Genomic DNA, 137,420 nt, shown 5'->3' on the forward strand with positions numbered 1-137,420 from the left:
GCCGAGGCGAGCCCGGGAGACGGACCGGGTATGCGGGACAACGACATGGACAGCAGGGAGCCTGCTGGGCATGCGGCGCGATCGGACATTTAGCCAGAGAATGTCAAGAAGCTGTCGAGGACTGGAGAACAGCGGGAGAGGAGAGACGTGCAGGCGGTGGACAGGTGAGACTTTGTTGGACGTGCAGGTCGCCTGAACATTTAGCTAGAGACTGCACTAAGAGTGCGAACGTTGGAAGAGACACACAGCCGGGGGAGCAGCCGGAGCAACAGGCAGAGGAGCAGCGGAGTAGCGGAGCAGTGGAGCAGCCTGGGCAACAAGCGGCGGAGCAGCGGAGCAGTGCAGAGCCGATTGTTCTGGGCAGGAGAGTGACTGTTGAGCCGGCCCAGGCTAGCTGCTCTGCATACCAGCCGGTAGAGGGGGACATCATCATCAGCGACGAGACCATCAGGAGAGCGGGGATCGTTTTGAACAGCCAGAGGGAAGTGAGCGACATCATCTGCAGAGCTGTTACAGTCGGGGGAGCGGCACTCGTGTCCCCGGGGGAGCGAGAGGGGTCAAGGCCGGAGGAGACGGCCCAACCAAGCCGCTACACAGCCCCCACGGCCGCACTGCAGAAAGTCGAGGTGGAGATCGACGCCGATGGTGTCCGCCCTGCTGTCCTCAACACGCCGCACCCTGGGGGAGCGGGACGGGAGGACGAGCGAGTGCAAGAGGTGGAGCAGACAGACGAAGACAGGGCCATCTGGGAGGTCGACGGGCATGAGCGGAGACGCAGACAGATGGAGGATGCGGATATCGGTCCGGTGTATGCGTGGGTGGCGGCCGGACGCCGGCCCCCTGTGGAGGAGATTCACATGTTTTCCGGTGCCACGAAAGGACTGTGGAACATGTTTTCGGACCTGCAACTGGGTGGAGCTGGGGTTTTAGAGAGAAAGGGGCACGGGAAAAGCGGGACCCAGTGGGTGGTACCCGGTTGCCTGCGGGAATTGGCACTGAAGTGGATGCACAAGGGCCCATACGGTGATCGTGGGCCCGAAGAGACACTCAGCCTCATCCGTGGACATTTCTATTGGGGCAAACAAAAGGAGGACGTGCGGAGATACTGCAGGGAGTGTGAGGTCTGTGGGGCACAAAGGGGGGACCGAAAAGAGTTACACTGCAGAGGACTAACCCCACTGGGGGTTGAGCGGGACTAGCATGCTTCAGGTGGGACAGAAGCTTTAAAAGGGGGGATGGAAATAGTGGTTGAAGTGAAGTGGGATAATGTGAATAAGAAAAAAAAAGGTTTAAATGAAGGTAATGGAAAAAAGAATGATGTCAATGTGATGGGTTTGAGTTAAATTGAAGATGAGTGTAAAGAGAAAAGAGGGAATGTAAATGTTGGGGCTTGTGTTAAGTGAAAATGTTGGGGAAAAGGGTGCTAATGGGAAGTAACTAAATGATGGTGGGAGTGAATGCAAAATTAAGTGGTGTTAAAGAGAAGGGCTATTGGAATGAAATGTGAATTGAAATGTGGGTTGAATTTAAAGGAATGGGAAAAGAGGGAAGAAATGAAAAGAAATGCAAATGGTGGTGGTGGAACGAAAATTAAGAAGTGGGCTAAAAAGATAAGAGACTATGTGGGGAAATTGGGGGAATACAAAATGTTGTGGGGTGGTGTGTTTTGGTACAGGGGGGATATGTGTGGGTTGTGGGTGTTAACGTGGGCGTTAACAAATGTTGGGTGAGGAGTATGTAGCGTTTCAGGTAATCCAGGTATTACCTGTAATGTGATGTACAAGAGAAGTGTCTAGATTGTAGCTAGGAACTAATGTATGTGGGTGTGTTCCTAGGGGAAAGGGGGTATATATGACTAGCGGCCGGGGTGCCGGAGGTCAGTCTAGCTATGGAGCGAGCTGAGACGGTTGTTGTGTCTAGAGCTAGCTGTGTGAAGCTAGCTGCTAGGAGCTAAAGAAGCCTGTGAATAAAGAACCTGTACCAACTACAACTCTCCGTTCCTTGGCGTATCACCGATACGTTACAATATATTCAGATTCAGATTCATTTATTTAAAGAATGGGACATTGCACATTAATGAACTGTACAGCCTTACAGTAAACATGCCAGGTTATAGCCCAAGGGCTAGTTTCCACCTGTAGTCCCATGGCAGGTTGATGTAATCTTGAAAAAGAAAAACATTGATAGTACAAAAAATTAATAGTACAAATATACAATATATATATGTATATATATATATATACAATATATATATATATATATATATATATATATAGTAGCGAAATAGTAGCGATCTGGGGTTTGGCGTGTAATGTGGTGTTTCCGTGTTTAGCTAGGAACTGATGTGTGGGGGTTGTTCCTGGGGGGAAGGTGTGTATGTGACCCTCCTGTCTAGAGCATGGGCAGTCAAGCCATGAGAGAGAGTTGACTGGACGTGTGTGGAGCTAGCAGCGAAGCTACCGCTAGGAAGCTAATAGAATGAGCCTGTGAATAAAAGCCCTGTACCAACTACTGTCTCCTGGTTCCTGTGGACGAATACCAGATTCGTTACAATACATATATATATATATATATATATATATAATACAGTATATAATATAACAATATATATATATATATATATATGTATATATGGCTCCCGCTTCGAATCCTGCTCAACGGCCCCATGACATCTTACATATAGACCAATCACAGCTCATGCTGCTATGACGTCACTGATGAGGTCATAAATCGTGATGATGTCATGCCGTTCTAGACGACTCTTATTTTTAGCTGTGCAGCTCGTCACGTTGGTTGCTCCACATTGGTTGGTCCACAAAATCAATGTAAATAGAGTGGATGACATCACAATAGAGTTGATGATGTCACACAGGACTTTGTCACTCCCTCCTCCCTAATGCCCCCTGAGAAAACTGTCTCTGCCATGACTGGTGTCCCCCCCTTCCCCACGAACACTAAAGAACTTTTACTTGACACATCTCACATGGACAATTTAGGGTATGACATCAGTGATGTCACCACCCACTGATGACATCACAATTGTTCGAGTGACATCACTGATGACATCTTCATTGATTGCATCAGATGACATTACTCACTGATGATATCACTTAGAATTGCTGTCCCTCTCATACGCATGACATAATCAGTGGTGTCATAAGTCCTTCTCTACTTACGCATAGTGACATCATCAGTGATGTTATAAACCCTTCCCTGCTGACGGTATAAATAGGATCGGTAGTTACACGACCTAAGAGCCAACCTCCAGAGATTTGTGTACCCCACCCACTCTCACCTGAACATTGATAATAGTGTCCTTAACCGACACCCTGCGGTAATTGCTGCTGCGCCTAAGAACCCAAACACATTATTTCAAACTATTTGTGGTCCTCCGAGCCAGATTCAAGCAACCACTTCAGCCTAACACGGTCATGCCAGATGAGAGAGGACTAGAACTTCAGCCTAACACGGTCATGCCAGATGAGAGGGGACTAGAACAGCCTAACACAGTCATGCCAGATGAGAGGGGACTAGAACGCAGTGACGACCTGCGCCCACCATCATCATATCTTCAGGATTTAGAGGTCAGTTACAGTAAGGCCAGCCAGCATCACAAACGAACAGCCCGGCGCAACACAGAGCTGAAAACCCTGGGCAACAAAGAAAACAGGCAGCACATCACAAAAACAGCTACTGCCAACATGATGACCCACCACCACACTCAGCAACAGCAGCAGAAATCAGGCGAGCAACAGGTCAGGGAGCCTGAGGATAGAGAGTTGGAAGCTGGGGACATGGATGACCCCACGAGAATCCCAGCCAACCCGGTGATCAACGGCAACGTGGCCATGGCAGACGGACACAACGACACAGAGGAGGATGACAACAGTTGGCGGTCGGAGACCTTCCGATTGGTGGTGAAGCACTTCAGCCGTCTGAGCAAGTCGGTGCCCAGCCCGTCCTGCTTTGTGCGGAACCTTCGGTCGAAGATCATGGTGATAATCAGACACCTCTTTGATGGGGGCTTCTCCAAATTCATGTCCTGGCACAATGTGACCGATCCAGAGAGGCGCTTCATTATCGACAACAAAGTCTCCTTCAAAGTCTACGTCCAGGCAGACGCCCTGCATGGAGTGGCCTGCGAGTCAAAGAAACACAGAGGCTATGTGGGGCTTAAGAACCAGGGAGCCACCTGCTACATAAACAGCCTGCTACAGACGCTCTTCTTCACCAACCAGCTACGGCGGGCGGTGTACATGATGCCCACAGAGGGAGACAACTCATCCAAGAGCGTCCCCATGGCACTGCAGAGGGTCTTCTACGAGCTGCAGCACAGCGATAAGCCTGTCAGCACAGAGAAACTCACCAAGTCCTTCGGGTGGGAGACACTAGACAGTTTCATGCAACATGATGTACAGGAGCTGTGCAGAGTGCTCCTGGACAACGTGGAGAACAAAATGAAAGGCACTTGTGTGGAGGGAACCATCGGCAAGCTCTTCAGAGGAAAGATGGTGTCGTATATCCAGTGTAAGCAGGTGGACTACCGTTCGGAGCGGATAGAGGACTACTATGACATCCAGCTCAGCATAAAAGGAAAGAAGAATATCTTTGAGTCTTTCAAAGACTACATTGCTACAGAACAGTTGGACAGAGACAACAAATACGATGCAGGAGAGTACGGCCTTCAGGAAGCGGAGAAGGGGGTAAAGTTCCTCACCTTCCCTCCCATCCTTCACCTGCTGCTGATGAGGTTCATGTACGACCCACAGACCGACCAAAACATCAAGATTAACGACAGGTTTGAGTTCCCAGAGCAGCTCCTCCTGGACGAGTTCCTCGAGAAGACTGACTCCAAGGACCCGGCAAACTACATCCTGCACGCGGTGTTGGTGCACAGCGGCAACAACCACTGCGGTCACTATGTTGTCTATCTTAACCCCAAAGGAGACATCAAAGTGGGTGTCAAGGAGTCAAAATGGTGCAAGTTTGATGATGACATGGTCTCGCGGTGCACCAAGAAGGAAGCCATAGAGCACAACTATGGTGGCCATGACGACCTCTCTATACGTCACCGCAACAACGCCTACATGTTGGTCTACATCCGAGAGTCCAAGCTCAGCGAGGTGCTCCTGCCGGTGTTGGATGTGGACATCCCCCAGCAGCTGGTGGAGCGTCTGCAGGGGGAGAAGAGGGTTGAGGCGCAGATGCGGAAAGAGCAGCAGGAGGCTCACCTATACATGCAGGTCCAGATTGTGACGGAGGACCAGTTCTGTAGTCACCAGGGCAATGACATGTATGATGAGGAGAAGGTGAAGTACACAGTCTTCAAGTTCCTGAAGAGCTCCACGCTCCAGGAGTTCATCCAGAACCTCTCCCACACCATGGGTTTCCCACAGCACCAGATGAGGCTGTGGCCCATGCATGCCCGGCCCAATGGAACCAAGCGGCCAGCCACATTCGACTACGAGGCCAACTGCAACAACTCGATGATCGACTTGAGCAACAACGAGAACCTCTGGACAATATTTCTGGAGACGGTGGATCCAGAGATGGCTGCCAGCGGGGCCACATTACCTAAGTTTGACATAGATCATGACATCATGTTGTTCTTGAAGATGTATGATCCCAACACCAGAACTTTAAATTATTGTGGACATATCTACACACCTATATCCTGCAAAATACAAGAACTGTTGCCGGTCATGTGTGAGAGAGCAGGGTTTCAGCAGGAAACTAGCCTTATCCTCTATGAGGAAGTAAAGCCCAACCTAATGGAGCGGATACAGGACTATGTTTTTATGGCAGAGGCTCTGGACAGGCTCACTGATGGTCAGATCATTGTCTTCCAGAAAGACGACCCAGAAAATTACAGCAGCGAGTTGCCCATGGCCACGGATTATTTCCAGGACCTCTACCACCGGGTGGACATCATCTTCTGTGACAAAACCATCCACAACGACCCCGGCTTCGTGGTCACGCTCTACAACCGCATGAACTACTTTCAGGTGGCCAAGACAGTAGCACAGAGGTTGAACACAGACCCCATGCTGCTGCAATTCTTCGAGTCACTGTGGTACAGAGATGGGGAATCCTCTCAGGGAATCCCAGGGAATCCTCTCAGACGCAACTATGAGGGAACGTTTTGGGACCTGCTGCAGTCCTTTAAGCCTCGGCAGCCCAAGAAACTCTACTACAAGCAGTTGAAGATGAAAATCACAGACTTGGAGAACAAGAGGAGTTTCAAGTCCATATGGCTCAACAGCCAATCCAAAGAGGAGGAGATCACCCTCTACCCTGACAAGCACGGCTGTGTGCGAGACCTACTGGATAAATGTAAAAAAGCAGTCGAGCTCCCTGGCAAAGGCTCTGAGAAGCTCAGGCTGTTAGAGATAGTAAGCTATAAAATCATCAGGGTGCACCAGGAGGAAGAGTTGCTAGAATGTTTATCTCCAGCTACCAGCAGCACCTTCAGAATAGAGGAGATTCCAGTGGACCAGGTGGACTTGGACAAGGACAGTGAGATGCTAATCCCCGTCGCTCACTTCCACGAGGAAGTCTTCTGCACCTTCAGGATCCCCTTCCTGCTCAAGATCAGACAGGGTGAGTCGTTCCGGGAGGTGATGAGGAGGATCCAGACCATGCTGGACATAGAGGAGAAAGAGTTTGAAAGGTTCAAGTTTGCAATTGTGATGATGGGCCGGCATCAGTACATCACTGAAAACGAGTATGAGGTCAACCTGAAGGACTTTGAGCCACAGCCGGAAAACATGTCCCACCTATGCACCTGGCTAGGGTTGGACCACTTCGAAGCTCCAAAGAGAGGTCGCTACACCTACCTGGAGAAAGCGATCAAGATTCACAACTAAAGCAGTCTGCCCTTCCACCGTCCTCTGAATCCACCTCCTTCCTCTCTACCTACTTAAAGAGAATGGTTTAAAAAGAAATCTGCTGAAAAGATCCATGTATATCTCAATTTAGTAGTGTTGGTGATGAATGCAGGTCTAAAACCTGACATTTAGTGTCAATCTGAAGAATTCCTCATGTTTTATCAGCCACTAAACTAAACTGCTCCAAATCTGCTCAAAGCTCCAGTACTAGATAATTTCCCCCTTCTTTTAAATGGCTAAAAAATTATTGGTTATGTGACGTTGGCGGTTCCATGTCACCACCAAACAATCCAACCCCCCCCCGTCCCCCCCTTCCCCCCCGTCCCCCCCTTCCCCCCCGTCCCCAATTGTCTATAAAACCAGCCGCACACAGCCGAGCCGCAGACTGTGGAGTTGGAGAGCTTTTTGAATTGAGAGAGATAGCAGATGCAGGAGTCACTGGAAACAACTAACATAGACAAACAGAATCCAAGAGGTGTGGCTGTGGCTCAGGAGGTAGAGCGCCCACGTCCACTAACCAGAAGGTCGGTGGTTCGATCCCCGACTCCTGTCGAAGTGTCCTTGGGCAAGACACTGAACCCCAAATTGCTCCCGATGGCTGTGCTAGCACCCTGCATGGCAGCTGGCCGCCCTCGGTGTGTGAATGGGTGAATGTAGGCACATTGTAAAGCGCTTTGGATAAAAGCGCTATATAAATGCAGTCCATTTACCATTTACCAAGAGGTCTTGCTTGATTTCAGTCCCCAGGTTTTGATGCAGACTCCCATGGAATAAAACTAAGGCACTCCGTCTTCAAGTAGAAATATGTATTTAATCGAGCATAAGGCAAATAGACAGACAACACGTATGGACCTGCTAGGTCTTCATCAGGGTCTGGTTAACAGTCTGGAATATATATAGACTGATTATGTGTTAACCAGACCCTGATGAAGACCTAGCAGGTCCATACGCGTTTGTCTGTCAATTTGTCTAGGATCTGCATCAAAACCTGGACTGACATCAAGCAAGACCTCCTGGATTCTGTTTGTCTAATACTATTATTCGGCATTTGATCGGGTGAATCATGGGAAATTGTTTAAAAAATTGAGTGCAGCTGGTGTCCCTAAATATATAGTTAGAATCCTGTCCTATTGGTATGCCCAACAGACCATGCAGGTTAAAAGGGACAACAGTATGTCTGCTCCTTTTCATGTCAGCAATGGGGTGAGACAGGGGAGCATTTTGTCTCCTGTTTTATTCAATTTCTACATGAACGATCTATCATGTAAATTAAGCTTATGTAAAACTGGCTGTATGGTCGGCAGTACAGTGATGAACCATCTTATGTACGCGGATGATTGTGTCATTTTTAGCCCGAGCTCAGCCGGTCTGCAGCAGCTCCTTAATGTGTGCTCTGTGTTTGGGGAACAACAGGATGTAAAATATAACGATTCAAAAAGTGCTATTATGATTTGCAGAACCGTGGAAGATAGACGTATGACCTTTCCTGACTTTAAACTGGCTGGTAATGTTCTGAATGTCTGCAGTGAAGTTAAATATCTTGGTCACGTGATCACAGACCAACTGACAGATGACGAGGACATTTATCGTCACTGTCGTATGTTGTATGTGCGAGCAAATGTATTGTCACGTAAATTTGGTTGTTGCACTGATGGAGTGAAGCTGACTCTGTTTACAGCGTATTGTTCACCTTTGTACACTGCACATTTGTGGTTGAACTATAAAAAAGCCAGCCTTCAGAGTCTGCAAGTGGCATATAATGATGCTCTGAGAATACTGCTAAAAAGGCCCAGGTGGACTAGTGCGAGTGAGATGTTTGTGAGTGATGGAGTGAACACACTGCAAGCTGTCTTGAGAAATGTAATGTACAGGTTTATCTGTCGGTTAAATGATTCTGAAAATCAACTTGTTGTGGTGCTGGTGAACATTGCATACAGTGCTACACGCTGCACGTCTCAGTTTTGGGAGCACTGGTATAGGCGTCTTTTAAAATCTATTCTATTTCTATTTCTATTTCTCTATTTAAACTCACTCTCTTCGCAGACTCCTTCACTGAGACTTGAACACTCTACCCTCTCTTCTGCCAGACTGCCACGGACCTTCTCTGTTTGTCTGCTCTGCCTGCCCCATCTGGACTCGTTTGTTGGCCTGACTCGTGAGTGAGTGTTACTTATGCTGGAAAGCACTGGAGCATGGACCCCTTCCAGAACAGGAAGAATTGGTCAAATTGGCCATTCGGATGGACTACATCTTACATCTTACCCCAAGCGCCCAGCAAGAGGCGATGCTTGATGGGCCAAGTCTCCCTGCCTGCTTCTCCCCAACATCGAGGCCGTCATAGTGTCCTAGGCTGGGACTCGCAGTCGCAACCACTGAATGCGTTTGTGGATTCGGGGGCGGCTGTCAACCTGTTGGACCTACGAGTTTGGAATGGGAAATACCAGCTCTAGTGACGTCACCGTCCCAGCTCATGAACTTTTAACCATAAGATTACCAGTTCCCAATTATAAAGGAATGCAGTGTAACTCCAGACTCCGGTTTGGCCATGGTGTAGCTGTGCCTGGCGGAGATCACAGGCAGGTTAAGGGCTATTATTGCGCGTGATTGGTAGGCAGGCTGTGCATGACAGTGGATTACTTAGCTATTCTTTTTTGACAAAAATAACGTTTTAGTAAATCTAATCTAGATCCTAGATGTAACAAAAAAATTATTCTGCATCTGATTTTTGGGTGTGCAGGCCGTCAGGCACACCCCCGTGGCTACGCCAGAGGGTTTTAATTTGAGTGAGATGATGACTATTCATTTTGATGAATGATTTGACATTTCGCCAACAGTTCATGGCAGCTCAATTCTACTGCAAAATGAAGTGCTGCTTTCTTTTCAGATAATATCTTCATAGAAACTATTCACTAAGCATGTCATCTATTGAAAAGATCCGCACAGGAATACTAATTGTAAAAGTATATCTCGATCTGCAATCTTTTTCCATAAACTGATTTTACACAAGGGGGCTTAAAATACACCAAGCCAGGACCACATGTGGGAAAGGGGGGACACAGGTGCAGCGCACAGCGGTAGCACCTGGTGAGACGCAGCAGAACTCCAGGCAGGAAGTGCCCCACAGCACTGGAGATCTCTCAGTACCTGTGTCACCTCAAGTCCTCAGGCGGAATCCACCCGATACCTCTCCAGAGAGCCAAACCCACCCTGCGAGGGAACGAATCAAATGGCCCAAGATGAAAATAACGGGGAAGGAGAGAAAGACAGCAGCTCGCAGGATGGGGGAGGCAGCAGAGAGAGCCTCTTGCTGGCTATGGAGCAGGAGAGAGGAGCTGAGCTGGAAGCCAGGAGGAGGAGATGGGCAGTGATTTGGCCACCACTGCCGACCCACCACCGGGAGGCTGTTGCGGTTCAGGGTCGAAACACCCAATGACCGCTGGACACCGTCTGATGACATCAAGTCCTCGTGGCCAAGGCTCCATTCACCTAAGGTGAATGAAGAAGAAGCATCTCCGGATGTAAATGCAAAGTTATAGAATCATAATTTTTTGAAATACGAAAATAATTTATGAAATAAAAATAAAAACAGTTTTTTGTTTTGTTTTATTTTGTTTTGTTTTTTGCAAAAGCTTCCTAATTCAATGAAAATATTTTATGCTTTAAAACTAAAATGGTTCATGGATTACAGTACATTCTAATCTAACAAACCTATTAATTTAAAAGTCAAGTAGGCTATGTTACATGGAAACAATTAAGCTTAGCCCAAAATCACAAATCAGAATGAAGAGGTCCCCGGTATATTTTCTATCTTGTAAGGGGTCCTTGGCTGAAAAACATTTGAGAACCTCTGACTTATAGGGCAGTCTAATGATGCAGATTCTGAAGTTTGGTGTCGTTTGATGAAGAAATGTGGGTAGGGTTTAATTTGTTTTACAGTTTCTGCAGTTTTGCCTCATTGGACTTCATAATTGGCCATAGGTTTCTGCTCACTTAAGCCCACATTTCGGTGAAAGTTGCAACGCTCAGAATTTAATAAAACAGCCCACAATAGGCACACAATAATAAAAACAGCACACAATAAGCACACAATGAGAGTTCAGATTAGTGACAGTTTAATTACTTAGAACAAATGATTGAAATTGCATTGTGAAAACTGTAATATGTTGGCCTTACACATACATCAACATCTTGCACACCTTTCATGTAAACATGATCAATCAGAGTGCCCTCTTCAGTAGTAACTGTTGAAACATAATTTGCCTATAACCCCATTTATTCATCATCTTCAGAATTGATGAAGTAAGAATATTGTCATTGAAATCTCCCATGATGATTTGACCACCTTATTCCTTATCCAAATCATTGATCAGACATTCAAAAAATATTTTTAATGTGTTTATCCGGTATGTGCTTGGCCTGTACAAAACAACAATAGTCAACTCATTATCAGGGAACTTGATAGATAAACATTCAATGTTGCAAAATGGATAACTCACTTCTGTTTTCACATTTGCTCTGCAGTATGCACCTACACCGCCGCTGGATTCTTGTTTTAATTGAGAAAACATATTGTTACTGTTGTCATAACTGCTGAATCTTGGTCTATGATTGAATACAAAACCAGGGATTTGTAGTGGTCTAGTGGATCAGTGCTTTCATCTACACGCAACCATGTTTCCATAAGAAAAAATATATTTGCATCAATTAATCGATCATCAGCAATCAGATCTTTAATACAGTATGTGCTTTTAAACTTTGAATGTTATGCAGAACCATTTTCAAAGACTGATGCATTGGTGCGGGATTATGTTCTATTTCAATGAACTGTTGCATGTTGCTCATGGCATCTTGAGTTTTATCATTGCAATACATTGCAGATTCTTTGAAATCTTGAATGATTAGTTAGTCTGCTTAAAGCAACATACGCTTGCCCTGGTGCAAATATCTTCTTTAGAGAAACTACTGCACTGTCCACTGTTAAACCTTGCATTTTATGCACAGTACAAGCGTAGCTACGCCAAACGAAGAGGAAATTTTTCTTCTTTTTCCTCCTCTGTTATTGACTTGATCTTCCTCTGGCATTATTGGGGTTGCATTGTGTGGTATACTTGACATACGAACCAGAGCAATCCCTCATTTTGTTCATTTCCCACGCAAGTTGCCTATAAATCCACTAAACTTGCGACTAGCGACTAGTCAACTCGTATTTAAACAAGGCTAATATGCTAGGTTACGGCCAGCACGATTAAGCACAGCACAAGCCTGTTGTTGTAGCAGACAGCGACCACCTTTGACCTTTGCATCTGTCCAATCTTTGGGTTATCAAATATAATGTAAATTGCTTTTGGAAAGCATTCATTAGCATTCTTGTCAATGTAAGAAACGGTTCCAAAAGCTCCCTTTGTCAAACCATCTGATACGCAGATATTCCTCACCAACATGACACGAGCACCTACTGTATGCCCAGATCAAGAGATTTCTTCAAACGTGTCGGATACAGTTGAGTAATGGTCCTTTTTCTTTTCCAATATCCAGTTTTAGAATTTCTTTCAAAATCTTGTGCTCGAGTCTCCATTATCTCATTACAGAATTTACTCTGCATTTCTGCATTGTATTGGTCAACTTCTATATTTGTTGCAAAAATGTGGATCGCATCGTTTTTCTTCTTCTCCTGTTTCACACTGTTTCAACATTTCTCCATCAGCTTCCTTAAATAGCCTACTACAAACATGAATACAATTCCACTAAATTAGTAGGCTAATTACGCCTCGGTGCACATGTTCTGCTCCAATTCGTGTAACATCTGGTAGATCTTAAATTTGGCCTGGGATTTGATACGTGGTGGTAATTTGCGCAACATATCCCGCACTGTTTCTGTGAATCGGTAGTCTTCATCCATGTTCTGTTCCCTCTCTTCCATACGTTTCGCCCTCTCCTCCCTGCGTTTATCAAGGTCAGCAAGTCTCTTCAGCACGCTGTCGCCAATGTCATCTGCTTTCCTTTTCTTCCTCTGCGCTGCTGGTGGCTGACATGGTGGTGATGCAGCCTGGGTCTCTGCCGCAGATGACCTCTCATCAGGTGGTGGAGCTGGTGCTGACTCTGACACAGCTGGAGATAAGCCTATGTCCTCTGGCGCAAGTGTGGTTAGGTCAGCCACATCCACATCAAGCGTAGCGGACGGGGCTGGTGACTGAAGCTCTGTTCTGTCCTCAGTCTGTAAACAAAAGTAGGCTATATAAATTGTATTGGCAGGTGATGGAAATGGGGGGATAGTTTTGGTGTCTGTGTGTTAACTTTTGAGTCAATCAATTGTCAAGCTTTCATGTGCTGGTTTGTTAAAATGTAACATTAGGCTAGCCAAGTGTTTTATTCTGCAAACATCTCCCGCTTGATGTAAATATACGGCTATAATTGTGTTGCTAGGGGACAGTTTAACCTAGCGTATGTCCTGTCAGTTATTGTAGCCTATAGCAAACCCTGCAACAAGAAGTAAGCATGGCGGCAATTTAAAATGTTTATGTTGTCTGTCTTGTTGAAACCGTCCTATACAAGTATCAACCCTATGTGATAAACTTACCTCATCAAAGTTATCATCTGTCTCCCTGTGCTTTACAAAAACACTGAGCCAAGACAGCTTGTTGAAGATGAGAAGGATTTTTTTTCCCACCGCCATCCCCACTCTTTCCTTTCACCTTTTTTTTGGCTTTGACAAATTTGTCTCGAAGGTTCTTCCACTTTAATTTGCAGATGTCAGGATCTGTTGACAGAACTCTACCTATTTCCCTCCATGAATTATTTGTCATCTGTAGGTCTTTGTAGTCTCGGGTGGATGAATCGTACAAATTTCTGTATTTCTGGACTTCTTCTGCCAGGCGATGCTCAAACCCGTTCATTTTGCACTGATTTCGCCAGAGGTTTCTTCCCTATACAAACAATAGCAAACATTAGCCAATCATAGCCTCGGAATTGACTGCACGAGCTCGCGGCGGGCTCTGCGGAGTTACATTTTTTGAGAGGACCGCAGTTAGTATAAATTAGGCTTTAAACATGATGGAACAACACTTTTATAACTCCCACATTCGAGGTATGACATCATTGGTGATGTCACAACATCCCGGGAGGTATGACATCATCGATGACCTCACAAAGTCACGTCTGCCATCACACAGTCTGGAGTCAGCCTAGACCGTCTGACATCGCCGATGACCTCACAGGGGAAACTCTGACATCACCGATGACCTGACAAGGTGAACTCTGACATCATCACCGATGATGCATCATTGCGTCGTGGGCTCCTTGGTTCGTGGGCGTCAATTGCCCCAAGAACAGGCCTGATGGTGGGCCATTACGGAGCATTTTCTACAGGCACTGTAGCTTTTTCTCAAAGTTTCTTCCAGTGGTCTGATAGCCTTCAGGGTTTCAAACTCATATAACATCACTTCCTCTGTCAGGCTTTGCTCCATAACCATTTCTTTGGCAGTGTCTTCATTGTCATCACAATCTTGTATATTTTCATTGTTCTCATTTTCGTCAAGTGGCATGATATCCTCCAGGGATTCAACCTTATTAACAATCACTGCTTCTGGCATTGCTTGGGCAGTGATGTCTCCATTGTCATCTTGTGTCAGATCAACATTCTGAAGTGGTTTCCTAGAACAAGTTGTTTGGTTGTTGGTATACCGCTTTGGCTTTGAACCCTCAGGGTGATTTGTCATTGCTAGTGTCACTCCAATTACCACAAATTGTTCTTGATGTCCTGTCCAAAGTGACAGTGCAAGCTCTTCAATCTGTGTAAGAACATCAGCAATGTCTTTGCGATACACAACAGCAGCTTTCCCGTCATCTACTAGACCGCTTTGGTTGCGTGCATGAGAATCAAATATAGCAAACCAATTACCATGCTTAATGACCGTACATGTGGTCCTCTTCATTGTAACGAAACATGCATTGAAATGTATGAAGACTGTTTGTAATGCCATATCTACAGGCTTTATCAATTCCGTTTCTTTTTCATAGTCATAGAGACCAATTACTCCAACTACAGGATCACCGAGTGAAAATGTGTCATGCTCCAGCTTATAGATGCCAGGTAGTTCATCTGCAAACATGTATCCTTCTGTATGTTTTATCTTGCCTTGTTGACGCATATTACAGTAGAGGTTATTTCCATTTTCTAGAACAGCGTCAATATCACCAGTGCTCCATGTGAGTATGCTTTTCATGGTGTTCTTCACAATTGCATTGAAACTGTTGGCAACACATTGAATACCAGCATACATCCCAAATCAGCCTGGTGGTATGAACCGGAAGCCTATGTTCAATGGCCCATGATGTTGCAGGGATTTGACCAACATTATGTCCAGATCTATTAACGGAAGTGCTGATATTAATTTGAGCAGCACTGAAGAAATCATTTGCATTTTGTTCAGTGTTATACAGTATCTACAAAGGCAGCAGACGATGAATCAGTGTCACCTTTAACAACATCAGCGTATGTCCTCCCGGGACTGGTTTTACGTTGGACAAAAGGAGAGTCTGACCTACGTTGTGAAGATTCTGTGTCACTTGAGGTGTTTAGGATCGGCTTTTTCAAGTTTCTTTGCAGCATGTAGCTTTTTCATCATCTGACTCTGTTTTTTGTTGCGAGGCATCTGAAAACATTACAAGTAGAAATCAGTTTATTCACAAAGACAAAAGACTACTATAGCCTATGATAAACCAGAGAAATTTAATATCAAGACTTTTTGAATTTTCTTCTGTCATACCAAACGTGATACTTATGGTAACTTGCTTCTTGATCTATTTGCATAAATACATTGCATTTAAACAATAAAACGCTATCATAAGTTACCACTCATACTAGGATTGCAAATATATTATTATTTTTCCTCCCCAGAAAAGTGCACAGACAGACAGGCAGTCACACACAAGTTACCTGCCTCCTTGCTGTTGTGAAGGAGTGGATGAGGTACTGGGAGAGCTGATGTTAGATGCTCTGGAGAGGGAGGCTAGCTTGGCCACACTGATCCGTGGTGTCTGTCCGTGTGCGTTCATTTCTCTGTTCACGTCCATTCATTTTCAATGACAACTGTCCGACTGTCCGTGGAGCACTCAGAAGCGTACGTATCCAAATTTGCATACGTTTTGATGGACAGAAAGTTTAAGAGGGATGAACTTTTTCTGGATGGACGTATCGGATGGTCGGATGGTCGGATAGTCACTGTCCGTTTAGCCAATCAGAGTCGAGGTCTCGAGAGGAGGCGTTCCGAGATTTGTTTCAACTTTTCAGTGACTAGAAGTTAGTCCAAGGGGATAATGTAGTGCATATACTTCTCTCCAGTTATCTGCACATGATCTACATTATATTATACTCGCGCTGTTCATGTCATTTGCATCGAGTCACATTTCCAAGGAGCTGCACGCAGGCTGCGCAGGCAGGCTCGCTGGCCGCGGAGCAGCCCCGGCGCTTTCGGCGAGGGGTTTGACGTAGACTCAGTTCTCATCGGACAGACATCTGTCCGTTCAATAATTCTGTCCATTTTCTGACGGATCAGTGTGGCCAAGGCAGTGACTAGTAGCCAGTGCCACCTGGGGAGTGTCTCCTCGGTCCTAGGCTGCAGCTGAACCCTGCTTCCTAAAATACAATAAAACGCTATCATAAGTTACCACTCATACTATGGCTACAAATATTTTTCCTCTCCAGAAAAGTGCACAGACAGACGGACAGTTTCTCTCACACACAAACATACACATTACTTGCCTGAGGTCTGTGGGGTCACACAACTGATGTACCAGCAGGAGCTGCTTCTTCCTCTTATGGACAGGCTGGATCCTTGCGTGGCATCCACCACTTGATGGCATACTTCAGGGATGCTAGATCACGTGTGTTACTGATGATGTCATCAGTGGGATTTCATCAGTGGGATTTCTGACATCACTGATGATGTCACAGTGGGATTTATGACATCACTGATGATGTCATCAGTGGGAATTGCTCGAGTGACATCACTGATGACATCACAATTGCTTGAGTGACAACACTGATGACATCATAAATACAAACAGTGGCCATGCCCTTGGCCCGGCTGGTGACATCATCAGTGACATCACTGATGACATCCTCATAAGTGTGTGTGTTTTCGCAGGATGGCGAGGGCATGTCCCACCGTTCCCCAGGATGGCAAAGGCATCGATGCTCTTTAGGCTATATACATGAGGACAGAATTCTAAATATTGTCATAAATTCAGCTCTTCTTCAACTACTGTGACAGCAAATCTTTGTATAAAGAATTTGTGAAGTTTCTAGCTTTATGTAGTAAGAATTTGCAGTACTTGTTTACAGTACCGTTTACAGTAAAACATTTTGATGCTCTGTGGGCGCAATTTTTGATAAATCGAAAATCTGTCTGAAAATGTTGTGTAGGACAGTCTAACGATGCAGATGCTGAAGTTTGGTGTCATTTGAAGAAAAAATTTGGGAAGAGTAGCGTTTAAGTAGTTTGACAGTTTTTGCAGTTTTGCAGTCTTTGGACTTCATAATTGGTTGCAGTGTGCAAAAGCTTCTCCTCACTTGGGCCCACATTTCAGTGAAAGTTGCAAAGCTGTAGCACGTATCCCTGATTTGTTATGAATTTTCAAAGTTTGAAACTTTTGACGGTCGCTGTATCATCCATACCATCAGGACTATTGGTGCCAAATTCGCATTGAAGAAGTTTGACATGGGACGGGACCTTTGTGCAAAGTTTGGTTTATTTTTATGCATGGGAAGCCCAACTTCCCAGGAGAAGAAGAATATTGACAAATACAAACACTAATTATAGCTGCTGCGCAGCAATGGGTCGTGGCCGGGCAAGTCTCAAGGCTTTGAGCTAGAGGTCTTCGGGTATGCCCGACCCCCCGAATACCCGAGGTTCCTACCCGGACCCGGCCGGGTCTGGGTCCATTCAAAAGAAGTGCCAAACCGCTTGACCAAACCCTTAGAAAAGTCATAGCACACCTGTCCTCAATAAGCCGCATGTTTTGAGTTTGGGCATGTCTATGTGGCGCAGAAATTGTGGGAGTTATTACGCGCCAAAAAAGTGGCTGCTGCGCAGCAATGGGTCGTGGCTGGGCAAGTCTCAAGGCTTTGAGCTATTATGACATCACAATTGCTCGAGTGACATCAGTGATGGCATCACAATTGCTTGACTGACTGATGACATCACAAATACAACCTAATAGGTAACAACCTATAGGTAATTAGGCTATACACGGGGCCAGAATTCAACATTTTGATGCACTGTGGGCTCAATTTTTGACCGATTGAAAATCTGTTTCGATACTTTTGTGTAGGACAGTAACGATGCAGATGCTGAAGTTTGGTGTCGTTTGAAGAAAAAATGTGGGAGGATAGGGTTTAATTCGTTTTTGCAGTTTTGCAGTCTTTAGACTTCATAATTGGCCATAGGTTGCATTGTACAAGTTTCCCCTCATTTGGGCGCACATTTCGGTGAAAGTTGCAAAGCCGTAGCACGTATGCCTGATTTTTTATGAATTTTTTAAGTTTTAAACTGTAGACGGTCGCTGTAGTGCCACCGTTAGGACTATTGGCCCCAAATTTATGTCAAAGACGTTTGGCATGGGACTGGACCTTTGTGCAAAGTTTGGTTAGTTTTCATCCATGGGAAGTCGAACTTCCTGGGAGGAAGAAGAATAATACAGGCAAATACAATAAGTGGCCCTGCTGCTTCGCTAGCCCGGCCACTAATTAAACAGAATTAACTACTATATACAATTAATAATAATAAGTGTATTAAAGAGCATCTATATTGAAAGTGTGTAATATGAAGGGATATGTACAGTAGGCATTATTAATACAGTTATTCACATGTTTAAATAAGCTACATGTATAACAATTTGGTCAGGTATTGCAGTTATTTACGTGTATAAATATTGTAAGCTACATGTATAGACAAACAAGTGTTGCACAGTTATTTCCGTCTATAAATAAGCTACATGTATAGACAATCAAGTCAGGTATTGCACAGTTATTTACGTCTATAAATAAGCCACATGTATAGACAATCAAGTCAGGTGTTGCACTGTTATTTACGTCTATACATAAGCTACATGTATTATAGCTATAGACAATCAAGTCAGGTATTGCAGTTATTTACGTCTATAAATAAGCTACATGTATAGACAATCAAGTCAGGTGTTGCACTGTTATTTACATCTATAAATAAGCTACATGTATATATAGACAATCAAGTCAGGTATTGCACTGTTATTTATGTCTATAAATAAGCTACATGTAGGCTATAGACAATCAGGTCAGGCGTTATGTTGTATAGGTCTACAGAGGTTCCATTTAGCTGTAGGCCATAATATTTAGTATTAGGATAGACTCACAGAACTGTTTAGACTTAACATGTCATAAAGTCTATTGACAGACCATAAATGCCGTGCATCACCAGGTGGGTGCTACACATCGGTGGTGGATGAGTTGAGTTCCCTCCCCACCCTGTGAAGTGCTTTGAGTGTCTAGTAAGGCGCTATATAAATCAAAATTAAATTATTATAAAAAAAGATTTGACTTACAGCATACAGATAGTTCATAGTTCACCTAGGGTGAGCGAGAAAATAGCATCCAGGAGAACAAAGCTGCCAGCCAGTATCTAGTATATATACAGTATCTATCTATTCTATAACATAACTCCAGCAGTGTCTGTATGTCTGTCCTTCGTGTATCTCCAGAACGGTTGTTTGGATCGACTTCAAACTTGCGGAGTGCGGACCTGACTGAGTGCAGTGCGAGAAATGCACCCACGGGGGATGGGAACTACAGCGATATTTTACATTTTTATTGTGACATCAGTGATGTCAAGGGGCAGGGGAACGGGCACATGAGCCCTTTAGATTGAAAGCAACTACAGGTCCAATACACATTTATACAGTTCATCTTATGAACAAGTAAACTTTTTTTTATTTATTTCAACAGCACGATTCATAACCAGCACAATAAAATGTGTATACATACAAAATGCGTATTCATTACTTAGACCAAAGGCTGCTGTAAAATCATGATGTACAAAGTTGAACTCTTTTTGTTGGCGAAGGCTCTGGTAGTTAGCCTCTGGCTGATCACTTTTATCTTGTTAGAGACTCTTTCAACTGTTCGTACATCCTCTGATCCTATAGAAGGGACAATAAGCACAGACAATTAGTGTAAAATCAAAGCATGCTTGTTCTAGTTAAATCCAGCCCCAGGCTCCCTTATTCACAGACCAGCGTAATTTCCCACAACAAACATCGCCAACATACTGTGCAATAATTACCAGAAAAAGTACTCCCAGTTTGGCCTTCAAAATAAAAGCACAAGATTTTAAAATTGGTAGAAATACCTAGTCAAAATAAAAGCACAAGATTTGGAAATATATTCCCAGTGAAATGTTATGCGATCTCTCCTGTTTCTAAATATATCTGTACCGTTTGGTTTGAACCAGTAAAACAATTTTTATACGCATTTTATGAAATGTCTATGGGAAAATAAATGTCGGATGAAAATCTCTGGTACAGTGCTGAAGCAGGAAGTAGGCGGTCACTTTGCCTCTCTATGCCCTGCTTCATCCTCATTCAGGGGCAGGGCCAAGAGCCAGCATCCTGTAGCAGTCTGAAGTGACATTGACGAGCGGTGAGCACTTCAGAAACGGTTTCAACCCGAGAACCAGTTCAGCGCTCAGTATGGCTGGGGTGACCTGGCCATAACATAATATTAGCTCTCAGCCGAAAGCGCTACTTTTGGAATTAATGATCAATTCAGGATTAATGTTTTTGTTACATTTGTTTGGGGGTGGGGCCTCAGTGTTAGTAAAGACATCACACATGGTCCAGGTATATGCTAGGTTAGTAGGTTTCGACCTAGTCTTGTTTGAAGTGAAGTCTGAACTTGAAGACAGGTCACCAGTAACTTCAATTGGTTTGGACAAAGATGCAATGTACTTCTTACAGGGATCTCCGGGACTGTTGTATGGACTAAATGATCTTCCACTGACATGGGGTGAGAAGATAATGATTGAATTTTCATTTATGGGTGAACTATTCCTTTAATAATCAACTGCACCATCACACAGATGCTGCTCCTGGGGAATAATAATGTGCAAATAAACAAGGAGGAATTTGCAATAGCTACGACCACATATGCAAATTTCCAAAAAGGAAGGGGAAGCCCACCCTACTCTGACTCTGCATTTTGAAAGTTAACCATTAAAAGCCGTTTGTGTGGCTGGCATTTTTCTGCTGTGGTGCTATGGTGGCCTTTATGGGTCAAATTTCCTGAAATGTTCAAGCCAACGCAATAAAGCATTGTCACCTGTTGATGAGGTGGGTCAAGTTTCAAGCTATTGTTCATTTTGCTCAGTTTGAACTATTTTTTGCATGGAGAGAAAAAAAAGAATCATTGAACCATGTGTTCATTATCTGACCTTTTTGGACACTGAAGGCCGAACTTTCTTCAAGGCGTCCTCAAAGTTCTGTTTGCTGACCCTGATGTCAGCTACGGGACCAGTGGGGAATGAGTGACCTGTATGGAGCCAATGAACAGAACAATCTCAATTGAGAAGTCTGAGGCCTGCTTGTCCAACCATTTCTTCCCTGTTGTAGATTAGAGTTCACACTTGGAGATGCCAAATAGCAGTCTAGTAGAATAGTAGAAGGAGGAAGCAAGTTACCTGAATCAGATGGGGAATGGTGGGACATCAGGTAGGCCCTCAGAGCGTTAACAGATGCTTCTCTTACTAAAGCAGACAGGTCGGCTCCACTGTACCAACGAGACAAAAAAAAAAAAAAAAAAAATTAGACATAATTTTATTTTATTTTGTCTTTCCTGTTGTCTATGAAGCATTTGAGCCATTTTTCTCTCTTTATGATTAAGTCTTGAAGAAAGAACAGCTTTTGCACTACAAACAAAATCTAAATGAACACTGACATAAGGTTGGAGGGATGGACAGGAAACCAATACAATGACCACCACTCGTACAAAATAGCATTCAGGGGAACAGCAGTATGATTGTATGTAATATGTTTTTTTTTTCAGATTCAGATATCTTTATTTGCCATTGTGTAAAACACATAGGAATTTGTTTTGACATTGACAGTGTGCGCATTCCTTAATCTTTTTCACATATAAACAGCAAGACAGCACACAAAACATAGCACAGTGCAGGAGGTATAGATAATAAAGTGCAGAGTTAAGGAACATAGTGCAAAAATGTCCGGTGACACTGCCTAGGGGGCAGGGGTGGGAGGGAACCCAGAGGCATTTAGCAGCCTGGCGGCTGAGGGGAAAAAGCTCAGTCTATGGCGGACCTTTGTAGCCTTCGGCAGCCGCAACCGTCTCCCAGAGGGGAGCAGGGTGAGGAGGCCGTGGCCAGGGTGGGAGGGGTCGGCCATGATCTTTCTCCCTCTCCTCAAAGCCCTGGAGTCATGCAGGGACTTGAGGGAGGGCAGAGGACGGCCAATCACCCTCTCCGCAGAGCGTATCACCCGCTGCAGCTTGGCGAGATCTTTTGCAGCTGCAGCAGGGAACCATGTGATGATGGAGTATGTGAGGATAGACTCAATGATGGCTGTATAGAACCGAGCCATCATGGTTCTTGACAGTCTGAACTTCCTCAGCTGCCTGAGGAAATACAGCCTCTTCTGGGCCTTCTTTAGGAGGGCCATGATGTTGAGTTCCCACTTCAGGTCCCGAGAGAGGATCATGCCCAGGAACCGACATGACTCTACTGGGGTCACCTGAGTGCCTCCCAGCATGATGGGAGGGGGCGGGGCTGCGTTCCTCCTGAAGTCCACCACCATCTCCACTGTCTTTAGAGCATTCAGCTCTAAGTTGTTGTTGCTGCACCAACTCTGTAGCCGCTCGATCTCCCTCCTGTAGGCCGACTCATCCCCATTGGAGATGAGGCCTACCAGGGTGGTATCATCCGCAAATTTCAGGAGTTTGACGGATGGGTGGAGGGAAACACAGCTGTTGGTGTACAGGGAGAACAGGAATGAGGACAGGACACAGCCCTGCGGGGAACCGATGTTGGTGGACCTGGAGCTGGAAGTGCACTTCCCCAGCTTGACCCGCTGCGACCTGTTGGTGAGGAAGCTCGTGATCCACCTCCGAGTGGACTCCGGCACTTGCAGCAGGGACAGCTGGTGCTCCAGGATGGATGGCAGGATGGTATTGAAGGCCGAGCTGAAGTCCACGAACAGGATCCTGGCGTAGTTGCCTGCAGTGTCCAGGTGTTGTAAGATGTAGTGCAGAGCCATGTTCACGGCATCCTCCGTGGATCTGTTGGCTCTGTACGCGAACTGCAGTGGGTCCAGTACAGGATCTGTGATGCTCTTCAGGTGAGCCAGGACAAGGTGCTCCAGGACCTTCATGACCACAGAGGTCAGGGCGACGGGTCTGTAGTCATTTAGGCCCGACACCTTGGCCTTCTTGGGGACGGGGATGATGGTCGAGACCTTGAAGCACGCTGGGACGTGACACTGCTCCAGCGAGGCATTAAAGATGTTGGTAAACACCGGGGCGAGCTGGTCAGCGCAGTGCTTCAGGACAGAGGGAGAGACAGAATCCGGGCCGGCTGCCTTACGGGGATTCTGGCTCCTCAGCAGCAGTTTCACCTCTCTTTCCGTGACAGAGAGAGGGGGGTGTGGGGATGAGGGTTGTGGCAGGGGGGGGTGGAGGAAGAGGGCGGGGGGGGAGAGGGGAGGGGAGGGGAGGGAGGGGAGGAGGGGAGGGAGGGGAGGGGAGGGGGGGAGGGATAGGGGGAGGAGGGGAACCTTTCTCTCTCAAACCTACAGTAGAACCTGTGGGGACTTTGGCTTATAGTTTGTAATGGTCTTGAGACCTTTCCAGACGGAGAAGGAATTCCCCTCAGAGAGCTGCTGCCGCAGTTTCTCTGAGAAGCGATGTTTCGCCTCCTTCACCGCTTTGGCAAAGCTGTATTTAGCTTGCCTGAACAGAGCCACGTCTCCGTTACGCCTTGCCACCTCCTTCTCCGTCCTTAGCCTTCTGAGTTGGGCTGAGAACCAGGGCTTGTCGTTGTTGTAAACCATCCTGGAGCGGAGTGGTACACACACCTCCTCACCGAGGCTGATGAATGATGTCACAGTGTCTGTGTATTCATCCAGAGTGTTTCCAGCCTCAGGCCCGCCCATTCGACACAGTCCTGGTCACAACCAGCGCTCTCAAGCCAGGCACGGAGTCGCTGTAGTATGTAGTAGTATGTATGTAGTATGTAGTAGTAGTATGTATGTATGTAGTATGAGAGGTGTCTCCAGCTGACACTTACGTGAAGCAGTCACAGCGCTCGTCATGAGCAATCTCCTCGAGGCTTACATCCTGCTCCAGACCAGGTTTGGTTCCCCCCTACAACACATATGAGAACAGCATTGAATACTGGGAGCAGGGCATCTGCTTCTGTGCCAGCTGACTCAAGAAAACAAGTACATGATATCTCCATTCCATTTGACAGTCTTCAGTTTGGATGCAAGAGTGTATTTGAGGACCATTGGTTTAACAATGACCTTGGTGATGGTCATCAAGATGGCATGGCGGTCTGCTGCAGGTGGCAGGCCCACATACAGGGTTTTATCCAGACGGCCAGGCCTCAGTATCGCAGGGTCTATGATATCTGGGAAGAGACAAGAAGGTGGCAAAGCATGATCGTTTAGAAGAACAAAACTAAACGCTTTTGGGGATGAGGAGAAGAACATGCAGTCTAGTCAAGCTCTAGTTGAGCTTACCTGGTCTGTTGGTGGCAGCCATAATGAAGACTTGCCGGCGGGTCTCCAGGCCATCCATCTCCGTCAGCAGCTGGTTAACCACCCGCATACTGGCACCTGACTGTTAGTATAGACGGGACACAAAAACAGCATATAATGGTGGAAATGAAATAGGAGTACATGTAAGTACATCGCGATCAAATCCAGTGTTGCATTCTGGGCTTGAAAAACAATATTAGAAGATTAAGAGTGTGAACGTGATGATCTTCTCATGACCTCTGCACCATTTTATATGTCATAGTCATACACTCCTCTTGCTTACCTCACCGCCTGACCGACGTGGGCACAAGGCGTCGATCTCGTCAAAAAATATGACGCAAGGAGCCGAGTTGCGTCCCCTCTGGAATACCTGCCTCACAGCCCGCTCACTCTCTCCCACATACTGATCAATAGAAGAAACACATCAGATCAACCAGGACATTCCTACACCCTCCTTTTGTATGAGGTTATGGTGAATAAGGGCAGCACACCTTATTGGGCCAAGTATTAATGCATTTTTACAGCACAGGAATAGGATTTAGCGCCGGCCACACTGATCCATGGTGTCTGTCCGTCTGCGTTCATTTCTCTGTTCACCTCCGTTCATTTTCAAGACAGTTGTCCGTCTGTCTGTGGAGCACTGATGAAGCTACGTATCCAGCAGATTTATATATGTTTTGATGCACTGATGAAGCGTACGTTAGGGCTGCACGATATGAGGAAAATCTGCGGTGTGCGATAACATTGTTCAATATAGCGATGACGATACGACTTGCGATAAATAAATAAATGTTAACGTATGCATATTAGCTATACAGTTCCTATGTCTTTCTGCTTTAACAATGCTAACATAGACCCCAAACACAGCCTATGCCCACTAAATAAAGAATGAAATAGACACCGACTCTAGCTGAAACTACACACAGCGTGTTTGGGATTTGGCAGAGGGGCGGAGCGCACTGTTGCAAGGGAAAGGTGTGCGCTGGATTTACAACACAAGACAAAATGATCAGATGCTGAGTGGGAATGCATGACACATGTAAATAAAACCACTTCTGTTATTTATTGCGTTTTAGGCAGTTTTCGCGATGTGTTTATTGCGCATGTTCATATTGCGATGACGATGAAAATACGATTAATTGTGCAGCCCTAGCGTACGTATCCAGCAGATTTATATATATGTTTTGATGCACTGATGAAGCTACGTATCCAGCAGATTTATATATGTTTTGATGCACTGATGAAGCTACGTATCCAGCAGATTTATATGTTTTGATGCACTCACGAAGCTACGTATCCAGCAGATTTATATATGTTTTGATGCACTGATGAAGCGTACGTATCCAGCAGATTTATATATGTTTTGATGCACTGATGAAGCGTACGTATCCAGCAGATTTATATATGTTTTGATGCACTGATGAAGCTACGTATCCAGCAGATTTATATACGTTTTGATGCACTGATGAAGCGTATGTATCCAGCAGATTAGCATATGTTTTGATGGACAGAACAGTTCAAGAGGGCTGAACTTTTTCTGGATGGACAGATAGTCACCGTCTGATTTCACCATCTAATCTGGTCATTCAGTGGCATTTTATTGCCACATAAGTAACGTAGCGCACAGAGCTAAGAGCTAGCTCACACCAGCTTTCTTCTTCTCTCGCTTTATAGGCGGGTCGCAGACACCTTCAAGGTGCTTACCGCCACCTGCTGTACAAGTAGGTTACTTGTACATGCAACGGACATACATCTATCCGTCTATCCGTTCTGTCCATTTCATGAGGGATCAGTGTGGCCACGGCCTTAGGGTGAAAGGCAGAACACAGCTTAGGGTGAAAGGCAGAACACAGCTTAGGGTGAAAGGCAGAACACAGCTTGGCATAAAATGATGAGGAACAGATTTATAAAGCGTATAGACTATGGAATGTTTTCAGAACATAATGTGATAGGCTGCAGGAGTTTCATTGTAAATAGGGTTAGGGGGTGTTAGGGTTAGGGATAGGTATAGGGGTTAGGGTTAGGGGGTGGGTATTGTTTCATATTTCTTCCGATACCGGTGCTAAAACGATATTTTTAAAATGGTGCCAATAAAACATAATAGACATCTGAGGGTTCTAGTTTCAGGAGGATAACAATTCAAATGTGCTTTTTAAAGATGTGGACATATGGACATACAGAGGTGACACAGCGCGTGCTCCAACCCTGCTCAAAATAAACAAGTTACTGGTGGGAAATCAAAGTAGATGGACTTGGGATGGGAAAATAAGGTTTTGTTGCATTTTATTCACCATTTTCACTTGGCTGTTGGAAAAACATGGGCGTGGTGTGGTCCAACTAAACAACAGTGTCCAGGCAACCTCCACTACAACAAGATGAAAACGTTGGTAAACAGGAGCAGCACTGCATGCAGCTCAGTGACTCACCATGTTGAGCAGCTCTGGACCCTTGACAGAGATGAAGTTCAGGCCCGACTCATTGGCCACTGCCTGCCATGACACACAACAGAGTCACACAGTCAGTGAGCAGCCTGTGTTCTCTCTGACAGCTACACACCTGCTGTGTTGTGTTACCAGTTTAAAATGTCATTTAAAATCATTTAGAATCATATTGCGAAAGAATGGCCATATATCAGACATATTAAGTCAGGCTAGAGTAGTATAGTATAGTACAGGGGTTCCCAAACTTTTCCGTCCAAGTACCACTATGTACCAAACCAAATTTCCCAGGGACCACTTCCACTGCAATAAAACTTGCTGATTTGAACCATGCAATAGCAGCAGAAAGGCTAAATAACAATATAAGGCTACTAGCTGGAAGTCACTGATATTTTTCAAATGGAAAAGCTCACTTTCATCCTAAGACTAAATGTAGTGGGATTTGAGAAGAAATGGGGAAAATGGATCGACTATGTAGAAGAAACGACTAAGGACACTTAAAAATGGGGGCCTCTTCCCCTTTCCCCTTTTTTCTATCAATCTTATTGTCTTAAAGTCTTTGCTACCATTAACTGAAGAAAGCTAATTTAACCATTATTTGTAATCATGTATAAAACTGGAACTGTATATGTGAATGAATGTCTATATGTTTGTACGAATATGCCATCTGTTTTTGTGTTTTCTATGTTTTTTGTTTGTTTTCTATGTTTATTGAAAGATCAATAAAATCATAAGTAAAAAAAAAAAGTTACTAGCTGGTTCAAAATAGACACACACACCTGCCAACATTAGGCTGTGACACCTTTGAAAATGTTTTTTCCCCCTCGCCAAAATTTAGCCTCACTTTGGAGTGTTATTTAGCTACCTTCCTTCCTGACAAACTAGCATGACATGGTTGGTACAAATCCATTCCTTATGTCTTCTAGTTTCAAATTATACCACGATATTTCTGAAAATCGGCCCAATCCGGCTACTCCTCAGGGTTAATGTGTGTGTAAAAACAGTTTGTAAAAAGAAAATCTCTGGCGGACCCCGAGGCGGAGCCCCGCGGACCACTGGGACCACAGTTTGGGAACCAATGGTATAGTCTATTGCCTAATAGTAGTATTATTATGCAGATATACATTTGGGGGATGAATCGATATTTGACGATAAGTGTCCAAATCACACAATGCTGGTTAAGGACTGGATTTATTGTAAAACTATGACATGTTAAACTGATATACACATTACATGTACATTAACACATCAGACTAGTTAAAAACAAACAATCATGATACTGGCATCCAGGTAACAACTGCACATTTGTGACGTAGGGGTACCTTTGCCAGCAGCGTCTTCCCGCAGCCTGGAGGTCCAGCCAGCAGCACTCCTGACGGAGCACTGAGACCCAGGGCACTGAACTGCTCTGGAGAACGCACTGGGGCCTGAAACACACGTGTACACACACACACACACACACACACACACACACACACTTAAATACTTTTATTTGGATCCAAAGTAGAGCAAATATTACAGATCCAAACATTTTAGAAGAAAACCGCAGTACAGTACATTTCTATTGAACCAGACACTGATGCATTAAAGACATTGCATCAAGACAATGACTTAAATATAAAGTATGCAAACTGACATATGGAAGCATGTTTAGCACTCAAGGGTATACAAAGCATCGTCTTCTCCAGATGAAGAGGCTGCCTATAATGGCTGAGATGGAGCAGTATTTTGCTAATTTGTTTTGCATCAGGCTTTAGCAGCCCGCCTAGTTGCAGTCCATGCAATGAGTTTGTGGACATGCCCCAGACTCCCAAACACAAGCACAATGAGTTGGCAGCTGTAGCCTAGAGTTGTAATATATTCTACCAAGGGCTGATATTTCATGAGTTTGGTTGTGAAGCAGGTGTCCATGTACAGATCAAAAGAGCAGGCAATTTCAATGATGGTGACTGACTTTCTGCTTTCATTGATGAAAACAATGTCTGGGGTATTTGGGATATTGTGCAGTGTGTTATTGTCGGTGGCGTTGTGATTGAACCAGACACACACACAGTATTCTTTGAGGCAGCAGACCTGCGATGAACCAGTCCAAATGTGGGCCAGCTCAGAGCAGAGCATGGGCCACCACTCTACTTGACAGCATTAAGTCCCTGATCTGAACATAATGTGGTTTTGACAGATCTGAACGTCATGTGGTTTTGACAGATCTGAACATAATGTGGTTTTGACAACGGTATGTGGTAGGAAAATAACAGCTGCCCACTTAAATGAGGCATAACAAATCAACGTCCTCCTATCCTGTTACAGGTCCTGTTCCTGTATTGAGTCTGCTTCCTGTTACAGGTCCTGTTCCTGTATTGAGTCTCCTATCCTGTTACAGGTCCTGTTCTTGTATCGAGTCTGCTTCCTGTTACAGGTCCTGTTCCTGTATCGAGTCAACATCCTCCTATCCTGTTACAGGTCCTGTTCCTGTATTGAGTCTCCTATCCTGTTACAGGTCCTGTTCCTGTATTGAGTCTGCTTCCTGTTACAGGTCCTGTTCCTGTATTGAGTCAATGTCCTCCTATCCTGTTACATGTCCTGTTCCTCTCTAAATCAGCTGCAGATTGTCCAAAATGCAGCTGCAAGGCTAATTACTGGTTCAAAAAGATATGAACATATTGCACCGATTTTTATTATATTATTTGAGCTGCACTTCACTGGCTTCCTCTCAGTTTTATAATTGATTTCAAGATTTTATTGATAATGATAATGGGGGTCCGTGGTCTAATTTGTGTCAGTTTAGGGCTCCTTGATGCGAAAAAGTTTGAGAACCACTGGATTAAGCCATCAGCCCAGTTCCCAGGGTGAGGCTAGATTTGGATTTGGATCATGGACTTAAAAGTGTTCAGAAACTTGATGCTAAAAGGTACAAAAAGGCACGCACATCCAAATATTTAATCGGAGACCACCAAAAATGTGTGACGTTTCGGGCAAAGCCCATCCTGAGACATCTGTCTGAAGAAGGGCTTTGCCCGAAACATCACACATTTTTTGTGGTCTCCGATTAAATATTTGGGAGCAGCTGCCAGTGTGCAGACTCTATTCAGAAACTTGATGCTACCAATATGGCCATGGTCAGCTCCTCTCGGATGTCCTGCAGAGCTCCCACGTCCGCCCAGGTGACGTCAGGTGTGGTGGCGAAGCCCTCCCGCTTGGCTGAGGGCTGGACGCTGGCCAGGGAGGCCTGGAAGTCAGACATGTGGATAGACAGCCTGGCCAGCTCTTCCTCCGACATGGATTCAGTGTTCTTAAGCAGCTGCAACAGGCGCCACAGCTCCCCCTGCTGGACAGAGCAGAGACGTCGTGATCAGGACAACACAAGACCGCAGGGTAGATGTTGGTAAATGCCTGCAACCCAGGTACTTCCAGCAGGTGGCACTAAAGCCCCCGACACCTCAGGCTGATTGTCAGCCATTGACAATGTCTGCGCTGTTGGTGAGCGTCTGTCGCCCAAGTCTAGTCTTTGCAGTGTGCCCCGCACCATCCAGACTGATCTCATCTGATCATTTCAATAAACATATATTTTCACAACGACATGGCCTTCGGGAAAGCTCCTTGATCTCATCGCTAGCGTATCACGCCTCATTCCGGGTTAGGCATACGAACCAAGGGATTTAATCTGCCATTCTTTTATCCATAGACATTTTGTAAAATGCTTATAAAAATGTTTTCCTTGGTCAAACTAAACCATTCAGCTATATAGCTATTAGGGATGTCGAAAAGCATAATTTTTCTTGACCGACAACAGACCCTCATTAGCCGACAATTGGTCGGTTAACCGAGAAGATTAAAATGCGCTATTTGACTGTCTGTGCCCCATTAAACCATTACCACAATGCTTGATTTGTTTTCATTAGAAAGCGTTCATTTTTACATCTACAAGCAGAAAAAAACACATTAACAAAACGAGAAGACAAGTTGAATCCTCCAGCCATCTAAACAAAAACATTCCTCCGATAGGCTATACTGCTTAGAGCTGCACGCTTTGCATATTAAGGGCACATCCATGACACGCAGCCGCCCCGTGAAGTACGTGTTTGAGCGGATGACAGCCCAGGCTGCAGGGCGCACTGACGAAGCGCGCATCACTACAGTATCTTCTCCTTTTAGCAATAGTCTCACTAATCCCACAGTGGTTTACCTGCTTTTGAGATCTGCAATTTTTTTTTGCTTCTGTCTCACCCCTTCTCCCTCTCTCTTCACACACGAGACGAGGGCTGTGCTCTCTGTGTCTTGCAGGGCTCCACAACATTATGAAGACGAGTCCTCCACACACAGCTGTCAGTTGTCAATGCAGTCTACAAACAATCCGTGTCTTGTTGTGAAACAATTTCTCCGAACTGCCATGTGTTGGCAGTAAAGACTAACGTTAATTGATACTTTTCAATCGTCAGTTAGACCGCTTCATGTCTGCATTTTTGTAACACGGTAAAGACTTCTGTTTGATCATTGAGTGCGCGCGTATGGTCTCTCACTCTCTCTCCCTCTCTCTCTGTTAGTATTGTATTAGCTGTAGTTAACGTTAGGTAGGCTGTCAGTGTTGATAGTAGAAATAACTTGTTAAAGACAAAATGTATAATGCAAATTTGATGCCCTCTCTCTCCCTCCCTCCACCTCTCTCTCTTTGTCTCTCTCAACTAAAACCTACCCGCATGGCACGTGTTTAGGGGACGTGCAATTTTTTTTAACCGTTTAACTGATAGTATTAATCGGTTAATGTTGAAACGGTCGATTATCGGTTAAACGGTTATCGGTCGACATCCCTAATAGCTATATTTAGAATCAGGAGAGACCATAGAACATTTCACTCAGACCAAGGTGAAATGTTCACAACCATACATTGTTGATTTTTTTTAAAGGCATATGCTGTGTGTGTGTGTTTATGTTTTGGTGATAGCGCAATGTTATTTACGGTCTCTCCTGATTCTAAATATAGCTATATTTTTTGAAAAAAGGCTAGTGAAATTGCTGACTGAATCAAAGCTCATCCCATACTAATGGTTTTGTACCAAATAAGTTTATTTTCTACAACCTGCCCTGAATCTCCCTTACCTCCTGGGTATGCCGCCCTGAATCTCCCTTACCTCCTGGGTATGCCGCCCTGAATCTCCCTTACCTCCTGGGCATGCCGCCCTGAATCTCCCTTACCTCCTGGGTATGCCGCCCTGAATCTCCCTGAGGAGGTAGCGGTGTGATCTCCATCACCTCCTCGCTGTGTGTGTTGACTGAGGGCTGGCCATCGATGGGTACTGCATCGCAGCTCTCCTCTCTGACCTGTCCCTCTGGCGGAGGAGCCTTGTCCTGAGACCCACTTGTTGACTGGTCCATTAAGGGGCGCTGGCCCTGGTTCTGATGCATTTCTAGCAGAACCCTGTTTACCGCACTCATGGCAGCTTCGCGGCACAGCGCCATAAGATCTGCGCCCACATAGCCTGGAGTGAGCCGGGCCAACTGCTGGTAGTCAAAGTCCTCGGGCAGCTTCAGCTTCCGACACAGGGTCTTCAAGATCCTGTAAGAGTAGAAAATGGTTTGTTTCATGTGTAGTGTTACTTTAGTAACGGTGTCAATACAATGTTTCATGTGAAGGGTTACTTTAGTTACGGTGTCAATACAATGTTTCAAGTGAAGGGTTACCATAGTAATATTGCTGGTCTTTTTATATCAAGATCTGTTGGCCAATTTGAGAATGGATAAATGATTTTGGATTTCTAGTGATAGGACACTGCTTTTGATTGCACTTCCCTAGCTCCCCAGAACAAGAGCTTCTGATCATTCTCACAATGAACTAACACTAGAAATATATCACGTGCTTCATCTGAATGTTCCTTCAGGGTCATTTTTGGAGCTCTATGCGTATGTTATGTGGACATGTTGTTATATGTGGTCATCGGGGTGAGTTGGCTAATGAGAGAATTCTCTCCTCCCCCCCTCATCACTATAGGACATTTGGAAAATGTAAAGATGTTCAAAGAGCAGCACCTTTATCAATCACACACACACACACACACACACACACACACACACACACACACACACACACACACACACACAAACATTGAGTATCAGCACAATAACAGCAATCGATATCGGCTCCAAAATTCCAGATGAGTGCATACCTACTAAATCCTCTTGATGAATAATTGTCACAATATTTGGACAAATAATTGAAATTATTATTTTTGATAAAACCATGTGGCCCTCACCTGAGACGAGCCGCTTCGTCAGGGATGCCCATGCAGATCTCTCTGTCAAAGCGTCCAGCTCGGCGGAGTGCTGGGTCCAAGGAATCTGGCCTGTTGGTGGCACCAATGACCAGAACCTGGGCTGTCACTGCCAGGCTGTTCATGTCTGGAGAGAAGCAAGGAACAACGGACAAAATATAATTTTATTTAACAAATAAAATGAATGTTCCTCCAGTGAAGGTGCACTCACATGATGTAATTCTCTTCCCTACCATTATATATATATATATATATATATAATACAATAGAATATTAATATAATATATAGATATATTATATATACCATCCATGCAGGTGAGTAGCTGGGCAACAATCCTCCTCTCCATGTCTTTAGATGCCACTTCTCTCTTAGGGGTAATGGCATCAATCTCATCTATGAACAGGATGCATGGGGCACTGGTCTGCAAGGTGAGGAACAGGTGAGGAACAGGTGAGCTACAGTTCACCAATCAAGTCAGTGTTGACTGAGTGACCTCATTTCCTTGTTTATTGGCATGGAACTGTGCAGGCATTTTCCACCATCAGGTCTGGAGGCACAAATATTATAGTGCCAACTTGGCCAGCCAGCGGAATGCATTCTAAACAGTACATTTTAATCTTGTCGATTATGGGTTAATGATCAGTTAATGAGACTCTGCTGTCAGAAAAAGATTTCTAAATGGCCCCCTAGTGGCTGTCGTGTCCATTTGACTAGCTGCTTTGACAGCAAAAATCACTTTTGTTGAGTTAAGACTTCACATAAGTCAAGAATAACACTAAGGTTAAGAGTGGGACCCCCCCCCCCCCCCCCCACCCCATACACACACACACCACAGCTTGGTCGAATAGCTCTCTGAGCTTCTGCTCGGACTCCCCGGACACCCCAGACACCAGCTCTGGAGCAGAGACCTTCAACATGGGCAGCTCCATCTCCTGAAAGAGACAATGACATCATTTCATTCCAAGTCCACCAAATACACAGAGGTTTGTCCCCAACTCCACCAAATACACAGAGGTTTGTCCCTAAGTCCACCAAATACACAGAGGTTTGTCCCCAAGTCCACCAAATACACAGAGGTTTGTCCCCAAGTCCACCAAATACACAGAGGTTTGTCCCCAAGTCCACCAAATACAGAGGTTTGTCCCCAAGTCCACCAAATACACAGAGGTTTGTCCACCAAATACAGAGGTTTGTCCACCAAATACAGAGGTTTGTCCCCAGGTCCACCAAATACACAGAGGTTTGTCCACCAAATACAGAGGTTTGTCCCCAAGTCCACCAAATACACAGAGGTTTGTCCACCAAATACACAGAGGTTTGTCCCCAAGTCCACCAAATACACAGAGGTTTGTCCCCAAGTCCACCAAATACACAGAGGTTTGTCCCCAAGTCCACCAAATACACAGAGGTGTGTCCCCAAGTCCACCAAATACAGAGGTTTGTCCCCAAGTCCACCAAATACACAGAGGTTTGTCCACCAAATACACAGAGGTTTGTCCACCAAATACAGAGGTTTGTCCCCAAGTCCACCAAATACACAGGTTTGTCCACCAAATACACAGAGGTTTGTCCCCAAGTCCACCAAATACATAGAGGTTTGTCCCCAAGTCCACCAAATACACAGAGGTTTGCCCACCAAATACACAGAGGTTTGTCCCCAAGTCCACCAAATATACAGAGGTTTGTCCCCAAGTCCACCAAATACACAGAGGTTTGTCCCCAAGTCCACCAAATACAGAGGTTTGTCCCCAAGTCCACCAAATACAGAGGTTTGTCCACCAAATACACAGAGGTTTGTCCCTAAGTCCACCAAATACACAGAGGTTTGTCCCTAAGTCCACCAAATACACAGAGGTTTGTCCCCAAGTCTAGGGATGCACCGATATGAAAATTTTGGCCGATGCCGATAACCGATATTAACATTGCTGTTATGGCCGATACCCGATATTTACCGATGTCGATATGATCTGTATAAAACCACATTTTTATGATCATCACATTTTGTACATACTGAAAAACACATGTTAACACGGAATTTGAAAAAGTTATGCATTTCTTTATTTGCAAAGCCTTTGGAAAAGCCCATGAATCATAGATTTACTGCATTATTTCATATCAATGTGAAGAATTTGGCTGATAATGATAACCGATATTAACATTGCAACATCTGACCGATACCGATATGACCGATATGTTAAAAAATGACCAACATCGGCCGATACCGATATGATTGCCGATATATCGTGCATCTCTACCCAAGTCCATCAAATACACAGAGGTTTGTCCCCAAGTCCACCAAATACACAGAGGTTTGCCCACCAAATACACAGAGGTTTGTTCCTAAGTCCACCAAATATACAGAGGTTTGTCCCCAAGTCCACCAAATACACAGAGGTTTGTCCCCAAGTCCACCAAATACACAGAGGTTTGTCCCCAAGTCCACCAAATATACAGAGGTTTGTCCCCAAGTCCACCAAATATACAGAGGTTTGTCCCCAAGTCCACCAAATACACAGAGGTTTGTCCACCAAATACACAGAGGTTTGTCCCTAAGTCCACCAAATACACAGAGGTTTGTCCCTAAGTCCACCAAATACACAGAGGTTTGTCCTCAAGTCCACCAAATACACAGAGGTGTGTCCCCAAGTCCACCAAATACACAGAGGTTTGTCCCCAAGTCCACCAAATACACAGAGGTTTGTCCCCAAGTCCACCAAATACACAGAGGTTTTTTTTCTTGGACTGCAAGACATCATGACTCTTTAGAGCAAAGAACATCGGTGACTTGAAATATGTAAACAATTCTAAATCACAAGTTGACTTAAGAACAACATTCCAGCGTGTATTATTAAGTATGCGGTTAACAATCAACATCATGTCTCGTCACTTCCAATGACAATAATGTTCTGGCTTCCTCCTCACTCACCCCAGCCAAAGCCCCTCCCCCTCCTCACCCCAGCCTGAGCCCCTCCCCCTCCTCACCCCAGCCAAAGCCCCTCCCCCTCCTCACCCCAGCCACAGCCTGAGCCCCTCCCCCCTCCTCACCCCAGCCACAGCCTGAGCCCCCCCCCCACCCCCTCCCCTCCTCACCCCAGCCACAGCCTGAGCCCCTCCCCCTCCTCACCCCAGCCTGAGCCCCTCCCCCTCCTCACCCACCCCAGCCAAAGCCCCTCCCCCCCCCCCCCCCCCCTCCTCACCCCAGCCACAGCCTGAGCCAGCAGGGTCTTGCCACAGCCAGGAGGTCCGTGCAGGAGGAAGCCTCTGGGAGGAACCACGCCAAGTTGTTGGTACACCTCCGGGTGGCGCATATGGATTAGTAGCTTACACACCTCCTGCAAGGGCCAATAATTGTACATAGGAATTACAATAGTGACAGATAATGCAATAGACAAAACACAGCTTTTTTACAGCCCGGTCCTTAGCCATTAATACAATTAACGATGAATTAATCAATTAATATGAATTAAAGGCATACTATGCAGGATTTTCACACACAAAAAGAAATAAACTCATTAAAAAAATCTCTCTCAATCATCACTGTGGCTGTGTAGTCTGGGCACCTTTCACCCTGCTTTTTGTCATGGGGGCGTAAACCACGGAACCAGAATGAACACCGGAAGGACGTGCGCCAAAAAACGTATTTGTTGCCGTTAGCTTGACGTCTCTTTCCTCGATTAATTGTCTGATGCAAAGCTTCTGTATTGGCTTAAAAGATGTGAGATTGTGAATCCGCAATGTTTCTACAAGAACTTCTTCAAAAAGTTCGTTCGGTACGTCCATCTTTTGTTTTGTTGTTTGCCGTTCTGATACTTGTGTCAATTTGTCAAGTTAACGTAAAAGTTGACGAGCTATATCCGCTGTTACTTCCTGTCTAGGGCGGGCTCTAGGCCGGAACCAGGTAGGGTGACAAAATCAATTGTGAACGGAAGCCAGGCTCTTTCTCGCCGAGAAGAGCCTGGTGACGCGAGGTTAGTGGCTGTGTATCTGCAGAGACTCCGCCCTCTGAAGTGTGTGGCTGTGTATCTGCAGAGACTCCGCCCTCTGAAGTGTGGACAAATCCTGCATAGTGTGCCACTAAAAAAGCTTTTGGTACAGAATAATAACACAAACAAGAATCAAGTGTAGTCAGGAGTAAAGCGCTAACCGTCAACGTCGCTTCACTGCCTCCCACGTCTTCAAACGTCACTGTGGGATACTGCAGTTCAATTGACTTTGTTTTCGCTGAGAAATAATGCCGACAGATAAAACAACTGAATGTCACATCACATGGTACATCACATGGTACATCACATCGTAGGGTGAACAGGTACAGCTTGCAAGCTCAATAAAGATAGCATTCCTCTGTGGTATGGTGGAATAATGCCCAGTATGACATCTATATGTTTTATAACAGTTTGGTTCCTAAATTGGCGGTTGGCACCTCACATGATCATTTTTGAGGGGTCACGAAATGACTTATGGGATAAAAGGATAAAACATTTCTACTACACGCATACTATACTATACTATACATTTACTTACAGCTGACCCAAATGCTTTGAAGCTTCTACCATTGCCTGGTAATTTGACGTCCAAATCAGTATTCAAATGCTACGTTTTGGTTTTCATTAGGGATGCACTTTTTCAGTCCCGATACCGATACCGATACCTGGGCTTTAGGTATCGATACCTGGGCTTTAGGTATGGGCAGATTTAAAGGAGTACCAATCCAATACCAGTGTGTAATGAATAGACTGTATGCAGGGCTGGCAACAGATATGATGTGATCAGGATAATAGAGTATCCTGATGCCTTCATACTGCCACTATCTTCCCGGTCGCAAAGAGCTCAACAGTGTCATCACCCAGTAGCACTCACTCACCCCCAATAATCATAAAGTGCTTTGAACAGCTGCTCATGGCACACATGAGGAAGACCGCTGACTTCACAGTAGAAGCCCACCAGGACGCATACAGAGTAGACAGAACTGCTCCACTGCAGATGGCATTTCATCTGTGGTTCACCTGGCCCTCACTCACTTGGAGAGCAAGTATGTTAGACTGCTCTTCTTGGACTTTACTTCCGCCTTTAAAACTATGGTCCTACAACCCCCGCCAGGGAACTTTCAAATATTCACTGGTAATTCTCACTGACGCTTCAAAGCTCCAAAAATGGTATTCCCGACAGCCCTACATTTACTATATATTTATTATGTCTATTTATTCCGATAGTCTCATTTTTTGCCGTTTTCCTTGTATAATACTAAATACTGAACAACGGTTCAGTATTTTACAAGGAAAACGGCAAAAATATGAGTGGTTAAATATGCCTGTGACAGAAATTGAGAGATTGCATCACTTCGTTTTAAAAGGGTCACAATCCAACAAGTTGAAAAGCACTGTTTTACAGTGTAGTACACATTAAGAGTAGACAAATGACTGGACAGAGCTTGTTTTACAGTGTAGTACACATTAAGAGTGTTACCTTTCTTGTTCAGGGTACTAGACTCAGTGTCTTCATTAGAACCCTTGTTCTCTCTCCTCTTCTTCTGCTTTTTCAGAGTTTTCTCAGGCTTAAGCATTGAAATGTCTTTCTGTTGGTGACAACAGCACACATATAAATGACCATCCAGTCCTTTAAAGGTCCCATTCCGTACAAAAGCTGTTTTTACTTCTAAATGCATATATGCTGTTGTCATCCCTCCCTGTAATGAGTGCTCAGAACTGCCAGAGTTGGATTTGTCTCCTGCTGTCTCCTTCAAGCCACGCCCCCTTACACTCTGTTCTCCCAGACGGTTTCGTGTTACGTCACGCGGCTCCTTAAGCATACTGCGCGCGGTCTCTCTCACACAAGCTACCTGCACCATTTTGTCTATTGTTTGCCATAGCAAGCTGTTTCAGCGCGAGATTCATCATGACCTGTTGGTCTGTGCTAACCATTTCAGCCCAGAATGTTTCAACAATCTGGGGCAGTACAATCAAGGTTTAGCCACAAAATTAACACTTCTAGCTAAAGCGACGCCAACTGTACGTGATCCAGCAACTGCGGAGGTGCATTCGGTAAGTCTAGGCATTTTGAGATGTCCTGTTTAGCGTAGCAACCGTTAAGTTAGCGATAGCTTGTTGCTAACGTTAGTTGTGGACACAACCTAGCGTGCTGGTCCACGGACGCTAATCTGATTGGCCGCTGGGAGCCTGGGGCGGGCTCTCCCCCAGCGGCCAATGGGAACTGTTAGTTCTGAATATATTATAGAAACAGACCATTCCTGGGAAGCGACGAGATGAGGAAGTGAGAACTCCGTCAGAACGAACGGGGTTGCTATATTTTCGACAAATTAATCCAGAATCATGTTTTATGGACCAGAGACACACGTTTTTACAGCTGCATGAATTGGGACCTTTAATTTAAATACCGGTAGTCACACCCATTATATTAATTACTGTAGTTTATGACATCAGCAGTGACATCATCATCTATGACATCATCAGTGATGTCACTCAAGTGGTTTTTGGTTACACACGAGCAATTGTGATGTCACAATGTCTATGACATCATCAGTTATGTCACAATGTCTATGACATTGTTTATTGTTTATTGTTTATTAAGGATCCCCATTAGTCCACACCAAGGTGTAGGACTACTCTTCCTGGGGTCCATCACATAATATAAATCATCATCAGTGACATCACAATTGCCCGAGTGTAACCAAAAACGTGACCAAAATCCCAGAACCCACTTACTCCCTTTTATAGAAAAGGATTATATTATCTATTTTGCATTACCTAGTAATGTTATCATGTTAAATACTGTAGATACTGAATTAGCTATACATGAGTGGGATTTAGTTTATGCATTAAAGAAAAAGAGAAAATAACTAATTTTGGATTTCTTTGACAAGTTACTTATTGACGGCCCCAGATGATCTACTGGTAGATCACAATCTCCTTATTGAGCAGCCCTGCTTTAAAACTGTCAAAACTATTAAGTCAGGTGACAGATGGTGCGATGCCACGTTATCGGCGGCGACCTCGAAAACACTGAAAACCCGAGAATTGACAGCTCAGCAGATAAAATATGCAGACAGACCCTCCATGCACAGCTACATACATGTGTTGCTGGATTGGCAGCTCCCTCTTCACACAGGTCAATGAGGATGTTTGTCTGCTCAGGGCCTCTGCCTTTATCAATGAAAAAGCCACCTGTGGAGACCAGTGTGCCTGAAGTCGTGGGTTTGGCTGTGCTGGCAGGACTGCTGGTGGCAGATCGCTCCCTTTTGGGTAATGAGTTGTTCGTCTCAGGGTTGCCCTTCCGGTACAGCGACATCAGGGAGCTGTTCATGTGGTTGTTTGGCTGCAGAAGATAAAAGGAGCATGCAAGGGAAGATTAGTCTTCACTGTATACCGCTATGAGCTCGCTACTTGTCCTGCACATCGTTCCCTGATCCCTACCGGGTTCTCCAGAATGTCTTCATCACTGTCGGAACACTCCTCCGAGATGTTGCTGTCATCACTGTTAAGATTTTAAAAAAAATGCATGAGATTAAAAATGATTTCAACAACAATGTTGCAATACAACAGAGAGTGAAGTACTGATTGGAGCCCTGGTTTGGATCATTTCCTTGATCCAGTCCCGGGCATCTGGGACGGCAGTAGACAGGAAATGTAATTTACCCAGTGTCATTATGACTCTGCTTGCTTCTCTTAGCCAAGTGCTTGCTCTCCAGATCCTCCAGCGCAGACTCAGTCTCCATTACTCCATATACTAAGAGACACAGATGCAAAAGCAAATTACAGAAATCTTAAAATGGAGATGTGTTCACTTAAGTGAGAAATGACAGTTGAAATAAGCCAATAAAATTATAATGTTATGAATAATGTAATAAGGCATCCCATCTTTTTAGCTCGCTTACCTTTCTCTACTTGAATCCTGAATGCGGTCTTGTTTCTCCTGCCATAGTCCATTCTAAAGATACAATACAATCCTTGTCACAGTTTGTATTTCCATTACAACGGTCACATTGCACTCTATACCTTTTTGTTTTTATTAGGTTATTGGGAGGAGCACCTCTAGAAAGGCTGCGTGTGCGTTTTGCATTTGCATATGGATTTTACAATAAACTGCGGAACTTGGAAATATTCCCATTACTTTGAACTGATCAAAGAGAAGAATAAGAACATTATTATTAACTGTAAGTTAACTTTCACGATCTAACCTGAAGATTCAAATTGAAAGTGCTTGTGCCGTTTATCGTTTTAGTTTTAATAAAGACTAATTTAGTAACGCAACTAGTTACTATTTTAGGGCAAGTAACGAAGTAAAGCAACTATTTTGTTTCTAAGTAACTTTGCCCAACACGGGTCACTTGTGATTGATGACTGCTTGAGCAATATGCCTATCAAAATGCTTTCAGCTTGTTAAATCAATCAAAATACAAATAAAAAAGCTTGGGGATTTGAAATGCATCAACACAGAGTATGAGCTGCTTGTTTAGAACAGAGGTTCTCTAAGTGACTATTTTGGTCATGGGTTCCATACACTTTCTGTAATAAAACACCTAAAAGGTGCATCACTAGGCATGTTTACATGGAGCATATTAATCGGCTTGAAATAGGTTTAAAAGCCCAAACCGATTTAAAATGCTCCATATAAACACCTCAATCAGCTTAAACAGGCACAGGGGTAGTTTAAACCTTTTCATAAAGCGATCCAAGGAGAAATGTTATCGTGTAAACGATGAAACCGATGACTCTCTGGCTGTGTTCTTTCTGCCCTCTGTGTTGACATAAAGGAGACTCCTGCCTGCTGCTGCAGCAGGAGAGGAGTGGAGATGTTCTAACTATGCAGGAGACTCCTGCCTGCTGCTGCAGCAGGAGAGGAGATGTTCTAACTATGCAGGAGACTCCTGCCTGCTGCAGCAGGAGAGGAGTGGAGATGTTCTAAGTATGCAGGAGACTCCTGCCTGCTGCTGCAGCAGGAGAGGAGATGTTCTAACTATGCAGGAGACTCCTGCCTGCTGCTGCAGCAGGAGAGGAGTGGAGATGTTCTAACTATGCAGGAGACTCCTGCCTGCTGCTGCAGCAGGAGAGGAGATGTTCTAACTATGCAGGAGACTCCTGCCTGCTGCAGCAGCAGGAGAGGAGATGTTCTAAGTATGCAGGAGACTCCTGCCTGCTGCAGCAGCAGGAGAGGAGATGTTCTAACTATGCAGGAGACTCCTGCCTGCTGCAGCAGCAGGAGAGGAGTGGAGATGAGATGTTCTAACTATGCAGGAGACTCGTGCCTGCTGCTGCAGCAGGAGAGGAGATGTTCTAACTATGCAGGAGACTCCTGCCTGCTGCAGCAGCAGGAGAGGAGATGTTCTAACTATGCAGGAGACTCCTGCCTGCTGCAGCAGCAGGAGAGGAGATGTTCTAAGTATGCAGGAGACTCCTGCCTGCTGCAGCAGCAGGAGAGGAGATGTTCTAACTATGCAGGAGACTCCTGCCTGCTGCAGCAGCAGGAGAGGAGTGGAGATGAGATGTTGTAACTATGCAGGAGACTCCTGCCTGCTGCAGCAGCAGGAGAGATGTTCTAACTATGCAGGAGACTCCTGCCTGCTGCTGCAGCAGGAGAGGAGTGGAGATGTTCTAACTATGCAGGAGACTCCTGCCTGCTGCTGCAGCAGGAGAGGAGATGTTCTAACTATGCAGGAGACTCCTGCCTGCTGCAGCAGCAGGAGAGGAGATGTTCTAAGTATGCAGGAGACTCCTGCCTGCTGCAGCAGCAGGAGAGGAGATGTTCTAACTATGCAGGAGACTCCTGCCTGCTGCAGCAGCAGGAGAGGAGTGGAGATGAGATGTTCTAACTATGCAGGAGACTCGTGCCTGCTGCTGCAGCAGGAGAGGAGATGTTCTAACTATGCAGGAGACTCCTGCCTGCTGCAGCAGCAGGAGAGGAGATGTTCTAACTATGCAGGAGACTCCTGCCTGCTGCAGCAGCAGGAGAGGAGATGTTCTAAGTATGCAGGAGACTCCTGCCTGCTGCAGCAGCAGGAGAGGAGATGTTCTAACTATGCAGGAGACTCCTGCCTGCTGCAGCAGCAGGAGAGGAGTGGAGATGAGATGTTGTAACTATGCAGGAGACTCCTGCCTGCTGCAGCAGCAGGAGAGATGTTCTAACTATGCAGGAGACTCCTGCCTGCTGCTGCAGCAGGAGAGGAGTGGAGATGTTCTAACTATGCAGGAGACTCCTGCCTGCTGCTGCAGCAGGAGAGGAGATGTTCTAACTATGCAGGAGACTCCTGCCTGCTGCAGCAGCAGGAGAGGAGATGTTCTAACTATGCAGGAGACTCCTGCCTGCTGCAGCAGGAGAGGAGAGGAGATGTTCTAACTATGCAGGAGACTCCTGCCTGCTGCAGCAGCAGGAGAGGAGATGTTCTAACTATGCAGGAGACTCCTGCCTGCTGCAGCAGGAGAGGAGATGAGATGTTCTAACTATGCAGGAGACTCCTGCCTGCTGCAGCAGCAGGAGAGGAGAGGAGATGTTCTAACTATGCAGGAGACTCCTGCCTGCTGCAGCAGGAGAGGAGTGGAGATGTTCTAAGTATGCAGGAGACTCCTGCCTGCTGCTGCAGCAGGAGAGGAGTGGAGATGTTCTAAGTATGCAGGAGACTCCTGCCTGCTGCTGCAGCAGGAGAGGAGATGTTCTAACTATGCAGGAGACTCGTGCCTGCTGCTGCAGCAGGAGAGGAGATGTTCTAACTATGCAGGAGACTCCTGCCTGCTGCTGTAGCAGGAGAGGAGATGTTCTAACTATGCAGGAGACTCCTGCCTGCTGCAGCAGCAGGAGAGGAGATGTTCTAAGTATGCAGGAGACTCCTGCCTGCTGCTGCAGCAGGAGAGGAGATGTTCTAACTATGCAGGAGACTCGTGCCTGCTGCTGCAGCAGGAGAGGAGATGTTCTAACTATGCAGGAGACTCCTGCCTGCTGCAGCAGCAGGAGAGGAGATGTTCTAACTATGCAGGAGACTCCTGCCTGCTGCAGCAGCAGGAGAGGAGATGTTCTAACTATGCAGGAGACTCCTGCCTGCTGCTGCAGCAGGAGAGATGTTCTAACTATGCAGGAGACTCCTGCCTGCTGCAGCAGCAGGCAGGAGTCTCCTGCATAGTTAGAACATCTCCTCTCCTGCTGCAGCAGCAGGAGAGGAGATGTTCTAACTATGCAGGAGACTCCTGCCTGCTGCTGCAGCAGGAGAGATGTTCTAACTATGCAGGAGACTCCTGCCTGCTGCTGCAGCAGGAGAGGAGAGGAGATGTTCTAACTATGCAGGAGACTCCTGCCTGCTGCTGCAGCAGGAGAGGAGTGGAGATGTTTAACTATGCGCGCAGACAAACGTCCGGTGACGAGAAACCCACACGGAGTAAAGTTAGGCTATAAAAGCTCCAAATGTTTTCTCATCAGGATTCCGTGTCTCTCGTTTCCGTGTGAGAGTCCATATGTCTGGCATCCTTCACACTTTAGGCTACCGGTATGATTCTAATATGAATTTATTTTTCACTGCGAGAAAATGTACTTGAAGACGTGTGAGAGAAGTGTCAATTGCGTCTCGTGGTCAATGCGAGAGTTATCAGACCTGTCAAGTTGTATTCATCACTTGTGCGCATGTCACACAGTTGTTCAATGATATCGGCGCTCTGGGTGCATGTAAACACCAGATCATATTAAATCACATCCCGTGTAAACACCAGATCATATTAAATCACATCCCGTGTAAACACCAGATCATAATCACATCCCGTGTAAACACCAGATCATATTAAATCACATCCTGTGTAAACGGTTGCACCGAAATCTTCAAAGCGATTGATTTAAATCAGATTGAGGAAAAGGTATGCATGTAAATGCAGCTAGTGAGGAGGGAGAGCGACTGAATGGTCTCAAGGTCTTCTTAAGTCCAATGAGTGCACCGGGCCCAGGTCCACCCAATGAGTCTAACGACCCCAACCCCAGGCTCCTTCAAGACACAGGGTCAGGAGAGTGGGTGAGTCATCACACAAGCTAAAATCTTATCAGATGGGGGTCCATCGTCAAATTTGTGTCACTTCAGGGGTCCTTGATGTGAAAAGGTTTGAGAACCACTGATTTAGAAAGCTTGAAATCACAGCAGTTAACAGGCACTGATCAACAACACTTGCTAACTCCCTTGTATTATGGTCCACTTTGTGCAACTGTACAATTAGGGGTGGGCGATATGGCAAAAATATATCACGATTTTTTCAGGCAGGATCACGATCCTATCACGATTCTTTTTCATATTGGTTTGTAAGACTATTTTGCAAGTTACTGAACAGTACAAGTACAACCAAACTAATTGCAGGGTTCGTTCGGCCATGAGAAACCTAGTCAAGTCATGGAAATTTAAAATACAATTTGTTTTATAAATATTTTCATGTCCTTCATTTACGCTGAGTTTCCAATAATTCATGTGCTAAAAAATAATGTTCACAAGCATGCAAACACTCTATCTCTTGGTTCACTGTTATTTTTACAGCAGGGTTGGGCGATGGGACGAATATATTGGCTATCTGCGATTGAGTTGCGTGATTGTCATTTGTCAATTTGATAATTTAATGGAGAGAGAGAGAGACTGACAGACAGAGCGAGAGCGTGGGGACAGAGCAGAGACATGTGGCTCAGCACACACACGCGCAAGCGCACGCGCACACACACACACACACACACAGCGTTGAGCAGTGAGAGAGAGGCAGGGGGGAAGGAAAAGAGAAGGTGGAGCAGAAACGCGCTCTCCTGAGAATACGAGGCAGCAGGATGAGGGCAGCAGCTAGATTAGGAGCAATGCGTCCTCGCATTTAAAATAACTGACAAAGTCCGACTGAAGCAAATGAAACTCAAACTATCACAAAGAGCAGCCGAGATTCAGACACTTTTTTGCGCGATGAGTTCCGCTCTATCTGCCTGTTTGTCTCTCTGCCAGTGCCCGCATGTCTGTTTAGTGTGCGTGTGTGTGTGGCATGTCATTTTTAACGCTGTTCATAATGAGCAGAGCGTGTGTTTAGGCTATCGTCCGGCTCCGTCCCCAAATTAATTTTCATCGTCCCTGACGCTATTTTTAACGTCCCCGGGATGACAGGAGGTCCTTCGTGTCAAGGCAGGCCCTGGTTAAGTGTGTGTGTGTGTGTGTGTGTGTGTGTGTGTGTGTGTGTGTGTGTGGGTGTGTGTGTCTCTCAAACTAACTGCCCCTCCGTGTTGTCGTCCATGCTGCTGCACTTTGGAGGAAAACAACTTGGGAAGCGTCTTTCAGACATAGAAATGCAACTGATAGAATGTGCGCTGCATGTAGCGCGATTCTAACGATCTGTCTGGAAAGGCAGATCGTGGAGCCATTCTGATCGTGAACGATCTAAGATCGTCATATCGCCCACTCCTATGTACAATGTTAGAACAACTCCCTTGTATTATGGTCCACTTTGTGCAACGGTACAATGTTAGAAGAATGAGTACAATGAACTTGCCTGTACAATCTTTGCAGATCAAGTGCCATAGCTGCAATGTCCACATACACATTGTTGCTGGTCCTGAGGTACTGAAAATAGAATTTCACAGTTAACAGGCCCAAGATGACTGACAGGGTTGTTTTGCTATCAGAAATTCAAAATGCACCCTCTAAATACTTTGCCCTGGCAGTTTTGCAAATATTGCAATATTCTTAATCTCCACAGTATCACATTGTCCACTTCTCTCCCCATCCCCTCATGCCCCGCTGCACCCGGTTGAGGCACCATGTGTTTCTCAATCTGGGGCACCCAGAGTCTCTCAGTCTGATAACTAATAAGACTGTGGGACCGATGGACGATATTTCAGGGTTTCTGCTGTAGAGACTTCCGTTTCTGTTCTTTACAGTCCGACAACATGACGATGGCATGTGCACTTTGTGCACTGATTTGTTTAGAGATGAGAAATGTCGTCTGGACCTAAAACACCTACAAAGCGAATCGGACTGTAAAAAATGACCACTGCATGTGGGCACACAAAGCGCAGTCTTGGCACCGTGTGTGTGCATGTTGTGGTGTTCATTTGTGTTATGTGTGTGTGTGTGTTGTCGGTAGGCCTGGGCTGTGTGGTATTCGGCCGATGTCACGTTCGTGAAACAAAACATGGCACAAATCGTGACAGACAGACAACGCCCGCCTAGGCAATTTTATTATAGGAGGATGAGGAAAAGTAGTCTTACCTGCTCCACTCTCTGTCTGAGCTGGTTGTCCAGCCACCCAACACTTCTGTTCTTCATGTATCTATTTCTCCTCACCTGGACAAAGTAAACCATTCACCATTAAGACCCAAATGACAAGTGCTCCACTCTTACAACAGGCCGGAAGTTGACCGTGATGTCACCAAAAGTTAATAATTTCCTCTATGCTTCATTACCAATTTCCTGAAATGGGTTAACACATGTGTTGTTCAAGTTTTAGCCCGTTTTTAGCCAATCATTTAGCGATTAACACCATGGCCACACTGTAAACTGTACGTTTTTGAAAGATGTACATTCTGGCGAGATTTTATATTTTTATTTTTAATGTTAATAATTAGGGGAGATCCGTGGTGGTTGTAGCCCCCGCCTTTACAAAAATATTGTCAGTCACTGGCCAATCGTAGAAGTGAGATAACAACCAGACAGACATAAGCCCGCTGACGCAGTTTGCCAGCTTGCATTGAGACTTTCCATAATTCCAGTCAAACGGGAAATGTCCAGCTTGAACGTAACATGATGACATGATGGACATGTGTGGTTAACGTTACTTACCTTATGTTCCAAATGTGAACTGTCGATAAACAGTATGCTTCTTGGCAGCGTGTTTTCGTGGAGCGCCGACGCTCTCCCGGAACCAAAAAATAAATCCCCGGGTTACGTTTACCAAAATAAAAGCGCTCTCCAACTCTACCAAATACATTTTCCCCTCAATACAAGAATTATATCCATAATTAAACGGGCGTGCATGCAATAAACATGGACATATACGCCAACCATCATAACTGTGCGAGAGGTTATTATAGGAAATATAGATGTGTGTCCGTAAAAGCGCCATTCAATAGGCTACCCCATATCTCGAAGCAGCTAGCACTAGCAGCAACAATGGCAGCAACTGTATCATCAAGGTTTCCAGACCGAATTTTGCCATTCTTTCAAGCTTTCTGACGTTCTTGAACACTCTTCTGTTTACAACAGTAAAACATTTTGTTTGAACATATTTGCAACAAAGTATAGAGTCTCACCTTTGTGTAGTTTATCCGAGTTGTTTTCATTTGGGTGTCATGGCTGCTGCCACTCTTTTCGTTCTTTAGGAAAATTGAGGCACGCTTCCTATTCAGCTTTGAACGGACATTGCTGAATTCAGGAACGTCTTCATCCTGCTGGGCATCTCTAACAACCTGGTCATATACCCTTTTAACAGGTTTTGAAGGGTCAACCTCAATCGCCTCAATCATTTTCTGTTTAAGTGCACTGGACTTAATCACTTGCATATCATTTGGGTGACTGTGACATGACACGTTTAGGATGTGGATATCGTTGTTTTCTTGTTCTATGTCAAATGTGGCGGTTTGGATGAAAGCATTGCAGTCATGATTCCAACATCGCCAGTAGATTTTCTTTTTCGATGCTTTGTTTTTTTGGTAGCGATACCCCTCGTGTACCAAAACCTTCCCTCCTCGATTTCCTGGCTGTATGGAAGCCATTCACGTTAGCGTTTAGGCGTTCGACTGAGCTACAGCTGAGCTAGCTACCTGATGGTACTGCAACCGGGCGTCCTTGGGTTCTGTCCGCAGAATAACTGTGCAACAACTTCACGTTAATGAAAACAATAAATGGAGCGAGACGCGGGATATCATCCGGGCAGTAATCGCTTCCACTTTTATTCTGACACAACACATGCCTAACAGCGGAAGTCCGCCAAGCGCCAAAACAACATCCTGCTCTTCTTGTCCAGCCCAGAGCAATCTAGTTAAGAGAGTGGCGCCAGTGGAGGTCCGAAATGCATATTATGTAGCCAGGATTCAGGAAGGGGGCTCGGTCACACTACGTTTTAAAATAAAGCTGATAATATACAATTTGATTCTTTAAATGTCTGACCCTTTCAAAGTAGGACATCCAAACGGTCCATTTTGCTGCAACTCGACAGCGCTACTTAATCCAGAACCTTACTTCCGGGAACTTTTGTGAGGTAAAAAAAGAAAGAAGAAAAGGTCCATTGGAGTGAATAGAGATGTCGCAACTCTTCTATTATATGTCTCTGGTCCAGCCCTCCATCCTGTGGTAGTCTCGCGTTATTTCGAATCGCACATAGGATAGGCAAAAACCACGCCCTGTGCCCGCCTACGCAATTGTTTCTACAAAAACTTCGTTCGGTACGTCCATCTTTTGTTTTGTTGTTTGCCGTTCTGATACGTTGTGTCTAATTGTCAAGTTAACGTAAAAGTTGACGAGCTATATCCGCTGTTACTTCCTGTCTAGGGTGGGCTCTAGGCCGGAACCAGGCAGGGTGACCAAATCAATTGTGAACGGAGGCCAGGCTCACGCGAGGTTACTGTTACAGAGAGCCCAACATGAGCATGAGCGCCTGGCCAATCCCGGCGCTTGACTGCTGCGTAGGCGGGCACAGGGCGTGGTTTTTGCGTAACCTATGTGCAATTCGAAATAACGCGGTAGTCTCACGTGGTCCAGTCTCGCTGGCAGCAGCAAGTGGCAACACAGAACCAGAAGGGACTTTGTCAGGAATTTGCAGATTCATAATTGTTGTTGGTAGCATGGCTCCAAAAAAGAGAGCAGCAAAGAAGAGGAAAAACGAGGAGGCACTGGAAGGAGAGGAGGAAGACAAGGGGGCTGAGGAGAGAGGGAAGAGTGGGAGGAAACAGTGTGGAAACCACAAATACATCGGGGCTCATGTTAGCATTCAAGGTGGGATATGGAATGCGGTGACTGCCTGCACGGTGATGGGTGGCCGTAGTTTTGCCTTGTTCCTTGGGTCCCAGCGGTCCTGGAAGAGGCCTGGCCTGGACCCAACGGCCACCGCCAAGTTTCGGGAGCAGTGCGTCCTGCAGGGGCTCCACCCGGCTCACATCCTGCCCCATGGCTCCTACCTGATGAACTGTGGATCTCCCAAAGAGGATGTGTTTGAGAAGAGCCAGGCCATGCTGGTGGACGAGCTGATCCGCTGCAGCGCCCTGGGCCTCAAGCTCTACAACTTCCACCCCGGCTCCTCGTTGGGCTCCATCACTACCCAGCAGTGTGTGGACAAGATAGCCACCGCCATTAACCACGCTCACCAGCACACGCCTGATGTGGTCACAGTGTTGGAGAACATGAGCGGTCAGGGCAGCACGGTGGGGGGTCAGTTCTCTGAGCTGCGGAGCATCATAGACAAGGTGAGAGATCAGAGCAGAGTGGGCGTGTGTCTGGATACCTGCCACGCCTTCGCAGCAGGTTACGACCTGGCTGCAGAGGGAGGAGTCAAGGCCATGCTGGATGAGTTTGATCAGGAAGTGGGGATCCACTATCTCAGAGCCATGCACCTGAATGACTCCAAAGGTAAACTGGGCTGCCACCTGGATCGGCACGAAGACATCGGGAAAGGTCACATCGGAATCTCGGCTTTCCGGGACGTCGTCAACGAGCCGAGGCTGGACGACATCCCTCTGATCCTGGAGACGCCCGGACGGCCAGGATTCGAGTACGCTGAACAGATCGAGCTTCTGTATTCCCTCTGCGATAACAAATAGAAGCTATACTTTCCTACTGGTTATAAATTATATATATATATATATATATAAATTAGCACCGTCAAAATAAAGTCTGCAAAAACCAGGCAACAGCTCTTGGGAAGAGCAACAAGGTGTTTTCAATGGACCAAGGAGGATGGACAATGCAGCTAATTTTTCTGTAAATGAGTACAGATTTTGTTTAGTTAATCACTGTGTGAATGGGTTCCAATAGGTGGTTTTGTTTCTGTTAAGGAGTTAAAAGTTGAATAAATAAATGTGTTGATGGGGAAAAAACATCCTGCTCTTCTTCTTCTTTTCGTTTAATGGCGGATTGCAATCTTTGACTTTGAAGGTGCATACCGTCCGCCACCTACTGTCCCGGAGTATGCAGAAATGGTTAACACATTACAGAATGGAAACTAGCCTGGTAAAGCAGCCGGTCACATGAACTCACTTTCATTTCATTTGACCAGACCGTCTGGCCTCAAGCTTTCACCCAGTGTTTGCAGTGGGCAAGAGTTGGGCGGGTGTACTTGCCTTGACAAACAACTCCTTCAGCCAATTAGCATTGGATCCAGTCAAATCCAAATCCACTAGGGTAGTCTGGGCAGAAAAACCTTGTTCCGTGTCATCCGGCTCTGGGCGGAACACACCACGACATCCGCCGGGAACCAAAGTGCAGCTGTGCTCCCACTCAATCCTTGCGTTCGGTTCAGAAAACATGGGCGACGCGAGTATCTAGCTAGCCAAAAAGCTAAAAAACAACCAACTAAAATAAGGTGACCAGACGTCCCCGATTTTTGGGGACAGTCCCCGTTTTTGGTGACCTGTCCCCGGCTGGAGCTGTCCCTGAAAATGTCCCCGATTTTCTACTGGCGTCTGTGGCTGATATGACTCTAGCTCTAGCAGGCTCATTCTTAAATGACCTACAGCATCCGTTGGGACCAACAATGCCATGCTACCCATGCCATGCTGCCCAGGACTCCACCTGCCCTGTATGGAAGTATGTAGACGACATGAACCTGCTGGAAGCTAGAAAACACATGCAACCATCACAATTACAAAGCCAACTTGACAATCTCCATACATGGACAACCTCCAATGACATGCTTCTCAATGAGAAGAAATGTCTGGTCATGCATATAACATTCAGCAGAAACCCACCTTCACCTCCACCGCTCTCCATCAACAACACTGTTCTTAAAGCTGTCCCTAAACTCAAAATCCTTGGCCTCATCATTCAGAATGACCTTCGCTGGAACAGCCAGGTGGATGCCATAACATCAAATGCAAATAGGAAATTGTTCTTCTTGAAGCGCCTCCACTGATGACCTTCTAACCATATACCTTGGATATGTACGACCTTTACTGGAGTATGCTGCCCCCATCTGGAATGCTGGCATCACACAAGCTCTTTCATCCCAATTGGAGCGGGTACAGAAGAGGGCCTGTCGCATCATCCTCGGCCCCAACTATGACCACTACTCAACCGCCCTGTTAAAGCTAGGGCTCACTGACCTGGCTTCCCGACGTGAGCAGATCTGTCTGTCATTTGCCCAAAACCTCCAAACCTCCCAATTCGCCAACTGGCTACCCCCAACACGTCTGCAGATCTCTGGCCGTATAACCCGGAACTGTCATAAACTGAACAATCCCCTCACAAAAACACGCCGCCATCACAACTCTCCCATACCATATCTGACTAGACTCCTGAACCAACATATTATCCCATAACATGTCCTGTTGATTTAGTTTGCTCTTGTCTATGCCTGAAGTCCCATTTTAGTTATTTGCTGTTTTGAATTTTAACTTGTGTCGATGTCTGCTTTTTAACCTGTAAATTGGTAATTAATTCAGCCTACGGACTGCTATATGCCAATAAAGTACTACTACTACCTTGTCGGGAAGGGGACTAATGAATTTTGAAAAACCGGCATATATGGTCAATTTCAAAGGGGACCCTTGACCGTTCTCATCTCAAGATATCTGAATGAGAATGGATTCTATGAGTCAATGTTTTGATCCAGGCATCCAACAAGTGTTTACATGTTCTGCTGCAGCTCTTTCACTAGATCTTGAACAATGAAGAAGCAATTAGGACTCCACCGAAAATACTTTTTGAGATCTGAGGCTATTCATAAAACATCTGGCGCTGTAGGTTTGGAAGGCCAGGCCAATGCTGCTGGGGAACACATTGACATTTTGTAAAGGGGCACAGTGAATGACGTGTGTGTGTGTGTGGGGGGGGGGGGGGGGGGGGGGGTTGTACTGTTTATTACAGTACAACAGCCATGGACAAAATAAATGAAACTGGAATCATCCCCCATTATTATTTCATAGGTAATAACATTGGATATTTTTTATAATATATTGATTGCCGGACTGGAAATGTCCCCGATTTTTATTTAATAAATCTGGTCACCTTAAACTAAAACCAAGTAATGGTATTGCCGCCTAACACACCAATCAAAACGGTAAAATGGGGGAACAAAAACACTGGCACACAAAGCAGAAAGACCGCTGGAACACAGGGCAGGTCTTCCTGAAGGTAGTAATGAGTACCGTGAGGTTACACTCAGGAGAACGGCAAAAACATCTGAGAAACTTCACTGTTGCATACTCCTGTACTTGTTTAATTGTTGTTATTGAGTCTATTTCTGCATAACTACACTTTATGGCTGTTCAAACTCGTTGACGTTACTGCTCGAGGCGGACAGCCACGGAGACAGACATTACTGTTTTGCCAGCAGCGTTACTGATTGGCCGGTTAAGATGTCAACTACGAGGCGGGTCGCTGATTGGCTAGAGCACTTATGAAAACATCCTCCCTCATTATGAGAAATATTTTGGGGGCTTTCCCCCGAACCCCCTACATATGTCTGTGCTAAGGCCCCAATGTCTTCAAATCCTAAAGATGCCCCTGAAGGGTATTTATTCTGAAACGGCATTGACAACAGTAGGCTAAACAATGTTATTTTAGCTGTTAAATTAACTGACATAATTAACAACCTGCATGTCAGAGGACCTCTATCACAGTTTTTCTCCCAATACACCCGCAGCAGCTTCCCCAAGCTTCCCCCAACATTTTTGGCACAAGATTGGTTAATTTAGATTTAATTAAGCAAGCAAAGTTAATCTCTTGAACACACAGATTTGGAGATGTAGTAGTGAGTAGTGAGTACTGAGTGAATGAGTACTGACCATTCTTCTGTAGTTTACCCACAGACTTTGTCAAGTTGGTTAATTGTAGCCATGTTGATCAAGTGATTGGGAGAAAAAACAACCAAGACGAAGCAGAAAAACTGTTTTTCACAAAACATAAATTGGGGGAATTCAGTGGAGAAGTTGTATACTGTAGTTTGAATGCCTCAACGTACATGACATTTCACATCAGTTGGATCTACGGTGTACGAGTTATGGACCAAAACGTAAACATGCAGTATTGTGCTGCCCACCATGAGCTGCCAATATGGATGCTCTGGGACTTCCAGTTTCTGAGCTCCAGCCAAGCGGAGAGAAAGAAGAACTTTAGACAATTTTATAAGCCACAGCCAATATGTGAACACATATATCTAGGCTATATATAATATTTGGTTAGTATATAAATTATTTCCCACTTTGTATCACTTTGTAGACTTGAAGGTAAAATAAAATAGAAAAAGGGAGATGCCACCCACTCAATAAAAACTACATTGTTAATACAGCACAGCACATTACTAGTGGTATTGTTGCAATGATATTACACTTTTTTGTTAAGCTGTTAATAATCCTTTCAGCAAATTGGATTTCATGCACAAACCCTGAACCCCTTGGCTGGTTGACAACTTAAAATCATTTTTGGGTGTTTTAGGAGGTCATTAAGCATAAAACAGAAATACATTCAGTAGGCTATCCTTTCGAAAAGTTTCCAAAATCATTCTTAAATATAGCAACATCAGTAATGTTGATATCTGTTGTCGCCTTCGGATGAAAACCTGGTATATACAAAATGTAGACTTTTCAGGAATTTCAGGAAAAAACACTTTTTTTGCTTGACCACCATGTATTTATAGTTTAAATGATTTTGAGAAGGTTTCATAAACACAAGGTTTATATGCACGGTTTGTGTATAAAATCATACATAATTAATTTGAAGAGGAATGGGTAAAAAACCTAGCAATAATAATTTTTCCTTTCTCTCTCTGGGGGCATGGTGTGCATGGACTGTGATGTTCAGAATACAATTTCTGTTGTGTTCCCCCTATACCTCTAAACTGACAGCAACCGCAGTCTCACAGTTGTCGATGTATAGCCTGGCTATAGGATGTATGCTCACGACTTGGCAGTTAGCTGTCCTGACCTTGCATTGATGACTTGGACTTGAGCATTCGTGCATTCAGACTCGGAAGTTGGAGACAACTCGGACTCTGACTTGTTAATTATTAGACTGTTTTTTTGTTTTGTTTTTGTAATAGGCCATAATAATTTAGCATGAGATATTTTTAGCTATATTAAAGGTGCGTTAAGCGATTCTGGAGGAAGGATTGTGTCAAGGAAGGAATCGTGCCTAGTTGAGTAAACTACTCAAGCTACTTTTGACAAAATCTCATAAAGCAATATGCAAATCGCTCCTTCTTGCATTTTTTATTTCATCTATTAATAAAAATAAGTGTCAATCCTGATATCCGTTTATTTTAAATCGTAGGGGGTCCCTGCTCTGTTTCTCTATCAACCAAGGGGTCGTTGGGCTGAACAACATTGAAGACCCCTTGCTTTGGTAGAGAGTTAAGTTTGGTATTTGGTAAGTTGGGTTTGGAGGGGCGGGGGAAGTAGTTAGGGGGATGGCGGGTGGTATCTAGGGATAGGAAGGTAGTAGAGAGTCAGGGTTCGAGGGGTGGGTAGGGGGATGGGTGGTAGGAGTGGGCGTGATGCCATAAACCTGAATGGCCACACTGAGGTTAAAGGTTTGTGTTTGTTTGAGATGAACAATGGCTGAATTCCCCCGTTATCCCTTAATATCGATGACAAACAAACAGCTACTTTGTCCCTGTGAGTGAGAGGCTGCTCTTGTTAGTTTGGAGGTAGCGGCTGCTGTTGTCAGTTTGGAGGTAGAGGGGCAGCACAAAATAACATTTGCTCTGAAAATCACAGTCCATCCAGTTCCGTAGAGGCAAATTCCAAACAAAAACAAATGCCACAACAAGGTTTTTCCACATTATTCAGTTCCTCTTCATCAACTGATTATGTATGTATGTGAACATTTTGACATGGACTTAGGCACGTATACATACTGTATGACCTGCTATTGAAATCAACATACAGAAATACTGAATCACAGTGAAGAGTGAGACCTTTTCTTATGGTTGCCCTTCGTGATTATTTATATGAATTATATATTATAATGATAACATAAACATTTATGTTTAAAGTTTATATGACATTATTTCAACGCAGTGTCTATTGATTCTGGTATGCAGACCATTCTTCTGACATGCGCATTATTATACATGTCCCTTTATTCCTTAATCATTCTATTACATGGGAGACATTCGAGGCTGCGGATATGAGTAGCCATGTTGACTACTGAGCACAGTGTTCGGCTTCAGTCCTTTTCATCAATCAGTTGGTCAGTCGATAGTAGCAGTGCGAGCAAAGCAGACTGGTCAGTCGATAGTAGCGGTGCGAGCACAGCAGACTGGAGTTGGGATGGAGGCCATCATCCTGCTCCGCTTCCTGTGGTGGCCAGCGTTACCGCTCTCCCGGGAGGTGTTTGTGTCCTGACGGGATAGCTTGGCAGTGTAAGTCTCCTTGATCTGTAGTTCCAGGTGCTTCTGGATGGCCAGGCCCAGCTCCTCAGGGTCCACAGAGGCCCCGTACACCTCCCATGTCATCCCCTCCGCATCCCACTTAACTTCTTTCACCGGGGACTTCTGAGCACCATCCTGCCTGCTGCCACCATCAGCCTCTGTTGCTGTGCTCCGGCAGTCATTCTCCTCCGCGAGACAGATCTTGGGAAACACATGCGGCGACAGATGGAGGTCAACCTCTGAGAAGGTCTGGCCTGTCTGCACTCCAATGTCCCTCAACTCTTTGTGGGCGGTCATAGTTCCCATATCCTTGGTGGTGGTTCTGCAGATGGGGCTGCTGTAGCACTCTTCTCCCCCGCCATGCTGCTGGGACTGTGGCCCATCACCAGGTGGGAAGGAGTTGATCCAAGAGCAGTTGAGGTCGCAGCAGCGCAGCGGACATTTGGCATCCAGGGTTGTCTCACTGGCAGAGGAGACGAGGCGCGGCAGCGTGAGGCGGTTTGCCGCTGACTGAGGTAGCACCGCACGCTGGACCATGCAGCCAGCCTCTGTGCCTGCTAGGCGTGGCAGCAGCTGCGCAGGGGCTGGGATGGGTTGGCGGTGGCAATAGGCAGCAAATGTGTCCTCAACATTGCCGTGGTGAATGTAAGAGCCGTAGCAGAGTGCCTCACGTTCTGGGTGATGATGGCCCTCTCCTTCTGAAGCTTCCACTTTGCTTGCAGCCCTGGGCTCACAGATGTGCATGCACCTGCCCTGAGACATGCACCTGCCCTGAGACTGCTGTGTTGGACTCTTTCCTCCATTGTTGGCCCCTCGGCAAGTGGTGGTGACATTATTGCACTGCTGCAGCTGCATGGGCTGCTTGCAGGCCAAGATGGAGTGACCCTCTTGGATATTGTAATCTCTCCTATGGTAAGGAAGCCCACAGGTCTCGCTATATGGAGGCTGGGGGACAGGTCCCTGTTTACCCAAAGGCAGAGTATCTGAGCGACTCCTCTGACCAGACAAGGAGTCTGGATGTACTCTCTGTAAAAGCCTTCTGCCAGCTTGGGGGCTGTGATTTAGAACACTCACCACGTCCTCATGCTGATGTGAAAGTATGTAAGGCTCAGCTATGCTGTGGGGGCGGACCGAAGTCGTTGAGGGCACACAGTGTTCATGTGGGTGTCCTGAGACATTGTTTTTGAGGGTCGGCCCCACAACCTGTTCACCAGGTACTCCACTGTCCCTCTGACTATTTTTGTCAGTCTCTCTGGCAGGTGAAGGTACTGGATGTTCTTTAGAGGTCTCACTGGTGGCCTCCTTTAGGTCCTCCGGGCAGATGTGAGCTGGTCCTTCTGTAAGATCTGTCCTCTTTCTAGAGGATGTCGGCACCTCCACAGAGCTCTTGGAGGTGGGCAGGAGGGGTTTATCAGAGAGGGCAGAATCAGAGGAGACAGCTCCCCCTGGTGGGTACAGCTCTGATGTGGGAGCCCCACCCTCTGCCATGGAAGACCTTTAAGAAGAAGCACAAAGCATTAAGTGTGGGTGTCATCATGCCTTCATCATCTCAACCAACACACAAAGCACACCATGAAAACCCCATGGACCTTGTCATTTTGTTCAAAAATCTAAATCTCCTCACAGACTTATGAAATGACCCATTTCCGTAGTGCAGGCAGGGAGTTCTTCAGAACTGTTACAACATGGACCATCTCACCAGCAGTTTCATAGCGCCACAGCTCTGTTGAGTCCAAGGTGAGTGTGTGGCAGCCACTACTCACCCATGTGCTCAAACAAATGAACTCTTATTTCTATTTGGCGTAAGACACCACCAAGGCTTAAGCTGCCTTTACATGATAAGTGACCTTAACTTCTCTCACGGTGAGGTAGAGCGGAGAATGGGCAGCGGTAAGTAGGTCAAAGTTTTAAACAATTTGAACATTGAGCACAGTGCAAGGTCACAATTTCAAGCACCAAGAGCAGCACTGCCACATCAACTTGGGAGGCCCGTCTCTCCCAGCCATAAGAAAAGAGCTGTTTTAGCGCAGTTAAGTTCTTCTTTGAACACAGGCGTATCTCTGAAGTGGCAATTTGAATCACTCGCAAGCGCCCATTCTCAGCCCAACACATTGTTGGAGAGCCTGCTCTCTCTACGGGCTCCTCTACCCCAAGGGCCCCGGTGCAACCACACTGCCTGCAGTGTCTATATTTACTCCGCTGTCCCGGAGGCAGTGAGGCCATGTCCTCCTGTGAGGCCATGTCCTCCTGTGAGGCCATGTCCTCCTGTAAGGCCATGTCCTCCTGTGAGGCCATGTCCTCCTGCACTGAGCCCAGCGCACGCTCAACCTCAACGGGGTCGACCAAGAGGCCGCTGTACAAATCTCAGATAGTGAGGCACCTGTCCACAAGGCCCACAAGCTAGTGAGGCACCTGTCCATAAGGCCCACAAGATAGTGAGGCACCTGTCCATAAGGCCCACAAGATAGTGAGGCACCTGTCCATAAGGCCCACAAGCTAGTGAGGCACCTGTCCATAAGGCCCACAAGATAGTGAGGCACCTGTCCACAAGGCCCACAAGCTAGTGAGGCACCTGTCCATAAGGCCCACAAGATAGTGAGGCACCTGTCCATAAGGCCCACAAGCTAGTGAGGCACCTGTCCATAAGGCCCACAAGCTAGTGAGGCACCTGTCCATAAGGCCCACAAGCTAGTGAGGCACCTGTCCATAAGGCCCACAAGATAGTGAGGCACCTGTCCATAAGGCCCACAAGATAGTGAGGCACCTGTCCATAAGGCCCACAAGATAGTGAGGCACCTGTCCATAAGGCCCACAAGCTAGTGAGGCACCTGTCCATAAGGCCCACAAGATAGTGAGGCACCTGTCCATAAGGCCCACAAGCTAGTGAGGCACCTGTCCATAAGGCCCACAAGATAGTGAGGCACATGTCCATAAGGCCCACAAGATAGTGAGGCACATGTCCATAAGGCCCACAAGATAGTGAGGCACCTGTCCATAAGGCCCACAAGATAGTGAGGCACCTGTCCATAAGGCCCACAAGATAGTGAGGCACCTGTCCATAAGGCCCACAAGATAGTGAGGCACCTGTCCATAAGGCCCACAAGATAGTGAGGCACCTGTCCATAAGGCCCACAAGATAGTGAGGCACCTGTCCATAAGGCCCACAAGATAGTGAGGCACCTGTCCATAAGGCCCACAAGCTAGTGAGGCACCTGTCCATAAGGCCCACAAGCTAGTGAGGCACCTGTCCATAAGGCCCACAAGATAGTGAGGCACCTGTCCATAAGGCCCACAAGCTAGTGAGGCACCTGTCCATAAGGCCCACAAGCTAGTGAGGCACCTGTCCATAAGGCCCACAAGCTAGTGAGGTACTTGTCCATAAGGCCCACAAGCTAGTAGTGAGGCCCCGTGTGGAATGTGCACGCACCCCTGCCAGGTCTGATAGTGAAATAAGTGCTGACACAATCACTCATCATGGTGGCAAAAATAAGGGAAATAAAGGCCAAGTTGAACATGACTGGAATTATCCTTAAAAATTGTTGTTTACTTTCTAATTTTAACCAGAAACGAAATCAAACGGTTTAGTTGAAAGGAGTAACGTATGTGCATTTTGTTGACCAACACAAAGGTGAACAGCCAACATGCTCTTTTCACTGATGGTCTCAAAATCAACCACTTTCTACATGTTTGTTACTGCCATCCTCTGATGAAGACAAGGGCACAGCGAGACTCTTCCCAATGTCACTATGCAGTTAACCCTCTGATACAGTACAAGCTATTCCAGTCAATTACTTTTCTCACTTTGTGAACCATGTTTCATATTCAAGAATCCCTACAGTATCGAGCATATTCATCTTTTGCTTATGACTTCAAGTACCCAAGAATCTAGAAGAAATACTGTATAAATACTAGAATACATACTCTTATACATATGTATAGCCTATGCATGCACACACTCAAAAATCAAGTGTTTCCCAGACACAGCACCTCTGAAACAGGGGATTTCCAAATATATATTATCTATATATATATATATATAGCAGCCAGCTTACCTTTTCCAATTAGCTGCTTGGTTTTAATGGTGTCCTCTCTCCCTCTGTCAGGGTCTGGTGATGATCTGGTGCAGCTGCCTGGATATTGTTCCTCCTCCTTACATCCACAGGTGCCCTCCTCTCTCTCTCCCTCTTCCTAACTACAGTCCGTTGACTAGGCCCACTGTCTGTGTCCTCCCTCGCTCTCCTCTGCACTCTCCTTTCCCTTTCCCTCTTTCTCTGTCCAACCTCGAGCACAAGATGGAGGAGAGCAGGAGATAATCCCCTCCCTACATCTGATTACTAATGTTGGGCCTGCAATCTTCAAATCCTCCGTGTGGAACAGAGTGAGCAGCTCGCTGGTGGGTTGGAGCTGTGGTGGAAGATGGGCAGTGGGGGAGGGGGAATGATAATGAGAGAGTCAGGCAGCGTCATGGTCCCTCCACCTGAGAGAGGGAGACGGGGGAGGGAAAATACACCACCCTCTATCTCTTTTCTGTGCTCTCCCTTTCTCCTTGTCCACACACACACACACACACACACACACACACACACACACACACACACACACACACACACACACACACACACACACACACACACACACACACACACACACACACACACACACACACTCTCCACTCTGACCTTACCTCTCTCTCTCTCACCCACTCACCCCCCCTCTCCATCACTCCATCTCTGTTGCTATGGAAACTGCAATACTTAATGGTACTGTGTTGAATGTTCTTTTTCTTTTTTTCCCATGTCAGTCTGCATAACATGTCATACAGACAGGTCTACAGGCTACAGCAGGTTTGCAATTCAATTGAAATCTCTCGAACTGTAATTTTTTCCTAAGAAATTGACTGGAATGCAAGAGTCAGATTATCGAAAAAAATATGCCACAATCACTTAAAATTATAATCCCAAATGTTTTCATATAAATACATGTATAGTAATATATTGTACTCTTTATAGCAGATTAACATAACCAGGGTTGGGGAGTATGAGTAATAATGTAATATTACTCAGTAATATATGTAATATGAGTAACTGTGTTCCATTACAGTTAGTTTAAACTGGTCGTATTCTGAATAGTTACTGTCTTTAAAAATATTGCTTTAAGTCTTAAAGGGATTATTTGTTTTGTTTGCCCTATAATTAATATTATTCTAGGCCTAAAACACTTATTTTAAAGTGCAAAATGCCTCTTGATTGCCTGTGATCCCTCGAAATCTACTGGTGTGAGTCAGTGGGGTCTTGGTACACCTTTATATATGAGCCATTTGGACAATAATAAAGAGCGAATGGGCTATAGATAACGACAGAGCCATGTTGACACCTTCAAAACAAACATTGAGATTATTATGGGGGTAAATAAATAAATGACAAAGCCTGATAGTGGTACATGGTGATGCTGTCACTATCTTTACATTTACTGTCACTAACTTTACATTTACTGTAAATTTACATTTACTGTCATTGACAGTAAATGTCTTTCCCTTTACTGTCATTGACAGTAAATGTAGTTAAATGTAAAGCCTGATAGTTGTACATGGTGATGATGCTGTCACTAACTTGACATTTACTGTCATTGACAGTAAATGTCAAGTTAGTGCCAGCATCATTCATGATGTATCAGGCTCTGGCCCCTGGTTCTGTGCCTGGTTCTGTGGTCCTGTGCCTGGTTGGTCCTGTGCCTGGTCCTGTGGTCCTGTGCCTGGTTGGTGGCTCGTTCAGTAATCCATCCATCCATGTAAGCAAGTGTTAATTACATTCAGACAGACTTGGACAAATGGGCTCAGCAAGATTTTTTGAGTATTCTAAAAGTAATCCAATTACGTATTTATAGAATACGTCACTTAACTTGAGTAATTTAATGGAAGGGCATTAGCCATCTGTAGTGGAATAGATACATTTTAAGAGTAACCCTCCCAACAATGGACATAGTGATTCAATAGTGATTCAACATATAGCCAGTTTTTAAAAGCTTCAACATTTGCTGTTCTAAACAACTGGTGCACAGGTCCTGCGTGTGTATTTGGGGTTTCTTTGGAATAACAGAAGAAGCAGTTACCATGAGCAGCAATAGCCATCATAGTGAACAGAGACCTAGCTACAGAAACTCAAACTCCACAAGGTCAGTTTAGCGCAAAAAAAAGAAGACAAAAGACAAAATTAAAAACACAGCAATGACCGCTTAGCACCAAAGACGGCAAGATAAAAAAAATAAAAAATAAAAAATAAGACAAAATAAGAATGTTGCAGAGTACGCCAAGAACGTAACCTACAAGGTTATGAGATTATGATGTGTGGTTGGATCTAGTAGAATACAGACATAAGACAACCTGGCCGTTAGATGAGATTTTCCTGGGTAGTTTGGAGCTTTCCTTAGTGGGCATTGTGTTGAGGTTATGGAGAAGGCCAATGATATTAGGGAACTGTAGTGGGAGACAGAATAAGTGTTAGCATATGATGTCTCCTATCTGGGAGGAGTGTGTGTATGTGTGTGTGTGCCAGGTGTGTCCGAGTGTATCAGTCACTTGTGGTAGTCCAACGGTAGCCAGGGGTCATGCCTCAGTCCCCGACACCTCAAGAGACACTCCAGTGACAAATGCTGGAGCAAATGGGGAGCCTCCTTGCTAGAGCATCCTCCTCCCATGCCGGCGGTTTTGAGTTCGATTCCCAATCCGAGCTGCGGGGGACCAGTGGGGCCAACACAACGCGGGGGAACAGTGGTACTGCGTATTTGAGCTGGCTGGCTATACAGTCAAGTGATTTTTAGCAAAGTTCCTGGAAATGATTTTTGATCAAAAATATAAGTGACAACAGATTAGAGTTGTGTGGTACTGTGTGTGGTGCTGTGTGTGGTAATGTGTATGGTACTGTGTAGGCATGTCTAGTTAAAAAAGACTATTTCATGCTGTGTGTGTGTGTTAACATAGCTTAAGGTTACTACAGTATATAGACTGAGCACGACTGTCATTAAGACGAGGAGAACATCTGCAGTGTGTGTGTGTGTGTGGGGGGGGGGGGGGGTAGTGACAGCTGTGCAGATTAAGGCTGAGATTTAGTTGGAGAAGCCAGATAACCTTCATGGTGGTGTGTGTGTGTGTGTATATATATATCTGCATACATGTTCCTGTTCTGTCTCATATGTATATAAATGGCTTGTTTTTGTCCGACTACACAGCAGTCAGTGGGTTGCGTATTTGAGCCATATGTCTGTGCGTGTATCATATCCATCTATAAATTATATATAAAATCACTGGCCTTGTGCAAATAAACAATGCTCTCCCAGTGATGCTTTGGTGCTCTTTCTATTTGGACTGCTACCCCGTCTCATCTGGCCAATTAGCATATCCAGGTCACTCTCTCATGCTGAGAGAGGTCACTACAAGGTCACTCCATCTCATGCTAACCAAGAGAGGTCACTACGAGGTCACTCTGTCTATCTCATGTCAGCCGGCTGGAGAGACTGGTGAACTCAGTGAGAAGTGGCTTGGGCTACCGAGATGCCTCAGCAGCAATGACTTGATTATTAATCAGGGTTACGTGCAGTTGCCACATAATGCACTCCTTTTCCTCTGAATTCTTTATGAACTAGGCATCTCGTGCGCTACACACGCTCGATTCCTAGACTCGCCCGCTGCGCGGGCTCGTGGCCTCACCCGCCCTGCAGCTTGCATGTGCAGCTCGGCCGATACGCGGCCTCGCCCACAGCTCAGCTGTTGCGTGGCCACACCTGCCCTATTGGTGCACGCGCAATGTCCCTCTCTCTCCCTCAGTCTCTCCCCCCCTCTCTGTCACTTTCGGCTCCCTGTTTCTCTCCTCTCTCTCCCTCGCCCACAGCTCGGCTGTTGCATGTCCTCGCCTGCCCTATTGGCGCATGCGCAATGTCTCCCTCTCTCTCTCCCTCAGTCGCTCTCGGGTGTGTGTCACTGATGACATCAGTGATGTCACAATGGCGATATATGACATCATCAGTGACATCATCACTGAACTATAACCTTGTGTGTGTGAATGTATTACATCACTGATGATGTCATCAGTGGGACAGACAGAGAAACAGAGTCCAAGCTCCCTTTTATGATACCGATGAGATGGTGCCATTGTTTATTTTGACACTACTAAATGAAATGTTCTGCAAATCATCCTGTGACTGCAATACATTTGACTAGAAAGCAAATATTACAGAAAATTCTCTATCTGGACCAGAGTAGGAAATTAGCAGGGCTTGGGGCAAAATGCCCCTAAAAAAATCTAGAATTGCCCTTGGAACTGGGGTGACGGGGGCTTTTAAATGCCCCCATAAAGAGTTGAATACTTTCTGTATTTTAACATTATTCTGTAATTGCAAAGCATGACTGGAAAACGGCCAGCTAGGCATCCGTACAACCCCCGCCCTTCCTCCTACTAGCGTTATTTACCTCAGTGACAGGCAGCACAAGCTAGTTCACTTATGTGTTTGTCAAGTACATTAATAAAATGCCAGACAATCAACAGTGTTGTTGAGATAGGGAATGGGGATCGTTAACTGTGATTGTTTATGAACTTTTAGAAATCAAATATGATTGGATAAGAGTCATTGATTTGTCTGTCGTGCTACATAGGTGCAACTAAGGTATTTCCCAACATTTGATAAAATTGCCCTGGAAATGATCCAAAATGCCCCTGAAATATATTTCAGTGGTAAAAATAGCCCTTGTTTAAAAAAGTTAATTTCCTACCCTGATCTGGACAAGTATCCATTATACTGTATATAATGTGATCATTTTGTATTAAATACTAGGCTTTTCATACTTTGTACAAAGAAAACTGAGCTCAACTATTACATCACTGGCAACTTGCATTTCAAGAGTGTGACAAATGGTACATATGAACACAACACACGGCAAAACATATAAGCAAGTCAATCAAATAAAAGACGCTCATAACAAACTACTACTTTGAGGAATTCAATAGATTTCATTAATACAGCAATGTTGCAACAGAACCCTTACACTGAATTTGCTGTATCAATAAAACAATCCATACTAATCTGTTGTTTATTTCAATCATCAATGTCACTGCCTTTGTGATGGGTGTGAGTGTGCACAATCACATCAATCCATGTCTGGAGAGTCCAGTTCATTCAGGAACCTCCGACACTTGGCCATCAGGACTTTGATAGCCTCGGTGACCAGGACATCGGGTGGCAGGACACCAGTAGACTCAACAGTAACTGTATGGGAGAAGGGAGACGTGAAGTTGTAGAGCTACAGTAAAACAAACTAGCGGTACCAGTATGTACATTTAGGACATTACTAGTCATGCTGTGTTTTCACAGGTTGTCATTTCTACGCTTCCCAGTCATTCAAATTCAATCAACTTGATTGTCTGAGGGGAAATGTGTCATGCAGCCAGGTCAAAACAGCATCATTATCGTTATCATGCAGCCAGGTCAAAACAGACACACAAAGATACAAAAAGAGTAATGAATACATCAAGTGACAAACAGAAGCACCGTGTGTGGCCAACGCTAAAACCATCTTTCGCCCCCAGTAGCCTAGTTACATGGGAAACTCATGGGCATTTAACAGTTTGATGTAATCCTATTCTGTAGATACGTACAGATGAAATGGTCTCGGATTCTTCCGAGCTGCACCAGATTCTTCAGGTCATCGTGCCGGAGGACTTCCCTACTGCACGTATCTAGGCGGCTGTTCACAACTTTGGCAACCTTTTTACCTGGTGGAAAACACAAGACCTCAATGGATCATTTTATAAAAAAGTTTTTTTTACAGAATTTAGGGTCTCACTGCACATTTCACTTCTGTGGCCCATTCATTGTATGACTGTGTTAACCAATTGTCAAGGAGCCAAAATAAATAACAGACCGATGATTATTCATGAACATCCTTATTAGCGACTGCACAATCTCAATCTCATGTATAGGCCTGCCTTGGCCTACCATTCGTCACAACAGCCCCAATAAACTAACCAGCATCAATCTGGTTACAGGTTATCACAAATGATGCACTTGTTTGTATATTTTTACCATTTAGGTCTTCCAGGTCTATTACTCCTCGTGAAAAGCAGCCTTTTAAGCGCTCTGCCTTCTCGCCCTCCACCACCTCCAGCAGGGTGATCTCGGGTAGGAGGCGGTAACTGGCTGTAGCCACCGGAGAGAACTTCGCATGGTCCTTACCTGCAATGAAAACACGGCATCATACAGTGTAGGAAATTTTAAAAATATTTTGGGTGCAAATTTTGCCCCCACGGTCTAAAAAATGGGGGCACTTACAACATTTTGGGGGCACTTAAAAAAGTATTTACTGCATAACGTTGCTAAAGCGTAGTGTGGACAACAGCTTGCAGGTGTTGAGTGTGTGTTAGAGATGGAAATTAAATGAACTGAATGAAAAGAAAAATGGCTAAATTCATACAATGTCATACAGCACAAAATGCTCAAGTGAGTGATGTTGAAGTAAATACAGCTGAAACACAAGTTGGACATTGAAGCGAGAGGGACGATCTGGTCCATAGCACAGTGCTTGCCAAGACACAGCTTAATAAAGCAAAATAAGCCTAATACTGTGTTTACAATAAAAAAAAATCGCGCTTATATGCAGGTTTTTAAAACGCAGGTAAACTGTGTGTGCTAAACGCTAAAGATAGGCCAATGACACTTCCACACTGCATTCCAGGACAGCTGTTCCCCCAGAGCATGTGTTTCAGCGGATGGACTGACTGTCACAAGGCTGTAGGTGCACTAGACACACCCATGAGCACTTACAGTACGCCCTTATTCTGAAATAAACCAGTAGAATGTCATGACATTGTTTTCAATACATAAACTGTGGCAGCGCCACAATATCATCACGGCCGGATAGACAGTTAATAATTAATCAATGTATAGAAATTGATCTAAATTGTTGCTCTGCAATAGTACTAATGCATCTAATGTCTGTGCGCATCACGTCATGTCTTTCATGTAGTGATTAACATTAGAAAGGCAATGGGCTGGCCTTCTGAAACACTCATGCGTGAGGATTATTATTATATTTTTTGTGTGCATATTCCATCAGTTGGGTTCCAAAAAAAGTAAATATCATTTAAAGTAATTAACTTTTAAGAAAATACATTTTCAGCTTGTGATTTATTTATATTATGGTTTTCATGCTGGTCAAGTGCCAAATAACGTCCAGGAAAACTGTGTGTAGTATTGCTTAAAGTCCTTTTACCAATGCCTTTCACACAGTGCATGACAATGTCCAGTTCCTGTCCTGGCCGTAGCTGGGCTATCAGGATGTCATCGTGCACTGGTCCGATGTTGGCATCAGCGAACACATCTGCCTGGTTCCCAATGGGTACCCACTTCATGTCCCTGGAATAAACTGAGAGAGAGACATAATTAAGGGGAAGAATCACAGAGGCCATTTACACCTGGCACTCACATGTGTTTTCTGTGATCTGATTGCAATCGGATAATGCTTGACCTTGAAAGTACAGGTGCAAACGCCCCCCACATTGAGGACAGATTGCGATCTGATCGGCCAAACTACCTCTGGAGGTGGTCAGGGACGCATTGTGACCACATTGAACACAAGTGTAAACGCAATGCGTCCTCTCAATCCACATACAACAGCAGTCACCGCTGTTTTTCTGCTGCTCTACGCTATGGAGCTTGCCTGATGTGATCGCAATCAGATCTCAATGTGAACACTGGAGACATATAAATACCAGGTGTAAATATAATCAAGTTCATGTGGTCAACCTGAAACGTACCCATGTGGTTTTGATACAGTTCCCCTGGATCTGAGGAGTCTTTGCTGGCTCTGGGGTTTCTGCTGCATTTAATCTTTAGCTGAAGTTGAATTGTGTCTATTTCTGAACCTTCCACTTCTTCAGACTCTTCACCTGGAATAAACAAATGCATGCTACATGAGAAAAGAGATTAAACCATAAACAATCTTCTATTTATAAAGTTATACATGCAAAAACAAGGACATGGTTGCTGATGATGTGTTTCTAACCCTCACTCTGCAGACACAGGAACAGTTATAGTAGAAAAAGTAGAAAAAAGCAGCGCACACTCTGGCTCCATATGGATCTAGATTGATTCCATCAGTTGGTGTCGTGTTCGGGGGCTCCTCCAGTGGTAGATGCTGCCTTCACTTGCATCTTGTATCGGTTGGTGTCGTGTTCGGGGGCTCCTCCAGTGGTAGATGCTGCCTTCACTTGCATCTTGTATTGGTTGGTGTCGTGTTCGGGGGCTCCCCCTAGTGGCAGATGCTGCCTTCACTTGCATCTTGTATTGGTTGGTGTCGTGTTCGGGGGCTCCTCCAGTGGCAGATGCTGCCTTCACTTGCATCTTGTATTGGTTGGTGTCGTGTTCGGGGGCTCCTCCAGTGGTAGATGCTGCCTTCACTTGCATCTTGTATCGGTTGGTGTCGTGCTCGGGGGCTCCTCCAGTGGTAGATGCTGCCTTCACTTGCATCTTGTATCGGTTGGTGTCGTGTTCGGGGGCTCCTCCAGTGGTAGATGCTGCCTTCACTTGCATCTTTTTTTTGTCTCAGTTGAAGTTTTTGATGTTCAGTTCTTTTATCTCTTTGGTGAGTTTCTCCTGCGTGTCTTCATTAGCTTTGAGGAGGTAATAATATATATATATATATATATAACTCCTGGTCTGATGTAATCACTCAAAGTGATTGCATGTAGGTGGGTTTTGGCCTGGCTTCTGGAAAGGTTGTACAGTTCATTGGAGAGTTCTGTAGACTGTGGCAGTGTCTGATCAAAGAAAGATTCACTGCAGATGATATCTTCTCTTTGGCGTTGACTGAATTCAAATTAATCTTGGCGTATCCGGTCAGGATCCAGGTTTGTTGATTGATCAGGCATCTTGGAGCTCTTTTTTCAGTATACGGAAATCAGTACATCAAAGGAAAAGTAAGGCGCACCAAAAGTTGTGGTGAGGTGCGGACCACTGGAAGTGAACTTAAGTAGAAAAAAAGTGTTGCACACTCTGGCTCCATATGCATCTATTGTATCGGAATAGTTATAACCAAAACCTCAAAATCTTTATTACTGTAAATCCTCTAATAGTGTCGTATTTTTGTAAGCTTATCCAGAAATCGCCACCATTTTGGTTCTTCAGTGGAAAAGTCTATGGGGTTTTAGAATTGGAATTTCACTTAAATGCATAACATAAGGTCTGTGGTTAACAAAAGTTTATGGGAATGCGAATTTTGGTTCAGCATGATACAGCTATATTGGACGAGGCCAATATTAGAGGATTTACGGCAGTTGTATGTTCACCCAATGTCTTTGACAGATTGACGGAGAGTGAAGGGAAAGCACTGTGGCAATATTTGAGTCCATATGGTGAAGTGCATCGTTTTACCAGGACTTCTATACTCAAACAGGCGTGGGTCAGCTTTGATGGGGATGAGGCCTAGTCTGTGGGCAAGGACTTCATCCTGGACAATGGATGTGTTGTTATAGATGAACACCTTCTCAACAGCCATAGTGGGCACCTTAAAGGAACAATCCATTCAAAGTTATCATTAGACATTTACATGAAATGGAAAGCATAACCACACCCACCCACCCACCCACCCACCCACCCACACACACACACGCTCACACACACACACACACATTCAGAAAACACCTAAAATGTTGTTATCTAAAGCTGAGTGGATCCTAACTGTACGCTCAGACCAGTAGTACCATGATCGCCGACATCAAGCCATTTGTGGCCACTATATCAAGTTTGTAGTTTTTGTGGTAAAACACCATTTTCTCCACAACTAAGCAGGAAACTGATTTCAATGTGACTTGTACATGCTAGTCAGAGCTGTAGTGTTTCAGTCTGTGGTTTTGAGAAATCATTGTTACGTGACTGAAAAGCTAGAAGCCACAACTACTGCAGTCGGGGATTTGATAAGAACTTCAGTACATATGGAGGCATTTACAGTCGCAAGAAAATCATTGGTTGCTGCTTCAGCGAATCACTGCTAATTTGCATACAGATCAGCTCAGCTTAGCTCAACTTAAACTCATCAGTCTGGTTGCTGGCATTGTTTGCACCGCTCACACTGCTGCCACGGCATCTGACACCTCTCGTCGCCAGCTTCCATTGAAAATGAATTACTGCCTGCTGCTTTTGTAGCTCATGACGCTTCTGGTGTGAGTGTACAGTAAGTATTCTCATCTCATTTCTAGGGATGGGATGATGATGATTATCTCACAATAAAATATGCTAAATAGGCTTTGTGATGCGATACAACCAGTTCACTGACAACAAAGTCTGACGGTGCAGCAAAGGATTGGTCTTGCTGTAGAACGTAAACATTTTAAAATGTCATTACAAACAATAGCAGAATGAGAATGTAACATATATTTCTAATCATTGTTCTGCTCCACGGCGATACACGATATTGAATTACATTAAAATGTATCTCATCCACCCCCCCTCCCAAACAAAAAAACTACTGTAATGACCTGGCTCAATTCAGCAAAAGAATCACATCATCATATTATGCCAGCATGGATCAAGCTAGCCCTAGTCTCGCTGGCCAGCCTCGCCTCCCTACTGTGAGAACAGTCTGGCGGCGCAGGTCTCCATAGTGGGATTGCAATGGGCGGCGCTTGGCGGCAGTGCCCTTGGAAAATAGTTTCCAACAATCCAACTTGCCATTTTCAGCGTGTAGCAACGAGCTAGCGTGTAGGTTTCTGCCGTTAGCTTGCTAGTTAGCGTTGTTGTTTTCACTGAGGTGGCAGGGCACTGTTTACAGCGACACACAGGGAGGAGGGAGCGGAAGCTGCTCTGATTGACATGGTCGGAGCCAATGATGAACAGAGCTTGTAATAAGCGGGGAGCGGACATCTAGCCGCGACTGAAACAGTTGCTCCATTGGGGAGCAGCTGTAGAGCAGGGAAGGGCTTATCCCAGTAGCCTGTTTCCGTGCAGCCAGACGACTCTCACGGAAGGGAGAGGAGGCTGGCCAGCGAGACTAAGCTAGCCCCAAAGTGACCCCAGTGTTTCCCTTAGAACATTTTTCAGGCCTGGAGGTATTTCGAAACGTACCCTGACCGAAACGGTGGGGGGCCTCGCTGGCGACGCTAAACTTTTAGCTAACCTGTTCGCATCTATGAGGCGGTTAAAATGATACTGCTGCGTGAAACAACCATTTAAAAGCAGTCTTTCCACAGCCTGTGCTGAATTTACAGCAGGGTGTGTTTGATCTCACTATGGTGCACCGCTTGCACGCAGCGAGCAAACAACACATGCAGTCACACTGAGACGGCGGCTCAGTCAGTGATCAAATTATCAAATCCAGCGCACCTGGGAAGCAAAACATGTCATGAAATACTCAAACTCCCACAGTTCCTGTCGGCACTAGGAAGCTTCTCCTCTCCTAAATTCAGCACATGCTGTGGAAAGACTGCTTTTAAACGGTTGTTTCACGCAGCAGTATCATTTTAACCGCCCCGGCTAAATTACTGGCTTCCGTAGGAGGACTATCATATCTTCGGATCTGCAATCGGACGTCGGAGACGGGTAGGAGAGCATTTTGAACAGCCGTTCCCCCTATTGCCTTATGGAGCTGAGTGTGCCCTAATACTGCACAAGTGTAATTAGTATACGGAGTACAGTAGTAAGGTCACTTTGGGGCTAGGATCAAGCAGGCCTAGCTGAAGAGATGATACATTGATGTGACTACTTCGATGAACTGTCAACATGGTTGGAGGGCAAAACATACCTCTGCAAGTAATATCCTTCGGAAGGCATTGGCGATGGCAGCATCAATCCCTACCATGTCAAACTCCATGCAATTGTCATCCAGGTCCACTATATCAATTCTGAAATTCTGCAAAGCGGGGTGAGATATAAAACGTTAAAACTTGACCATAAAGTATACAGCCATAAACTATCCAGTGAGTCTACATATCCCAGTAGTTTACGGTACCTTTTGAAATCTTTGCATATCCCAAGCGTCATCATAGCCTGGGTAGTTTCCAGGGTAATCAGTTGTATGAACCTGAAAACAAAGAAAGCCCAAAATACAAGAGTTTTTCATACCAGGGCCTGAGTTACTCAGGCTACGGGTACATTACTGTTGTCATAATTACTAGCTAATGTATTTTATGTCAAACACCCAAGTATGTCACTCAATTAACGCTAATACTCGGGGATCATAACAGGTTGGCAACGTACAGTAAACGTCTACCCACGAGATATTTTTGATCCATAACGTTACGTACTGTGACTGGCTGCAATAAGAGTAATTTGTTACAATCACGATAAACAACCTGCTTACATTTCTCACGCCAAATTCCCCCAAAATTACTCGATTCCGAATGGTTTCCACGTTACTCATGGCGGCCGCCATCCTTCTTCTTCTTCTTCTTCTGTTTGGTTTTACGGCGGTTGGCATCCAAAATGTTGCATTACCGCCATCTACTGAACTAAACCTAAACTGATCTTAATTGAACTAAAATAAACAAAATAACCCCATATCCACCCAAAGTACTCATTCATAATTACTTTCCAGAAGCAGACGCCTGATTTTGCACAAACGCATCTCTCAGTATTTGATCTATCTCTGCTCCAGATACATCAACCACATCCAGAAATCTCTTTGCAGCGTCAACCACCATTTCAGTCCTCTCCGTCTTCCCAGTCATACTAACAGCACAGTTTATCTCCTTCTTCTTCTTCTTCTTCTTCTTCTTCTTCTTCTTCTCCTTCTTCTTCTTCTTCTTCTTCTAGTGTTTTATGGCGGTTGGCAAACAACTTATGGTGCATTACCGCCACCTTCTGAAATGGAGTGTGGATCGGAATGGTTTCCTAAAACACTACACTATCCTGACTATATTCTTTTACTTAGTCCAGTTTCTTCTAGAAATGAAAATATATCCCTATATCCCACATTCCCTGAATTCAACTGCAATATTGTTTTTAAATCCAGCTTGATACTATTGCTCTCCAATCTGTTGCTGAGGATCTGTCTCTCCTGTTGATAGTATGGACAATCAATCATTACATGTTCTACTGTTTCCTGCCTATCGCAATATTCACACCTACCAGTCTCATGCTTTCCCATAATCCCAAGTGTACTGTTAAGCCCAGTGTGCCCAAATCTCATCCTTGATATGATATCTTCATCTTTTGTATTTCTGCTCATGCTTCTCATTCTTCCTACTGTCTTTTGGATATTGTAATAATGCCTACCTTCTTCTTCTTCTTCTATTGTTTTATGGCGGTTGGCAAACAGCTTTTTGTGCATTACCGCCACCTACTGGAGTTTGATGTATTCTGCATAGTTGAATCTATTTAAGTGTTCATCATCATGTATCCACCCATAGTGCTCCCATTCACGATATTATGTCCATTCTACGACTCAATCGGCGGGAACTCATCCCTCAGCGCCTTCTCGATCTCCTCTCCGGAAATGTCAACAACATTCAAGAACCTTCTAGCTGCATTCATCATCATCTTGGGCGCCATCCTCCTCCTCCTTCTTCTTCGTTAAGGTTTATTGGCGGTTGGCAAACAACGAATTGGTGCATTACCGCCACCAACTGGTATGGAGTGTGGATTATATTGTTGATTTCATATTATACAAATTGAATAAAGCTTGTCTGCCTAGAAAATGTACTTTTGTGAAAGTGAAATTTTGCTAAGATAATAAAACGACAGCATACTTTTGATTTACCTCTTAATGATTAATTATTAACAAACAGAAGCCTCACACAAGCCAGATGTTAGGTTTTTAGCCAGCAGAGTTACAGAGATACAAGACAAAATGAGAGTCAACAAGTCAACATGACAATCTCTTATTTGAGTCTTGAAGTGTGAGATAGAAGGAAGCTTCTGGGCAATTCTAATGTTCAAAAATCGAATTCCTCGTCATAAGACATGTAGCTATATATCATTTGACACCAAGATCATCCATATCAGATTAGTCTACACAACTGTATTGCAGTTACACTTTCCATAGGCTGCCAGTCTTTCATTTTTTGTTGTCTAAATTCATGATGCTCCCATATCAAATTCTTGACTTCATTCTTGACTTCAGGAGGAGCCCCCTCAGCACTTGCCCCCCCCCCCCCCCCCCCCCTTCCCCCCAATCCATAAGGATCCATAATATCACAGACCCATCTCACCCCGGTCATGTTCTGTTCCAACTCCTCTCCTCTGGCAGGCGCTATAGAGCACTGTACGCCAAAACTAACAGTAGCGAATCAGCAGTACACATACAGGGGTGAGCATTGGTAGTGTCTCGACTGCAGATAGGAACTGATGTGTGGGAGTGTTGTATTGGGGAACACTATGCTGTGGGGATACTTCCGGAGTGAACTGAGCATGCGCGTCAGTCTACACACACTACTCGAAGGGAAAGCTGCTAGCTTTGAGCGTGACAACCGCTGAGAGTTGTAATATAACTAACTGTGAATAAAGACCCTTGTACCATCAAGAAGCCTCTGCCTCATGAGATACCGGGAACGTTACACTGGCGTCAGAAGTTTAAACGGTGAATATTGCCTCCAGATTTGGCGAAATGGTTAACAAGTTCCTGAAGAAAGAGCGCAAGCGGCTCAATCGAGAGGCGGGAGAGGCAAGAGCCGGGGCAGACTACCAGCCGGCCGAGGAGGAAGATGTCTGGGTAGACGCAGCTGCTACCACAGGGAACCAAGAGAAAAAAACAGCAGAAAGCCTGGGGTTGGTGAAAATAAAATCCGAACCAGACAGAGCTATCACCGTAGCCACGGAAGCTAGCCCGCAGCCCAAGGGAGCTAGCAGGCAAGCTAGCGAGGCGGGAGAAGGAGCGGAAGAACCGGGACCGGTGAGAGTGAAGATTGAGCGGGTTGACACTGCCGCTGTAGCCATGGAGGCTGTGCCACAGCCCAGCGGAGCCAGCCTACGGCCCGAGGACAAAGACGGGGCACGGGTCGAGGCGGCAAAGGACGGCGAGCGGCGGGGAAGAAAGGAAATCACCCCGCCAAAATTCAACGGTAAAGTCGAATGGGAGGCATACTGCAAGCAGTTTACAGAGGCTGCAGATTGGAATGGCTGGACGAGAAGGGAGAGAGCCAGCTACCTCGTCATGGCCCTCGAGGGCGAGGCTACGGCGTGCGTGTCGGCAATAGCTGATACAAAGGACTGGGATGTGGTGATGGGGGTCCTGCAGAGACGTTTCGGCCGATGTGAGGAGCAGGCCATCGTAGCCGCGGAACTGTGTAACAGACGCAGACGACAGGGTGAGTCACTACGTGCACTGGCAACGGACATTGAGACTCTCAGCCGGCGCGCATACAGCCAGCTACCGACGGAGACGCTGGATGGACTAGCCCTAAGCTACTTTGTCCAGGCCATCGAGCCACGGAGCCTAAGCCAGAAGGTAACGCTGGGACACCCGAAAACATTGGGAGCAGCGCTGGGGCTGGCACTGGAGATAGAGACAGTAGAAGGCTGGGACAAGAGCAGCGGCATAATGGAGGCCGCCCCAGTGGTGAGAATGGCCGCGGAGAGCCAGTTACAAGAAGAGCCAGCGTGGAAGACGGCCTGGGCAGAGCAAAGCAACACGGTGAAAGAGCAAGGCGACAGGGTGAAAGAACTGTCCGAGTCAGTACAACAGCTGACAGAACAACTGCTCCGCAGAGCGACCCTGCAGCCCAACCCCGCTCGACAGCCCACTCAGCGGAACAACAGCTGGGCCAGAGGGAACATGATCTGCTGGGGATGTGGACGCCCCGGACATCGGGAAGCAGACTGCCGCCGGAGAGCGTGGAACCAGAGAAACGGCACAGGGCCCGTCCAGATGGGGCGAGACGGGTCTACGATGCCACAGTCCCCGTAGCCACGTCATCGCAGGAGGGGGCCCACCGACAGCAACGGGGAGGTGGGGCTCCGCCGGGCCCCGAAGTAGACGACATCGCCGGAGCTGTCAACATGCAGAGCGGGCCGCGCGCGATGAACGGCTGCCATGTTCCAGTCTACATACAGGGGAGATACTGCGCCGCCCTGGTGGACACGGGGTGTACGGCAACGCTGGTGAACGTCAACATGATGCCCGAGGGGACGCGCCTGGAGCAGCCAGCAGCACAACTGCTAAGAACAGTATCCGGTGAGTTGATGCCAATGAGGGGGAGGGGACACGTAATGATAACAGTGGGGGAACAGACAGTGGACTTTCCGGTGTGGGTGGTAGAAATGACGGGACCCTGCATCCTGGGGGAAGACTACTTGACGCTAAACAAATGCACAGTAGACCTAGGAAAAAGCACATTGACATTTGCAGGGGGGCCAGTAGTCCAGATGGGCCACCCTCCCACCGTTCCAGAGGAGAGAGCTAATGTAAATAACATCACTGTATATCGCGTCACCGTAGTGCATGAGCCCCACCCAGCAGACCAAGCCCCTCCACAAAGCCCCACCCCTAGCCCACCTCCAAACACTTGCCCTCAGCCAGCGCAACAGGCAGAGGGGGAGAGAGAGAGGTTAGAGATGCTCAGGGGATTGCACAAACGCCAGAGCGAAGGGTTAGAGACCCAGCAGAGCGATGAACTGTGGAGGGTACTAGAGGAATATAAAGACATTTTCGCCATGTCAGATGATGAGCTAGGCTGTACCCACCTGGTGGAACACGAAATAGACACGGAGGGGGCGCGACCCGTCAGGTCATATCCCCGTCGGGTCCCAGCGGCGAGGAGAGAGATAGCGAACGAAGCTGTAGAGAACATGCTGCGGGCGGGGATCATTGAGCCATCAGACAGCCCGTGGGCGTCAGGGGTAGTGCTGGTGAAAAAGAAAAATAGCCCCAAAATGCGATTTTGTGTAGACTATAGGGGGCTGAACAAAGTGACGAAAAAAGACGCATACCCGATGCCCATCATAGAGGAACTGTTAGACGCCGCGGGAGAGTCATCCTGGTTCTCATCCCTAGACCTCCGTAGCGGGTACTGGCAGGTGCCCCTCCGCGACGATGCCAAACAAAAGACCGCCTTCCGCACAGAGAAGGGGCTGTGGCAGTTTCGAGTACTCAGTTTCGGGCTGTGCAACGCACCAGCAACGTTCGAGAGGTTAATGGAGAAGTTGCTGGGAGACATTCCCCGATCCGAATGCGTCGTGTATTTAGATGACATCTTGACACACGGGGGCACGTTCCAGGCAGCAGTGGGGGCGTTACGAAAAGTCCTGCAGAAGATAGCAGAGGCGGGTCTAAAGTTACACCCAGACAAGTGCCACTTCCTGAAGAGGAGGGTGGAGTTCTTAGGGCATGGCATCGGCGCGGGGGGCATTCGCACCCTAGAAGAGAAGACTCAGGCGGTCATGGAGTGGCCCACCCCCAGAAACAAAGGCGAACTCGAGAGCTTCGTAGGGCTAGCCGCATACTACAGGAAATTCGTGAACGGGTTTTCTAAAATAGCGGAACCACTGTTCAGGTTAAAAGAGAAGAACGCAGACTTCCACTGGACGACAGAATGCCACCTAGCATTCAAAGCCCTCAAGAAAGCGCTGACCGAGTCTCCAGTGCTTAGAGCACCAGACCCCGCCCCGCCGTTCCTACTAGACACTGATGCCAGCAATGGGGGTATGGGGGCCGTGCTGTCCCAGGCGGGGCCGGACGGGGAGCGGGTGGTGGCGTACTATAGCAAGACTTTCGATAAAGCAGAACGTAACTACTGCGTCACCCGCCGGGAGCTCCTCGCCGTAGTAGAAGCACTAAGACACTTTAGATATTACCTCCTGGGACAGCCGCGGTTCACCATACGGACCGACCACTCGGCGCTGCAGTGGCTATGGTCCTTCCGAGAGCCGGAGGGACAAGTGTGCCGCTGGTTAGAGAAAATGGCAGACTACAACTTCACGATAGAACACAGGGCAGGGGCGCGCCACGTCAACGCAGACGCCCTGTCACGACGACCCTGTGCAGAGAGAGGGTGTACGTACTGCGAAAAGAGAGAAGGAAGAGAGAGAGAGCTCCAAGAGGAAGCTAGGATCTGCCCTAACCACACGGGGGATGGGCCAGTGTGCAGGACGCTGCGGGTAGCAGAGGCAGCGGATTGGAGGGGCCACCAAGAAAACGACAGGGAGCTGTCACCAGTACTGCAATGGGTAGAAGAGGGCCAGAAGCCGCCCTGGGAAGAGGTGGCGGGGGCCACCGACACAACCAAAGGGCTGTGGGTGGGGTTCGACACCCTGAGATTGAGTAACGGAGTGCTGATGAAGTCCTGGAAGGAGCCAGCGACAGGAGAGCATAAGTGGCGGAAAGTAGTGCCGACGACGTTGAGGGAGGAGGTGTGCAGGAGCTGCCATGGAACTGTAGGGGCTGGGCACTTTGGGGTAAACAAAACCCTCCGCCGCATCAGACAAGGCTTTTATTGGGGGAGGATGGGGAGAGACGTACAGGACTTCTGTTGACGCTGCGACCTCTGCGCAGCGTACAAAGGCCCGTTAGATCAGTCTCGTGCCCCGCTCCAACAGCTAGCAGCAGGAGCCCCCATGGAGAGGGTAGGGGTAGACGTGATGGGACCTTTCCCCCGCTCAGACAGTGGAAACAAGTACGTCCTGGTCGCCATGGACTATTTCACAAAATGGCCAGAGGCGTACGCACTACCCGACCAGGAGGCGGGGACGGTGGTCGACGCACTAGTAACCGGCATGTTCAGTAGGTTCGGAGCACCAGAGACCCTACACAGTGACCAAGGGAGAAACTTTGAGTCACGAGTGTTCGCCACCATGTGCGAGAAACTGAACATTAAAAAGACACGGACCACAGCATTGCACCCCCAGAGCGATGGCCTTGTAGAAAGATTCAATCGAACGCTGAAAAAGCAGTTGGCCATCCTCACGGAGGAGCACCAGAGGGACTGGGACACGCACCTGCCGCTCATCCTCATGGCCTACAGATCCGCCACACACAAGTCCACCTCCTGCACCCCAGCTCTGCTCATGTTAGGTCGAGAACTGCGGACACCAGCAGAAATAGCGTTCGGCAAGCCACCAGATGCACTGGACACTCCCCCAGGGCGAGAGTACGCCAGGAGGCTACAAGATCGCTTAGAGTCCGCTCACCACTTCGCTCGGGACCAGCTAGAGAAAGCAGGCATGAAACAAAAAAGGAAACCATTTCCAGGGGGGGGAGTTGGTCTGGGTGTACACACCCCAGAGAAAAAAAGGGCGTAGCCCTAAACTGGACTGTCACTGGACAGGCCCATGCAGGGTCATGGAGAGAATGGGGGAAGTGGTGTACCGAGTGCAGATGCCACTTGGTGGCAGGAAGGTACTCCACCGAGACAGGTTGGCCCCATACCGGGGGGGGTGCACCTTTCCCCCAGATCTCGGCCGCCCGGCGGTTTCACCTAGACCGGCTGAAAGAAGGACTCTGTTCCCACAGAGAGGGGCGTCCGGCTATGACCGGGCGGGCCCCACTCAGGGACGTGAAAGCCCAGAGACACTGCAGGTGGGATCAGCCCCGCAGACAGATTCACAGAGACTAACACGGCCACGGAGAGAGCCAAGGGCTCCAGGACGATTCAACAACTTTGAGTTGTACTAAAAAAAAAAAAAAAAAAAAAAAAAAGAGAGGAGATGGTGGTTGGACATGTTGTATTGTTGTAACAGAAAGTAAAAGAGGTGCATGACATGAGATATTGTGGGGGAGGAGATGTGGGGAAGTCTGAGAGTGCAACATGCTGTGATTGAAAAAAAACAAAGAAGCTGTTAAAGAAAAAAGATGTTTTGGTACAAGGGGGTGTGTGATGTGTTATCAACGTGGGCGTTGACCTTATTGTTGGGCGGGGAGTATGTAGCGAATCAGCAGTACACATACAGGGGTGAGCATTGGTAGTGTCTCGACTGCAGATAGGAACTGATGTGTGGGAGTGTTGTATTGGGGAACACTATGCTGTGGGGATACTTCCGGAGTGAACTGAGCATGCGCGTCAGTCTACACACACTACTCGAAGGGAAAGCTGCTAGCTTTGAGCGTGACAACCGCTGAGAGTTGTAATATAACTAACTGTGAATAAAGACCCTTGTACCATCAAGAAGCCTCTGCCTCATGAGATACCGGGAACGTTACATAACAGACACAAAAACAATTTATATCGACAGGCTATCACTCCATCTTTGACTTGAACACTTTTGCAAATACTGGAATTACTTGACTTCACTCTGGTCCCCTTGCAAGTTTGAACACCCAATGTGCAGTAACACCACCTACCCCTGTGTATACCCCCCCCCCCATCCCGAAATATCGGATGCAAAGCCTCGTTCACATTGAACGGTAACTGTGCAACATGACCTGTTGACCTTCATTTAGGCTCCACTAATTAATTTAAGATGACTTGTATGTAACTGCAGGCCCCCGTCCCCACATTCTCTCTGTTTTCAGTCCCATGACTGTCATTTGGTTTACAGCCAAAAGGTCACAAGGGAAGTCAAACTGACGGTATATTTTACAAATTGCAACATTGTTTAAGTAGATTGGAGGGGGATATAGCCTACATAAAGTAATGATGACTTCACCTGCTTCAACTGATGATGCATTTACTCACCTGGAGTTTACTCTCTCTTTGGTCTCTCCAAACTGCCGACTGCTCACATCATCCCATTGTGTCATGCTGATCTAGATGATGAAAGTGGATAGAAGTTATTTGGAGGTGGGATTTGGGGGTGCCACTGTGAGACCACCAGTCCTGACAACCCTCCCTGACAATGCTGTAAAAGGCCCAACTATTTCCCCGCTCCCCCCACTTAAAAAAGCTGAAACAACTGAAGCCCAGCCACTGTCTTCTCAATTTTTCTCTGCCTTGGATTTGGCTCCCTCTGGTGGTTTGCTCTCAACAGTTAAGCGAACCGGAGCCAATTTCCTTGTATGTGTACATACTTGGCCAATAAAGCTGATTCTGATTTACCTAGTCTGGGCACCTTTCACACCCGCTTTTTGTCATGGGGGCGTAAACCACGGAACCAGAATGAACACCGGAAGGAAGTGCGCCAAAAAACGTCTTTGTTGGTTAGCTTGACGTCTCTTTCCTCGATTACTGATGCAAAGCTTCTGTATTGGCTTAAAATATGTGAGATTGTGAATCCGCAATGTTTCTACAAGAACTTCTTCAAAAACTTTGTTCGGTACGTCCATTTTGTTTTGTTGTTTGCCGTTCTGATTCGTTGTGTCTAATTGTCAAGTTAACGTAAAAGTTGACGAGCTATATCCGCTGTTACTTCCTGTCTAGGGCGGGCTCTAGGCCGGAACCAGGCAGGGTGACACAATCAATTGTGAACCATCATGTGGCCAGGCTCTTTCTCGCCGAGAAGAGCCTGGTGACGCGAGGTTAGATTTACCAAAACATGCAGAGGGCTACTCTGCCTTTGATTGGCTTAAACTCTGCCGAAGAGCCCTAATCTTAACCAATCATCACTCCTCATGCCTAAACCCAACCCAATCACAAGCAGAGTAGGGCGCTCTGGGCGGGTCATGGCTCTGCGGTTCCCTTCTTAACGTCACTTCCGCCTCCTCCTCAATAAACCATGATGGCGGCCGTCGTGACGGTGGACATGCACCTACTTGCCGATCGTCGGAACGCAGTCATGGAGAGAGTCCGTGGAACTATGGAGTCACTGGAGTCTGATTCAGTGTCACCGAGACTGTCCACTCCTCCACCGGACCAGCCACACCAGAACAATCCGCTGTTAGGACTTCCAATCGTGGCAATTGAGACGATTCTCAATTTCCTATCTTACGATGAAATCAGCCTGCTACGCTCGGTAAGGAGAACAAAAACAAACCCAACTGTCTCTAGGCTAACAAAGCTAATGCTAGTTAGATGGATGCTTCCCACTGGGTACGTCTCTTTCTGACATCTTTCACGTTCTAAATGACAGCGGCGTGTGTCATGTTCGTGCAGCCGTACGATACTGGCTTTGATTGGCTTGTCGTGTCAACAAAAGCATGAAAGTTAACGTTAGAGCCGGAATGTCCGCTAAATAATGCAAGCTCAACCGTAACAAAAGATAGAAATACGACCGATCAGACCAAGCAACACATTATTTCTGTTCTAACACGACTGTCTTTCCAAAGAAGTGCCTTCCCAAATTCGACTCTAGAATATTGTTTGTGCACTGGTGGTTTTTTCCTCGCAGCCTGGTCGTAACGTTATCAAGTGAAGGGCCTGGTAACGGTCGTAACGTTACCAGGCCCGTCACTTGGTGCTGCACTTTGTATACAGTACCTCGATTAGGCTTCATGCAAGGTCACCATGGGGTTTGTTGCATCCAGGGTGCAAACAACTTTTTTCCCTCCATCGGCCAAATGGCTACTAGTCACTGTTCACATTTGACCAGCCACTCAATATATTGCCCCCCCCCCCACAAATATTTTTTTGCTGATGACTGAAGCAAATTAGCCACTTGCATATTTTGCTAATTTTGTGCCCTGGTTGCATCCGTTGCAGCAAATGTGGTTTTCTTCTCTGGAGAAAAGGAAGGTGAGAAGGCAAATCAGATCAGACTCATCATCATAATAATAACAAATCGTCCTTTAGGCTCCAGCGGTACTGCTCTGTAGTCAAGGGGGGGCACTGGGTAAAATATAAATATATTTTGCGGAGCAAAAATGCCTTGTGTTCATCCATGTGAAAAATATTTGCTGTGCACCTATTTGCCCCTGTACCATTTCTCCAGGTGTGCAAGCGCATGGACATGATCTGCCAACGTATCCTCAACCAAGGCTTCTTGAGGGTGGAGCGTTACCACAGCCTCTGCCAGAGACAAGTCAAAGCCCAACTGCCCAGGTCAGTATCATCAGGAGCAGGGAGGCTTGTTTCTGCATCCCCCATAGTGCTGATCAAACTGAGTCCTGCACAATGGCTGCCTGAATCTGGAGGTGGGATTAAAATGTGCCCCCCCCTCCTGGATATCATTATGTGCAGACCATGGACAATTTTGAATAGGCCTATACAAAAATCCACTTTTTGATATCAGCTGCCAACATAAACCTTTGCACAATTACTGTACTTGTTTTTTTCAAGGGATGTTAAGGGGTAGTAACATGATGTAAATTGACTTTTCGTCCTCTGTCTTAACCAATGTGCTGACCATGAATTGTTGCTAGGCGAGAATCAGAGAGAAGAAACCATTCGCTGGCTCGTCACGCCGACATCCTGGCTGCCGTGGAGACGCGCCTCTCGCTGCTCAACATGACCTTCATGAAATACGTTGACTCCAATCTCTGCTGCTTCATCCCTGGAAAGGTTCGCCTAGTCGCCTCTTGTCTGTAAAGTAGGAGCAGGAAACATGAAGGTGTTAAATGTTCCATTTGCAGTCTCTTTCATATAGTGGATCAGTGGAATTCCCTTACTGTATGTGAGACTAATTGGTAACGCCCACCAAAACTATCCACAATTTGGGCCCCATGTAGAGGACACCTTTGGAAAGAATTGTGGGATAGTAACGATGCATAGAAAGAAAGGAAAACAATCTAACATGTGAATGCAATGCAATTCCAAAAGCGGTGCACATGCCAAAGTGGCTGTAATGCTCTTTTTGAGGACTTAACCCATTGATACCTGATGCAGCATTTGCGTGTATATCTCATTTGTGTGTGTATCCCCCTTTTACAGGGTATCTGCGGGGTCTTGAAAAGTCTTGAAAGTTGGGAATTCAATTTAGGGAAAATCAAGACCCTTAAAGTCTTAGGTGGATTTCAAATTCAAGACCCTTTAAATGTTATTTTTTCGATGTGAATAGATGTGTTTTCATGACGTTCATTTACGCGGAGTTAAAAATAATTTGCGTGCTTTTAAAAGAAATAATGTAACGTTACATGCATGTGACAGTGTGTCCGTGTGGGTGTGTCGTGGGTGCCCCCCCCCCCTCCTCTCTTTCACTCATTCAGTGCTTGGTTCAACACAACAAACATGGCTACTGTGAGCGCATGCGGTCTTGTCTGGTCTAGAGAGCGAAATATGGAGTTATTTTGCTTTATGTTACGTTGCTGACAGGGATGGACACTACATAGCCCGTCTGTAAACAATGTTTAAAAGTGCGGAGGTGAACTGGTGAAGGGAGCTGACCAAACGCCGACAAACATCGCAACTTCAAAGAGCAACAGGTAGCAAATGTGATCGATAACATAATTACACTCCCTCAAATAAGTCGTCAAACGATTTTTATTTTGTGACAGCAAACATATTTCACCGTCAGTTTGACGAGGACATGTGCTCAGTACGAGCGACCCTCTGCCAAGTAATGTTATTGAGTCATGACGCTGTTTATTTAATGGAGTGATCTGGTTGTAAAAATAAAACATTTATATCAGAAAGACGTTGAAAGCAGTGATTGATAATCAATGAAATCTAATCTTTTTCTGCAAATTGCATCATTGGGAGGTTGATTCTGGCACTCAATATTACGGGTGGGCAAAATATCGATTTTACATCAATATTGTGATATGAGACTGTATATGGCAAGGGTGTCCAACCCTTTTTGAATGGGTGCCAGATTTGATCATGTGAAAATACCTGGGGGTAGCTCTCAGAGTGCACCAGATTGAGCCTCAGGGAAACACTGTTGTGTGCATGTGTGAATGAGCGAGCATGTTATTGTTATAAATATACTTTATATATATTTTTAAGTTTAAATAAACCTTGCCTTTGGGTTAGTCGCTCAATTTATTCTCTTGAGCTTGATTCCGTCTCGGCCTACCTGAATTCTGTTGTATTGATACAGTGCATAGAAGTTATGGCAAACTAACATCATTTAGTTTTGCAATCTCAAACTCAAAATGTATAGTAAGTGTTAGTTAAAGGTGTGTCGCACACGGTCACAGCTCGAAGTGGCGATGGGGTCTTGAAATTTATTGGAAGGGCCTTGAAAAAGTCTTTAATGTAACACGATTTCAGACGGACAAGCCCGTCTTTTTATTGTCACACGATCACAAATCAATACATGCATGCGGCCACAAACACACTCATGCTGACGGTGGCCGGTGAAATTTGTCCTCTGCATTTGACCCATCCTGGCTTGTCCTTTCCTCCGGGGGGCAGGCCAGGAGCAGTGGTCGCTTTCTCGTACAGCTTAAGGACCTAAGGATTGCTGCATATACCCTGCTTTAAGACGCGGTTCGCAGTCTTAAAGGGATACACACACAAATGCTGCATCAGGTATCAATGGGTTGACACACAAAACAAGGAACATCACAACCAAGCAGATAAACATAGGGCCTATGATAAACATAGGGCCGATGTTTATCTGCTTCCACCATCCACTGTCAGGCTCTATCCATCAACCAGCCATTATTTCTGTCTCTTTTCTTTCTGGTAGGATTTCAGATTTTAGGACACACAGCTTGTATTTATTCCCATTGGTAACATTTTGGTGTAACATTACACCAAACTCCATTTGTTGTATTGTGTACATTGGTTTGGTTACTTTTCGCCACAGCAAAGATAAATTAAGTGCAAAAGATAATGTTGCTGTTATTTAAGAGAGGGTGGTGGGGTGGGGATAGACGCATATCCTGTAGGCTTGTCCAAAGATTAGCTAATCACGACACCGGCTGAGAAAAATGGTTAAACTGACTTACGGCAAGTCACTGAGGTTTTACAGCATGGACCAAAGCAGTGGGAAACTAGGTTTGCTCATATGCTGATTTTCACAAGGAGAGCTAGCGAGATAAGCAGTCTTATTACACCATACAGCTCATGAAGCATAATCCAAGTCTTCTGATGCCATATAATCACTCAGAGTGGAACAACAAAATTTTATCCATTAGTTCATCAAATAAAATGTGCTGATTTAACCATGCAATAGCAGCAGAAAGGCTAAATAACAATATAAGGCTACTAGCTGGTTCAAAACGAACACACACCTGCCTGTGGCTGTGAAAAAGAGGGCCCCTTTGAAAATGTTTTTTTCCCCTCGCCAACATTTAGCCTAAATTTGGAGTGTTATTTAGCTACCTTCCTTCCTGACAAACTAGCATGACATGTTTGGTACAAATCCATTCCTTATGTCTTCTAGTTTCATATGATGCCAGAAACTTCACTCTGGCTTTAAAACTGAGTCTGCTGCAGCCTCTGAAAGTAAATGTTCAAAATTGTGATATTTTCCAAATATCACGATATTTCTGAAAATCGGCCCAATCCGGCTACTCCTCAGGGTTACTGTGTATATGTAAAAACTGTTTTCTGTAAAGGACCACAGTTTGGGAACCAATCCATTACTCAATGAAAATTGAGTTGTTCAGTTCTGCATTGTTTACATTGCATTACTAAACCTCACAAGATGGAGGTTGTGCGCTGTCACGCACAAACCTCGCGTGGCCTCATCAGGTTTAGTCACGGGGAAGCACTAGGGAAGAGGTGCACTAGCAGGGGGGAAAGGATGCCAAAGTTTTTAAGTACTTGATTGTATTTTGTATATTTGATATGTCACATTCAGGGTTAAAAATGATTCATTCGTAGCCTAAACCATAGTTTCCAAGAGGTCCAACTCAGAGAAAATAAATGAATTCCCCTGCAGCTTTGGGGTTCCACCTTCCACGTGACTCGGGGTCTATGGGCATGACTCCACTGGCATGGCATAAAATAATTTTGATTATCAAACACTTTTTCCAATCATCACAACACTTCCTGGTTGGCTTGTCTGATAAGGGGTGCCACGAATGCCAGAAAAGTGCAAGGCTGTACTTAAAAAATAATCTTTGCGCTACAAATTTGAGACATCCTTTCCATATTATGACCAGGCCCAAACCCTTTCCATGGCCACTATACTTTCTACTTAGTATTTCTACTTAGTATTTCTACTTAGTATTGTCTGCTTTCCTGCTTGCTTTGTGACGTCTTCCTGATCATGACCTTCTGTGTGTCATTAGGTGATAGATGAAATTTACCGTGTGCTGCGCTATGTGAACTCTACTCGCGCCCCCCAGCGAGCTCACGAGGTACTGCAGGAGTTGAGGGACATCTCCTCCATGGCAATGGAATACTTTGATGAGAAGATTGTTCCCATCCTGAAGAAAAGGCTGCCTGGAGCTGACCTGTCTGGACGCCTCATTGGCTCTGCCCCAGGTAAAGCAAGGTTTGACCAAAGCTAGGATGATCCTAGCAATCCTCTCGCCGAGCGCTCTTAACGGTCGGAGCGCTCGCCGATGGGTTAGGGTGGGTTAAGGCTGGCTCAGACTACAGGATTTTTGGCCCGATTTATGCCCGATTCACCCCTCCCCGAGAATCGGAGGAGAAATCTGGCCTGGCAGCTTGCCAAGCTTGGTCGGGCCCGATGTTCGGCACCGATTATCTTGTAGTGTGAGCGGTTTGCAGATCCAATCTTAAGCCTCCCGATCTGCTCACAGCCTCATCGGGGCCGACCCGATCATATCAAACATGTTTGATATTTAGGACTGAAAATCTGCGCGAATACATCATCCTGCTGCTGCACAAGCCTCCCGTCATTATCGTTAATTGACGCGGCTCATTTGATGCGCCGCACTGCAGATATCAGATAGGCTACCAAATACCAACAGCACAGAACCACGAGTATTTGGGGGGAAATGTCACTAATTTATATCACAATGAATGACCAATGAATAAAAAGTTGTTATACCGTAGTTTCAAAGCCCCTCCCAGTCAGAGGTTGTATCTCCTACCTGTCTATCAGGCAGTGTGGGGGGAAAAGGCATTGCTGCTGCTCCTCACTTGTCCAGACAATCTTGCTATAGAGTCGCGTTGTTTGGGGAGCATATGCGAGACGGGCATGAAAGAGAGAGAGAGAGAGGCAGGTGGGGTGGGGGCGGACTGGAGCGCTTTGGTGGCTGCTGGAACCCCATTTGACGCTCCAAAATCGAAACGGGTTCAGAGTATGGGTCGTCAAGGTGATATTATTAATAATATCCTGTAGTGCGTGGTGCGCCACATTTACAAATCTTGTAGTGTGTGCATGTTTGAGATTCTAGGGAAGATAATCTGGGAAGATTCTCCTGTAGTGCGTGTCACAGCCAGATTTCAAAATCGGCTAGGATTGTCAGAATCCTGTAGTCTGAGCCCACCTTTAGAGTCTAACCCACGTGTCTCGTCTCCCTCAGTGGCAGGTCCGTCGACCTCCCTCACCACCATGTCCCTGCTGGCCAAGAACACGCCGTCGCGCTCCGAGATGACCAAGGTGCAGCAGCAGGTGAAGGTGAACGGGGCGTCTGTGAGCGCCCTGCGGCGCGAGATGCAGGAGGTGCGCCTGAAACAGTTGGAGCAGCAGAAGCAGCTGCAGGACCAGGAGCAGAAGCTCCTGGAGCAGACGCAGGTGATGGGCGAGCAGAACGCCCGTCTGGCCGAGCTGGAGCACAAGCTCCGCGAGCTGATGGACAGCAGCGCTGTGGGGGGGTCCAGGCCCGGCGCGGCCGTTCCCTCCACATCTGCCACTACCACCGCCGCGGTGTCTTCCGCTGTCGCCAGCCCGTCCACTACAGCGTCGGTAGCGGGTAGTGTCGGCGTGGCCGCAGCCTCCCTAGCCAGAGAGCCGGTAGGCGAGGGCAGTTCTTCGCTCAAACGCACCAGGAAGACCGCCGACCTCCCACGGCAGTCCAAACGCCTGCGCAGCAAGAAATGAGGGGATGCTAAATGTGTCATTTTTGTTTCGTTTGTTTTTGCTTTCAAAGTCTGATTGACCCCCCCCCCCCACACCATGTCCTGTACGGTCTTGTGAGATGAGTCAGGAGTATCTCTGTATGCTTTGACAGTGTTCTATGTCCCTTCACTAAATGCATAGAGTAACCACCTCTCGTGGGATTTGAACCACCTCTCGTGGGATTTGGGCTTGCATGGCCGATAACAGTGTTTAATTATTTGCTGCTGTCTACAGCTTAACCACTGAGCCCAAAGTCACCAGGATTTTTTGCACAGCATTACATGACCTGGTTAGCATAGTGAGCTGCTTAGCATTGCGTTTTCACTCATTAAATGAAGGGGTTTGTAAGCCACTCCTAATAAAAGGCAGTTTACAGCTGCTCTCATCAAACTATAGGCAAGCAGTTGGCAGTTTACAGCTAAGTTTGTTTGATCAAAGTCAAAATAGAAGTGACTGTACATGTTTCTCAAATGCAGTTCATTCCAGAGATCTCATTGGGTTTCCAAAATTAAAAGTTTTGCAGCACAGGACAAGTTTAGGAGTGTGATTTGCGACGACGTACAGGCAATGCTACGCTCCAATTGTCAAGGTAGATTGAATTTATTTGAAGAACATACCTGTAGGGTATGCTACTAAAACGCTATCTCTGTGGAACTCTGCAATGTTGAGTCATGATATTACCCTTAATTAATGCCATGACTGACTCATTGTAGGTTATGCATTATCCAAATAAACAGATTTTCCTTCAGAGAAAGTTTACCCGCCCCCATTTTCGGTGAGATGATGTTGGTATTTAGTGATCACACTCCGCTCTGTGAAGGCTCCCATTTTCATATGGGTAAGGAACTTGAAAGTTGAGTTACCAAATCAGTAAAAGTATTCATTTCATTCACTCTTGCTCTTGGCTTATTCAATCTAGTGCAATATAGAACATCTGAAAAGTCCTACTTCTCCAACTTATTTCTTGCCGATTGGTTGCTGGTCCTCTGTCCAAAATTGTAGTCCAGATCAATTCATTTGGGTCTGGTCAGTTCTTGAATCACCATGGATGGAGTCTCGAAGAGGGAAAGGTCGTGTTCAGATAGCATTAGTCAAAGGAAAGTGATTTTAAACTGCTTTCCATTCTTCTGGAACATAACAATATAGCCTTGTAGTGCTTGCCTTTTCTGCCCAGCAGAGGGCGTAAATTAATGTTGATCATGTTTGTGAAGGGATCTTCCTTTTCAACCCATTGTGCCTGAGCTCCATTGAGAGAAATTCTAATTCCTTTTTCAGCAGAAATGCAGCAGTGGTGATGTAACCCATGGCTCTGCTGCCTGCAGATCATTTCATCAAGAATCATAATTTCATGAAGTGTTTCCAGAGAGAACGTTCATCTTTAGGTCTGATTTCTAATAACATGCGACGTCTCACTGTTTAAACATGCGTTCACATGTGTTCCTCAAAATAATGTGTCGGTAATGCACATTATGTTCGTGGTCGTTTTACCACAGAATTTGAATGGATAGAAAAGTCATTCCCATTCAAATGTGTGTTCCAGGATGGTGCAGCAGCTGTTGTTTTGTAGCCTTGGACTAGCGTCTAGCCGCTAGCGCGTTGTCACTATAGCAATCAACCCTTAAAATTCCATAATCACCATATGTTGTAGCCTACTAGCCAAATTACCGTGGCAAGAAGTGGAAAGACGCTCTTAACTGTTAAGTTCTGTCAACAGAAACTACATCATGCAGGTAGAATTGGCCACCAAGGCTGCCCCCCTCTTTTTTTATCAACTGGTGTAAAATACAATTTGGGGGTAATTGGGTATTTTTGCTTAAATTGTGGCCCGTCTTTGAAGGAGTCAGACGCCAGCAGATATGACTTTTGACAGGTTTGCAGTGACCGTAGAGGTACTGAAAAATGTGTTTGTGCTGAAATAAGTTTGGGTCAGAGTCAAATGAACAGCACACAGTTTGTTCTTTAAAGCATCGTTTCAGTTCCTCTGTACATACTTCTCTCTTGCCTTTTGAGGTTAGCTGGTGAGCCCATATTGTGGCTGGACTTGAGTTTTGTTTTTATTTTGTTCGGATGACCGCAACCATTCATGGCATGAACGTTTCCTAAAGAAACCCTGGACTTAAGGTCACGTCTTGGTGTATTGGACACACTGGGCAGCAACAAGTATGTAATCTAGTGGCTTAATTTGAGACTGCGTCTCAGTTTAGAAAATTGACTGTACTGTAAACTTCACGTACTTCAAAGTGTAGATTGTGAATTATTTCATGTATGTATACAAAGAAAAAATATCTTTTGAGTTGGCCAATTTGGGGCTAACTGTATGGTTTGTTGCACACATTACTGTTACAAATGTACAAATCAAACCTATTAAAATTCAAGTTAACATCATTTCGGATATCACCGAGTGCTCTGTTCTTCGGACGTCAAGGCTTGGAGGTCGACAGTCTCAGGTATATGTTTTTTTGTTTTTTTTACCTTTTATTTATACAGGTGAATCACCTTGAGACGTGGATCTCATTTTCAAGTGCAACCTGTTCAAGCAGCATCCAGACAGAAAGTTACAGTAACAAAAGTTGACAGACAGTATGACAACAGTAATCAGTATCAGTACAGACACTAAATAAAATAACCAAAAGGCTAACGCACACTAGATAAAAAAGGGGATGTTAAAAGGAGATGGTCAGTTGTTAAAACAGGAGCACAGCGAGGCAGTATTTTCAAGGCTGCGCAGCAGTAACTTAAAGCTAGGCAGTGGGATGAGGCTGGACAGCTTCAGTGTCTGTTGAAGCGTGTTCCAGGTGAAAGGGGCAGAGTAAGAGAAGGCTTTTCCCCCCCTCTCAGTCCGGACAGGTGGGATGGTGAAGGTGATGTAGTCCTGGGTGCGTAAACTAACTTGAGTGCTTAAGATAAGTAGGAGGAAATGTAAGTGGGTAGCAGACCGGTGATGGATGTATAGATGAAAATATACCAGTTCAGGGTTCGGCGCATAGTGAGAGATGACCAGTGGACTAGGGTGTATACAGTAGGTGACAGTGATGAGTGAGAGGTTTACAAACGGGTTATTAATCTTTCCGAAAGACTTTTGAACATGATTATATAATGTATTAGGTCAACTTAAAGGATTTTGGTGTCTGCAAAAATAAGTGACAGATCTTCCATGAGTTTTTGACATTTTCTCGTCATCACTTAATTTGATCCTATTAGACATTTGTGTGAAAATGTGTCATATTCAAGAGTATGAATCCTTGGGTTATGGCCAAAAATGCATTTTGTGAGGTCACATCATCCTTGAGTCCAAGTGGACGTTTGAAATTCCCTGCATTCCTAGGATATCTCCGATATCTCGTTCATGAGAATGGGACCGACATGAGGTCACAGTGACCATGACCTTTGACTACTGAAATGTGAGTCCACTGCTGCAACAGCAGCAGTTTTTATCTTTTTTCATTAGTTCCAAGCAAACATTAACTTTAAGTTGAGCTTTTCACTATCAAACTTGTAGATTTGAATTAAAAGAGCTTGTGAGCTCAGTCAGCAGTTGTTTTTTTAACTTAATATGTAAAATGTTCTCACGCACTGAGTCGACGTCTCGCGCTTCCATCAGGGTCCGCAGCTGCCCAGTTCTTGCAGCTCTGCAGTCCTCTTGTGTGTTCACCATGGTCTTAAGTGGTCTCCCAGGGTTCATCCTTCCATGAGTTGGTTCCCACAGAATGACTCGGCTAGCAGGCAGCTCACAGGGTGTCTCGCGCAGTGTCCAGCTAGCTGTAGTCATCTGTCTCTTATTTTAGTAGTGAGAGGTGGTAGGTCACCATAGAGACGCTTGTTCGAGACTTTCTACGACCACACAAAGTACATCTTCAATCAGCCACAAATGTTCATATAAATATGACCCGATAGAAAAGAAAAGCTAGGTATGATAAAGTTAAATAAGACAAGGCGTCCATTATTTCCAACCTCTATGTGTTTATTAGAGATGATACAGTATTGGTCTTTTCTAGGTTTATACAAAATAAACAGGAAACTAGACAGCAGTTTCTGATTATTCCTCTCCGTAATGTTCCATTCATTCTCATCTTGTGTTTTCCTCTTGGACTGGGGGGGTTACCCCAATACCCCATCCTATATGTCTTCGGCTGAGGGAGTGCGGGAGAAAGTGTGTATGGATGCGTGTCCATGTCCTTTTTAGAGACATGTATTTGAGACTTAACAGGCTTCCCCCCCTCTGCCTACGACCCCCTTGTCTGAGGGAATGATGCTGTTAAACCACTGAGAGACGGACCTGTCATTGATGTTAGCTTAGATCAAAATGTCACCAATTTGACCCTCAACAGAAAGAAAACTGTTGTGAGGCAAAAAGGCATCAAAAGAGAACGCAGCACTGTTAGACCGTTAACTGTAATGTAATCTAATTGTAATGTAATGTAACTGTAGCAATGAATCTATAAAAGAGAAACAGGGTTCCCACGGGTCCTTGAAATCCTTGAAAGTTTGTGAATTTGAGAAATAAAAATCAAGCCAGTAAACGTTTTTTGAAAAACCCTAAGTGCTTGGAATTGAGGGTTTATCCCTGCATAGAGAATTACGAGTCAAATTTCCGCCTCCAGCTCTCGACAAGTGAAAACAAAATATTCTTTCTAATCAGCGTTGCAGTCGGTGGATTTCTGTCATTTGCAATTGCAACTAACACATTCAAGCCTCTCCCTTTAATTGTGTGTGGGCTTCTAATAGTTCTAATTTTAAAAAGACGATCAGTGTTGTAACAGTAACAAGTATCAAAAGAAGTGAAGTCCGCACACTGCATCCACTTCACTCAGTTTATTTGTTATAATGACGTTGATGAAGGTCTCATGACCGAAACGTCATCATAACAAATAGACTGTGAGTTAAGTGGATGCAGTGTGCGGACTTCACTTCTTTTGATACTTGTTACTGCCATTGTTGTCCTGCACCTGCAGCTCCGAGTGGATGTGCGCACTTTTCCTTTTGTTCTTGTAACAGTAATGAACCTTGATCCATGTCTCAAACGATGCTGTGTTGGGTCCTTGAATTTGGGTAATTGGGCCTTGAAAGTCCTTGAATTTGATGTTGAAGGTGTGGGAACCTAGCCTGGGTGAAGCCAGCCTACAACGTGACTGATAACACATGTGACATCACAGACTATGCCTGTAACGTCTTTGTGACTGATAGCACATGGAGGTGACGTGGAGGCTGGGTTTACCCAGGCTAGTGGGGAACCCTGGAGGAAAAAAAAGATGGAGGAGGGAGACAGAAACCCTGCGCTAGACTGTCTGGTTTAGTCTGCTGTCTATTCTGTTACATTTCCCACCTTCACCTGCCACCCAAAATATACAACATTTTAAAATGCATGTTTTACAATCATTGTTCTTTTGAAATGTTTCTTTCTGTGTTTGTGCACATGAGTCCCATGTTCAGTCATGTGTTCCACATCCACAGGATATCCTGTGAGGTCAGTTGCCTAAAAGTAGGAGTTACCTCAACATGAAGACACTCCAACTCTTTGTTAATGTCCCAAAACTGTTTCTCATCCAATCCTCTGGATCCAGGATGAAGAAGATGTCTACTGAAGGACACGCACACACACCATTGGGTTGACCCAAGAGGTTTACAACAATGTCAAATCCTACTATAGGAGGAGGGAGTGTCCATTGAGATCCTCCTCTTTTGTAGGGACTGGCCATTGGGGGAAAGGAGGAAGTGGCCCCGCCCTCTGCTGACCGACACTTTCAGATAAGCGAGTCTGACATTGTGCCTTTTACCACCGGGATTGCCGTACCTGCTAATTGGAAAGGCATGGCAACATTGATGATAACCGCTAGAATTTTGTAGTGTGGTCCTGTTGATTCCAGATCAGGCTGGTCCGGTCCAGTCTAGTCCAGAGCCATGTTCCAGCCCGGCTACAGACCGGCGTCCTGGCTCGTCTCTGCCTGTCTGGGGTTCGTCTGTCCTGATTGTGGGCGTGGCCTCAGCTCCAGCTGCCGCTCTGAAGTTCTTGGCGGAGCCAGGAGGGCAGTGATTGGCCCAGACGGTTCAGCAGACGCAGCAGCTCCATGTTGTGTTCATGGTAATGCTCTGCCAGAAACGCACGCGACTACACACACACACACACACACACACACACACACGAGGAAAAACTACAATCAAGGGAGGCTTCATTCAAAAGTTTAAGTGAAAAACCCCAAACTTAAAGGCACACTATGCCGCATTTTCAGGGGGGGTAACAAAACCCCCCAAAAATTATAGACTGACTCATACAAAAGTCATCCCTCTCAATCATCACTTATGACACTTATGCAATTGTATTATGAAATATAGTTATATATCAAGTCTACAGAATAATTATACAAGACGTCTAATTTAGAGCTCTTTATTACTCCCTATATTTGTGAGTTTATGCCATAGAGAGGCAAAGTGGAACGTCACTTGCTGCTATAGCACTGTACCAGAGATTTTCATCCGCCATTTATTTCCCCATAGACATTTCGTAAAATGCTTATAAAATAGTTTTACTTCGTCGAACCAAACGGTTCAGCTAACGCTATAATCGGGGGAGACCATAGAACATTTCACTTTCAGTCGGCAGTGGAAGAAAATCCCTTCCCGCTCCCTGCAAGCTCTGTCATTGGCTCAGACCGTCTCTGACCATTTATGGATTTCCTTTCCTCTCCCTGTGAAACAACATTGACGCTAGCTCGTTGCTACACGTTCTGGCAAGCGGGACTAGTGTAAGGTAGTGATAAAACTCAGTCCGAGCAGTCTTCTTCTCATCTTGACATTAGCTCATGCATTAGGCGCTACAAAGTTTCAGCCAGTCAATAATTGAATGAAGCCATGGCAATGTGAGCTGTAGGTGTACCTCAGGGCTCATCTCTGGGTATTTCCTGCCTTTACTTTTCCCCAGACATTTGGCTCGACCTCCTTCCACTCGCTGACACCAGAAACCTTTGCTGTCGTCATACCTGGAGACAACACACACACACACACACACACAAACACAAATTTACACACACTGCAGCCATGCACACAGTATAGATCTAAATGTAAATGATTCACAAGAACAACCTTAATTTAGCTTGCTTCACTTTACAGTCCAGGAGCCGAGTGCACCAGCTGGGCGTACGCCTAGGTGTAACGCTATGTCCGACGTAGAACTCAAAGTTATGACTAACTTAATTTTATGACTAGTGCACCATGTAGTCTTAAGCCCTGTATGCGTTGCGCCTGGGTGTAACTTTTACGTTTGGTATGGAGCAGGCATAAAGGTTACACCCAAGGCGTAGGCTACTCACTGACAGCTGTCTCATCTTGATCTGCGCTGTCGGGACTGACAGCTCTGTGCTGTCAATGCCGTTCTGTGATGCGGGGGAATCTTCTCCAAAAATATCGATCGATATGTGCTGTAAATGGACGTTTTGGGCGCAGGACCTCCGCTTGTTTTTAAAAGCTGATGCGTCAGCAGATCTTTCCATTTCTTCCCGACTTCGTCAATTGCCTGCAGTGTGCGGTCCGTCATCGCATTCAGTACTGATTGCACTTGTGAACAAATTCCATGCATCTTGTTTCTGTTTGTTTGTGTTGGCGCTGTTAAATTGAGCTGGGAGAACGTTTCTATGCTTTGAATACAACTCTATAAGTTTGAGCTGAGTTGAAGCTGTCTGTCAGCTGTCTCGAGCTCGTCTGAGAGAAGTGTGTTGCTTGGCAACAAGCACGTTTTCATGTGAACGCGCACGTCTGCAGCCTAAAGACGGGGCGCAGCTACGACCATGGGAAGTCAGGCTTGGTGCACTCAGTGTAAATTCAAATCACAATGTCGGGCGTAGCTAAGACCGGCGTAACAGTTAAGACCTACGTTTTTACGCCCAGCTGGTGCACTCGGCTCCGGGTGTGGTGTGTGACATTCTGGACCATTAGGTACAACTGCTCTTCATACTCTGTGTGTGTGTGTGTGTGTGTGTGTGTGTGTGTGTGTGTGTGTGTGTGTGTGTGTGTGTGCGCGTGTGTGTGTGTGTGCGCGTGTGTGTGCGCGTGTGTGTGACTGACGTCAGGGCCTGGGTGTAGTTGAAGATAGGGGTGATGCTCAGGAACCTCTGGATTCCTTCCATCGCAAGTGCTGGGTTGGTGCGCAGCAGGGCCCCATCCACAATGTGCAACTAGACACACGCACACGCACACACACACACACACACACACACACACACACACACACACACACACACACACACACACACACACACACACACACACACACACCTCCATAAGCATTTGGACAATAGCAGCGTTCTAATTTGAAACCTATTCAGTATGAAACCAAAGCAGGCGGTTTGAGGCTATTTTCAACCATAATGAATGTGTTACCTGGCTGGCTGAATGTACACCATGTGTTACCTGGCTGGGTTGGTAATGTTGCAGCCAGCGCTCCAGGTGAGTGGCGTAGGCTCCAGGTTTAAGGCAGCGTTTCTGGAGGGTCTGCAGGTCCCTGGGGGCCGCGGGGCCGGCCGTCACCACTGCATGGAAACTGCTGTTGAGGGCTGCAGGGTCCTGGTGAGCCCTCTGGTGCTGTGGAGATCAACCCACACAGAAACAACCATGAGAAGAAAATCCATCAATGACATGCTGGTGGATCACATCAAGCAAGCGGGCATCATTCATGATGATGCTCGTTAAAGCCACATAGTCGTTCCACTGAGATGAACATCAGAGTGGATTCATGAGTAACAGCTGTGTGTCCGTCCAGTGGATATAATTATCTTCTATAGGCCAATGGGAGCCTAAGGGGGCGTGTTCACCAACCGACCTGTTGAGCGCTTGAAGCCTTGCTGCTGATCAGGTGAGTAGTGGAGCGGGGAGCTCTGAGAACACGACCCCTGGTGTTGTTGCTATGCTAAAGTTTAGCCTAGCTGACGCTAGCTATTAAGCAGGATGCCGGTTCTCGGTTTCCACCCCTGCTTCATCCTCATTGGTAGAACTCTGAAGTGACAGTGACGAGCCGTGTGCTTCCAAAAAGTTTAAATAGTTTCAACTCGAGGACAGGTTCAGTGTTCACGGCGCAGTGCTAAGAAGAAGTCAGGTACCTGTTTTGGGTCATAGGCGCTGAAAGAGCTACTTTTCCATTGGAATTAATGACAGAACAGTGCCATCAATTTTTTCATAGGTCTTTGGTGGACACAGAGCCTTATCATGTTTTTATATATGTATATATATATATATATATATATATATATATATATATATATACCGGTATATATATATATATAGAGTATATAGAGACTCTTGATCGCTTTGTTCACCACTTTGTGGATCTCCCGGGCCGCAGGAAGTTAGACTGCAGACTAATGGATCAATTGGGACCTGAGTTTGATTCAGCATCTGCTTCCTCCTACTCCTTATCGGACATGACCATTTTATTAGTTATTTAGTTTTTTTGTCTGTTTTTATTTCTTATTTTATTTTATTATATGTATATATGTGTACATGTATATTTCATTTTTTCTAACGTTCGAAATACATTTTCATTCATTCTTGGCAGGGACGTTTCCACTAAATCTGAACAATGCACGGCTGTGTGTGTAAGTGGACACAGATGCTGCCCTAACTCTTACGGTCATTAGTGCTGGCCAAAGTCCCATCTCTGATGTGGTTTCTTCCTGGATTTACTTTACTTTATTTTATTTGTTTATTTGGTCAGGACAGTACACATTGATGAACAGTTACCTATACAGAGTCATCTATATGATAACAGTAAATATGTCGGATTTAGCTAAAAGCTAATTTGCATCCGTAGTCCTCAAGACATAAAAACATACAAGATAAAAGACAACATGGCTGTGAACGTGAGCACTGCCTCCTGGCTATGAACGCGAGCACTGCATCCTCTCTGTGAACGCAAGCACTGCCTCCTGGCTGTGAACGCAAGCACTGCATCCTCTCTGTGAACGTGAGCACTGCATCCTGGCTGTGAACGCAAGCACTGCCTCCTGGCTATGAACGCGAGCACTGCCTCCTCTCTGTGAACGCAAGCACTGCCTCTCCTGGCTGTGAACGCGAGCACTGCATCCTCTCTGTGAACGTGAGCACTGCATCCTGGCTGTGAACGCGAGCACTGCATCCTCTCTGTGAACGTGAGCACTGCATCCTCTCTGTGAACGTGAGCACTGCATCCTGGCTGTGAACGCAAGCACTGCCTCCTGGCTGTGAACGCGAGCACTGCATCCTCTCTGTGAACGCGAGCACTGCCTCTCCTGGCTGTGAACGCGAGCACTGCATCCTCTCTGTGAACGCGAGCACTGCCTCTCCTGGCTGTGAACGTGAGCACTGCCCCCTCTCTGTGAATGCGAGCACTGTCCCCTCTCTGTGAACGCGAGCACTGCCTCCTGGCTGTGAACGCGAGCACTGCCCTCGTTTCTGCGGCCAGACAGCGACAACCGTGGGCCCATCTCTCTCTACATAATGATGTTTCTCTCGGCATCATCTATGTTCTTATGTGCAGGTTGCTTGGGATTCTGTCGTTGCTATATAGCTGCTCTATGCTTCAAGGGCCTAAGGTTGGTGATGTTACTAGGCAATGTAGAATAGGTAAGCTTGCAATGGGGGGGGGGGGGGGGGGGGGGGGGGGGGGGATGTTTTGACCTGTGAGATGAAAGACACCATTTTGAGATCACACACAGCCTGATACCTGTATGCTCTTTCCTTCCACACAGTGTGAATGGTCTCTCACCTGATACCAGGAGTAGACACAGTGTGAATGGTCTCTCACCTGATACCAGGAGTAGGCCCTGTCGGATGGGTTAATGAGCACTGCCAGGATCTTGGCTCTGGGCAGCAGGGCAGCAGCTCTCTTAGGGGCGACCTCTGTGTCAAAGTAGTTTGCACTCTTCTCAAACATGAAGTCTGTACTGACGTTGGAGGGGAATGGAAAGAAGTCCATGTACCTGAGGAAGAGGAAAGATGATGTAAAGTAGTAGTTACCTTATGAGGGGATGGGACATGAACAGAAACCATCAGACACGATTCTTTAGCATTGGTGAGGTGGAAGCACCAGACGTGGATTAACGCACTGGTTGACATAGGCTGTACCCTAGGGGCCCAGAGCGATCAGGGGCCCCTGATTGGGCAGAAAGAAATACATACAGTATATAAATAAATACAATTAATAAGTGTGTTGGCCCCATTGACTCATTAAAACATTTGATAATTTGTGATGATTAGTTATCTACTGTAGTCATTTTTTAATATGTATTTTGCATCACTGTCACTCAGTTTGCAATTTGTGTGACTGTGGGCTAGCTTAAAAATAGGATGTTTTGTCAGTCCAATTGGATTGTTTTATAACAGTGCCTTCAGAAAGTACTTAATGGAAGTACTTAACTTTCCACATTTTTTGGTGTTGCGATGAAATTTAAATGGATTCAAATTATTTTTTTGTTAAAGTCGAGCTGAACCCAAAAATGACTTTTATTTTCTTTTAGTTCAAATACCTGGGTATGCAGTGCACCTATTTAATAATGTATGCAAAATAAATCACAAAACTCTTAATTTATTTAGTTTTTCACACTTTTTCACATCAAAAGTTCATTTTTCAAGATTTCAAGATAAATAAATAAATAACGAAATAACTAAATAAATAACTAAATAAATAAATTTGCTAAACAATAACAAAATAATTGAATGTCCTGAGTTAATACTTAGTGGAAGGACCTATGGCAGCAATTACAGCATCCAGTGTACTATACTATAGGGATTTGGGGATTTTCGACCAGTCAGGTCAGGTTGCATGGAGAGCTAAGAGCAGTCACGTTGTATGGAGAGCTAAGAGCAGTCACGTTGTATGGAGAGCTAAGAGCAGCTATTTTCAAGTGATTCCTCTGCCTAATACTTAATATACCAATGCTCAACACTGAACACAGCAAGTCATTATTAAAGTCGAAAATAAACCACACAAAATAAAATTAACAAATAAATCAAATTTGACATTATGGACTATTGTGTGTAGATCATTGACAATTTAACCCATACCAACGTGAGTCTGCAAAATGTAGAAAAAGCCAAGGGAGTTGAATACTTTCTGAAGGCAGTGTAATGCTTTGAGATTCAGCACATTAACACTTTTCGCCACGGCCAGAAAAAGTCGCTAGGATAAATTCCTTATTTTATATTTTAATTGATCACATATCCACGGTATTGCAAAACCCATCATCATCATCATCCAGGACATCATAGATACTACTATATACTGTACTGTATATTGACTATATAACACCAGCCCTCTCCCAGATTCTCCAACTGATTGTCTATAGGATAACTGAAATGGTGCGGTGCTTACCAGTCAATTCCATTGTCATAGTTGGGCCCACTGAAGAACTGGATCTCCTCAAAGGTGATGGGGCTGGGGAAGGAGCTGGTGATGGCTGGGTGGAGGCTCAGGAATGAATGGAGAGCTGTAGTGCCTTTACAGCACAGACAAGAAATACATATTGAGAAAGAGATGTGTAGAGAAAGAGATGTGTAGAGAAAGAGCTGTAGTGGCTTTACAGCACAGATCAATACATATGATCAATATGTATTGATCATATTTACACCAACACTCCTAATATGTGCTCCAAATCTGTCGATCCCAGTTGGCTTCAGTGACCATAATTTTGTAGCTGTTTCGAGGAGTACCAAACTACCTAGGGCCTGTCCCAAGGTTATAATTTCGAGATCATACAGGGAAATTCAATGAAGACAATTTTCTTAACGACCTCAAGAATACTAAATGGGATAATGTATGTGCGATTGATAATGCAGAAATCTCTCTAAATTTATTCATGGATTATTTTATGAAAATTGTTAATTATCATGCACCTTTAAAGAAATTTACAGTTAAGGCCAAAAGTGCACCTTGGATAGACATCCCAATGAAGAACTTGATGTCTCAAAGGGACGAGGCCAAACAGATTGCTGCTTTATCTGGTTCTCCTGCTGACAGAAAGCTCTATTGTACATTAAGAAATCAGGTAACTAAAATGAACAAAGTGAATAAGAGAGCTTACTATAAGCAGAGAATCTCTGAATGTGGCAATTACAGCAAAAAATTGTGGTGTGTACTGAATGAAATTATGGGGAAGAAGACTGTCCGCACTTCCTTTGTTGAATCGGATGGAATCTACTTGACTAAGCCACTTCAAATCGCCAATTATTTTAATGAATATTTTGTCAACAAGGTCTCCAAACTAAGAGAAAACATGGACAGTCACTGTCAAGTCTAACTCTGAAGCACTTATAAAGAAACACATTATGAAAGATAAGACTTGTACTTTTGATTTTCACCAGGTCAATGTAGAGAAAGTGGAGATGTTGTTGAGCTCTTTGCCTGTTGGTGGGGCTGCTGGAACGGACCAGCTCGACAGCAAATTGTTAAGAATTTCAGCTGCACATGTCTCTTATCCTATTTGTCATATTTTTAATAGATGTCTCATCAGTGGTGTATGTCCAGATTTGTGGAAGGAAGGTAAGATAATTCCTCTTCCCAAAGACACAAAAGCAACCTTTTGTGGTCCGAACAGCAGGCCCATTAGCATACTACCTGTATTAAGCAAACTGTTAGAGAAGATTGTTTATGAGCAAATACAAGATTACTTCTCTGCCAACAACTTGTCTACTATGTTTCAACACGCGTATAAGCCTGGTCTTTCTACCTGTACAGCCATTACTCAAATGTGTGATAGTTGGCTCACCTCTATCGACAGCTGTAAGCTTGTAGGTTCTGTTTTACTTGACTTCAGCGCCGCTTTTGACGTGATCGACCATGACATTTTAACGTCCAAACTCGCAGCGAGTGTATTTCAATGGGGCGCTATCTAGCAGTAGAGCCCTGAACTGCGGGGTACCGCAGGGAAGTTGTCTTGGCCCTCTCCTCTTCTCTATTTTTACAAATGATATGCCATATGGCATCAAAAATGCAAATTTAACAATGTATGCAGACGACTCTACTCTTTATTATGCGGCACCCTCATGCACTGAAGTTAACCAGGTTCTGTCTAGCGAGCTAAACATTATATTCAACTGGATAAAGGGAAATAAACTTATACTCAACAACATATCAAAAACTATGTGCATAATTTTTGGCTCTAATTATAGATTATCACAGAATCCTAAAATCAATATACTGATAGATGGTCAAATTATAAAGCAAGTAAAAACAGTAAAACCTCTAGGACTTTGGCTCGACTGCACATTGTCATGGTCAGATCACATCAATAAGGTGGTCGCGAAAATGGGAAGAGCTGTTGCCATCACTAGGAAATGTGCATCATTTGTTACATCATCGGCACTTCGCCAGATTGTCTCCTCATTAGTTTTGTGTCATCTGGACTACTGCTCTGTGGTGTGGTCATCTGCAGCTAAAGGTCTTCTTGATAAGTTACAAGTTGCACAAAACAAGGCAGCTAGGCTGGTCCTTGGGTGTTCCCCTAGGTCTAGCATAGCTGACATGCATACATGTCTCATATGGCTCACTGTTGAGCAGAGACTATCATCCATCCAGTTTTCAAGAGATGTGTAGAGAAAGAGATGTAGTGCCTTTACAGCACAGACAAGAGATGTGTAGAGAAAGAGATGTAGTGCCTTTACAGCACAGACAAGATATGTGTAGAGAAAGAGCTGTAGTGCCTTTACAGCACATACAAGAGATGTGTAGAGAAAGAGATGTAATGCCTTTACAGCACAGACAAGAGATGTGTAGAGAAAGAGATGTAATGCCTTTACAGCACATACAAGAGATGTGTAGAGAAAGAGCTGTAGTGCCTTTACAGCACAGACAAGAGATGTGTAGAGAAAGAGATGTAGTGCCTTTACAGCACAGACAAGAGATGTGTAGAGAAAGAGATGTAGTGGCTTTACAGCACAGACAAGAGATGTGTAGAGAAAGAGATGTAGTGGCTTTACAGCACAGACAAGAGATGTGTAGAGAAAGAGCTGTAGTGCCTTTACAGCACAGACAAGAGATGTGTAGAGAAAGAGATGTAATGCCTTTACAGCACAGACAAGAGATGTGTAGAGAAAGAGATGTAATGCCTTTACAGCACAGACAAGAGATGTGTAGAGAAAGAGATGTAATGCCTTTACAGCACAGACAAGAGATGTGTAGAGAAAGAGATGTAGTGCCTTTACAGCACAGACAAGAGATGTGTAGAGAAAGAGATGTAGTGGCTTTACAGCACAGACAAGAGATGTGTAGAGAAAGAGATGTAGTGGCTTTACAGCACAGACAAGAGATGTGTAGAGAAAGAGCTGTAGTGCCTTTACAGCACAGACAAGAGATGTGTAGAGAAAGAGCTGTAGTGCCTTTACAGCACAGACAAGAGATGTGTAGAGAAAGAGATGTAATGCCTTTACAGCACAGACAAGAGATGTGTAGAGAAAGAGCTGTAGTGCCTTTACAGCACAGACAAGAGATGTGTAGAGAAAGAGATGTAATGCCTTTACAGCACAGACAAGAGATGTGTAGAGAAAGAGATGTAATGCCTTTACAGCACAGACAAGAGATGTGTAGAGAAAGAGCTGTAGTGCCTTTACAGCACAGACAAGAGATGTGTAGAGAAAGAGATGTAGTGCCTTTACAGCACAGACAAGAGATGTGTAGAGAAAGAGCCGTAGTGCCTTTACAGCACAGACAAGAGATGTGTAGAGAAATAGATGTAGTGCCTTTACAGCACAGACAAGAGATGTGTAGAGAAATAGATGTAGTGCCTTTACAGCACAGACAAGAGATGTGTAGAGAAAGAGAAAAAGGCTCTTACCTGTTTTCTGTGGCCCGATGACCAGAAATTTGGGCAGTCGGTCACAGGTCTTCTCTTTAGACCAGATATCTTTGTGTCTCTTGTCATGACAAGGGTTCTGGGGGGGGGGGGGTATTTTTAGACACTTAATTTTCAATTATCATTGAAAATAAAAACAATTGATAACCACAACAATAAAACCAGCCCTTAGTTTTGAATAAGCTTCGCTATCAAGTTTTTTTTACAAGCTTCATTGCTTGCCATGTAAGTTTGATTTGCTAATTTCCTATGGTATGAACTCAAGAGAAAACTCATCCTCCTGAACACATTTAAAAATATAAAATTAAAGAAAAAACATCTGTTCCTTGATATGCCAAAGGTGGTTTAAAACAGATTTTTTTTAAATACAATTCATTAATCTCTCAAATGTATAGCAAAAAAAAAAGAGCTGTCAAGGTTTTATAACTAAAGCAACATGCCGACCTGCCAGAGGGGGTCTCTCTCCTCAGGGAAGATCTGGAAGTATTTCTCAGCTAGCTGGACGGGCGGCAGAGTCTGCAGCCTCAGGTTGGTCCAACACTGAACAAACTTCACTAAAGACTCAAAGGTGTACAGGCCCAGACGGTCATTCCCATAGTTGGACAGGTGGGTCATGAAGATACTGATCTGGGGATTCAAACATCACAAAGTACTTCACAATCAAAAAGTCATGGTTACAAATGGCCGTTAAACCCCATGCAAATCCCATTTTTAAGTCACAATGTGAGATTTTACAACTAAAATCCAAATTCAGAATCAAAATACACTATTAGCATCTGTGAATGATGGGCGTGAAGAGTAAGAAATGGGCTCGATGTCTGCTAACCTAAAGCACAATTCACTGAAACAGTTTCCCTTCCAAGAACCACTGTCATAATCACAGCAACTAAGCTATGGTTATACAATTTCCTGTCTGTGAGCTGTGAGTGATGGTTATACAATTCCCTGTCTGTGAGCTGTGAGTGATGGTTATACAACTTCCTGTCTGTGAGCTGGGAGTAATGGTTATACAACTTCCTGTCTGTGAGCTGTGAGTGAGCGATGCATAGATAAAGAGAGAAATCTGTGTGTGTGTGTGTGTGTGGGGGCGCGTGCATTTCAATTTCATACAGGATTGAGAAGGACGGTGAGGAAGAGTTCTCCTCCTCTGATGCTCTTGTCCAGTTCCTTGGAGCCTCCTGGGTATTCATTGTAGAAGATTGTATGGGTGAACAGACCACATGTCTGCCTGGGCAACACCTGCAACACACAATTACATAATTAGTCACTTTAATTGAGATTAGGAATCTTATTTCCAAGAGACCTGGCCAAGAAAGCTGCAAAAACACAAATAAAAGTTACAGTTAGACAAACAGCAGAAAACATTGTAAATCCATAGTAGAAATAATCAAAAGTAATGGATGCACCAACAGAACAAAGACAGTTTTCAATGAAGTCCATCTCCAGGCCCTTGCAACAAGCACTTGCCTTTATTATTTTAATATTAGACTTTTATTCAATTTGTAATTATTTTTTTATTCATAAAAATGTAAAAATTAAACTGATACACCCCCCCCCCCTCCCCAGTCTGGGTGAAATGAAATGTTATGTCTCTCCTGATTCTAAATATAGTTGAATCGCATGGTTTGACCAAGTAAACCGAGCACGTGTGAAGGGAGAAAGAGGGGAGAGAAGTAAGGGATAATGTATGCTGAGCCGGTGATTACTGTGGAAATAATGACCGACAGGTGAGATTGAGCCCGACGCGCAGCGGAGGGCTTAATCATTCACCTGAAGGTCATTATTTCCAGTAATCACCGGCTCAGTATACATTATCCCGCTTAGAACACGGCCTACAACTAAATCATTCAATAATCTTACAAAAATAATTATTCAAATAGATTTTTTAACACTTTCAGTGCCACGGCCCTTGGGCAAAAGGTTGCTTGCTGTGCCACATAGGCCGCAATGCATTTTAAAACAGTCATATAATTTCTTTAATAATTACTATGTAAACACTGAACACGCACAAATAACGATGAGACTCTCTTCTATCACCTGCAAAAAAAAGTTTATTGATCCCATTTTCCGTTCTTTAGTTATGAGCCGGAGAAGATAGCTTGATCGAACGAAAAACAGAGCTTTTTTTCTACGAGCTGAGATAATGAGCCTTTTGTGAAATTAAACATTTCAAGCACATCACTGACTCTGAAGCTAATTTTCTGATGTAGTCACACCTCAAAAATAATTTCCTTCAATAAAACAGTGAAGGCAAGGGAATTTTGTTTGGAAGAATAATATTTTTAGCTGAAACCAGCAGCGCTGGCGCCTGCATGCGCTGCTGGTTGCAGCTTCTTGCTGATCTTTTGCTGCTGGTGGGCATCGGATATTCTGGCTTGCGTTTGCCAACCCTGTCCTGCTGTCTGGGTCTGTGTTGTGTACTTGGCTCTGCGTGCCCACCTTCCCCCCTCCTCCTCCCCCCCCCCCCCCCGTTGTGGGAGGAGTATCTCTCTGCTCTGCTGTTTTCTCGTTTTCTCTGCCTGTGCTCAGCACTGAAAAAGTCAGCTAGATCCTGCTTTTTTACAGCCGCGTGTACCAGCTCCCATGCTTCGAGTTGAGAATAATAACAAATCCACGGCTGATCATGTGTTGCAGCGGACACGGAGGCTGTTGCAGCGGACATCGAGGTGCTCAATTGTGATAGCAGATTGGCTGCTGCAGGGGCACAGCTAAACGTTGCTTCAATGAAGCCGCTGCATACGGACGGATGCGATGCGATTTCCTTCCCCCCAATGACTTCTTCTGTGTGTTTCACTCCACGTTCTCTCATCTGGAGAGCGCTGTCGCCACCTAAGGGTTCTGTAAAATAGGTTAGACACATTCAATACCTCTGAATATTGTAAGAGGCGATGTAAGAGGCATAGATCGACACCCCCCCGTCAAAAAAAAAAAATCGAGTTATGACGCCATTTGGCGTCGCTGGCACTGTACGGTAAATTTCTAATGACGCCATATGGCGTCGCTGGCACTGAATGTGTTAATAGCGTTTTCAACACAAAGTGGTTTCATTCGTAATTGGCACACAAGACACCACAGCTGCAACTGGTTGGCCTAATTAGTAGTGTCTGCAGACAAAATGCTCTTATCAACTGATTAATCCAGGTGTGGCAGAGCAGCGGTCGGTTGTCGAGAAATAATGACCGGTGAATATTGTTGATTGACCAATCAGAATCGAGTATTCGAGAGAGCCGTGTTCTAAGCATCTTTAATGCACTGCAGATCCAGACTCAGAAAACTTTAAAACTTCATCACATTAGGGCTGGGTATTGGCAAGGATCTCACGATACGATACGTATCACGATACATGGGTCACGATACGATTGTATCACGATATATTGCGGGCATGGCATGGTGTGCAATTTTTTTTATTTTTTTTATTATTATTATTATTTTTTTTTATATCGCGATACTTGGCGTCCAAGTAACGATACAGTATCGGGAAATAAAATATTGTGATATATTGCCGTATCGATTATATTGCCCAGCCCTACATCACGTGACAAAAGGATTTGTTTTCACATGCTGGTTGGCCAAGGCGAGAGCGAGACGAGATTCGCCATACAAAATATAAATAAATAAATAAATATATATTATATTTGTTCCAAAAATAATAATAATCGAGTTGTATTCATATTTATGCAAATCGAATAATATACGAATACTGAAATTCGTTTCAACAGCCCTACAACCTATTATGTCCAATGCTCTACACTGCATCGGTTTCAAAAGCAATGAAAAAGAATGAGAAAAGAAAGAAGCAAGTGGAGGTAGAGAATGAACTCCCTTCAGTCCCTGCTGGCTTCACTGTGATCACAACATCTAAAGAGGTCTGCAACAGAAGATGTACAGAAGCCTGAGGATGTGGACATGGTTCCTATCAAAACATTGCATTAGTCATTAAACACTGAAGAACAGAGCTTCACTCTCCAGATGGTGCTTTCATTGAGCTTAATAAGTCACTTCAACTCATTTCATTGAGCTTAACACTTAAAGGCTTCTCCTCCATCTAACTGAAGAATGGTGGGATATGAAATGGCTCTCCTTATATCAGGCTGGCAAACACAGCACACAAGACCGAGAGACGAGAGTCTCCCTAAAACAACACCTACCCACGTTACGTTCTGATTCCGACTACACTTTACTACCCACGTTACTACACTTTACTACCCACGTTACTACACTTTACTACCCACGTTACTACACTTTACTACCCACGTTACTACACTTTACTACCCACGTTACTACACTTTACTACCCACGTTACTACACTTTACTACCCACGTTACTAGTACATCGAGGCATGTGCAACTATATGCATGGCTTGATGGTTGAAGGAAAACATAAGCACAAGATTTAAGGGTGTTTTGTGCAGCCGATTCGATTTTATGGACACCTTAACTCGGACCCTGAGGGAAATCTTAACCTAAGGTGCTTTGTGCAACTGGGCCCTGGTCCTGCCAGGTAAATAAACCGGACGGGAAACAGGAAACTGGTGCTAAGAGGATTGAGGTGCATTGCTGTCAGGATTAATATACACTGCCCGTCAAACGTTTAGTGATACCTGATTGAATGTAGGGTTAGGGTTGATTGGGTTAGGGTTGATTGAATGTAGGGTTAGGGTTGATTGGGTTAGGGTTGATTGAATGTAGGGGTAGGGTTGATTGGGTTAGGGTTGATTGAATGTAGGGGTAGGGTTGATTGGGTTAGGGTTGATTGAATGTAGGGGTAGGGTTGATTGGGTTAGGGTTGATTGAATGTAGGGTTAGGGTTGATTGGGTTAGGGTTGATTGAATGTAGGGGTAGGGTTGATTGGGTTAGGGTTGATTGAATGTAGGGTTAGGGTTGATTGGGTTAGGGTTGATTGAATGTAGGGGTAGGGTTGATTGGGTTAGGGTTGATTGAATGTAGGGGTAGGGTTGATTGGGTTAGGGCTGATTGAATGTAGGGGTAGGGTTGATTGGGTTAGGGCTGATTGAATGTAGGGTTAGGGTTGATTGGGTTAGGGCTGATTGAATGTAGGATTAGGGTTGATTGGGTTAGGGTTGATTGAATGTAGGGGTAGGGTTGATTGGGTTAGGGCTGATTGAATGTAGGGTTAGGGTTGATTGGGTTAGGGCTGATTGAATGTAGGGTTAGGGTTGATTGGGTTAGGGCTGATTGAATGTAGGGGTAGGGTTGATTGGGTTAGGGCTGATTGAATGTAGGGGTAGGGTTGATTGAATGTACAATGTTTTTGGCCTCTGGCTCTCCCTGTCCTTTCTTTCTTTCTTATTTCCTTTGTCTTTATTTCTGATCAGAAATCACATTGAGTGATGGTTGACTGATATGATATATGAGCTTATGATATGATATGATAGGATATAGTGATTGATTGACTGATTGATTGCCTTTATTTGGTGATGTCAACAAAACAGGGCACAAATACAAAAACACACAATCACCAAGGATAAAAACACAATAAAGCCCAAAGGCTTATTTCCATTGCGGTCCTCTGAACATAAAACATAAAAGAGACAGACATGAAACACGGATGGGTATCACCGTAAACACTCAGATTAAGATTAGTAACATTATTACTAGTTTGAAAAGTAATAAAAGGCACACTTCAATATTATACAATACATATACATTTGTTGTTATATGTACAGGAATTACCAGCAAGACAAACAACACACCACAACGCAAAAAGGGTCCCACAGCAACCAGAGAGCAGCATATGATATGATATATGACATGATATATGATAGGATATGATATATGAGTCATGGAGACCGGGCTCACCTGGATGCCGCTGTGGATGAAGCCTCGGCGGTACCTAGCGGGCCGGAGGTGCGGGTACTCCTCTGTGCTGGTCACCCTGATGCCCCACACTGACTTCCAGGCATCATACAGCTGGCTGTGAACGGGATAAACCCCTGAGTGGTGGGGGGCCACGGCATAGCCCATATCTGTAGGGATGCCATGCTCCTGAAGAGAGGGAAAGAGAGGAGAGGAGAAAGAATGAAACTGACCAAAATTATATATTATAATACTATATATTATATACTAATATATTATATTATATTGACGAGGACATATGAGAACAGGGCTTCAAAGTGCATGACAAGATAAATACAAAGGTGAGCATTACATAAAAATGTGAATAAGTATAGAAGAAAAAAATACATAAAAATATGAACATGCTGAAAAAAAAAGAGTGCATAATTCAATTGAAGTTGAGGAAAACAAGGCAATCAGAGGTTAGGGTTACCCTAACCCAATCAGAGGTTAGGGTTACCCTAACCCAATCAGAGGTATGGCTTTATTTCTCTTCCATATATCAAATCAGCATTGGTCCTTTTTGAGCTATAGCTCCGCCTCCATTAGAGATCATAAACCCAATATGGCAGAAATGTGACATGCAAATGACTCATTCTTTCCTGAAAAAAAGCCACACAAAAAAAAGCCAAGTGCTAAAAGTGCCACTAGGGGGTAACAAAACTCTACTTTCTGACACTGGCGTACAGATCAGTCCTGAACCTTTAGTTCCCATCTCCAAAACAAAGACCAACTAGGACTAGCCTGGGTAAACCCAGCCCCCAGTGACCTGCTCTCAGGCTTACCCTGCTTACAGTCACAAGGTGTAGTGACTGAGAGCAGGTCTGAGAGCAGGTCACGTGGAGGCTGGGTTTACCCAGGCTAAACTAGGACATCTACTGTAGCAGCTTCCTACAACATCTAACCTGGTTAAAACCATCCTGATCACAGGACATCACATTCTGTTTCACTTCATGGATCAGTAATGGCGTCTTCAGTCCCGGGTTAGGGTCCCGAAGCAACAAGTGGTAACGTTAACGTTAGTAATGTTGAGTAACTCATGAGTCGTGCTGTTGTTGTCTAATAATATCGGCACTGCTGTGTTGTGTAGCCTACAAAGTTATGTAGGTTTACAGCGTCTTTTTTTGTCGGTCTTTTGTGACCATGTCCTCGTGTGTTTAGGCAGAGGCAGCTCAGAGGACAAGAATTTAATTGTATTTAATTATGACAATAAAGATGAACTTGATGTAGTCATGACACACTCCTTCGACAAGCCATGCAGGTACCAAGGTTATTATAGTTTGATTAGATTACATTTTATTCCATTTCAACTTTTTATTTTCAATTTCAAGTTTAGTTTTAATTAGTTTTTAAAGCGGGGGTTGCTAGTTTAGTTTTTGAAAAATGCTTAGTTTTAGTTTGGTTTTTATAAGCTTCAGTGTTAGTTTTAGTCAGTAATATGGGGTATTTGTCAGGGGCGAGAATCAAAAAGGTCACAAAAAGAATTGTGTAATAAAAACTCATAAAATGTCTTCACTTAGGACAGATGAACAAGCATCCACAAAAGACAACTAGAAAAGATGTGTTTCAGTCAGTGTGTTTGCATCATTAACAAGAACAATTCAACTGGACACAAACTAAAGACATTTTCTCTATAACTTTAGTTTATTTTGTTTTGTAAACACACAATACAGTTTCAGCTAGTTGTGTGTGTGTGTGTGTGTGTGTGTGTGTGTGTGTGTGTGTGTGTGTGTGTGTGTGTGTGTGTGTGTGTGTGTGTGTGAAGCCTTGTTTTTGTTTTTATTCCAGTTAATGAACATGTGTTTTCACACCTAGTTTGTGTTCTTTCGTTAGTTTTCGTGAACGATATTAACCTTGGTACTGCCAACAGTCATAGTCTTTTGGCACGCCATGTAGCTACACACTCCCTCCACTAGTGGCCAGTGCATTGATGCTAACCTGAGCGAAGAGCATGTTGAGCCTCATCTGCTCGGCCAGGACGCTGACATTGTGGAAGAGATGAGGCTGCATGTGGCTCCACATGTGAGGGAACCACCAGAAGTCCTTCCTGTGCCGCAGCAGCATGTCATCTCCACGGTCCTCCTCGTCAGTCCCTGAACACACACACACACACACACACACACACACACACACACACACACACACACACACACACACACGCGCACGCAAGAGTGTATGACTGAACAAGTGTGTGAGAGAATGGGAGAAGGTAGAGATGATGGCCCTCGTCTATCACCTTTCCTCCACGCAGATGTGAAGGCAAAATCCAAGTCAAGTCAAGTTTATTTATATAGCCCTAATTCACAAGCATGTCCCAGAGGGCTTCACAGAAAATATATCTAGCTAATTCTAGCTGACACAACAGTAGCAAATTACAGAATAAAGATAACACATTGAACAATTGATAGAGAAATATAGAAAATATAGAAATATAGGATAGAGCAGAGGAGAGAGCAGGAGAAGGGAGGGAGAGCAGGGGGAATGTGAGAGAGGAGAGAGCAGGAAAGTGATGGGGTGGGGAAGGAATGGGAAATGCTGGGGAGTAGAGGAGGTGGGGAAGGAGCAGGGGAAGGGGGAAAGAGGAGAGAGCAGGAGAGGGGAGGGGGAGGGAGAACGAGGGGATGTGGGGGAGGAGAGAGCAGGGAGAGGGAGGAGGTGGGGAGGGAATGGGAAATGTGGGGGAGGAGAGAGCAGGGAGAGGGAGGAGGTGGGGAAGGAGCAGAAAAGAGAAAAAGAGAGCATTGCTCTCAATGAGACTCCCCCTGTATAAAGGTAAAAAAAAAAAAGTCCATACCTGTATGGTAGAACTTCCCAGAAAAGCCCAGGTTGAAGGTGAAATTAGGGACCAACGTTCGCAGCTTGTTTTGAGTGTTGAGTAAGGCCTGTGAAGGAAAGAGATGCAGATCTGAACGTCATTAAAGTGCCTCAACTGTCACTTTGACTTTGACGACAGATCGTCAAGGAATATTCACTGGAACAATCTGTCTGTGGAAGCTTGCAGAAAAGCACACATCCAAATTGTTAACAGAAGTTTGACAAATGTCTGATAGGGCTGGGATGCGAATAGGCTGCAATTTTATTTTTACACCAAAACTTGCACTGTGTTGTTTTACACAAAAGCAGGGTTAATTTTTCGCTTTATGACTGTAGAAGAGTACGGAGGCCCCACTGGATCAAACTACATCTGTTCAACAGTTATAGTGGGCATCATTAAGCAGCACCAGCTAATCTCAAGGCAGATGCATTGGACACATTTCAGCGATCTCTAAACAGATCTCTAAACAGATCTCTAAACAGATCTCTAAACAGATCTCTAAACAGATCGACATGATCAACTAAAGTAATGTCATCGACATCTGGAAGCTTTGATAGTATGTGAAAATACTGAAATTTAAAAACAAAGTGCAGATTTTAGTCTTCTCAGTTCAAGACTGGTTCTCTCTTCGAAACACTACTGTATTCACAGAACTGTGATCCAATCATGTTCAAAATGCCCTGAAAATGCCCCAATTTTCATAATTGCCCCCTGGGGCTTTATCACAGCCTCCTGGGGCTTTATCACCTTCTGTGTCTCTCTTTCCCTGCCTGCTCTTCACCTTCTGTGTCTCTCTCTCACCACCTCCACAGCTCAAAGTGTCTCTCTGCTAGACCAGCTGCCCCTCTATTGACTAACAGCACTGGACCAACACACGTGGGTGGAAATGACATTTGAAACGTGTTCAGATACAATCCACATGTCAAACTGAGCTGAAGCTAAACGTGTTCGAGAACACAGTGCTTGATAATCAAGACAAAAGGTGCCTCCTGCGCTTTTGGCAGCATGGAGAAGAGAGAAACTGGCATCTCCAAATCCATAGATCTATTTCACTGATGATACAATGCTGTTGTTGCTATGCTCTGTACACTTGTTGTTTCCCTGCTAAGTGATGCAGGCGTCTTCCTGTCCGAGGTGTAAATCAACATGTTAGTCAGACCTTTAACTGCAGCATGAATAAACCATGAATACATGAATAAACATAATGATAATAATCTGTGCTAAGTGATAATGCTAGTTTTTCATATAGTGGTCCCAATCATGGCATGTCTACGATAATAATCTGTGCTAAGTGCTAATGCTAGTTTTTCATATAGACGGTTTTATCTTGACAACAAAAACATTCTAAATTGAACCCCCGCTCACTTCCTGTTGCAGTGTTTGCTATGGACATAAAAGAAAAAAAAACATTCAAGTGCAGGACTGACCATTCCGTGAAAACCGTCTATAGTGGTCTGAATTGAACTGAACTGACAACAGCATAATGAATGGTCTCGATCATCATGCATGATCCTAATTTTGAAGAGATTGAAGAAAGAAAGCATAATATAATGTCCTGTTGTCGTCGTTTACTTTTGTGCCTATAATGAGGCGGGCACAAGCAATTAGGTTGATTACATATTCCACAGTGGCAGATTAATGGCTAAGCTAACGACCCAAGAAAGCAATGATTGATGTGTCTAATGAGATTCATTCATGTTAATAAATGCGAGCTGCCCCCCATCACACCTTCATGAAAAGTGTATTGGAAATCAATCTGCCTCCACGTGTGTGTGTGTGTGTGTGTGTGTGTGTGTGTGTGTGTGTGTGTGTGTGTGTGTGTGTGTGTGTGTGTGTGTGTGTGTGTGTGTGTGTGTGAGTGGCTTCTTAACATGCTCACTTTGTGTTATAGTTAATGATGTGTTTCTGGTAAGAGATGAACAAACTAATGTGACATAATATTGACGTAAGACAAAGGGGCGGTTAAGACAGAATAAAGAATAAGAGGACAGGGAGGCCAATGCACACATGAATGAAATCAATGCACACATGAATGAAATCAATGCACACATTAACATGTATGTGTAACTTGTCATGCTTTAGCATCGACATGAGTTCATGTCCGTGTTTAGCATTACACCAGTAATGGCTGAAATCTAAAATCAATCAATTAATCAATCAATCAATCAATCAATCAATCAATCAATCAATCAATCAAAAACATGATTAGGTGACTCACTGTTTACAAGAAGCATGTGATCATTTACGACCTCATATGGAGCTATGCCACACCCACCTCCACGTCCGACACCTTCATGCGAGTTCCCTCCTTGCCAACGAAGATATCATCCACATCCACCAGGAGGTGGCGCTCCAGGGAAAGACACAGTCTCTTCCCTGTCAAGTAGGCAATGGCATCCATGAACACTAGCTTGTGGAGCCAGTAGTTGAGGTTGTTCCCAAACAGAACTCTCTGGATGCCATCGTGAAGTCCCAAGTCCTGGACCACCGTGGCATGGAGTGCCCGCAGGGGGCTGGGGCCAAGGTGGGCCAGCACCTCAGAGGACTTGGTACTGGCCAGGAGCACCGGCTCATAGGTGGAGTGGTTGGACTGAAAAACGGTCCAGTCGTCCCCGGGTAGAGGGCCCTGCTCCACCTGGTTGGGCCTGGTGACGTAGAGCAGAGGAGCGTTGGGGTTGATTCGGTAGTCCTTGAGTCCCAAGTGTGAGTGCAGAAAGAGCGGGAAGCCTTTAAGCTGGGCGCTGAGAAGAGAGTTTTCATTCGCTTTGAAGAATCCGATGACACCGACGCCATACTCGGCACAGTACTTGTCCAGCAAGTCGCGGTTCCAAGCGTCCAGGTTGACATATTTCAACACGTTTTCATAGATGACCAACGTGTAGCGGCCGCGGTTACGCTCTGTCAATGTGGGCATATCGCCTTTACCGGGGGCAATCTCTGTCCGGTAGCGGAAGCGGCTCGACTCTAATATGGCCACAATCTCCTGGCCCAGCTGGGAGTAGATGCTCTCCACAAACACCAGCACCACAGGCTCCGTCCGGGAGTTGTCCATGGCCTTGACCTGCTGTAAACGTCCCTGGCGCGGGGGCAGGAAGAGGGGCGCCCGCTGGCCTCCTTGCCCTCCTCCGGTGTCCCCGGTGCTAAGCCCCGGCGACAGCCCTCCTCCTCCGCCGCAGTCGCTGAAGGGCAGCGGAGGGGCCTCCTTGATCTTGGGGCTGTTGGAGACGTAGTAAGCCAGGAAGGCCATGGACAGCAGGCAGAAGATGATCAGTGCCAGGATGAGGCGGTGAAGCTCCAGCTGGCGAACACCACGCGTTAGCTTCAACACCCCCAGGCCTGCGCCTACCATGGTGTTGGAGAGGGGGGGGCGGGGCCTGGCGGCCAGCGGCGGCGGTGAGCAGGGAAGGAGGAAAAATGGATAAGGAGGGGGGAGAGGAGGAGGAGGAGGCCTGAGCAGCAGATACTGGCGCTGAGCTGTGCCGAGGAATAGCCATTTACGCTAGGTCACCATGGCCAGCATCGCCTGCAGCACTACCACCAACCCGCAGATGGATGGAGGGATGAAAGGAGGGAGGGAAGAATGGATGAAAGGAGGGAGGGAGAGAAGGATGAAAGGAGGGAGAAATGGACGCTGGCTCCGTCTTTGGAGACTCTTAAGTTTATGGCTCCCTCTCGTCTTGCAGGCTTGCTTGTTCTCAGCTTGTAGTCTAAGAAGTTTTGGTTTCTTCTTCTGTGATTTACCAACACACACACACACGCACATGCACACACACACACACACACACACACACACACACACACACACACACACACACTTCTCCTTCCTTCTTGGAGCTACAGCAGTTTCTCTCCTCTTCACACTGAGATCCTCGGTTGGTTCATGATCAGTTGGTCTGACGTTGCCCGTAGATTGGTCAGGTCAAGAAGCTCCGTCTCTCAAGCAATTAGTGTGTGTGTGTGTGTGTGTGTGTGTGTGTGTGAGCATCTATAGGTATAGGTGTGTGTGTGAGCATCTATAGGTATAGGTGTGTGTGTGTGAGCGTCTATAGGTATAGGTATAGGTGTGTGTGTGTGTGTGTGTGTGTGTGTGTGTGTGTACTTATGCGTGCGTGCGTCTATAGATGTTTGTGTAGTTTATCAGCAGCAGGAGTGTCTGTGCTGGTGGTCTGTGGTTGGTCTGTAGCCGGGGTCGAGCCCCCTCTGGACACCCAGTCTGGACATCTCAGCTAGAGACACCTAGAGGAGGAGAGCAGAATTACATCTCAGCTAGAGACACCTAGAGGAGGAGAGCAGAATTACATCTCAGCTAGAGACACCTAGAGGAGGAGAGCAGAATTACATCTCAGCTAGAGACACTAGAGGAGGAGGATCGGGGGCAAAGAAGGAAGGAAAGGGGGATGAAGAGGGGAGAGAGAGAAGGGATCAGACAAAAGGCTGAAGAGTGGAAGCCTTTTCTTTCATCTGGTGAAAGCATTTTTCAAACAAAGGTGAAACAGCAGATATGATGGTTTTGGTTTATAAATGTGGAGGTTTTGTCATTTATTGATTGTGTTTGTCGGCCCACTTGAGACCAGATTGGGTCACATGATGTGGCGCGTGAACTAAAATGAGTTTGACACCCCTGCTTTATATCTGCTTTTTATAAAACGGCTCTCTCAAATCAAGCAATCTGATTCAAGGTTCACAGCCATTGTATAAATCCAATAACTAGGGATGCACGATATATCGGCAATCATATCGGTATCGGCCGATGTTGGTCATGTTTTAACATATCGGTCATATCGGTATCGGTCAGATGTTGCAATGTTAATATCGGTTATCATTATCAGCCAAATTCTTCACATTGATATGAAATAATGCAGTAAATCTATGATTTATGGGCTTTTCCAAAGGCTTTGCAAATAAAGAAATGCATAACTTTTTCAAATTCAGTGTTAACATGTGTTTTTCAGTATGTACAAAATGTGATGATCATAAAAATGTGGTTTTATACAGATCATATCGACATCGGTAAATATCGGTTATCGGCCATAACAGCAATGTTAATATCGGTTATCGGCATCGGCCAAAATTTTCATATCGGTGCATCCCTACCAATAACCCATGGCCATGGGTTATTGGAGTGGGTTATTGGTTGCCATGGCAACTCTCTTACTAAAAGCCTTTGGTTACCTAAAAAAAAACAAATGGCGGAGACAGCTGTCAGATCCTTGTGAATCGATCTTCGCTTATAACCTTACTAATACTTCGCAGAAAATTATGTTTTGTACAAGAATAAATGCGGGCTAATGTCTTCTTTGCAAAAAAAAGGCTGTTAACCTCGCATTTAACCCCGCATTTAACCCCGTAACGTTAGTTGGTGTCGGGCTTTGCAGAAAGCACTCAGCTTCTCAGCAAGCGCTGAGAATGCAGCGCTGCGCTCGAGCTGCCTGTCGGCTTTCCAGAAAGCTCTCAGCTTCTCAGCAAGCGCCAGAATTGGCCAATGTCAACTTCAGTCTCCAGAACGATCCAATCAAATCACCCGCACGTTCTTGCGGTCCCGCCTTACAGTAGTGTTTCAACTGACTATCAGAATACCATGCCAGTCGGACTTATAGTATTATTATTATTATATTATTATACTTGGAAACCGTTTTATAAAAGCAATATAGCACTCGAGCTGCGTGGTGTTGTGGAATATATCCCGCTGATAAGCTGTTATCCCACGAGGCCGATAACAGCTTATCAGCGGGATATATTCCACAACACACTTGCTCTCATGCTATATTGCTTAAATATCTGCTTTATATCAAAATGGCTTGAGAATGAAAAACATAGTACATTCAATGAGGGGGTCCCTCATGTTGGGACGGGCAGTGTATTATGGACCTGAGCTGTGTACTCTGTCTAACACTTAACCCCTGTCTGCTCCTACTAAATAAATGCATTGGATGTGAGCGACACAGCGCTCCCTATGGGGAGGGAATGGCATTAATAATGCACTGCTATCAGCTAGCCCCATCAATAATTCATAGACAGTACTAGCACACAGACTGCCTTATGAATTGTGCATTACTGCCGCCCTGCTGGCCACACCAACATACAGTAGATGTTAGGGGTGGGGGAAAAAATCGATTCACCTAAGTATCGTGATTTTTAATGTCACGATTTTTTGAATCGATCTTTTATTCCAGAATCGATAATCGCAATTTTTTTTTATTTTTTTTTGGGTGCCCGCAGTCAGGCCACTCACTGAACAGCAGGCCAGGCGCCGCCTACTGGTTTACTAGTGGTTTTATTACTTTATTAGTTAGTCTGAAGTAATAATTACACTTCAGGGTTAAAGTGGGTGCATCTCATTGTAAAATTGGACTTCAAACGGCCCAAATCTGGCTTCAAACGGCCCAAATTGGGCTTCAAACGGCCCAAATTTCACGTGCGTCGGCCCATATCGGCCTGGCCTGCTTGGTATCTAATGCCCGGCCTGAATTATGATCCCAGTCCGCCCCTGTTTTTAACTATATCGCCCAGCCCTACTCATGATATAATATAGTCTCTAGTGTATGATTCAATTTTTCCCATGTTCTAATCTAGTGTAAAAAAGCAAACAAACTGAAAAAATAAAAGAAAAAAATAAACAAAAATCGCAATAAATCGTAATATCGAATCGCAATAATCGTAGAATCGCAATACTTAACACATTGACTGCCAGCCCTTTTTCCAATGCTGTAGGTAGGTTCTGCCAGGTTTTTTTTTGAGGATTCTGGCTCATTTTACAAGAGCCGAGGATTCTTTTCTGCTAAGATTTTGTGAACACACAATATCTCAAAACAACTAATAGAATGTGTGCTTTCTCTGTCTAAAAGAGTTAGTTTGTAGAGTTAGTAGTTATGTAAGCATTAGCAGTTGAATACAGCATGGTTTCAGCGTGAGAAAAATTATTCAGAGATAAACGGCTTTTTGTGAAATTCGATAGAACAGTCACTTTAACCATTCATTTTTGGCATCAGTAAGACCTAAACAATAGTTTTGAACAGTAATTTCCTCCATAACAGCAGGAAACTCCCCTCTGCTTCCAACTCCTCCCTCCGTGGGCGTTCCTCTTGGCTGCAGCCAGCGGCCGTGTCACAAGCTTGTCACCAGTCTCACTGCTTTGCAGCTGCTGTGCGGCTGTGCCTGTCTGAGCGGCCGCTCTTTGAGGAAGTCTGGTTGGACTCGCTCGCTTCTTGGAGTTTTGGTTGAGAGCTTTGATCAAGCTTTTGCGATTCTGGTCATATTTATGCTGCGTGTTTCAAAGTGTGTTCCATCCGTGATCTATTATGCAAATTTGCAATCCCGCACTGCCAGCAATCAGCGCGAAAACGAAAGCGTTTTCGCCAATCCATTTTCATGAGAATGGCTTCGTCACACTGCTTTTTGCTTGCCTTCCTCCTTCCTTGTCGCCACTTAGTGGGTCGGTGGAATGGGTTGTACACGTTGTACACGTCCAATACTTATATAAGAGATGTAAAAGGGTTAGATGCACATCCCACCGTCAAAAAAAAAAAATCGATTTTTTTTTGACGTATTAATACGTCAATGGCACTGAACCGCTGGATTTTTTTTGACGTATTAATACGTCAGTGGCAGTGAACGTGTTAAGAATAGCAATATAAATCGAATCGGCACCCAAGAATCGTGATAGTATCGAATCGGGAGATAAGTGAATCGCCACAGCCCTAGTAGATGTGATAGCCATTATTCACACTAGTGCAGTGCCCGTTCCCCCATGCACCACCCCGTGGGCGACATAACCGACAGACCCCAGACATGGCCGACAGACCCCAGACATGGCCAACAGACCCCAGACATGGCCGACAGACCCCAGACATGGCCGACAGACCCCAGACATGACCGACAGACCCCAGACATGACCGACAGACCCCAGACACGACCGACAGACCCCAGACATGGAGCCTTAGCCTGAATTAAAATGGCTGGCCCCTTACACCATTAATCAAGCGGGAGTTGGACACACATACACACACACACACACACACACACCAAGCTGACCCACCGAGTCCCCTCAGGCTCAGAGGGACACCACATACACAGTTACCATGGAAACCAGGGCGAACACACACACACACACACACACACACACACACTGTGAGGCGTAGGTGGATGATGGAGGAGACAGCAGATGCAGATCAACACATATCTCTCTAAGGACAACAACAGACAGTGAGTCAGTGGGGCACAGACAAACAGTAGATACAGACACAGCATGTTGTAGCAGGGTCACCAACTGCTCACCGACTGAGTTTCTACTAACACACATCACACAATTTTGTTGTGTAAAAATGGACAAAGTTGATTATACAAATATTTTTTTTAGTTTTCAGGTTGCATGAATTAAAGGTGTGTCTCAACCATACACTGTATATATGGATGGAGCCATCGTGACGTCACTCATTGGTTTGGCAATCACTAGAGACCCAAGAACATTTCAGTCAAACCAAAACTTAATCACGGCTGTGATTATCTTCGGCATTCGGCCTGCGGCCTCGTGCCTACGACCCAATCACAGCCGTGACGATATTAGCCAACAACAGCACTCCCTCTCATGTGATAGTGCTTAAATATATATATATATATATATATATCAGGGGGGAGGTTTCCAGTGAGGCAAGGGAGGATGGTCCTCCTCTATTTTCTAGAAGAGAGGGGGGATTTTATAATAATAATAATTTTTTTTAAATAAAATATCAATCAAAATGTGTTTTTTCTTAACTCATTGAATGCCATGGACGTCCTTCGACGTCCAATTAAATAGTGACGTAGAATGCCACGGACGTCCTTCGACGTCCAATGCGTTTTTTGACGGTGGGACGTCGATCAAAGCCTTCCGCAGCTCCTGTACAACTATAGTAGCTATTGGAGGTGTATAACCTATTTTACGGACTCATTAGGTGGCGACAGTGCTTGCTCGGTGCAGTCCAGATTAGAGACAGGTCCGAGAAACAGCCTAAAAGCCGTGGATCAAAGACAACCCGATGCATGCTCCCAGAGCCATTTGCTCTGTCGCGGGAGCTGACATTGGCTCCGAACAGGAGTCAATCCGCGCTCACAACTGAGCCCCTCTGTCCCTGTCTGTCTGTCTGTCTGTATAGTTTCTCCACCCGATTAGCAGACAGGAAAGCAGCCCCTGACGCCAAACCATTCAGCAATCCGGGTTGGCTCTTCCCTGCTGTGGCGCTGAGAGCCGACAGCAGCACACAAACGCAGCAATCCGAAAATATAATGGTTGCGTGAGGCTGTGTGCAGTGTGGGGAGGAGTTTACGGGGGGAGGGGGGGAGGGGGGTGGTGCACGCAGGGCATCACACAACAACTACGTCACTACATCAGAAAATATTATCTTCAGACTCAGTGAATGTGCTTGAAATGCTGCATTTCACAAAAGGCGGATTATCTCAGCTAATAATTTGAAAAGCCTGAAAACGCTGAAAACAACCTATCTTCTCCGGCTCATAACTAAAGAACGGAAAATGGTATCAATAAACTTTTTTTTGCTGATGATACAATAGAGCCAGCTCGTTCTTGTGCGTGTTCGGTGTTTACATAGTAATATCACACAATATTCTGTGGGCCTCGAGAAATCACTGAAAACGCTCTGAAAACTCTGGCACTGGGAGCATCCGTTCTCCAAAAGTGGCTGGCACTGAATGAGTTAATAAAAATCATGTTATTCTTAAAATGCTTCAACAACAGTGACCTCTGTAGGGAAGTGATGGAGCAGCATGCAGACAGAGTATGTGCCAGTCTGTCATGCCCTGGTCATGCCCTCTGGGGGTAGAGGAGAAAAAAATCCTCCCCTAGGGCGTTTGATTCCCATGGTAATTTATCTCATGCAAAATATTATTGGTTGAAAACGCATGCATTTGACAAGGAACAGTGAAATGATGTGTTTTTCAACCAATAATATTCAGCTGGAGCATAACCCGCCCCGACCAATCAATACTAAACAATTAATTTATATTACATATATTTATATGATTAATTATTTATATTATATTTCCCCCTTATTTTTATTTACTTTTTATCAAGCAGTTCACAAGCCAGACAGTCGTTGCATTGGATTACGAGCCAAAACGAGTTTCGAGTTGCGGCCGCGCTACGGCGGGATACTGGGATATTTGCAATGTCAGAAAACTGGAATATTTGCAACGTCTCGGCTGCAGCGGTTCCACTACAGACGGCATGGATATGCAAGTAAGTCAATTAATTTCAAGTTATCCGGGCCTTCTATTAAATTCGGCTTGGAAATTGTTCACCGAGCAGCGCAAGTTTTTTCCTATTTATGTTTCATGCTGTCATTTTTCATTATAAAAACCGCAACCTTAAATTCCCACATTTTTAAACTGAATTTGGCCCGTAAAACCATCGCTGACTGCGAGCCCGTTTTTAAAGCGTGAGTGGTAATCTTTATACCATATGAAAGTAGAAGAAATAAGGAATCGATTGGGATGAAGCATGTCAACCTAGCATGTCGGGAAGGGGGGGTAAATAATGCTCCAAAGTTGATGAATTGGAATGTAACTAAACGAGTAGCCTATGCTGACGTTGTTGCAGCCAGGGGAAGGCACACTCTGGTTCCAGATGCAATAAAGTGTAATTTAACGCTATTTGACAACAGTTCCGGCCATAGACTTTGTCAAGTCTCATACAAACACAGTGCAAGACAGCCATTATAAAGACAGGTGGGCTGATTGAATGAACAACACCTGTCTTGTGAAAGCACACCTGAGTGTGATTACAATGACATCATAGGATCAGTCATGCAGTAATAGGCTACATTTTCGGTACTGGCGGAGATTAATCAAAACATTGATGTCACAGGTAGGCTGTATACCATAATATATCATGAATCTATGTGAATAAATAGATTTATATGAATAGTAATCACAGCCTAATGCATAGAGATAAATCCTGAAACCTTCTCGCAACAGTTCTAGCCTAAGCCAGTGGTTAGCAAAGTGGGGTCCGCAGCAAAAAGGGGGGATAATCTATTTTCACTATAATTCCATGCCATCCATAAGTAACACAATCTATGCTAGTGTAGAAGTGAGTAACTAGGCTAATAATAACCATAACAGCACAAATAATTGACAAAAATCTCGAAATAAATATACAGTATTTACTCTGAGAAATGAAATAATGAGAAAAGGAACAATTATTGATGGTTAAAACTGAATAATGACATCACAACAGTCTAATCCTAATGCTAATTTAAATTGAGATATTCCTCTAAATCGGTCTTCAAACTGCAAAAGAGAAAAAAAAAATGCCGGCGACCTTCCCAAGCTCACCAGCCGCCACTGATATATATATATATATATATATATATATATAAGCTGAATCGCTTGCTTTGTCCAAGTAAGAGTCTTTGTAATAAGTAGTAAAAAAAAAACTCAATGGAAAAATTAATGGGGAATTCACTTCCTGAGGCCCCATGGCAAAACTCACCATGGCGACACTTTGCTACTCTATACCGCAATATCAAGCAACCGCGGTGATCATAGCGCGCCCACCACGATATGTTGCACAATATGCACCCTTATGTAAACGTCCTCATATTAGTTTCAGTTTCAGTTCAATACAGCGATATACCCCACTGACTCTCTATATGTATGCCCCTGGATTGGTTAGTTGAAATGGAATTCACCCGGGGGATTCTCCTCACCTGGGGGATTCTCCTCACCTGGGGGATTCCCCTCACCTGGGGGATTCCCCTCACAGAAATAACCTCAACAGACTCGGACTAGAAGATGGAAATGGAGTGTAATAATGAATTGACAACTCAGTCTGATATCATCAGACTAGGTGTATTCACCTTATGTAGCCCCGCCCACTTGACAGTTATTGTTGACACTGTGTTATGACGACTTCCTGTTCAAAACACTGTTTTATTTGGTCACTACTAGTACTGTACTGTCAAAGGAAGTGTAAACACAATAGGAAGTAAGTGGCTGACCCCGTGTAGGAACATAAGGTGAATACCGTATAACATGATACTGTATTTTGGTAGATAACGTACTATGAAATGTCATATGGTCACATCCCTAGTGTGTGTGTGTGTGTGTGTGTGTATTTGCCCATGATCTATTCACACACATAATATATGTGCACTCAGCACTTACTCGGGGGGCGTGTCACTCGGGGGGCGTGTCACTCAGGGGGCGTGTCAGCTAGCATGGGGCTGTGTTCACACAACTGGGTCAAATGTAATAATTCACGTGATCAGAGTTGGGATGACTCATGAATTATTAGCTGCTGCTGCTGCTCAAAGTACACGAGGCTACAGTGAGTGAGCGACAGAACCACTGTCAATGATTGTCAAGCTGAATTCTGGGTAGGCTAAATGGATCTATTGCAGTGCATTCTGGGTAGGCTAAATGGATCTATTGCAGTGCATTCTGGGTAGGCTAAATGGATCTATTGCAGTGCCTCTTCACAAACAAAAACATCTCACTAGCAAACTGGCTTCTGAGAAAGTCGTGCGTTGCTGAAAGCTTTGGAGGTTTGATATGAACACGGCCATTTTTATACGGGACGCGCCTCGCACTGCCTCTCCGTGCCACTCAGAACAGCTGGCACTCTGCACATGGTGTGAGCTTTTATCTAAACATCTGTACCCCTCACATGGTGTGAGCTTTTATCTAAACATCTGTATCCCTCACATGGTGTGAGCTTTTATCTAAACATCTGTATCCCTCATGTGGTGTGAGCTTTTATCTAAACATCTGTACCCCTCACATGGTGTGAGCTTTTATCTAAACATCTGTACCCCTCACATGGTGTGAGCTTTTATCTAAACATCTGTACCCCTCACATGGTGTGAGCTTTTATCTAAACATCTGTATCCCTCACATGGTGTGAGCTTTTATCTAAACATCTGTATCCCTCACGTGGTGTGAGCTTTTATCTAAACATCTGTATCCCTCACATGGTGTGAGCTTTTATCTAAACATCTGTACCCCTCATGTGGTGTGAGCTTTTATCTAAACATCTGTACCCCTCACATGGTGTGAGCTTTTATCTAAACATCTGTACCCCTCACGTGGTGTGAGCTTTTATCTAAACATCTGTACCCCTCACATGGTGTGAGCTTTTATCTAAACATCTGTACCCCTCACGTGGTGTGAGCTTTTATCTAAACATCTGTATCCCTCACATGGTGTGAGCTTTTATCTAAACATCTGTACCCCTCACATGGTGTGAGCTTTTATCTAAACATCTGTACCCCTCACAGTGGTGTGAGCTTTTATCTAAACATCTGTACCCCTCACGTGGTGTGAGCTTTTATCTAAACATCTGTACCCCTCACATGGTGTGAGCTTTTATCTAAACATCTGTACCCCTCACAGTGGTAGCCATTGAAATGCTGCTAACGCACAGTTGACAAGATGCTGCTAAACACCTTATTCGCAAACCCCGGAAGCTGCTATTTGCGGCCTGTGTATCACCATACAGGTCTCACTCTCAGAACCAGCATACATGTCTCAGTATCAAAGGTCAAACGTGTGTGTGTGTGTGTGTGTGTGTGTGTGTGTGTGTGTGTGTGTGTGTGTGTGTGTGTGTGTGTGTGTGTGTGTGTGTGTGTGTGTGTGAACCAGAATGTGTCTTTCTTGAAGGAGGGGAAAGGAGTGCTGGGATATGACGGCATGTTCAGACACGAACGCAACGGAATGCAGCTCTTCCCAGAGTCCTCTCGAACCCAACCGCTGGTTTCCACGGAGACAGAGAGGTCATGGCAGGTTGACCAGGTTAGACACTACAGACCGCAGTTAGCATGACAACACAACAACATACAAACACACTCCTCACACACAGACACAGACTGATACGCAGACACAGACTGACACACACACACACACACACACACACACACACACACACAGACTGACACAGACACAGACTGACACACACAGACACAGACTGAAACACACACACACACACACACACACACACACAGACACAGACTGACACACAGACACAGACTGAAACACACACACACACACACACACACAGACTGACAGACTGACACACACACAGACACAGACAGACACACACAGACACAGTCTGACACACACACACACACACACACACAGACTGACACAGACACAGACTGACACACACAGACACAGACTGAAACACACACACACACACACAGACTGACAGACTGACACACACACAGACACACACAGACAGACACACACACACACAGACAGACACACACACACACAGACTGACACACACAGACTAGGGCTATCCCGGCGAGTCGACGTAATCGATGACGTCGACTACGTAATTACGTCGATGCACGCTACGTGCCTCGACGCGTCACAATCGTCACAAAACAAAAATAGTGTGGCTAATGTTAGCGGCTAACTGTTACTTGTCGTTACTTTACATGGCAGTAAAATGCCACTGAATGACCAAATTGATTTAACTTGTAACCATTTCGATTTCCACTTTCCATACGGACCCCCAGCATTGGTCAGTTGTTAACGTCGTGACTATATTTATAACGTTTATACTTTATAACGTACTCCGGTTTGCGGTTTATAATTGAGGGCTGAATACAGCAGTGCTGAGGGGTTGTGTTCACACTGCTGCCTGTTCACACTGCGCTGCCTGTTCACACTGCGCTGCCTGTTCACACTGCTGCCTGTTCACACTGCTGCCTGTTCACACTGCGCTGCCTGTTCACACTGCGCTGCCTGTTCACACTGCTGCCTGTTCATACTGCTGCCTGTTCATACTGCGCTGCCTGTTCACACTGCTGCCTGTTCACCCTGCGCTGCCTGTTCACACTGCTGCCTGTTCACACTGCTGCCTGTTCACACTGCTGCCTGTTCACACTGCTGCCTGTTCACACTGCGCTGCCTGTTCACACTGCGCTGCCTGTTCACACTGCTGCCTGTTCACACTGCTGCCTGTTCACACTGCGCTGCCTGTTCACACTGCTGCCTGTTCACCCTGCGCTGCCTGTTCACACTGCTGCCTGTTCACACTGCTGCCTGTTCACACTGCTGCCTGTTCACACTGCTGCCTGTTCACACTGCTGCCTGTTCACACTGCTGCCTGTTCACACTGCTGCCTGTTCATACTGCTGCCTGTTCACACTGCGCTGCCTGTTCACACTGCTGCCTGTTCACCCTGCGCTGCCTGTTCACACTGCTGCCTGTTCACACTGCTGCCTGTTCACACTGCGCTGCCTGTTCACACTGCGCTGCCTGTTCACACTGCTGCCTGTTCATACTGCTGCCTGTTCATACTGCGCTGCCTGTTCACACTGCTGCCTGTTCACCCTGCGCTGCCTGTTCACACTGCTGCCTGTTCACACTGCTGCCTGTTCATACTGCGCTGCCTGTTCACACTGCTGCCTGTTTACACTGCTGCCTGTTCACACTGCTGCCTGTTCACACTGCGCTGCCTGTTCACACTGCTGCCTGTTCACACTGCTGCCTGTTCATACTGCGCTGCCTGTTCACACTGCTGCCTGTTCACACTGCTGCCTGTTCACACTGCTGCCTGTTCACACTGCTGCCTGTTCACACTGCGCTGCCTGTTCACACTGCGCTTTAGCAACTTTAGGCACTAAGTGTACATTTTTCTAAAGTGCCCTCAAAATATATTTTTTAATTCCAGTCAGCCACTCCCTGTCTGAGACCTACTGTATGTGCACTGCATAATGAAATGAGAGAGAGAGAGAGAGAGAGAGCAGAGAGGGAGAGAGAGAGGGAGAGAGAGGGAGAGAGAGACAGATGGTGAGGGATAAAGGCAGAGGAAGAGATCAATGGCGTGAGGTGGAGGTGAGAGGAGAGAGGGAGAGAGGGAGAGAGAGGGAGGGAGAGAGAGAGAGAGAGAAAGAGAGAGAGAGAGGAGAGAGGGAGGAGAGACGGGGACAGATGGTGAGTGAAGGTGAGAGATAAAGGCAGAGGAAGAAATAAATGGAGTGAGGTGGAGGTGAGAGAGAGGGGAGAGAGAGAGGGGAGGGAGAGAGGGGGGGAGAGAGGGAGGGAGGGAGAGGAGAGAGAGAGAGGGGGGGGAGGGAGAGGAGAGAGAGAGAGAGGGGAGAGAGAGACAGATGGTGAGTGAAGGTGAGAGATAAAAGCAGAGGAAGAGATCAATCACACTTTGATACTGATTTTTGATTTTTGATTGGAAAATCACATCTAAGGAATTTATTTTAATTTAAGTAATTTAAGTATTTCATTTAATTTAAGGGAAAGATTTTAGGTAAAAGCGTTTGGGACTCAAATACTTTGCTTTATGAACACTCAATTGAGAGCCATTATTGTTACCATTATAATGAATTCAAGCCCAGTAATTAACAGTATGTTAATTATATATTATATATTACATATAATATGGTAATTAAGTATTATACAGTATTCTCTTTTTATTTCCAAGCACCATCTGGCCGCAGAATGTAGCCTATTCTTTGCATGACTCATCTAAGTACTGCATGTCTGATGCTGACAGTGGCTCTTCAGCTAAAAAGCTAAAATAAACTGTCTGTGTGGAGAGTGAGACACACTAGAGCAGTGTCTGTCTGTGTGGAGAGTGAGACACACTAGAGCAGTGTCTGTCTGTGTGGAGAGTGAGACACACTAGAGCAGCATCTGTCTGTGTGGAGAGTGAGACACACTAGAGCAGTGTCTGTCTGTGTGGAGAGTGAGACACACTAGAGCAGCATCTGTCTGTGTGGAGAGTGAGACACACTAGAGCAGCATCTGTCTGTGTGGAGAGTGAGACACACTAGAGCAGCATCTGTCTGTGTGGAGAGTGAGACACACTAGAGCAGCGTCTGTCTGTGTGGAGAGTGAGACACACTAGAGCAGCGTCTGTCTGTGTGGAGAGTGAGACACACTAGAGCAGCGTCTGGCTGTGTGGAGAGTGAGACACACTAGAGCAGTGTCTGTGTGGAGAGTGAGACACACTAGAGCAGCGTCTGTCTGTGTGGAGAGTGAGACACACTAGAGCAGCGTCTGTCTGTGTGGAGAGTGAGACACACTAGAGCAGCGTCTGTCTGTGTGGAGAGTGAGACACACTAGAGCAGCATCTGTCTGTGTGGAGAGTGAGACACACTAGAGCAGCGTCTGTCTGTGTGGAGAGTGAGACACACTAGAGCAGTGTCTGTCTGTGTGGAGAGTGAGACACACTAGAGCAGCGTCTGTCTGTGTGGAGAGTGAGACACACTAGAGCAGCGTCTGTCTGTGTGGAGAGTGAGACACACTAGAGCAGCGTCTGTCTGTGTGGAGAGTGAGACACACTAGAGCAGCGTCTGTCTGTGTGGAGAGTGAGACACACTAGAGCAGCGTCTGTGTGTGTGGAGAGTGAGACACACTAGAGCAGCGTCTGTCTGTGTGGAGAGTGAGACACACTAGAGCAGCGTCTGTCTGTGTGGAGAGTGAGACACACTAGAGCAGCGTCTGTCTGTGTGGAGAGTGAGACACACTAGAGCAGTGTCTGTCTGTGTGGAGAGTGAGACACACTAGAGCAGCGTCTGTCTGTGTGGAGAGTGAGACACACTAGAGCAGCATCTGTCTGTGTGGAGAGTGAGTGAGACACACTAGAGCAGCGTCTGTCTGTGTGGAGAGTGAGAATGCAGCAGAGAAATCCAGAACAACTTGATGAGAGATGAAGATGAGCTGGATGAGCTTCAGACTGCTGGGCACTGGACTTTCATGTTCTACACACTGGGGCTTGAGGAGCTGAAGAGGTGTGCTTGCCAAATACAGTACTCAGTTTATGCAGTATAGACAGCAGGGGGCGCTGCTGCTTCGTAGGGGGAAAAGGCAAGAGGATTGTTGTATGGTTATTTCATTTAAATGCATGAAATGAGGTGTGTGTGTGTGTGTGTGTGTGTGTGTGTGTGGTTATCAGATGTGTCTGGCCAAATACATTATTTAGCGGACTGCTTTCTCCCTCTGCTCCGAGGCAGTTGCCTGGGTCCACTCGACTGCTCGCCTCGCAGTCACCATGAAGATCATCTGTCATGTCATGATATTATTGGTTGAAATTGGGTTGGAATTTGATGGTACTAGCTGACGTAAGCACACTGTAGATATCGTTATGAATGAAGACAAGATGGTTGACTTTTGGTGTGTTAAAAACCTAAGATATTGGATTTTTGTGATTTCTTTGGGCATACATTGTTAAATAGGTGCACTCTACTATGAGCAGGGATGTGATCTCAAATAGTTAAAAACTAATTTTTAATTTCAGCTCGACTTTAAGATTTTTTAAGAGATTTTAATGATATTTTAATGCCTACTAGTTAGCTACTGTGCTAAAAAAAGGAAGAAGCGTGGTTTGATAAGTAGCGCGCTAACGCTAGTGTAGGGATGTCACGATACCAAAATTATGAGTTCGATACCGATACCTGCCTAAGTATCTCGATACCGATACTGAAACGATACCACGGCAAAAAACTAAAACATCAGGAAAAGTATTGGAATAAATAGAGGGGACAAAACATGGAACTTAAAACTTATTTTATTGATTTAACAAGGTAATGCACAGCCATGTAGTCATTTTACTACATGCTGGTAGTACTGCCACCACGTGTGGCGCTGAACATGCTAGAACTTTTATTATCTAGTGTAAAATTAACATAATCTCTCCTGTAAACATATTTTAAAGGAATGTCAACCGTTTAAACTTATAAATAATATAAATAAAATATATTTTCACACAGCTGCTACACTATTATAGCTATTTGTTTTATCCAAAAAAAGTACTCTGTACTTGCAGCTCCTAAGCTTCATTAACATGAAGTGCCTGATTTATGGTTAATCTAGTAATATATATTATTTTCACACATAAATGTAGGCTATTGAAATGTAGGCTTATTATGTGGTGTATTCCCAGCCCCCCCCCCCCCCCCCATACGTGTAGGCTAGGTGTTTTTTACAATGAATTCGTATATCATTAATAATTGGGATTATTGTAAATATTAGGATAGGTGAGATCAGATGACTGCTTACCATGCAAAAGCTTTAATAACACTGGCATTGAGGACCATAGTGTTATTAAATATTGTACATGGTATGCAGTCATCTGATGTCCCCTCCCCTAAACGTTACATGTCATGACTTTCTCCTTGGCAGAGATCTGTGCTCCAGCACATTGCCTCGTGTTTCACTGTAAACGAGTAGGCTATTGTGACAAGCGAACTTTTTCAGTGAAACAAGTTCGCTTGTCACACAATACTCGTTGGACTTATTTGAGGGCATGTATGTTTATCGTTCACGTTCGCTAACCTGTCGGTCTTTAAACTCTTTGAACAGGTCGGGGTGCCTGTCGGCAAGATGTTTAGCCAGGTTCGATGTGTTTGATCCTTTCGCTTGCGTCACGTTGAAGCACCTTTTACACACTGGTTTGGATGTGTCCACGGGCTTGCCTTCGCTGTCGGCAACGTAAGCAAAATATTTCCATATTTCGCTTCGTGCATCTGCTTTTTCTACAAGCGTTGGTCGGCTTGCAAGACTAGAAGAAGCCGCTGCCATTTTCGCTGCGTCTGTCCTGTGTGTCGGGGTGCTGTAGTGAGGACGACTGTGGCCAGAGAGCGAGCAGAGAGGGAAGAGAGGAAAGTCGACACGCCCCCACATGAAGCAGAGCTTTTTTTCACTTTTCACGAGTCACCATTGGTTCAAGGCAAGGCTGTGTTGCCTTCACGTGAGGTGGGAGACAGGCTCTCAACTGTAATGCCGCTGTGTCTCTCTCCTCCGCTAACAAACACCACGGTCGCACACTGACGCAACCCATGACATTTTTTTAAGTATCGGTACTAAATTAACGTGGTATAGTATCCTTTTTAACGGCAGGGAACCGCGGTACCATACTAATACCGGTATACCGTGCAACCCTACGCTAGTGCCTGCTCTCCTGCCTGCTCACCTGCCAGCATTTGCATTTTTTTTTTGGTATGCAATTTTTTTAATTTTTAATTTTATGTCTCTTTTAAAACCAATTGTTTACACATGCACCTTATGCACTTTACATGTGTACAAACAATGTTGCGCCATGCATCTATGCGGCTCAGATCCATGTGTGCTGAGGGACACGAGGAACCAAAACGCACTTCCCCTCGGTCGATCACACTGAGCTTCTCTCTCTCGTTTATTTTCTTTTTGTATGTATGTATTTTGTATCTTGTGATTTAGGACTGAGATACAATGTGTTTACCCGCAATGGTGATGAAGCGCAGAAACTGAATTGCCCCTTGGGGATAAATAAAGTTTTCTGAATCTGAATCTGAATCCTGCTCACCTGCCTGCTCTCCTCCAGCTCAACACTCATGACCACTTTTTATCATCAATAGTGCAGCGTGTTTATTAACCTCAGCTCACCATCCCCCCCTGCCCCACCTCCTACTCCTTCTGTAAACTCAGGGCCCTCTCAGTCAAAGCCCACCTCCTACTCCTTCTGTAAACTCAGGGCCCTCTCAGTCGAAGCCCACCTCCTACTGCTTCTGTTAACTCAGGGCCCTCTCAGTCAAAGCCCACCTCCTACTCCTTCTGTAAACTCAGGGCCCTCTCAGTCAAAGCCCACCTCCTACTGCTTCTGTAAACTCAGGGCCCTCTCAGTCAAAGCCCACCTCCTACTCCTTCTGTAAACTCAGGGCCCTCTCAGTCAAAGCCCACCTCCTACTCCTTCTGTAAACTCAGGGCCCTCTCAGTCAAAGCCCACCTCCTACTGCTTCTGTACCGTAGTACCATAGAATCCATCCTCCTATACTGTGCCACCTGCTGCTTCACCATGCTCCCCCTCACCAATAGAAACAAGCTCCTCAAAATCACAAAAACATCCTCTTTTGAGAGGGGGTTCGGTCTTGCGTGGGACCCTTACATCACTTGACAACTATGGTTTTCACCTTGAGAAACATGTCAAAGAGGCTATCAAAATAAAATGGAATTTGGAAAAAAAATTAACAGATTTCATATGGCTCTACTTCCAAACTAGACAGTAGAAAGAGAGCATCAGAGAAGTGGCGTTGGATGAAGGCTGCACAGCGCTCTGCAGAAACACTTGACTCACACATTCCTGCCTGCCCTGACCATGGGTTGACAGTACAGTTATGCAATGACAGGCCTTTGGGCCAGTAAGCTCCTTGCTGGTGGTGACGAAGATGATGATGATGGTGGTGATGATACTACTGGGACTGGGTGGAGCCAAAGCAGAGGAAGATGCATTTCATCATCCTGTGATTCATTATTTTCCTTGTGTTTCAGCATTTCCTCGATAGCATAATATTAAATGTCCTGAAAAACATCATGAAGTCAGGGCAGCTACTTTAAAGCTACTTTAAAGGGCAGTTACTTTAAAGAATCTAAAATATAAGCTAGCTTTGATTTGTTTGACTGTTGTCACAGCACAATTCCATTTGTGTTATTTTATCGTTTTGATGTCTTAAAGCTGCATTCAGCTATGTTTTTGTGTTTAAATAAGTGTTAAATGGCTCTATATTCTGACAGCAATCACTGATAGAGTGTTTGGTCAGTAACTTGGAACCCCAAAATACAGCTTATTTCACGGCTGTTTTTACACATGTGATCCCTCAGGTGTGAAGGGAAATTCCGGGAAATAGCCGTTATTGATTTACAGGCAATGTTCCTGTATGCATGTGTGAAAACGGCTATCGAGACTCACGGATGGCGGTGTTGGATTCAGGGTGGAAATATACATATAGTCCTTTAAATGCATCGCAATCTGACCTTCTGTTTTCCAGAAAATGTCAACAATTCTCTGATTGGATAAAAAGTGGAAAAAAGTGTTGAGTATCTCTTTAACAACACTAGAGCTGGGTATTGGTTCAAATTTCAAGAATCGATTCGATTCCGATTCACAAGGTTGCGAATCGATTAATTTCGATTCGATTCGATTCGATTCGATTCGATTCCGATTCGATCAATTTTCAATATTGATTTGGTTAGTGATACCAAAACGTGGTTTTTGAGCTGTACCCTGAATTACATGACTGTCCAGTTATGTAACACAGGGGTTTCCAACCAGCCAAGTAGATACATGGGGAAAAAAGTTGCAGACCTGTTGTCAATTTAATGGTTTTAGTTACACATATATTTACTCACCACGTGGTGACAAAGGGTAAATAACAGCCTTTTCATCTGTCAATAAAGACACTTTCACAATTATGCACAGTGATTTGATTTCAGCCTATATAATTTCTAAAAGTAGATATTAATAATGATCAAACATTTCCATTCATGTAGCCTACAGTATTTATGTTTTTGTTTCAACTACAAACATAATTAAACGTCAACTTGAAACTATGTTTCAACTACCACACACAGCACAATATTTTAGCCTGTTTAGTAAAAAAAAAAAAAAAAAAAAAAACTTTTTTTTTTTTTGATAAAATAAAAAAAAATCGATCTCTTGGACATATGAATCGATAATCGAGGATTAAAATGAAAATCGATTAAAATCGGAGAATCGATTTTTGACCCAGCCCTAAACAACACTGATTCACATAGACAGTTAACAGCATGTTTCCCACGACCACTTGCTCAAAGATTGATAAGTTACTATAAATAAATGTCTCCTTGAAAAATACATTGTAATAAAATGGCCACGTGCCTGAATCAAAATTCATACAAATCATACAAAATTATTCAGCAGTTATCCTTGTCATCGACACATTTTTGTGATGTAGCCGAAATATAACCTGTAGCTTCTGTGTACCATGAAAAAATTTAATAAATACAATATATTTACAGTGAAAGGTTCTGGACAAATAGGGAAATGTTTCTGAATGACAGGATCGAATTTCATGGAATTTTAGAAGAAATAATAAAACAGTTCCACTTTATGTCTGTCAAGTGTGCTGAAGCCCCGCCAAGTAAAACACCAAGTGCAAGAAGAACATTCCCACTGGAGGCAGAGGTAGGAGGAGGTTCCTGAGGAGCTATTCATTACAGCCTAGCAGTCATGTCTTAACATGCGTCTCTCTCTCCACACCAGGTACGCATCATGTCTTAACATGTGTCTGTCTCTCTCCACACCTTCGCCCTTCACCCTGCAGGTACGCATTTCTGATGAACACACAGAGACTGCTGCAGTTCCACCATGCAGCACCCCCCCCCCCCCCCCCCCCCCACACACACACACACACACTCACACTCACACTCAGGCCCTGTTCCCACGGCAACGCTCCCTGCATAAAAAACTTTTTTAGCGTTAGTGCTTCCTTTTACACGGGAACGGCCGTTCTTGGGGCGTGAAAACGCACAAAAGTGAAAACAGCTCCCAGAGTGGAATTATTGATAACGCTGCCCCCTACTGTTGCTGTGTAAAGTGGGGAAACGCAATTCAAGTGATGACACAGCCCCCCTTCACC

At 45.2% G+C, this 137,420-nt stretch overlaps 6 protein-coding genes and 1 pseudogene across 9 annotated transcripts; 3 read left to right on the plus strand and 4 right to left on the minus strand.

The window, feature by feature from the left end:
* The first annotated feature begins 3,692 nt into the window (after positions 1 to 3,692).
* LOC310788915 (ubiquitin carboxyl-terminal hydrolase 7 pseudogene) lies at positions 3,693 to 6,866 on the plus strand (annotated as a pseudogene). Its single transcript has one exon. The product of its transcript is annotated as a ubiquitin carboxyl-terminal hydrolase 7 pseudogene (transcript).
* Positions 6,867 to 19,869: 13,003 nt separating this feature from the next.
* Positions 19,870 to 49,038, minus strand: nvl (nuclear VCP like). Of its 3 annotated transcripts, none has more exons than XM_083650830.1 (24): positions 48,635 to 49,038; positions 47,595 to 47,669; positions 46,876 to 46,946; positions 41,274 to 41,326; positions 41,035 to 41,125; positions 40,813 to 40,873; positions 40,472 to 40,714; positions 38,849 to 38,957; positions 37,530 to 37,606; positions 36,583 to 36,717; positions 34,216 to 34,317; positions 33,689 to 33,806; positions 33,367 to 33,511; positions 32,312 to 32,672; positions 30,225 to 30,443; positions 28,444 to 28,548; positions 27,110 to 27,172; positions 24,967 to 25,086; positions 24,666 to 24,765; positions 24,447 to 24,553; positions 24,212 to 24,288; positions 21,596 to 21,684; positions 21,350 to 21,447; positions 19,870 to 20,060 (listed from the first exon to the last, which is right to left on the minus strand). In XM_083650830.1, the coding sequence occupies exons 1-24, from the start codon at positions 48,881 to 48,883 to the stop codon at positions 20,016 to 20,018; spliced, it is 2,913 nt and encodes a 970-aa protein (XP_083506956.1). In that variant the 5' UTR covers positions 48,884 to 49,038; the 3' UTR covers positions 19,870 to 20,015. The 3 variants fall into 3 exon arrangements, with proteins under 3 accessions (XP_083506956.1, XP_083506955.1, XP_083506957.1); XM_083650829.1 differs by having other exon boundaries at positions 30,225 to 30,446; XM_083650831.1 differs by lacking the exon at positions 48,635 to 49,038 and adding an exon at positions 48,165 to 48,222 and having other exon boundaries at positions 30,225 to 30,446.
* A 1,126-nt stretch (positions 49,039 to 50,164) lies between these two features.
* LOC310789388 (putative endonuclease 4) lies at positions 50,165 to 51,291 on the plus strand (the record flags this gene model as incomplete). The annotated part of the gene is made up of 1 exon (XM_083651028.1): positions 50,165 to 51,291. The coding sequence occupies one exon, from the start codon at positions 50,165 to 50,167 to the stop codon at positions 51,134 to 51,136; it is 972 nt and encodes a 323-aa protein (XP_083507154.1). The 3' UTR covers positions 51,137 to 51,291.
* A 5,469-nt stretch (positions 51,292 to 56,760) lies between these two features.
* Positions 56,761 to 58,392, minus strand: LOC310788809 (uncharacterized protein; the record flags this gene model as incomplete). Its single annotated transcript, XM_083650383.1, has 1 exon — positions 56,761 to 58,392. The coding sequence occupies one exon, from the start codon at positions 58,390 to 58,392 to the stop codon at positions 56,761 to 56,763; it is 1,632 nt and encodes a 543-aa protein (XP_083506509.1).
* Positions 58,393 to 65,036: 6,644 nt separating this feature from the next.
* On the minus strand, positions 65,037 to 73,334 carry polr1c (RNA polymerase I and III subunit C). The gene is made up of 9 exons (XM_083650400.1): positions 73,244 to 73,334; positions 72,893 to 72,964; positions 72,686 to 72,793; positions 70,321 to 70,453; positions 68,706 to 68,837; positions 68,162 to 68,314; positions 66,976 to 67,125; positions 66,549 to 66,665; positions 65,037 to 66,159 (listed from the first exon to the last, which is right to left on the minus strand). Exons 1-9 carry the CDS (start codon positions 73,313 to 73,315, stop codon positions 66,041 to 66,043), a joined length of 1,056 nt encoding a protein of 351 aa, XP_083506526.1. The 5' UTR covers positions 73,316 to 73,334; the 3' UTR covers positions 65,037 to 66,040.
* A 9,141-nt stretch (positions 73,335 to 82,475) lies between these two features.
* Positions 82,476 to 91,925, plus strand: fbxo28 (F-box protein 28). The gene is made up of 5 exons (XM_083650584.1): positions 82,476 to 82,701; positions 83,617 to 83,726; positions 84,047 to 84,185; positions 87,809 to 88,004; positions 89,015 to 91,925. The coding sequence occupies exons 1-5, from the start codon at positions 82,492 to 82,494 to the stop codon at positions 89,530 to 89,532; spliced, it is 1,173 nt and encodes a 390-aa protein (XP_083506710.1). The 5' UTR covers positions 82,476 to 82,491; the 3' UTR covers positions 89,533 to 91,925.
* A 1,594-nt stretch (positions 91,926 to 93,519) lies between these two features.
* On the minus strand, positions 93,520 to 118,104 carry ndst2a (N-deacetylase/N-sulfotransferase (heparan glucosaminyl) 2a). The gene is made up of 13 exons (XM_083651050.1): positions 116,306 to 118,104; positions 114,010 to 114,097; positions 113,154 to 113,308; positions 111,180 to 111,365; positions 106,470 to 106,598; positions 105,804 to 105,986; positions 105,342 to 105,438; positions 101,885 to 102,008; positions 100,319 to 100,493; positions 97,951 to 98,121; positions 97,606 to 97,715; positions 96,422 to 96,524; positions 93,520 to 95,656 (listed from the first exon to the last, which is right to left on the minus strand). Exons 1-13 carry the CDS (start codon positions 117,377 to 117,379, stop codon positions 95,531 to 95,533), a joined length of 2,721 nt encoding a protein of 906 aa, XP_083507176.1. The 5' UTR covers positions 117,380 to 118,104; the 3' UTR covers positions 93,520 to 95,530.
* Positions 118,105 to 137,420: the final 19,316 nt, after the last annotated feature.

Source organism: Poromitra crassiceps, assembly GCF_964638095.1.
Source record: "Poromitra crassiceps genome assembly, chromosome: 14".
Lineage (NCBI taxonomy): Eukaryota > Metazoa > Chordata > Actinopteri > Beryciformes > Melamphaidae > Poromitra > Poromitra crassiceps.

What these genes read in the sequence shown, in the direction of transcription:
- nvl (XM_083650829.1), bottom strand. Translation starts at nt 48,883, where the DNA reads ATGCAAGTGATTAAGTCCAGTGCACTTAAACAGAAAATGATTGAGGCG. An exon ending in CAGAGTCATAATGACACTGG is followed by an intron (nt 40,874 to 41,034) that starts GTAAATTACATT and finishes AAATCTTAACAG; the next exon opens with TGATGACAGCAACATCTCGG. An exon ending in TGGCTCAGGCTGTGGCTGGG is followed by an intron (nt 34,318 to 36,582) that starts GTGAGGAGGGGG and finishes TGTCTCTTTCAG; the next exon opens with GAGATGGAGCTGCCCATGTT.
- polr1c (XM_083650400.1), bottom strand. Translation starts at nt 73,315, where the DNA reads ATGGCGGCCGCCATGAGTAACGTGGAAACCATTCGGAATCGAGTAATT. An exon ending in GAAGGATATTACTTGCAGAG is followed by an intron (nt 70,454 to 72,685) that starts GTATGTTTTGCC and finishes TGTTCCTTTAAG; the next exon opens with GTGCCCACTATGGCTGTTGA. An exon ending in GCACTGTGTGAAAGGCATTG is followed by an intron (nt 67,126 to 68,161) that starts GTAAAAGGACTT and finishes TTTTCATTGCAG; the next exon opens with GTAAGGACCATGCGAAGTTC.
- fbxo28 (XM_083650584.1), top strand. Translation starts at nt 82,492, where the DNA reads ATGCACCTACTTGCCGATCGTCGGAACGCAGTCATGGAGAGAGTCCGT. An exon ending in GTCAAAGCCCAACTGCCCAG is followed by an intron (nt 83,727 to 84,046) that starts GTCAGTATCATC and finishes AATTGTTGCTAG; the next exon opens with GCGAGAATCAGAGAGAAGAA. An exon ending in GCTGCTTCATCCCTGGAAAG is followed by an intron (nt 84,186 to 87,808) that starts GTTCGCCTAGTC and finishes GTGTGTCATTAG; the next exon opens with GTGATAGATGAAATTTACCG.
- ndst2a (XM_083651050.1), bottom strand. Translation starts at nt 117,379, where the DNA reads ATGGTAGGCGCAGGCCTGGGGGTGTTGAAGCTAACGCGTGGTGTTCGC. An exon ending in TCATCCACAGCGGCATCCAG is followed by an intron (nt 106,599 to 111,179) that starts GTGAGCCCGGTC and finishes TGTGTGTTGCAG; the next exon opens with GTGTTGCCCAGGCAGACATG. An exon ending in AACATTACCAACCCAGCCAG is followed by an intron (nt 97,716 to 97,950) that starts GTAACACATGGT and finishes GCGTGTGTCTAG; the next exon opens with TTGCACATTGTGGATGGGGC.